Genomic DNA, 144,179 nt, shown 5'->3' with positions numbered 1-144,179 from the left:
GTGTGTGTTTATGTTTTATATGCACCTTATACACACTGTCTGAAAATAATTTTAAACAATATATAATACTATATATACATATATGAGATTTATTACAATGACTTGGCTCATGTGATTATAAAGGCTAAGAAGTCCCAAGAGCAGCACCCAGTAAGCTGGAGGCCCAGGAGAGTCTATTTGCAGTTCCATTTTGAGACCAAAAGCCTGAGAACCAAGAGAGCCAAATGTCTTTTTTCAGTCCAAAGTCCAGACCCAGGAAGAACCAGTGTTTCAGAATGAGTCTGAAGTCAAGAAAGCACCAATGCCACAGCTCAAGAAGTCAGGTAGGAGTTTCCTATTAAGTAGTCTTTTTGCTCTATTCAGGCCTTCAGCTGATTAGATGAAGTTCACCTGCATTAGGGAGGCTAATCTTGTTTACTTCACCAATTCAAATGTTAATCTCACCCAGACACACCCTCACAGTCATACAGAATAACTTTTGAACAAATGTCTGGACACCTTATCTCCCAGTAAACTGACACACAAAACTAACCACACAAGGTATTGACTGAATTTAAGAAAACCAAATGCTCTGGGGTTAGAAATAATACCCATACCCTGGTCTGTGAACAGTAAAAAGCCATTACAACTTCTGGGCCTGAAGGAGGGCGACCTCAGCACATCCCAGAGAGTTTAGGGGATGCCTAGGAACCGAAATTTTGATAGGGAAGGAGCAAAGGAATAAATACTAGACATCAGCTTCCCCCAACATAGAACAAGATGGCAAAGAATGGATACTGAACATGGATAAGCAACACATATATTGCTGGCCTAAAACAAGAGTAATATGTGCATTCTAGAATCCACGTGGTAGCTTGAATTATAGCTGCTATAAAATGAAATACAGATACTGAGCCTCATCCACATTTATCAAATAAGAACTTCTGAGGCCAAATGACAGAGATGAGTACATATTTAAGATTCTACACGTGATTCTTTCCTACATCTCTGATTTAAGGACATTCTCTTGAAAGATGCTTGTTTTTATCTTTATCTAGTTATTTGGGATCACATCCTATTTCTCGGGTTTTGAGTATCCCTAATATGAAATGCTTGGAACTGGAAGTATTTCAAATTTGTAAATATTTTGGATTTTGGAATATTTGCATATATATAATGAGATATTTTGAAGACAGAACTGAATCTAAACACAAAAGTAATCTGTTTTACATATACCTTATACACATCCATTTCAAGTAACTTTATACAACAGTTTTCATACCTTTGTGCATGAAACACAGTTTGTGCACATCATAAAGCCACCCATGTGGATGACCTGTAGTTTGACATCACCATTGTTCCTAACTCTGAATATATATGCTACTGATAAGCAATAAGTTCTTATGCTTATTCATGTATAAGTACCTAACAGTAAAATAAAAATGACAGGCCATTAATACAAGAAAGAAAATAATGTGTTCAGGGTAACTAAGCAGCACAGTGACATCCCCAGAGGACCTGCATCAGCTGTTAGACCACAGCAACACTGGGCAATGGCAGGCTTTCAGTCTCCTCCTACAATGCTGTTTAGCTAAAAGGTTACTGTACACTGCATTTTGGTTTTAGGTGAAAAGAAACATCAGAAGCAGTTGAGGAATAAGGAAATGGGCCCTTAAGAATGAGGAAGCATTCTGCTGGGTGACTGTAGTAACAAAACACTGCAGTCATTATCCAGTCCAGCTTCCCAGCAGTGAGCACAAGCCTGCTAGTACATAGTATTTGTGAAATTAATCAGAAAAGATGTCTGACCAAGTTTGGTGGCTCATATCTGTAATCCCAGCACCTTGGGAGGCCAAGGTGGTAGGAACACCTGAGTACAGGGGTTCAAGACCAACCGACACAACATAGTGAGGTCCCATCTCTACAAAAAATAAAATTATCCAGGCATAGTGGCATGCGTGTGTAGTGTCAGCTATTCAGGAGGCTGACCTTTGGAGTTTGCGGCTCCAGTGAGCTGAAATCACACCACTTTACTCCAGCCTAGGCAGCATAGTGAAACCCTGTCTCAAAGAAAAAGAAAAAGAAAAAGAAAAGATGTCCTTGGTGATCCCTGTCTTTTTGTCAACATGATAATGGACTGGTAGAAATTCACTCCATGAAAGCAGGAAGGATGCAAGCTTTTGCATATCACAGCAATTTACACTTAGGCACGACCTGCTACATTAGCACGTCTTAGCAGTAAGGATGCCCTTGGCATCCTTAATTCCTGAAGGGGCTGTCTCTTCAGCTATAGTCAGTGGCTCTCAGTGGCAGTAACACCAAAACAGTGATGCTTCACTGCATTATAAACTTGTTCTGGCATCATATTTTCATCAGTGGCAAACTCATCAATGAATTTCTCCAGTGTTTTATAATTAGTAGATGCTTTATCACCACAAGTTTTAAAAAATTCAATCTCATGTCTTTTCTTAAATTTCTGCCATCAGTTTGCTGAATACTCACAGTTGTCTTCAATCTTCAGTTCATTGTTATAGATCTCTGCTTGTTTCATGATCAGTATACAATTAAGTGGCATGTATTCACTGCAGTGATGACAGATCTACTCTTTCAACACACAATGGAAATTTCTGTTTTTAGCTTTATGCAGTGTTTTTCTATTCTTCATTGATTTCTCTCCATCTGTTTCAGCATAAAACTTTAAAAGTGTGTACTTCTGTTTCTTCAAGTCACACAGAGTGGTCATTCCAACGCCAGACTCTCCTATGAGGTGTTTCAAACTTACACCACTGTCCACTTTCTCCTACAGCTTGACCTTCTGTGCTATATTTTATCATAAATGCTTCCTCTTTGCTTATCATTACCCATAGGTATATGTGTAGACATTTTCAACAATGTTTTTACACCACAGAGAATAAGCAAAAACAACAAAAACAACAAACAGACAAAAAACCCCACAATGAGTAATGTGCATAGGTCTTGGTCCCATGTGGAGCATTGCGGTGAACCTACCATTGGCATGTCCAGCCTGCACACATGCCATTACACTTCTAGGGCATGACTGCATGGGGAATCTGTGTTTGCACAGCAAAGTTGTATCATGGCTTAAGGGTACTGGAAGGGTCTTTTCCCCCTTGAGAATGCTGAATCAACTGTGTGATGTGCACCTGTGTTTTTACTAGAAACCATCACAAAAGGTCAGGTGTGAAATTTGCCATTTGTGACAAAATGTCAGTGCTCACAAAGTTTAGAGCATTTCAAATTTTGAAATTTCAGATTAGAGGTGCTCAAATTCTAATTCTGCTGAAAAATAATCGTTTCCCCAACAATATTATTCTCTGGGAAATACTATTGGAATAATATTGTTTCCCAAATTTTTAGCATCGTGTTTACATGATGCTAAAAAAAACCCTTTCTTTTTACCATTAAGGTGACTACATTGATTACTGATGTGTTATCTTTTATGTACATACAGTCCAAGTCATCTTACTGTGAAATTTACATGATAGTAGAAACAGTATATCTACATACTTTGTCCACTATAATTATGCACCCAAAAGAAGAAGAACTTCCCTCAATTTGGAAATCAAAGTCAGCAATCAATTGTTGCATTCAGGAAAAATTTCTCAGCTCATCATTTTACCTAAGGATCTTTTAGTCTGAGGTGTTACCTTCTGTTAGTTCTTTACTGCATGGTGGTTTCTTTTAAATCATTAAAAAGGCTACACTTTCATCAGACTTTCTGAGACGTAGGAGATCTTGAAAACATGCTCTGCACACACATGTGACTGTGAGAATCATGAGAGGCTAAACAGAAGAGTACCTTTAACATACAAATCCACAGGTGAGTGCTTTCATGTATTATCCCAGTAAGTCTGTGCAACTGTTCTAAATCATAGTCATCATAACAGTATTTTTAAGATGACAAACTTGCTAATCAAAGACGAAGTAATTTGCTTTGGGTTTCACATGTATTAAGTAGTCATAACTATGGTATTCATAGTCTGTAGACTTTTGGCTACTCTATACCCACCTCATTAAGTCAGAAGGTTGGGAAGAAGGCTACATTAGCCACAAAGATGGCATTTAGGTTTTGGGAAGCATTTTCTAATACCTCCACAACAATTAGATATCTTCTGCAGTATCTATAAGGTGGAACATACAAGAAGTTTCTGTGTTTGGGGAACAGCTGGTTTCAAAACAGGTTTCATTAATTACTCACGGCAAGAGGCACAGGGTCATGGCACAGCAAACTCTACCTCCTGAGACTATGCCTTAGTCCAATCCTCGAGCTGAAAAGGTCAAAGAGACCTCAACTGCCAGCACTAACAGAAGATCCGTGCTACATAGCAGGGTAAACAGGCAACAGGCACAAAAATGAAGGAGGAAATTAGCAGAAGCCCATCATTTCAGATCAAGTGTGTAAACATTTATATAAGACCAGTAATCCTTTTAAATGCATATTTATTATTTTTATCATTATTGAGAAGTAATCACTTTGAAGACATTGATTCTTGCGTTCTTGCAGCATATGCAGTTATGATACAAATATAGAGTTATAGTATTGATTGCAGCATATGCAGTTATAATACAAATATAGATTTATAAAATTTACTATCTTGAGAAATAGTAAATGGCAAAGGAAAAATGAAGAATCTAAAAACAGACAAATTTTGTCTGTCTTGGTGTTTCCATTTACGTGCTCTATGACCTTGAATGAGTCACTTGATGTTTCTGGCCTTTATTTCCTTCACCTAAATCAAAGTTACAGTTATGAAAGTAACACATATATTTTCCTACATGTCAGAAGCTCCTTTAGAAGTTTTACAAGGATTAATTCATTTAATGACAATAACCTTATAAGCTAGACACAATTATTATTTTTTTGAGTACCAGAGTCCAGATCCAAATGTAGGCTTTTACTGACTCCAAAGATCAGCTCTTACACTGACTATCTAAATGCCTATGCCATTTGGGGTTTGTAATCATTAAAATAACATATTTTAAATGCCTATTAATATCAATAAAGGTGAGTTTGTTTTGGTAAAAGAAAATCACAGATGCCTGCCCTGACCCCTTACCCCAACCTTACTCCATACTCAAAGAGTAATGTTGCTGTGGATCAATTAATTTTAAGGATACTAATTAACCTTCACTTTCTAAAAGTGGGGCCAGAATGGAGTATATATAAATAACTCTATTTTAGGAGAAAATTACGCTTTATCTTACTCATTGAAATACTCTTGAGTAGAACTGTTTATATTGGAGAAATTGAATGAAGGCAATATTTTCATTTATGCATATCATTCTGGCATACTGAGCCTTGTGATGCATCAAAGAATTAAAATGAAAATCAAAATAATCCACACACATTCAGTTCATAATGGTGTTTCTTTAGTAAGCCTGGTAAGACTTGTTCTGGCTCTTTACACTTATACTCAGAGATATGTGGATAGATGAAATTCACATGAACAACAATACAATGAAAGGCTAATCATTCTCATAGGAGATGTAATAAGTCACTGGTGTGGACTGGTCACAGTGGCATGCCTATAATCCCAGTCCTTTGGGAGATCAAGACAGGCTGATCACGAGGTCAGGAGTTTGAGACCAGCCAGGCCAACATGGTGAAACCGCCTCTATGAAAAATGCAAGAGTAGCTGGGTGTGGTGGCATGTGCCAGCAATCCCAGATACTCGGGAGGCTGAGGCAGGAGAACTGCTTGAACCTGGGAGGTGGAGGTTGCAGTGAACCAAGAATTCACCATCAACTCCAGCCTAGGTGACAGGGTCAGATTCCATCTCATAAATAAATAAATAAATCACTGACACAGCATCAAATTTGCAACACTCAAAAAAAAAAAAAAAAAGCTAAGCGATCAAAAGGTTAAAAAAACATGAGAAAATGATAGAAACAGAGGAATGTTCAGTGATCCAACATACCAATGCCCTTAAGGACATACAGTCAATTCTTATTACTTGTGGTAGTTATATTCTGTAAAGTGGCTATAAACCACTGAATAACAAATCAGTACCCCTTAAGAAAAATAATGGTTAGGGTTCTGCCCTATGAACCTCTGGTCACAACATCTTCACAGTACAAACTTTGTTTTATATGTGTTTTTGTTTAAAGACACTTTATTCACTACATATTTTTTATAAACATTGAGCTCACAGCCAACAGCACTACAACTCATGTCTTGAAAAATAAAAAAACTTATCTAAGATGCACGATTCCTCCATTAATCATCTTGCAGCCTGCCTGCACTTAAGAATATGAGACATACTTCAGTACAATGTTTGGAGACCATTTTAAAAGGAAAAATTACCAAGGAAAAGCATAACGATGCAAAGAAAAATGTGACTCTAAATATACATGAGCAAGACTCTTGTTTTCAGTATAGAACTGAAATAAGAAGACAGAGCATCACCTTGTTCACCTCAGCTGAGAATGCACGCACTGTGGGACTGAAAGGTTTCACTGCTGAGCACATGTGCACGTCCACAAATGACCGTGAAAGCATTTCAAGTATTATTTGGGGTTTACAGGTAAATTTTATCAAGTAAGCAAATTCACAAAGATACAGCACAAGAGTAATGAAGATTGGCTGTATAAGAATGTATTATTACATTCTAAGTAACAGAGCTATAATATAGTGATATCTATTCAAGTAAAATAATTCTATGTGAAACTGAGAAAGCTCATCACATCCCAGTGAAATGAAAGACAACACTGACTGTTTCATGCTTTCTAGTAAAATACCTGAGCTACAGTCTTATAAGGAGTAAAAAACAAAAACAAAAAACACTAAGAGAAAATATTCCTAAAAGAATAATGGGTAGCCCTGAGCTCTGCCAAGATGGCGGAATAGAAACAGCTCCAAAGCACAGTTCCCAGTAAGCATGACACACAGAGCGAACGATCGCCTCATTTCCAACTAAGGTACCAGGTGCATCTCAAGGGGGACTGGTTGGACAGTGGATGTAGCCCAAAGAGGTTGAGTCAAGGCAGGGTGAGGCAGGGTGGGACACTGCCCCACCTGGGAAGTGCATCAGACTGGAAGACCCACTCCCCCCACCCAATAGAGGCCATGGGGGCTTTTCCAGCCACTCCAGTACTCCCGTTCAGACACTATGCTTCTCCTGTGATCTTGATGGCCCACAGACCAGGAGATTGCTGCTGGCCAACAAGTGATGCCAGTTTCCAGCACAAAAACCTGCACAAACCTAGGCAGCCATTTTAACTGGCACCTGGAATGCCTGTGAGACAGAGCTGCATGTTCCCCTGAAAAAGAAGGGGCTGAAGGCAGGGAGCCAGGTGATCTGGCTCATTGAGTTCCACCCCCACAAAGACCAGCAATCTGAAACACATTGGCTTGAGAGTTTCACAGTCGGCACAGCAGTTTGAGCTAGACCCGGGATGGTTGAGCTCCATGGGGTGAAGGGCATCTGCTGTTACCAAGGCAGTTTGCCATTACCGAGGCAGTCCACAATTATTGAGGCAGTCTGCCATTACCGAGACAGTTCTAACCTTACCTGTGTAAACAAAACTGCAAAGACATTTACACAGCAGCTGGACAGAACCCACAGTAGCTCAGCAATGCCTCTGCAGGCAGACTGTGACTAGACTCCCTCCATGCTGGGCAGGGCATCACTGAAAAAAGGCAGCAGCATGTCAGGGATTTATAAATAAAGCCCCACCTTCCCGGGACAGAGCACCTGGGAAAAGAGGCAGTTGTTAGTTCAGCTGCAGCAGACTTCAGGATCCTTGACTAGCAGCTCTGAAGGGAGCAACAGAGCTCTCAGCACAGCACCTGAGCTCTGATAAGGAACAGACTGCCTCCTCAAGCAGATCCCTGACCTCCATATATCCAAAGGCACCACAGAAAGGAGAGCTCTACCTGACATCTGGCAGGTACCCTTCTGGGACAAAGACACTAAAAGACGGAACAGGCAGCAACCCTTACTGTTCTACAGCCCTCATGAGTGATTCCCAGGCAAGCAGGGTCTACAGTGGACCTCTAGCAGTCCTGCAGCAGAGAGGCCTGTTAGAAGGAAAACAAAAAGCAGAAAGAAATAGCTTCAACATCAACAGAAAGGATGTCCACTCAGAGACACCATCCAAAAGTCACCAACTTCAAAGACCAAAGGTAGGTAAATCCACGAATGGGAAAAAACTAGCAAAAAAAGGATGAAATCACCAAAAACCAGAATGCCTCTCCTCCTCCAAGTGATCACAACTCCTCACCAGCAACAGAACAAAACTGGATGGATAATGAGTTTGATGAATTGACAGAAGCAGGCTTCAGAAGGTGGGTAATAACAAACTTCTCTAAGCTAAAGGAACATGTTCTAACCCAATGAAAGGGAACCAAGAATCTCGAAAAAAAATTAGCCAAAATGCTCACTAGAATAACCAGCTTAGAGAAAAACATAAATGACTTCATGGAGCTGAAAACAGAGCACATGAACTTTGCAAAGCATACACAAGTTTCAATAGCCAAATCTATCAAGCATTTTATCAGAGATTGAAGAGCAACTTAATAAGAAGGCAAGATTAGAGTAAAAAGAGTGAAAAGAAATGAACAAAGCCTCCGAGAAATATGGGATTATGTGAAAATACCTAATCTATGTTTGATCGGTGTAACTGAATGTGACAGAAAGAATAAATGCAAGCCGGAAAACATTCTTCAGGATATTATCCAGGAGAACTTCCCCAACCTAGCAAAGCAGGCCAACATTCAAATTCAGTACACAGAACACCACAAAGATGCTCTTCAAGAAGGGCAACCCCAAAGCGCATGATCATCAGATTCACCAGGGTTGAAATGAAGGAAAAAATTCTAAGGGTAGCAAGAGAGAAACATGGGATTACCCACAAAGGGAAGCCCATCAGACTCACATGGGATCTTTCCACAGAAACCCTACAAGCCAGAAGAGAGCAGGGACCAATATTCAACATCCTTAAAGAAAAGAACTTTCAACCCAGAATTTCATATACAGCCAAACAGCTTCACAAGCAAAGGAGAAAGAAAATCATTTATGGACAATGCAATTGCTGAGAGATTTTCGTCACCACTAGACCTGCCTTACAAGAGCTCCTGAAAGAAGCACTAAACAAGGAAAGGAACAGCCATTACCAGCCACTCCAAACGTGTACAAAATAGTAAAGATCATCGACACAATGAAGAAAATGTGTCAACTAACGGGCAAAACATCCAACTAGCATCAAGATGGCAGGATCAAATTCACACATAACAATATTAACCTTAAATGTAAATGGACTAAATACCCCATTCAAATGACACAGACTGGCAAATTGGATAAAAAGTCAAAATCCATTGGTGTGCCGTATTCAGGAAACTCATCTCATGTGCAAAGACACACATAGACTCAAAATAAAGGGATGGAAGAACATTTACAAAGCCAATGGAGAGCAAAAAAAAAGCAGGGGTTACAATCATAGTCTCTGATAAAATGGACTTTAAACCAACAAAGATCAAAAGAGACAAAGAAGGGCATTATGTAATGGAAAAAGGATCAATGCAACAAGAAGAGCTAACTCTCTTAAATATATATGCACCCAATACAGGAGCACCCAGATACATAAAGCAAGTTCTTAACCACCTACAAAGAGACTTAGACACCCACACCGTAATAGTGGGAGACTTTAACACTCCACTGTCAATATTAGACAGATCAATGAGACAGAAAATTAACAAGGATAATTAGAACTTGAACTCAGATCTGGACAAAGCAGACCTAATAGAAATCTACAGAACTCTTCACCCAAAATCCAAGGAATACACATTCTTCTCAGCACCACATCACATTTACTCTAAAATTGACCACATAGTTGGAAGTAAATCACTCCTCAGCAAATGCAAAATAATAGAAATCTTAACAACCAGACTCTCAGATCACAGTGCAATCAAATTAGAACTCAGGATTAAGGAACTGACTCAAAACTGCACAATTACATGGAAACTGAACAACCTGCTCTTCAATGACTACCAGATAAATAATGAAATAAAGGCAGAAATAAAGATATTGTTTGAAACCAATGAGAATGAAGACAAAATGTACCAGAATATCTGGAACACATTTAAAGCAGTGTCTAGAGGGAAATTTATAGCACTAAATGCCCACTTGAGAAGTGAAGACAGACCTAAAATTGACATCCTAACATCATGATTAAAAGAACTACAGGAGCAAGATCAAACAAACTCAGAAGGTAGCAGAAGACAAGAAATAACTAAGATCGGAGCAGAACTGAAGGAGATAAAGACACACAAAAAAACCTTCAAAAATATCAATAAATCCAGGAGCTGGGAAAAGATCAACAAAATAGACAGACCACTAGCCAGACTAATAAAAAAGAGAAGAATCAAATAGATGCAATAAAAAAAGATAAAGGGGGTATCACCACCACTGATTCCACAGAAATACAAACTACTATCAGAGATTACTACAAACAACTCTATGCACATAAACCAGTAAATCTAGAAGAAATGGATAAATTCCTGGACAATATACCCTCCCAAGACTAAACCAGGAAGAAATTGAATCCCTGAATAAAACAGTAACAAGGCCTGAAGTAGAAGCAGCAATTAATAGCCTACCAACCAAAAAAACAGTCCAGGTCCAGATGGATTCACAGCTGAATTCTACCAGACATACAAAGAGGAGTTGATACCATTCTTTCTGAAACTAATTCAAACAATACAAAAAGAGGGAACCCTTCCTAACTCATTTTATGAGACCAGCATCGTCCTGACACCAAAACCTGGAAGAGATACAACTAAAAAAGAAAATTTCAGGCCAATATCCATGATGAACATCGATGTAAAAATCTTCAATAAAATACTGGCAAACAGAAAGCAACAGCACATCAAAAGGTTTATCCATCGTGATCAAATAGGCTTCATCCCATGGATGGAAGGCAGGTTCAACATATGCAAATCGATAAATGTAGCCCATCACATAAACAGAACCAAACACAAAAACCATATGATTTTCTCAATAGATGCAGAGAAGCCTTTTTGACAAAATTCAGCCCTTTATGCTAAAATACTCTTAATAAAGTAGTTATCAATGGAATGTATCTCAAAATAATAAAAGCTAATTATGACAAACCCACAGCCAATATCATGCTGAATGGGCAAAAACTGGAAGCATTCTTTTAGAAAACTGGCACTAGATAAGGAAGCCCTCTCTCACCACTCCTAGTCAACATGATACTGGAAGTTCCATCCAGAGCTATAAGACAAGAAAAAGAAATAAAGTGTATTCAACTAGGAAATGAAGAAGTCTATTTGTCTGTATTTGCAGATGACTTGATTATATATTTAGAAGACCCCATCATCTCAGCCCAAAATTTCCTTAAGATGATAAACAACTTCAGCAAAGTCTCAAGATATAAAATCAATATAAAAAAATCACAAGCATTCCTATACACCAATAACAGACTAACAGAGGACCAAATCATGAGTGAACTCCCATTCAGAATTGCTACAGAGAGAAAAAAACCTATGAATACAACTAACAAAGGACATGAAAGACCTCTTCAAGGAGAACTACAAACCACTGCTCAAGGAAATAAGAGGACACAAACAGATGGAAAAACATTCCATGCTCATGGTTAGGAAGAATCAATATTGCCAAAAGGGCCATATCACCCAAATTAATTTGTAGATTCAATGCTTTCCCCATCAAGCTACCATTGACCTTCTTCACAAAACTGATTAAAAAAAACCCACCTTAAACCTCATATGGAACCAAAAAAGAGCCCACATAGCCAAGACAATCCTAAGCAAAAAGAACAAAGCTGGAGGCATCACACTACCTGACTTCAAACTATACTACAAGCCTACAGTAATCAAAACAGCAATTGTGCTGGTACTAAAACAGATATATAGACCAATGGAACAGAACAGAGGCTTCAGAATAATGCCACACATCTACAACCATCTGATCTTCGACAAATCTGACAGAAACAAGCAATGGGGAGAGGATTCACTGTTTAATAAATGGTGTTGGGAAAACTGGCTAGCCATGTGCAGAAAGCTCAAACTGGACCCCTTCCTTACACCTTATACAAAGATTAACCCCAAATGGATTAAAGATTTAAACACAAAACCTAACACTATAAAAACCCTAAAATAAAGCCCAGGCAAAACCATCCAGGACATAGGCATAGGCGAGGCCTTCCTGGCTAAAACACTAAAAGCAATGGCAACAAAAGCCAAAAGAGACAAATGGTATCTAATTAAACTTAAGAGCTTCTGCACAGCAAAAGAAACAATCATCAGAGTGAACCAGCAACCAACAGAATGGGAAAACATTTTTGCAAGCTATCCATCTAAAAAAAGGGCTAATATCCAGAATCTACAAAGAATTAAAACAAATATACTAGAAAAAACAACCCCATCAAAAAGTGGGTGAAAGATATGAACAGACACTTTTCAAAAGACAACCTTTATGTGGCCAACAAAAATATGAAAAATGCTCATTATCACTGGTCATTAGAGAAATGCAAATCAAAACCACATTGAGATACCATCTCACATCAGTTAGAATGGCAAACATGAAAATATCTGGAGACAACCGATGCTGGAGAAGATGTGGAGAAATAGGAACACTTTTACACTGTTGGTAGAAGTGTAAATTAATTCAACCATTGTGGAAGACAGTGTGGCGATTCCTCAAGGATCTAGAAATAGAAATAACATTTGACCCAGCAATCCCATTACTGAGTATACACCCAAAAAATTATAAAGTGATCTATTATAAAGAAACATGTCCACATATGTTCAATGTGGCATCATTTACAATAGTAAAGACTTGGAACCAATCCAAATTCCCATCAAACATAGATTGCATAAAGAAAATGGGGCACATATGCACCATGGAATACTATGCAGCCATAAAAAAGGATGAGTTCAGGTCCTTTGCAGGGACATGGATGAATCTGGAAACCATCATTCTCAGCAAACTGACACAAGAACAGAAAACAAAACCCTGTATCTTCTCACTTGTAAGTCATTGATGAACAATGAGATCACATGGACACAGAGAAGGGAACATCACACACTGGGGTCTGTTGGGGGGGTGGGGGACTAGGGGAGGGTTACCAAGGGGTGAGGAGATTGGAGAAGGATAAGATTAGGAGAAATACCTAATGCAGGTGATGGGGAGATGAATGCAGCAAACCCTCATGGCGTGTGTCTACCTATGTTAACAATCCTGCAAAATCTGCACATGTACCCCAGAACTTAAGGTAAAAAAAAAATTTTTTTTTAAAGAAAGGGTAAAAACCATAAACTATTCAAATGGAGAAAAAATAAGTAACAAGTAGGGATAAAGGTAATAAATAAAAATTATTTGGATTTTTTAAGAAGAAAATTTAAATGATATGACACTGCCCAAGCTTTAGCCAGCTCCTTAAGATCATCAACTTTGTTTTTAACTTCTCCAACTTCCTTGGTTGCTTTTAAAAATAGCTCCAAGGTCAGCTCTCCTAATAGGAAGTTCAAATACTGAACCATTCTCAAGTCATTCAGGTTTGCCACCATTCTGCAGAAAATGGTCCTACCAAAGGTACTGTGTTCACACCTGCTCAAGGTATTTTAAGACATCAAATAAATTGTTCCTTGTGAAATTGTAACTGGCATGAAATAAACCACAGCCTGCAGCATCTATAAACATGATCAAATCCAAGTTCAGTAACTTATGCTCAAGACTGTTAGTCATGGCATAGGATGGCGCCTCCCTGAGAGTGAACAAGGAACAGCTGCATTCGGGGAAAAAAGGAGGGTGTGTAGTGAACCTTACTAAGAGAGTATCTATGCCCATCAGATTTAAATACAAACACACACACACACACACACACACAGAGTTTGATGTGTGTCAAGAAAATGGATCAGTAAGTGAAAATGGCTTTCAGTAATTGACAATTAACCCTTCAAAGAGTCACTTAAAAATGAAAAAATGAAAAAATAAAAAAAAAACACCATTTAATTTGAATTCCCAAACTGCAATCATAAGCAACAAGGACTTTGAAGTGTGTGTGTGTGTGTGTGCGCGCGCGTGCGCACGCGCGCCTGTGCGCACACATGCACTAAATCTTAATTTTCCTATGGAAGAGAAATATACATTATGGAAGTATATCTGGGCACTTGTCCCTGGGAAGTCACAGAGGTAAAAAGCAGCTCTGTTTCTGCTGGATGAGCAAAGAAGGAAGAGGCTAATGGCCAGGGAAATAGGCCAGACTGTGGATTTTAAACCCAAAAAAAGCACAAACACAAGTCACCCTGAAAATAGCACTGGCTGAACAAATGGTGGACTGGAAGAGCCTGTTGAGAAAGAAATTGCTGAGAACATTTTAATTCTCTTCACCCATTTGTCTTCTTCCATGATTGTAAAAACCACAACAAAGGGATGAAGGCTCACTCACTGTGGGAGAAAGGGCTGCAAACGTCATTACCTGCTGGCTGGCAGTTGTACTGAACATATAGTGGCCTTCATCTGTCATCCTTCCAAGGCCAAGAGGTACGCCTGCCACCTAACTCTAGAGTTCAAGATCGTCATAAGCTAACACAAGCCTCCTGGTTGTTCTGTTGTGAAAATGAGCAGAAGCTCCTGGCTACTGTCCTGTGGGTGACACAGCTATGTTCACTAACCCAGCAGCATAAAAAGCTAAACTACTAAGTTCTAGTTCAGGAAGTCCTGGGGTCTGCCCTATGAAGCCACTTGTTTCTGATGACTGGTCCCACTTTGAACAGTTCTCTGTGCCCATTTTATTCAGCGTAATACTGTGACTCTTCATCTATCTACTCCCCTGCTGGCTCATTACTTATGCTCTAGAAATGAGGGGGGAAAAATTTTAAATAGCTAGGCATGGTGGCTCACACCTGTAATCCCAGCACTTTGGGAGGCCAAGGTGAACAGATCACCTTAGGTCAGGAGTATGAGACCAGTGTGGCCAACATGGTGAAACCCTGTCTCTACTAAAAATGCAAAAATTAATTGGGCGTGGCAGCTGGCACTTGTAATCCCAGCTACTTGGGAGGCTGAGGCAGGAGATTTGCCTGACCCCTGGAGGTGAAGGTTGCAGTGAGCTAACACCATTGCACTCCAGTCTAGGTGACGGAGTGAGACTAAAAGTCCATAAGAAGGACAAAGTGAGCCTGGGTTTCGTTCCATTCAAGAAAGCCTTCAACCAGAAGTTTTCTGACCACTGTTTACCAACAATCTCTGATACAAGGACGAAGGAAATACACGTTTTATATCAGCTTTATATTAGGGTATATATATATTTTTTTTCCACATAACTCTTTTAATAAATAAAGCCCATCCATGGCTTAGATTCTGAATCACGTTTACAGAAGAGGGAAAACTTCCAGACCTAAACAGGGAACAGTGAAGCGACTACTGGAGGAAGTGGTGTGCCACAAGCCCCTTAAGCCTCAAGAGTGGGGAATGCAGGGCCGAGAACGCCAGACAGAGAACGGAGACCCAGGAAGCCCATGCAACCACCACCTGCCCCTCCCCTAGTGTGCTGAACCAACCGGACGCTGTGTTACTTTCAGATGAACTGGAGGTGGGTCTTGAGCATATTACATGACGCTTTCTGCCATTGTGAACAATTAGGCAAGGCCTTAGTGACAGACAGAGGGGCATCACTGTTAAATACAGAGCAACACGGGGGCAGTAAAGAGGAAGCTACAGAGACATCGTATTTCTTGAAATATCTTAAGTTTCCACGTCACAGCAGAAGAGCTGAGGATGAGCTCCACCTCCCAGAGGCTTAGTCCAAAAACTTCCTGTTGTCATTCGCACCAAACAAGGCTCCTTGGACTTTATTTTTTATTTATTTTTTTGCCTGGATACAGCAAGTTTAATGTCTCTGCTGTACACACGATTAATACCCTTTTCCCTCCTCATCCTTATGCTGGCAATAGGATATGCACTAGAAAATTTGACTCTTAGAGTCAATGAATAAAAGGATGGGCTCATACAACTTCATAGCTCTTTTCAAAAAGGATGATTATAACTTAAAGGATGTCCTAATGGGAAGGGCAAGAGGCTGTTTCACATTTTAGTCCATTAGTCTTTGGCAGAGCCCAACCAAGGCCAAATTCACCTAGACGCCCAATGGCTGTGGGGATCTCCACAGGGTCAGGTAAGCATACCCAAGTGAACATGTTGGATTGAAAAAAAAAAAAAAAATCTAGAACCTCTTGAAGGAAGAGCTTCACCCTGAAAAGGGGAGAGGAAAATGCTTGGAGGGGAAGGGCAGAGGGTCAGCATGTGATCTCTGCTGTGGTGCTGGGCTGGGGCTTAGGAGTTAAGCCAAGGGTGCCAGAGACACTCGGTGGCTGTGGCTCTCTTCTCAGGGATCAGCTCCAACATGAGCAGTAAGAAATCTGTGAAGCCAGCTGCCTCTTCCTGAGACCACTCATCCTTTTAGTGGGGCCTTAGAACTCAATTTGCAAGAATTGAGTGCTGAGGAGAGACAGAAGTATCTGGAAGCAAACATGACACAAAGTGCTTTGCCAAAGATCATAAAGGCTGGGTTTGCAGCACTCCAGCTAGAATATTTTTTTCACTGCAGGCCCAGATGAAGTACGTGCATGGACCATCAGGAAAGGGACTAAGGCTCCTCAGGCTGCAGGAAAGATCCACACAGATTTTGAAAAGGGATTCACTGTGGCTGAAGTAATGAAATTAGAAGATTTTAAAGAGGAAGTTTCTGAAAATGCAGTCAAGGCTGCCGGAAAGTCCAGACAACAAGGCAGAAATTATATTGTTGAAGATGGAGATACTATCTTCTTCAAATTTAACACACCTCAACAACCGAAGAAATGAAATGTGGTTATTGCTCAGATAAACATACAATTTCCAAAAGGCATATGATTTTTTTTTTAATTAAAATTTCTGAAAACCGATGCAACAAAGTTGGGGAGATGGGAATCTTCGACAAACAATTTTTATTTGTTTTAACATGAAAATACTGTGTACCTCCAGTGAAATGCAAGTTCACTAAATGTGAACAGCTTTGCTTTTCACGTGATTAAGACCCTACTCCAAATTGTAGAAGCTTTTCAGGAACCATATTACTTCATGATACGTCATTAATCTCCATCATGTATGCCAAGCCTGACACATTTGACAGTGAGGACAATGTGACTTGTTCCTTTTTGAATCTACAGATAATGCATGTTTTACAGTACTCCAGATGTCCACACTCAATAAAACATTTGACAAAACCAAAAAATACGTATAGATACATAGATAGATAGATAGATAATCATTTATCAAAAAGACATGAAACCTATAATCCAAAGGGGATGAAAACTCTTCTCTGAAACAATACAGAGAAATTAATGAAATGCACAAAATTCCCTTACTCATTCTAACCTTGAACTTACTTTTTTCATTTGGTTATTCTTAAAGCAACTTCCTCACCAAATCAGATTTTCACACTTGAGAGAGTAGCATACTGCTATTTGGAGACAGGGGGTAGAATTCATTTGTAAGTAATCATATACCATTACAAAGATAAATCATGCATTTATCAGCAAGAGATAAGTACACCACAGGGAAAAAAAGTAGAGCTAGCCATTTTCTTGGGATTGTTCAGAGTGTAGGTTATACTGTGTCACCCAGAGTAGACACTGCCATTCAAATGTGTGTCAGATGCATTGTGAAATGATGCAGGAAGGCTTAGGTTCTTCAGTTTTACTGTTCTAGTGGTTATGCTACAAAGTTGCAATTTGGTCTTCCACAACTTTTTATATGAACAAAAATAATTTTATTATTACAAATGTGTTTATACTTTCTATAAAGTTACTTTATTACACTTTACATTCTGGGGTATATGTGCAGAACATGCAGGTTTGTTAAGTAGGTATATACGTGCCATGGTGGTTTGCTGCATCCATCACCTAATGCTATTCCTCTCCTAGCCCCTCACCTCCTGCTATCCCTCCCCTTAGTATGAATTTGTTATAAAATTAAATATAATTTATTATATTTTTATTTATTTATTAAGGAGGCATTATATATATGTAAACAGGTTGTGTTTACATCCCAAGCCACCTTTGCATTTTTCATAGACATAACATACACATGAAAGAGACCTGGCATTCTCAACAGTGCTTTCAGTCATTGCTAATTCAATTGTTTTTCAGTGGCATGCCTGCTACAATGCCCCAATTTTGAAAAAAATTATATATTGAGCGGTTTTCAGAATAGTGGTTTTTTTCCAACTAACTTCTTTGGGGAAAATGTATCTCTTCAAATTATTGCCTTACTCCTTCCCATTTATGCCCTTGTCCAGGCATTATCACCTTCATGATTAATTCACACCAACAGGTCTTTTTGTTCCTCTCTCCCAGCTAGCAATGTCATGACTGCCTTGTAGAGGGGCACAGTGAAATAAGCATGTGCACACTTATGGCTGTGTGACAGGCAGTGGTAAGTCTATGAATCCACCTGCTGATTCATGAATAATCATGATTCACTAGCTAACATACTCCAAAAATTACAATTTTGATATAAATTATGAAATAGGGATTGGGGAGGGCACACTGTAAAATGAGAAAAGATTCTATCCCTACCCTTACTTATACCACTCTCATGCTCACTTCACAATTTCTCTTAAAACAATTTAATTCATGTGGATTTCTAAACAACAGCCTATGGCATTTTTAAAAACAAGTCCAAATTCTTGGCCAGGTGTGGTGGCTCAAACTTGTAATCCCAGCAGAGACGGGGCGGGGGGGGGGGGGGGGCGGGAAGAGGGAAAGGGAGAGGGAAGGGAGGGAGGAAAATTATTTTAGCCTGCTAAGTTGCACTACCTTTTAATTTGCTTAGCTGTAACATAGCAGGGGAAAAGTGATTTTAAGCTACTGCTCACAATCTGATCTTTCCAACTAAATTATTTCGGGTTTGAGTATTTTCTTCTAGTCTTGTACCAATTTTGTAATATATTAATATATACATACACACATATACAGTTTTAATAGCCAGTGAAATATGCTGTTAAATATCTACATTATGTATATGCACATATACATTTACTATGGAGATACACATATGTACTTTATATTGCTTGATTAGAAACATACAGATTACTTTGTTCATTTAGTTCTGAAAAACAGCTATTAATCAATGATTTCTCTCATGGCTGTAACCACAATTGTCACTCCTCTTGGCATAATCACCCAAATTTTCTTAACTTCAGTTTTGAGGGAAAAAATTATACAAATTATAATATTGCCCAACCTGCTTCACCGAATTATCAGAAGCCCTTTAGAGAGTCAGCAGGAAAGTGCAATGCAAAGACATAAAGCTTTGAAACGCAAGATGCTGTGGTCACTGTCAACTGCCTTTTACCACTCTTGTCCAGGTAAGAAGCTTCCTCTGTAGGCAAGATATTGCTGATATACCCTCACATTCCATCAAGCCATATCTCTTACCTGGAGATGCAGCTGGAAATTCAAACTCTACCAGGAAGATTTTAAAAGTGCATTCCACTCTAAGCTGTCTATGGCTTCAGAGTCTATTCTCTCAGTGCCTTTGTGTTTGGAGGAAGAGCCTGAAGAAAAAGGCTAAGTTCCCCATTTTTTTATAAAAATACAAATGCCTGAAATACAATGTCAAAATACAATGGCTGAAACAAAAAATGAAATAAAAAATCAGGAATTAACATCATAAAATGTATTGTTTAGGACATATATGAAAATACCAAGAGGAAAAGCTAAACGGATGGAAAGCAGCTGCCTATGAGGAGGGGGTGCTTGAAATAGTGGTAGAGGAAATAATGGTTTTAATAACAACCTTTGTAGAACTATTCAACCCCTTAACCTGTGTGTGTGTGTGTATGTGTGTGTGTGTGTGTGTGTGTGTGTGTGTCTTTTATAACAATGCAAATTTTTTTTTAAATTTTACACTGGAAAAATATAACAAAATGCCTTACATGATGCCTGTTACATGGTACATGCTTAATAATATTTTATCATCTGTTTTATGTGAGAGACAGGGCTGCCTTTTTTTCCCCCCCTCAGCAGAAGCCTGTGGTCTGAGTCTCAGTTACTTTCATTGCTTAGTGATCGATTTGAGCTTCCTGATCATGGCCTGTATCCTCCTATCCTGATCACATCAATGAATTCTTACACAGTATTCAGATGGAAGCACCTGCTCCAACTGCTTTGAGTGACAATGCCCTGGAATTCCATTATTCTATGGCTTTCAAAACTCTCCATAGTCCCCTGTGTTGCTGAATTTGTATCTCCAAGCTTGGATTCTGCTGAAAACTCCAGACTTATGTAGTATGCACTCTATGACTCTGCTTGGAAGTCTTGGAAGCTCAAACTCGATATGAGGTCTATTTGAAGTCTAAGTGAAATATACAGTTAAATAGACTTTACAATCTGTAGCTCAACTTTAAAGTCTTCTCTCAAACCTTCCATCCTCTGTGGAACTGAGTTGGTAAATGGCTTCATGATCCACCCAGCTAGTGTTCAAACTGAAAATCTGAGACTCAACTGTAACTCGCTTCTCCCTCACTTCTCACATCCGATATAGAATCAAGTCAGGCACATCCTGACTGTGAATTATATCTCAAAATTGTACAGTTCTCCACCACCTCTGACCATATTAGTTCACCTCTATACCATCAGTTGCTAGAATGATTACACAGATTGTTAGTTACTCTCCTTGCTTGCAAACTTTGCTCTTCGATGGCTTTCCACACAGCAGGCAAAGGTGATCTCTGTAAATAGATCTCTGTAAATAGTCTGATCAGGCTATTCCCTTGATTTAAACCCTCTAATGGATTCCCACTGTGCTTAGGTCCAGGGGAGCTTTATTATCTGAGAACAATTTCTCTTTCTCTTGAACCATTCTCTCTCATGCTATCTCCTGCATATTGGCCTCATTTCAGCTTTTCAAGGTCATCCAGCCATTTCCATTTCAGGGACTTTGCACAGACACTACCACTGCCTGAACAGTCATCTATGATCTAGGCAGCTGAACACCTCCCACTTACACTAAGTTCCAATTCAAATGTCCTTTCTTAAATAGCCTTTTTGGGATGCGTTACTATTAATTGACATTTATCACAATTTTTATCTTTATATTTATGTATGTGAACATCTGTTGGTTGACTTTTCTTGCAAACTATGTTCTGGGAAGTCAAGGACCATGTCTATTTTGCTACCCACTTAATCGCAGGACTGGCCCACTGGAGGTGCTCAAACGCTCTTCTAAAGCATCTTCCATTAATGGTTAATTCATTTTAAAATTATAAAGTTAAACAGGCTGCAAAGAACTAACCTAGGGACAATCTATGGGACTCTTACTGGCAAAAGGACTTTGGAAAATGGTTCTTTTCACTCAGGCTTCCAAGCTCCACAGGTCCAGGGCACAGCATGAGTCTTGATGACTTATACAAACTCAGCTCAGGAGAGGCAGACCTCCTTCTTCCCTTGGCTCCACTTGCAAATAATATGAACATTTTCTTATTAAAAAGGAAAAGAGCATCTAAGGTATTTTATTCTGAGTATTTGTTCAGTAAAGAGAAGTTTACACAGCTTGTGGAGAATTATTCAGCAGGAAATTAAATCTCTAATTCTGAATTTTCACTTTGCTTTTAATTGGCAAAGCTTCCTGGCAAACCACTCTCCCCTCTAGAACATTTGTTAATACCACATCCGCCATCAAAATGTGCTTTCAGAGCCAAATTACAAAACAGGTTAAACAAGATGACTCTCTGGAGGTCTGAGATACTAGGTCTTCAATAGGCTATGAACACACCACTAGGGCATGCAGATATGGGCAGCAATTAAGTTCTGCATAGTAATTTGAAGCTTACAAAGTACTCAAACAAGATAATGGATTAACAAAGAAAAGAAATACTCTTACACTATGTAAATATATTATTTGATTTGAGCCTCCCAACAATTTTATGAGACTGATCTTGGAACTGTATTTACCAAGAAGGCAACTGAGTAGCTTACAGAGGCTGACATGACTTGCCCAAGGTCACACAACTAATGCCCCACATGCACAACTCAAAATTAAAGCTTGCAACAAATTTATTTCTGTTTTCTCTCATGCTACTTCTCTTCTGCAGAATCTAAGTATTCTGCCATTTCATTTAGGAAAGAGAACTGACTTCACCTATAAACAAATATTTACAATAAAGACTGGATTTGCATGTTCAACAGACAAACAACTTGATCCTCTACTTACTAAAGATAGCCAGGTTGATTTTTATCCTTTTACTTTGCTCCATTGAACAAGGAAAGGGCAATGATTTGTACCTCCACTGGGCCAGAAGACTTTAAAGGGTTTTTGTACAGAGAACATGAGAAAAGTAGACAATAATTTACCTTATTTTACTCTAACTGGGACTCAATGAATTGTTACACTCACCAGTATGTTTATACATTTAGAAAGAACAAAAAATATTCTGCCAATCAAACTGGGACTAGCCACTGGTAACATGAATCCCAATTTCAAAAATCTTTACATATTTTTAAATGCACATTTAAAATCTGTAAAATACACAAGATAACTCAGATCAGTATGATAAGGAACGCATTGTCTCTCATATATTTCTTTAGAAACTCATTCCTTCTTTCTGTTTTTCTGCTAATTTAGCCCTCATCATCTCCTGGAATATTAATATGCAAAACCTATTGCTTTTTCCATTTGACTTGTTCTCCCTCCAATCCATCCTCTGTACTGCTATTAGAAAAACTGTTCTTTTAAAGTGTATTTTAAGTTCTGGGGTACATGTGCAGATCATGCAGGATTGTTAAAAAGGTATATACATGCCATTGTGGTTTCCTGCGTCCATCTCCCCATCATCTACATTAGGTATTTCTCCTAATGTTATTCCTCTCCAATTACCCCCAACCCCGTTATCCCTTCCCTAGTCCCCCCACCCCCAACAGACCCTGGTGTGTGATGTTCCCCTCCCTGTGTCCATGTTTTCTCATTGTTCAACACCCAGTTATGAGTGAGAACATACGATGTTTGGTTTTCTGTTCTTCTGTCAATTTGCTGAGAATGATGGTTTCCAGCTTCATCCATGTCCCCCAAAGGGCATGAACTCGTCCTTTTTTATATACACCAGGGAATACAATGCAGCCAGAAAAACTCTTTAAAATACAGCTCTTACAATGACTTCCTCAGATTAAAGACTTTCATTGGTTTCCTACATCCATGGCGAAATTCTAACTTCTTTAATTGTCACCCCAGGCCTTTTACAACTGGATCTCAAACTTCCTCTCTCTCTCCTCACCTCACAGTGTATCTTATCCATAAACCCTACTTTGCTTCTCACTACTCTCCAGATATGTGTCCTATCACACCATACACACAGAAGTGAATGCTCTGTTTTTTCTCTCAGCAATGCTATTGTTCTCCTTCTTTGCTGGTAAACTCGCATACATCCTTCAAGACCAAGATCAACTGAAATATCTTTTATGAAGCCATTTCCCACTCCCAGACAGCCAGGAGGATTAGAGGGGAGAATCTAGCAGCAATATAGCTCAAATTATTCCTACAGGTGATAAGAGAGAGGCCCAAATAAGCGGAGCATTTTGCCCAACATTATACAGCAAGCTAAAGACAATGTTTGGACAAGAATCCATGACTTCCCACCCCCAGGTTACTTTTCTTGTACTTAACATGAATGCAAATTAAAGAACAGAATGAAGGTAAAACCCAAGACCACCCCTGACTGTCAGACCTCCACAGTTACTTCCAGCAGGTCTGCCAGAAACTACATAGAGCAACCAGGAGGCAACGTGATGTTCTGACAGGGCAGTCACAATTGGGTTCCCATCTCTGTCTCCTTGGGTTACTTCACCGCGAAGAATAATCATCCCCACCTCATAAAACGTGATAATGAAATGAAATTTATGCATTTCAATGCCCATCACTGTGCCTAGACATAACTAAACTCAATAAATGTCACTTCCTTTACCCATTTCATACTAGATGAGGCCAAAATATGACTGCTTCAAGGTTACACTCATTGTCAAACCACCAGTGTAGTTAAGCAGCATTTTATTTAATACATTTGTAAAAATACACAGCTTTGGTGTAAGTTCCGCAATTAGGATAATACCCCACTGTCTATATAATACAGACATGTGTTTACTTTGAGAATGGGGTGGGTGGCCTTGCCACCAAAGTCACCGCATTTGGATACTGACCCTCAGCAGGAAAATGGATCAATTAGGCAAGCAGAAAGAGGCAAACAAATCTACAACTATAAATGTCAGAGCGCGCACACACACACAGAATTAGGGAGAGAGATCAAAGGCAAATTGTAACTATCCAGGAGAGACACCAAGATGATTCGCATTGGAGCAGCAAGATGCAGGCACCCAGAAGACCTTTTCAGAACTTCCAACAATATCTGGAGAAAAATCAAAGGCTGGATCCTTGGCTATTGCATTTCAAAACAAATAAAGACTCCTCTACTTCCTTCACAAAATATCAGCCAAGCTAAATTTATGTTCTAGAATATGACCCTGAGAGCTGTCCCTGGAAGAAATCATTTTAACCCTAATACTGCTCTTTGTTTTGAATCCAAGTCTTCTGCCTTTGCCCACACAGCCATTAGCAGACAAATTAGAAAAGCATCCCATCAAAAAATATTTACCAAGCAAAAGGGTGCAAAGAGCAGTACTAGAGGAAGTGCCAGTAACCAGACGATGTTAATGAAACATCCCCCTTCGAGTATTCTAAACCTACTTTATTGCTAGTCCCTTCTGTAGGGCTAAGCATTGCCTTTCTTTTTGGAGATCATCCTTTAAGTGTCAAAATCTTGATGTGTGGATAACAGATTCAATTGACAACACCTTTCAAAGGGGAAGGACTACTGACATCTGTGAGCCTTCGACTGGGAAGAGGCCCTGAAATGTACTGAGAAACAGGAGAAACAAAGGTAGAAAGAGAACCAAGAAACCAGACTTGCTCCACTGCAATTAAACATAGCGTGATATGGAGCTAAATTCGAAACACGCTTTATCTACATGCTACCCTCCATCGACTGGCTGTAGCTTTCTCGAGCTTTGTGCTAAGGATTCTTAACCCGTTTCTGGACGTGGGCTGACAGATGAGGAGCAGCATTTGTAACATGTATTTTCTAACCTCTCTACAGGGGAAGAGCACAACATTTGGGGTCAGAATCTGGGCTCTGCCACTTGTAAGCTGCAAGTTCTATGGTGCTATGAGCATCACTGCACCGCTATGACAATTGGTTTTCTTATCTCCAAAATGTAAGGCAAAAATGTTATTATAGCTGGGTAGGGTAGCATCCAGCTACGTTAAGTAGAAATAATTTACTATCAGGTATTTTGTGGCTTACAAAAAACTCACAGGAAGGTTAGGAGTGCCAGCTCCAACGTGACTCTGCGGAATCCTTCCCAGTCCCCAGGATCACGCTGCCTCTGCTGTGCCAGCAGGAGAGCTGTCACCATCAGTGCGAGAAGGTGCCAGATAAGGAAGCCTCCAACTGAAAAACTGCACCGTCTGTGCCACAGTCGCCATTATAAATGAATGTCAGCCTGTTCTGTCCTCTACTTCACTCAGTTCTAAATCAAAACCTCCAGACAGTACCTCTGATTGCTAGAACCAAAATCACACAGAGCTCTTCATCTGCAAGGGAGTGTGAGACCCTAGGACTTCAGACAACAGAATGTCTAGGAGAGCAATGCAGACGATGCCCTCCAGGTGGGTAGTACAGATGCTCCTGGGGACTGAGTCACTCATTCCTCCTGCAGCTCATGTTATGGGTGGCCGACCTCTCTAGGCTCAATCTTTCTCTGGGAGTTCCCTTCAGCTGGAGAAACTTAACTTACCCAGGATGAAGCCCAAATCCAGGAACAGACTACATCTAATTCTTGATTTGCAGGAGGGTAAGAAGGACGGAAGGATCCTTTAGCTCAAGGCAGCATCATTCCAGCAACAGAGGTCCTCACAGAATGGACTGTATCCTGCATTACGACTGCCACGTAGTTTAACTCCTTTCTCCGCACAATCTTATGTCTTTAATTCCCCCACAGCTGCCGATAACATGGCGACTCTTCAATGTAAACTTCTCCTATGCAATTATTCACCTCTGAGTCAGTTTGCTGAGGGGCCTCACCACAGACAGACACATTGGATGTGGGTGTAATAAAGGTTGAAACAGCCAGTTCTCAAAGCTCACCACAACTTCTTTCAGTCCTCAGTCATGCAACTTACATGAAAATATCCCCAGGAGCTGTCACAGAGCCTGGTGCAGGGTGAACCAATACGTATTTGCTTAACGGTAATAGGATATTGCTAACATTTGTTGAACACGTCCTATTTATCTACAGATTGATCTAAGTTCTTTCTATAAACTAACTCATTTAATCTTTATACGAAGCGTATACAGTAGATACTGTTTTATCCATTTTGCAAGTGAGAAAAATAGGCACAAAGTGGTTATTTTCAAAGTTAAACAGAGTGTAAGGAGCATAGGATCTTAACCCACGTAGTCTAATACTAAAGCTTGTGTTCTTACCTGCTTTTCTGCTTCAGTATTCATTTTGCAGCCAATAAAATCTCTCACATAGGGGGGAAAAGAAAGTCCTGCTTTGACATTTTAAAAATGTGTTAAGATTAGGTAAAGGGGATTAAGGGACTTTTACTGAGGTCTGTAGCGGGTTGAATAATGGCAGCTTAAACTGCCCAGATCCTAATCCCTGGAACCATTAATATGTTATCTTATATAGCCAACAGGACTTTACAGATGTGACTAAACTAGGGATGTTAAGATGGAGAAATTATCTGGAATTAGCCAGGTGGGCCTTAAATATAGTCACAGGCAGAGGAAGACACTATGAGGAGAAGAGAGTGATGACAAAAGCAGAGACTGGAGTGATGCGGCCAGAAGCTGGGAAAGACCTCCAGAAACACACCTGCGAAGAGCAGGAAAGGAATTTCCCCTTGGAGCATCCAGAGAAAACTATCATTGCTGGCACCTTGGTTTTCACCCTGTAAGATTCATTCCAGACTTCTGGTCTCAAGAACTGTAAGAAAACAAATACCTTTTTTGAAGGCAGTAAATTGTGATCATTTGTTTCAAAAACAACAAAAACTTAATAAGGGTTTATAAAAATTATAGCATCTGCAGTACTATGTGGAAGCATCTTCTGGAGAGCTAGACTGGATCTGCCTAGCTATTGCAGGTTAACAGGAACAGCCCAATGAACTCTGAAAATATTGGCTGTGGACCTGATCTAACTACCACCTTCCACTAGGGACAGTGTTTAGGTGGGACATGAGACTCAGAGATGTAATAAATGTGTAGCTGGTAATCAGGATTGATAGGTAATATTTCTCCTCCAAAAACTTAATTTCTCAGAGTTAAGCAATTGTACATGAGGCAGGTCAACTGTATAACGCCTGACAACAGTCATACTTAAATTTCAAGATAGCATTTTCTGCCTTCCACCTAAGAAGGGGCCTTGCGCATCATCAAAATGAAAGCCAGATTTGAATCCCACATGGATCCAAACATACTGTAGACAAGACCAGCTCCCAGATGCTAATAATCTTTCAAAGGGTGGGAGAAAGGAAAGGAAGCTCCCATCAAAATGCCACTGGGCTCTTCAAAAACAAAAGAAATGTCTCCTAAATTTAGAGAGCCTCATTCCATCTCAGCTTTCTTGTTCCCTAAGCCAGCCTCCTTGAATTTTTTTCTGGAATAAGGTAGGCACGCACGCGCAAGCACGTGCATGCGTGCACACACACACACATACAAAATACAATAAATAGCTCTTCTTATCTTCACTGTCTACTTATAACTACAAACAGGCTTGTTGACAACCATTTTTCGCAAGAGAGAAAAACGGTCAATCTCTGGGCAATCATCAATCACTATCCCAAGGAAAATCGTAAAGAAAGAGGAGTTTTCACCAGTGAAATGATCTGGATCAAGGCTTCTCAACCTACTCCTGATGAAAGAACGCATTTACTTAAAATTCCCAATGCATCATGGCCCAACACTCATAAAATACAATCAACATCAATTATTAGAAAAATGAAATTGAGAGAAAAAATATACTAAATGCAAATCCAATTGTATTTTACCTCTCAGATTTAGGGAACATAAAATTACTCCTTCCAAATATTATCAAAGTTTTGAAAAGCTTAATTTCTGTTTTGATGTTGTCACCAACTGATAACAAGCACTTCAAACATGGGCACCAGCCCTCAGAACACACTTTGAGTAGCAGTGGTCTATGTCAAGAGGCTCTATATGAAAATTAAAGTTACTGCTTGATTCAGTATGCAAGATGCCATTCTCTAATGTCAGTTATGCTTCTGGGAAACTCTAATGAAGTGTTTCTCTTATGCACTAATTCCGCTAGCTCTGAAGCATCTCTATAACCTTGTACACATATTTTTTATTATAACTGAAACATGGCCATATACCCTACATCAGAGTATTTACTGTTCATAGAATTTAAAATGTTCACTGGCTTCATTATTGACTTCAGAGCATCTTGACCTCCTCAGACTATAGGAAGTTAGTGTGCGGAATACATGAAGTTAGAGTGTGGAATGCTAATGTTGATTGAAACAGTCCAGAATTTTAGGTCAATGGAGCAAGTTTGCAAGAAGTTAGTGGAAGTGAATTTCTAAAAGTCCTCTGCACCAATACAATTTCATTCTTTAATTATTTCCCAAAATATTCTATAAAGAAGTCTACCCAAAGGTGGAAACCATGCTTTCTTGAAAGGCATATTCCAGGGCTCCACCTCAGTACCACTGATTCAGAATCTTTGTTAGTGAAACCTACAAATTCACAGTTTTATTAAGCAACGCATCAAAATTTTAGACCCACAAAATATTAAAATAAGTGTACTTGTTTAAAGAACGATACATCTGTATGACGAAGTTACTCTCTTACCTTACTTCTAATACAATGCAATGAAACAAATTCTTATTTTCATTTTTACATGCCTTTCAAGTTTCATAACCATATCATATTAGGGTCAGTGTATACTTAGATCAAATGCTTTTACATCTCATCTTCTTTTAATTAAAGTAGGTCGCAATATTTTGGAAATAAACACTTTTGCTTTTTGTAGTTCTTGTTACAGAAATTGTTTGGCAGGAAAACTGTGGAATACACAGGGGGAAGAAGCATAATGACCAGCGTTAAAGAAAATGACACTTGTCCAAGGATAGCTAGAAATCATTTGGGATTCATTTACTTCTGGCTTAGTGTGAGAACTGATTAAACGAGCCTAAAAACTAAGTTATCAGCACCAAGTATCTGCAGAGTAGCTGGTTCTGAAAATTCAATTTGACAGGAGTATAAATCACAACACAATTTTACCCTGCCTTTCTGAAATCCCTTGATCCAAAAGGACATACCTTGATGTCGACATCCAAAACTCTCAATTCACTTGTCTCCATTGGGAGATACCATGTTTTGTTTTATTCTTTTTTTTCCCCTTTTTCCTGCTTCTAAAAAAAAATGATTATGTAAGAATTACATCTTTGTGACCAAGATGGCTCATTTTAAGGGAAGAAACAGGCTTGAAATAAACTATTCATTTTTCTATGACTGTGTTTGTCAAATATTTTATATTCTTTTTTTTCTTTTAACTTTCACAGTTCTGCAAAGAAGATATCAGAATTCCTCTTCTATAAATGGGGAAATAGAAGTTAGTGAGGGTAAGGAATAAACCAGAAATCCCACAGTAAGTGACAGAGTCAGAACTGAACCCAGCTCTACCTTACCCCAAAGCCTGTGCTGAGTGGATCACATGGGGGACCTTACATGCTAACCAAAGTAGGTTTATACGTACACCTTTTCCTCAATAGTGCTCGTTCACACCTAGATTCTGGAGTCTACTGTTTACTATATATGCTCTATCCAGAATTATACTGCCTGGATTAAAAGAGCTTAGACACTCTTTTTACGCGCAAGGGGTGGGTTCCAGGAAAATCAACATACTGTCTGTGTTCAAGAGGTCAGCCACCACTTGTTTCAGGCTCGAGAGAGCCCTAAAAGCATATCTGACACTCAGCTACTTAGCCTGATTCTACAATGACAACTGTCTATAGTCTCTACTCATTAAAAGGAGTCTGACAGAAAGAAAGCTCTCTGAGTCAAAGGGATTCCGTTTCTGAAGTTCCCTCAATTAAATCCTCTCTCTATTTCATAAAGTCAGATAAATCCTGAGTTATAGGTGATCAGTGACACCACTCCAAATCAGAGAGCACTACAGGGAGGCAAAGAGGAGGTTGCCTAATACCCAATCCAATACTGAAGGAGATGGTTACTTATGGTAACCATCTATACCACGGTTACCAAAGCCATTCAAAAGGCAGCTCTCAGATATGCAAACTTAAACCATCCTTCAAAGTTTACTCTGCTTGGAAGTCTTACACTGGCTACCCTACAAAGATATACCCCTTGTCATTCAGGGGGCCAAGCAATAGAAATGGAAATAAACCAGCACAATTCAAGATGTGAGACAGGACCGTAAATACCTCATTAGCATGTAAGTAGCCCTAAATATTTCATTACCAAATATCTCTTTTCTTGCTTCCCCCAACAGAACTCAAAAGCCTATCGATTTGTATTTAATACATCATTTTTCAATTTATTGTGAATAAGGAATGATCACCAAAGTTTCTGAGCAGAATTAAGTAAGTATATTTAGTTGGATATAGTTTCAACCAGAATCAAAGATCCATTGCTATAGATAACCTTTGCACAGGAGAAGAAACATTTTTCAGTGGGGCAGTTTGGAATAGTGGTGTGTATATCCCACCTCACTTCCCTACTTCCACCACCTCATCACTATCTATTACCTGCTTCAAGTATATAGACTTAACACAGTACCCAACAAGGAAGGCTTATGTCCCCTATCATCTTTCTTTTAGTTTCCTGTACAATAGGAAACCTAGGCAAAGCCAATTTTATACTCAAATACTGTAGTGTTTCTTAATTGGGAAATCTGATGTTGCTATTACTGTTTTTCTATTAGTTTTGGAGATTTTTTTCCCCCTCTTTTTAGAAAAGTAATACATTAAACACAATATGGTATCCTGGTTTAAATCTTGGAACAGAACTAGTTAAAACCTGGCAAAATTCAAATAAAGAATCGAGTTAATAGTAATGTATAAATTTTAATATCTTATTTTTAACAATTATACTGTAATTACATAATATATTAACATAAGGAGAAGCTGGGTGAAGAGTATACACGAATTCTGCTCTCTTTGCAACTTTCATATACCTAAATTATTCCAGACTTTTAAAAACAACTATTACATGTTTTAGAAGATTTAGAAAGTACAGATCAACAGAACTGAAGAAGAACTCAAAGATAACTTACCAAATTTCATCACTTTGATTTATTTCTATAAAAAGTTATCTTTAATTCATGCTATACATATTATCTTCAATTTTATTTTAAAGTAAGTGGTAAGTTATTTGCATGTCTAATACTGATTTAGAACATTTATCTTCCCAATAGTCACTATTAACTGTTTTTGATAAAATATCAATATTATATATTACCTGTAACATAAATTTTTATAACACTCAACGATTATAGAATTTTATGTTTTTTTTATTTTTTAATGCTATGAAACATACATCAGGGGCCAAATTGTCCACTGCCATAATTATTATTTTAATAAAAATTATCATAAAATTATCATTTGGGTTAATGTGTATACCCATTTTGAAAAGAAGTAGATAAGAATATCCATTTTGTTATAACCTTGCCCAGATGAAATAGTGTAATTTTAATATAAAATAATTTTAAAATACCATCTAATTCAATAGGCAAAAATTAGTATATCATGCTTTTAACTTGAATTTCTTAAGAATATACTGAAGTGGGACATATGACAGTATGTTTACTAGGTGTTCAAACATCCTAAGTGTTCAAACATTGTGAAATGGTTATCAGAAATAAAGAGGAAGAAATGCAAATGGACTGTACATATATATATATATATATATATATATATATATATGTGTGTGTGTATGTGTGTGTGTGTGTGTGTAAGAAATATATTTTTTCATATTTCTGAGAAATTCAAATACATATGAGACACATAAATGCCTAACATATATGAGACAACTATTTCCCATGGGATCTTATTTGCATTTTATTTATTTATCTGAGACAGAGTCTTGCTCTGTCTCCCAGGCTGGAGTTCAGTGGCACAATCTCAGCTCACTGCCGCCTCCTTCTGTGTCCTCCTCCTTCTGTCTAGGATGTATGTAAATGTGTAAAAGACAGGGTTATCATAAAAGTAATCATTAATTTGAAATACTTCCTTTTTGAAACAGTAAATTCTTACATATACTAATGTCTGTTTTTTAATTTTCTATTGTATCTTCAATGACATATCTGTTGAAAAAAACTATTGTAGGTTGATTTTTTTAAAACGTTAATACCTCCTTGCACGACTTTCCCTATCACATTATTCTTTATCAAACTCTAAGTCCCTATTTTCATATTGTTAAGATTCTAGATGAGTATTAGAAACATTCTATGATGCTTCAGCAACATCTTATGACACTCTGATGGGAACTGAATTACATAAATGTATTAATAACAAAAGAATGGACATTTTCACAATTTGAATCATAAGTCGATGATATGAAGCTCCATTGCTTTCAAATTTTTATCAATGTTCTCAGCAAAGTTACACATTTTTCTTCAAATTTTATTTATTTATTTTTATGGTGGTAAGAGAACATGATATTATATCTACCTTACTACTTTTTAAAATACACAATATTGTATTTTTGGTAGACATGGGATTTAGCCATGTTGGTCAGGCTGGTCTCAAACTCCTGGCCTCAAGCGATCCTCCCGCCTCAACCTCCCAATATCCTGGGATTACAGATGTGAGCTCCCTCACTCAGCCTATTTATGGCTTTTTCCTTGGCTACCTGTAAAATAGCTTGAGCCTCTGCTTAGAAGGACAGTTGGAAGGAAGGTTGACTGGGAAAGGTGCCAATCTAGTCCTCAGTGTCTAGCCTGTCACTGAGATTTTTAGAAATAATTATAGCTGAGGTTCCTCACCACCCTGTCCTTAGATCCCATGTTTTTTGTTTGTTTGTTTTGAGACAGGGTCTCTGTTACCCAAGCTGGAGTCCAGTGGTATGATCTCAGCTCACTGCAACCTCACCTCCTGGGTTCAAGTAATTCTCTCACCTCGGCAACCTGAATAGCAGAAACTATAGGCACTTACCACAATAACCAACTAGCTTTTTTGTATTTTAGTGGAGACTGGGTTTCGCCTTGTTGTCCAGGGTGGTCTCAAACTTTTCAGCTCAGGCAATCTGCCCATCTCAGCCTCCCAAAGTGCTAGGATTACAGGTGTGAACATCCACACCCAGCCAGATCCCACGTTCTGTGACCTCTTTTCTTCTCTAAGATTGCCCTTAACATTTGTTTTTATCTAATATTTCATGACTTTAATACTTGAAGTGGAAAAAAAAGGAAATACGAAGATTTATTAAGAGTTTCACACCCTACTAAGGCATTGCCCTGAAGTAGCCCTTTCTTAAATGTAAAGTACGAAAATGTCTATCTTGAAAGTCTATTATGTTTTAAACAGTGGTTCAGAGAAATGAAGAATCAGCAGAGGTTATGCAATTTCTTTTCACTTAAATTGAACATTTTAGGTAAAATTACCAAAGATCTTATCTGTGAATTTTAATCATAAGCCTAAGTGAGTACCTGCAGTTGCTATTTAAACTTGAGCACAGAAAAAGCAACTAACTGTGACTTGAGTCCAATCAGTAAACTTAAAATCACAAATAGGTTGACCTAATCCTGACAGCTGCTCATTTCTCTTATTAGGCTGAGAGATCGGGTTTTCAACACCCACACATCTGGGCTGTGAGCAGCAAAACTTCAGAGATTGGTTTTGTGTAAGCTGAACCATAGTGATTCTCCCGGAAGCCCATGCCAGGGAAAAACAGAAATTTCCTATTCCTCTCTGAAGAGTCGCATTGTCCACACAGCCTCCAGCTCTCTCTCCTGTGCCAACAAGCAAAGCATTTTCTATCTCCACAGAAAAATCTGCAAACATTAAGTCATCTTTATGGATAACTTTCCTTGCATGTTGTTTTATTTTTTTAACCAGGAAAAAAATAAAACCACAATTCAAACCAGTAGCAGTAGCCCAGAATTAATGAATAGCTAAAAAAGAAAAAAAAAAATTTGCGTATGAGAAAACCTGCAATGACAAATGACCCCACACAGAGGGGGGAAGAAGAGAAAGGCATAAGGAATCACAAACACAGAGGGAAGAGATATTTTTAAAGGAAGCTTATGAAACACCTTATAATTTACTTCAATTGCTAATTGCTTCTAAACATAGGGAAGAAATCAATAGGAGATCCATGGCATTTTAGGCAGGCAACTGTGTGGAAATTAAGTCTAGTGAATCTAGACATATTCCATCCTTAATTTGGGAAAAAGCTAAAGACATGGATACCCACATTCACATTTGATCATATGACTTCCATCATAATAGGATATCATAGCCAAATAAATAAAAGCAATTATTCTGGTTCATTGGGTTTTTGGAGGATAGGTACTCATCACAGATGCTGCAGAAACCTGTGGCTTAGGGAAGAAATGAGAAGTAGCAAAGAGAACATTTCTGCACACTGGCAGTAAGAGACATCAGTATTCATCTGTAACTCCCTCAACAATATGCTGAGAAAGAGAATTACTCAGCGTTTTTTGATTCCACAAAATCTTCTTCAAAGTTGTCAAGACTTGATGTTAATTTTCTTTGATACCAAATAAATATGTTAGGTTGCATCTTCTGAAATTTTTTTTTAATTTCAAGTCATTTTTATCTTCAAATGAGAATTCTGTAAGATTCAACCTAGTGAACCGGGAAAGATGGGATGAAAGGCTGGGGTACAGTAGGAATTTTTTAAGTCATTATCTCTCATCTCTATGCTCAGAGAACCATTTACTCCACCAAAGCTGTTTGGACTGGGTCAGCTCCCTTCTCCCTCCTGCAACGGGTAGTAAGTTCATTATTACAAGTAGCAATTTGATAGTATAGAAACTACACCAGTATTGCAATTATGTAAATAGAGTCACTCCTAGGCAAAACTGCATTAGCAGGAAAGGAAAGTTATACATGTGATCACACGGCAACAGAGGAATTGGTTAGACCTGGGTTGAATCCTGTTTCAAAACTACTGTTGTTCTACTATCTTGATACCCTGGAGAATCTATCTGATGTTCCATTTCTTCCTTAATAAAAAATAATATTTTTATCCACCTGGTAGGATTATGAAGATTAAAATAGAAAATGTACACTAACATGTTTTGGTGAGCTAGATGCATCCTAAGTCTGCATTAAATGTCGGTGTCTTGTATTTTTTCACCCCACTCCAGAGTCTGTCTACCCTATCTTGGCCTAGAGAAAACCGTGTGATCTCTTAGGTCTTCCATCTATTGGTCCTGACTATTTACTGCATGCCATGTAAGGATCTAATCAATAAAGTCTACCTGGCATCCCCAAACTACGGCCTGCGGGCCACATGCGGCCCCCTGAGGCCATTTATCCCATCCCCCGCCGCACTTCAGGAAGGGGCATCTCTTTCATTGGTGGTCAGTGAGAGGAGCACAGTATGTGGCGGCCCTCCAACGGTCTGAGGGACAGTGAACTGGCCCCCTGTATAAGAAGTTTGTGGACACCTGGTCTAACCCATTGCTAGTGATTAATAGGCTTGTCTTCTACAAGGATCTGCATTTTAAATAAACAAAAATCCCTCTTTCCAAAACAAGGAGGCCAAATGGTTGAGATCCAACCCTCTGTTCAATTCTAAGGTCTGGGGACTAGCGTTCACCTTCTAAAACCCAGGTCACCAATCTTTTCTATAAATGGCCAGAAAGTAAATAAGCTATAGAGTCCATGTGGTCTCTAGTGCAACTGCTCCGTTTTGCCACTGTAGCTGGACAGAAGCCAGACACAATGTGTAAATGAATGAGCATGGCTGTGTTCCAATAAACTTTATTTATGAACTCTGAATTTAAATTTTATATAATTTTATTGTGTCACAGAGTAGAATTCTTTAACTATTTAAAAACGTAAAAACCATTCTTAGCTTCTAGAATCATACAAAAACAGAGTTTGTTTTTTGTTTCTTTTGTATGTGCTCTGGTGGCCTGACCCATGCACTGGTGCTCAAACTTAGCACGTTAGCCACTGCCAGACCATGTAGCCAAATGCAGTTTCTTCTTGTAATTTCCCAGTAAAAAGCAAAAAGCAAAAGAAAGAAAAATATCAGGAAAAAAAAGGAGGCAGAGAGGAAGAAAGCAAGCAAAAAGAGAAAAAAGGAGAGACAAGGTAGGGAAGGGGGAAAATTCCACAGTTCAACAGAGTTGTGCTCATATTTCTCTACAACCAAGAAACATAAAGTCGTAAGTTTGATCATAGGGATCTTGTCTTGGTTTCGATCACAATTGTGTTTCTTCAGATTCACAGGTAGATAGTTCTAATCAAGTCTTTTTTTGCAATATTGAATCAAAAAATGGCACTTATATTGCTATTCTAGGGATTCTTGGCATTAAATCTTTAGCCCAATTGAAAAACTAACTGCCCACTGAAAGCGGCTGTCCCCCCGCAAAGTGATGGATTCATAAACAACCCGGCAAGGCATGACATCTTGGTTTAGACGTCCATTCTGCTGACTACTAGCTAAAGGATCTTGGGTAAAACAGTCTCTACACAGTTTACTGATCATTAAAATTGGATTATACTGGTTAAAACAACATGTCTGGCCATATCTACATGGGTCTGCTGTAGCCCTTAACTCATAAAATTACGGTGAAACTTAAATGAGAATTATATATGCAAAAATTCTAAAAGAGTAGAGGTGCTTAATAAATTATGGTCATCATTATTGTCCTCTTAAAGATACAAAAACCTGGCACTCTACACAAAAAGGTATGACAGTAGAATTATTGTAGCAACAAGAGTGCTGAATATTGTACAGGCTGACTGCTGCTAAGCTGCTTGGAAAGCAGGTGAAACTCTTGAAATTTCTTAAAGGAGTGCTGTTATTGATGGTGCTTCCAGAGATGGGGAAGTAAGTTACTTGGAGACATATTGGTGGGTCATTTTGCATAAGACATGCAGAGGAGGGAGGAAATATCAATGCCTGCCAATTGCTTTGGATTTTTATCAAAATTGGCAAAGAATTCTTACTTAAAAAGAAAGAAGAAATAACATTAAGTAAATTAGTGGTTTTAAAGAGAGAGAATAAAAGCAAAGACAATCTTGTTCATTTTCCTGGAAGCTTAATAACTAATTTGGCTCTAGGTTTGTATTAGAGAAAAACAAGTGCTAGTTAAACACAAGGTAGTTGATGTGTGTGAGTCATAGGAAGTTCTGTGGTACAGGGAAATTATATCATGTAATTTTATGATCTGCTGGGCAGTAATTTCATTTAATAAAGACACAGATGTATGCTTTGTCACACAGAGAACAGTTTTCAAATGTTCCCATTATAACTTTAATCAGTTTTCAGAGTTTAGTTCCTCTGGCATATTTATTCTTTATTCCTATGGCAAACTTAACTTTTATAGGATTAAAAATCAAGTTTTATAAAAAAGGCCCTTTACTGACATTCCCCAAATCTATAGGCACTTCCTAGAGCTATAACCCAAGTTAGAGAAATAAATCAATTGAAGGATAAAGATTTTTAGTAACTGGAAAATCATTTCAGATACAGGCACATCAGTCCAAAGAAAAGCAATGCTTGAGCATAGCATTTGGAGAGGAAAGCAGTAATTTTTATTAAAGTCATAAAACCAAGTAAAGCATCAAGTAAAAGAAGAACACTATAGTTGATTTTAATTCCTTGGGATAGATGATATATTTCTTAGGAAACAAAAACATGTTTTCTCAGCATTATTTTGTTACATCAACAAGAATAAGAAAGTGAATGATGGAGAGATACCCTATGTTCATGGATTGGTAGACTCAACAGCATTAAGATGGCAATTCTCTCAGTTTCATCAATGACATGCGAAGACATAAGATGTCGTCACTCCTATGTTACAACAAACAAAACATGAACTGGATGCATAAGACAGGTTTCATGCCACATTGCCACTGCAAAATCTGGACACACAGGTAACTCCAAACAATGACAGATGATATCTGCTCACTGTGAGCAGAAGTCTTCTGGAGTCAAAAACTGGGAAGAACACTAAGTGGCAGCTCTGATGAATTCTGAGAAGCTAAGCGTAGCTTAGAGAAACTCCCGGGGTTAACAGTCTGATGGGGGTGTCATACTTTTGTGGGCTTTATTGCGATAAATAATACAAGTTCTCAATGTGAAAACTGAAGAAAGAGGGCTGTGGTAGGGATCAGGCAAGAAAAAATACTGTGAAACACATATAAAGCCTTATCCATAAGAAAGCCTAGTCTCCAAAAACAAAGACTTTACCAGAGCCTTATCTCACATGGAAAAATCATTCCTATGACTCAAGCCCCCTCCAGCTTTTATGTTCAATCTAAAGAGGGGGAAGCTAAGAAACCTACCACACTGAGATTTTATTATAAGATTATAGAATACTTCCTCCCCCTCAGACTTTACACAACACCATTAGGTCTCCAGTATAGTAGCAGTGAACTACAGCTCAAAGAGTACCAAGATATAGACTCTATCAAAATTGGAGTTTTGGCTGGGTACAGTGGTTCATGCCTGTAATCCTAACAATTTGGACAGCTGAGGTGGGAGGACTACTTGAGATCAGCCTGGGCAACAAATGAGACTCTGTCTCCACAAAAATCAGAAAGTTAGCCAGGCATGGTGGTTGGTGAGCACCTATGGTCTCAGACACATGAGAGACTGAGGAAGGAGGATTGTGTAAACCCAGGAAGTCAAGACTGCAGTGAGCTGTATTCATGCCACTGTGCTTGAGCCTCAGTGACAGAGTCAGACCCTGTCTCAAAAAAACAAAACAAAAATGGAGTTTTGGGAGAATCCCAAAGAGAACAAACAAGACAAAAACGAAGATACCATAGGGCTGTGAAGACTCTGGCACTTATAAGTACAGCAAATATTAAAGACAACCTAAATTCCACCCATGTAACATAAAAAAGTCACAGTAGAGGTTTATTTAACTCAATTTCTATTACTTCATACATTGTTTAGAAAATAAGATAAATGTCAAGAGAAAACACAGTCTCAAGAGACAAGCAACCACTAGAACCAAATTTGGATGTAGCATAGACTTTGGAACTAACAGAGAATTTAAAATAATTGTAATTAATATGTTAATAACTGTAGTGAAAAAACCAGACAACATGCAAGAACAAATAGGAAAGGTAACCAGAGAGAAACTTGAAGAAGGAATCAAAGGGAATACGAGATATCAAAAACTGTAACCTAAATGAAGAATGCTTTTGAAGGAAATAAAAGCATTTCACCTCAAAATATATTTCTTTGACTCATTTTGAAATGGCTGCTGGGGGAGGGGGTGGGTCAGAAGACAGAAGTGACCTTGAAAAGCTCTCTTTTGTAAAGGAAATTTGCAGCTGTGGAGAATCTCCATTAATGCAGCCAGGTCTTTCCTTTCTTGGCCTTTCCTGGATCTAATGGAGATTAAGTCTGACATCTTTAAAAGTTTGAAAAGAAATAGTTATCATCCATTTTCTCTCAGGGCTATAGCCATCTATGTAACAAGGCCACCTTTGCTAGCATAGCCTCTTCATTTCTCTCTCCCATAACCTGTCTTGACCCTCAAATTTGATTTACTACCATGTTTTTGGCCATGCTCTGAGCCCACATTATTTTAACCTCAAGATAATATATAAGCTCCTGTACCTTGCCGGGGGCTTGGGTCTTTAATCTGAAGCCTCCTGAGTATACATGTTAAATAAATTTATACATCTTTTCTCCTATTAATCTTCCTTTTGAGAGTTGACTTTCCAGTGAAGCTTCAGAGGGCCAAGAATTTCTCTTGGGAGGAAGAAAGGTGAGGAATAAGAAAAAAATAGGTTATCCAGGAAGACATAAATAAATGAAGAGGTATTCCATGTTCATAGGTGAATGAAGTCAATAGCATTAAGATGGCAGTTTGTCTCAACACAATAGCAACCAAAATTCTAGTAAAGTATGTTTAGATATTGACAAAATAATATGAAACTTTACATGAAAAATCAAAATGCAAGGAATAGCCAACACAACCCTCAACAAGAAAAACAAAGCTGGATGACACATATAATTCAATTTCAAAAGTTACTATAAAGTTAAAATACAGATACAGTATGTTATCATTAACGAAAACAGACACATAGATCAGTCAAACAGAACAGGGAGTGCAGAAACAGATCCAGAAAAATTTAGCTAAAAAAATCTTTGACAAAAGTGTAAAGGCAATACAGTAAAGAAAAAAATTGGCTTTTCAGTGAAGAAAAGAACGGAAAGGTTGCTAGAACAATAGGACATTCATATGCAAGAAAAAAAAAAAAGGAGGGGAGGGAACAAAAGAACAGCAACCAACACCTTTTACCTTTCACAAAAATTAACCCAAGTGAATTATAGACCTAAATTACCTTGCCCTAGAACGGTTAGAACAGAGAGATTGTAGCTTGTAATGTAAAGGGATAAAGAGGGACACTGGGGGTCATAGGCTCTAGATTGGCTAGTTTTCACATGAAAGGTAAAGACTGACCTGCTGGGTCTAGGAATTAGCTTGCTCTGGGAAGGGCAGTTCCTCTAGGGTCTCCAGGACCTCAAGATATTAAAGTCATCAAATATAGAAACTAGAAAATTCAGTTATTACACTGTAAAAGCCACGCAAAATCATAAATGAATCTTAAATACATACCGTTGACTAAAAGAAATCAGTCTCACAGTCTGCATGATTCCATTTAAATGACATTCTAGGGAAGCCACGACAGTAGAAACAGTTAACTGATCGGTGATTGCCAGGAGACTGGGGAAAACAAAGTTGAATAGGTGAAGCACAGGGATTTTTTTTTTTTTCAGAGCAGTAAAACATTCTTTGTAATACTGTAATTGTGGAAAGATGGCACTACGCATTTGTCAAAACAGATTAAACTTTACAGCACAGAAATTGAACCTTAATGTATGTACAAATTTAAATATCATTTAGGAGTTTGAGTAATCCTATGACTGAAGTAGTCACAAAAGAATCAGTTGTACTACAAATGTATAAAATAATCTCACTGATGGGATGGGGCAAAGTGCTGACTTGAGCAACTTAGAGTAAAGCAAGGGAAAGTGTGCAGAAGCACTGCACTCTAGTTGATAAAGTTGTTTCCCATGAAAATATGGGTTAACAATTCTAAACCATTATAAACACATGCTGGAATAGAACAATTAAGTAAATTTATGATAGCAGGTAGAAGTCAAGTTTCTTATATTTTGGAATGGGTATGTACAGATAAGCAAGATATAGAGACATTAGTCTAAGCTTAAGTTTAGCTTAATATAAATGCAAATGATTGCTTACAGTAATACTGAAAATATATATAGATATATAGATAAAGATATAGATTGGATAGTAAGCACACATGTAGGTTCTTGCTTTGTCAGCTGAGAAAACCTAAAGGCAATGACACCCAAATAGTAGTAAGTACACCTAGCATCCAGATCTTGTGGTTTCCAATACTATTCTCCAATAAAAATGTCATTCTCTATTACAAAGACTCCTTGGAAAAATGGTTGATTCTAGGACTGAGGCAGGAAATATACAAGATGAGACCAGAGCATCTTGCAGGGACAGAAGGTAAGGAAGTGCTCAAAAGAACCCATAATGATTATGGTATATAAAAGAACACAAAGGCCAAAAATAGTCAAACCTGAGACAGTTTGAACAACAAAATATGGTATTAGATTATAACTCCAAGTATAAATATTCATGACTACACATTGATTTAAATAAATGAATTATGAATTCATCTTAAATAAATGAATGAATAAATAAATAGAAGGAGAAGAGACATCTTCCATGCAGAAGAATCTCAAGTAATTTATGTAGATCCTCCACCCTCAAATGGGAAGCATAACGCCCCATGCCTCACATGGGGATTCTACAAAGTGACTTCCTCCCCAGGAGTAGAGTACAGCAAGTGGGGGAAGGAACAGCATAAGAGGAGAGAAATATGACGCTGTCTCAGCCCAGTAATCAAGGTTAATATGATAGTGGTAAGTCATGTTGATGGCATATATCCTTGAACTTGATATAATGTGATGAAAACGGCACTTAATCTCTCTGGTATTCCTCCCAAGAAGACAGATATCAGATGAATTCCAACTGATGGACATTTTACCGAATACCTGAGCAGGATGTCTCAAAACTTTCAAAGTTATCAGAAACAAAGAAACTGAGAATCTGACACAGCCAAGAGAAACCAAGAAGACGTGATGACTAAATGTAATGTAGTATTCTGATGGGATTTTGTAACCAAAAAAGACAACATTTTATAAACATTGGGTTTAAAAAGAAAACCTAAGTAAATCTTTAAAAAAAAATGATTATTAGGAATAATGTATCCATATTTGTTTACTAGTTGTGACAAACATACCATAGTATTGACAGATATTAATAAGAGAGGAAATTGTATATAGGGTGTATGGAAACTCTCTGTACTATCTTGGAACTTTTTGTAAATCTAAAACTGTTTGGAAAATAAAATTTAAAATACATAAACACGCCGGGCATAGTGGCTCATGCCTGTAATCCCAGCACTTTGGGAGGCCAAGGCAGGTGGATCACAAGGTCAGGAATTTGAGATCAGCCTGGCCATATGGTGAAATCCCGTCTTTACTAAAAGTACAAAAATTAGCCAAATGTGGTGGTGCGTGCCTGTAGTCCCAGTTACTCAGGAGGCTCAGGCAGAGGAATCTCTTGAACTCTGGAGGCAGAGGTTGCAGTGAGCCAAGATCACACCACTGCATTCCAGCCTGGGCAACAGAGCGAGACTCTATCTCAAAAAAAAAAAAAAAAGAAAAGAAAAGAAAAAGAAAGAAAAGAAAAGAAAAAGAAAGAAAAGAAAAGAAAAGAAAAGAAAAGAAAAGAGAAAAGAAAAGAAAAGAAAAAAGGCCGGGCGCGGTGGCTCAAGCCTTTAATCCCAGCAATTTGGGAGGCGGAGGTGGGTGGATCACGAGGTCAAGAGATCAAGACCATCCTGGTCAACAAGGTAAAACCCCATCTCTAATAAAAATACAAAAAATTAGCTGGGTATGGTGGCGCGTGCCTGTAATCCCAGCTACTCAGGAGGCTGAGGCAGGAGAATTGCCTGAACCCAGGAGACGGAGGTTGTGGTGAGCCGAGATCGCGCCATTGCACTCCAGCCTGGGTAACAAGAGCGAAACTCCATCTCAAAAAAAAAAAAAAAAAAAAAAAGAAAAGAAGAAAAAAATACATGTATGTGTATGTATACATACATATAAATAATCTTTCACATTCATTCCGTATAACAGAACACAAATTATAAATTTCAAAAAACCTGAATAATTTCTTTAGGCATCTAAGGGTATCAGTGTCTATATAAACCATCCTATATATATTGAATCCATATCTTCTACCTATTTGTGCAACATGAACATTTGTCTCATAAGTATTTATTGGCTTATTCTTTGCTTATGCAGTAATTCAACAAATTTAAAGGATTAACCACATGCCCATGGTTAGGATTACTACAGAGGCCTAAAAACATCTTTAAAAATGCTCTAAGGGTTTTAGTTAGTAGCAAACTAAAAAAAAACTCTAATAAAAGCGGAACTCTCCAAGTTATCAGGGGGAAAAAATTTTATTTCACTGGCAAGGAAAAACTATTAGCTATTTTTCTAAAGGCTTCATAAGGTATTCCATAACCTACTGAATTTTAAAAGATCAGTTTTGGCCACAAGCCCAAGCTCAATTTTTTTTTTTTTTTAATTTGTCAGCATACTGAGTGAGGAGCAGAATAAGAAAACACTCTACACCTGTCCAGCTGTCAAGCAAGCTGTTCTGGCAGTAAGGCTGTGTGACCCAGCAGATCTGATGGTGCTTGAAATGTCTGAGGCAGATACGCATTTGGCAAGAATCTCTAGGTGAATCACACAGAGATTTTTAGGATTTTGAAACAAAACTACACCATCCTTTACCTGGAGAAACAGCTTCTGGCTTACTGCTGGGCCCTGGTAGAGAAGGAATGCTTAGCCATGGACTTTTAAATCACCATGCAACTTGAGCTGCCCATCATATATTGGGGTTGTTTGACCTACAAAGCTAAAAAATTAGCATTCTATAAGCAAATAAAGTGCTATGAGATAAAATATTTAAGTACATCTTGAAGTCATAGAGGTGGCCAGAAGTATGACTGAAGTACAGTGACCAATGGTTTAGTTGGCCCTTAGGGATTAAGAAGAAACAAGATTGGAAAATAAGCCCTTGGGGGATCTTGAGAAGAAATACATGGAGAAACTCTCCAAGTGGGAAGAGTGTAAAGATACTTGAAAATGACTGCCCAAAGAATGCCCCCAGTAGAGGAAGACCTTAATCATCAGGGGGATAAAATTACATTTTTTATAGACATCAATCGGCCTCTTTTCCCAACCACCACTGTCCTTGCCTAGTGGGCTGATCAACAAAGTGGCTATTGCAGCATGATAGAGATTAGCAGCATGGATCCACTCACCAAAGCTGACCTAGTGAAAATGTCCAACTGCGAGACCAATGATAATCCCCACTATGGCATTCCCAGTGAGAATTAGCCAACTACCAGGCTGGTTACAATGGACTACTCCCATCATAGAAGGGTAGCATTTTGCTCTCACTGGAAATCAGATACTTATTCTGGATATGAACCTGCCTTCTTGACTGTATCACTTCTGCCAACACCACCATTCATGAGCTTCTAAATTGCTTTATTCACAGTCAAGAGACAATGCCTTCTGACCAAAGCACTCATTTTACAGAATCTAAGTGTGGCAATGAGCCCAAACTTGTGGAATTCACGAGCGTTAAAGTGTTTCTATCACTCTAAAATCTGACAGAATAGTAAAATGGCCTTTTGCAGATTCAATCATGGTGTCAGCTGGATAACACCTGCAGGACTTGGGTAATATCACTAAGATGTGATACATGCCCTAAATCAGTGCGCAACATAGGGTGCTATTTCTCCTGTTGCCAAGATTCATGGATCTGGGCACAAGAGGTAAGAATAGCTCCTCAAACTATTACCTCTAATGATCCATCCATTAACAAAGTATCTCTATCACATCCTTATGACTTTAAGTTCTGCAGGGCTAGAGGTTTTCATTACCAAGAAGGGATGCATTTGCCTGAAGACATAGCAATCTACTATTGAACAGAAAGTTTCAAACTGCTACCTGTCCACTTTGACTTCCTCACTTCAGTGCATCTACAGGCAAAAAAGGAAGCTCCTATACTGGCTCAATAATAGATTCTGACTCTGACTTTGGTTCCAATTCTGACAATGGAAAATAGAATTACTAGAACACAAAGGGGATACTGAGGAATCGGTAAATAGGAGATCTCCTGGGATGATGTGATATTCCTCCCATACTCCATAATTAAAGTCAGGGGAAATTTTCAGCAATCTGACAGGAGGCAAGTCTGCTGGCTGAGACACTTCAACAATAAAGGCTACAATCACCAACTGACTTGAAGGGAAAAAATGAGCAATACAATAAGAAAGTCATGAGTAATAGCTACATGCCCCATTGCAGATCTGATGTTTTTCTTATTTTGATGTAAATATAATTGTGTATATTTCAACTAATTCTTTTTTGTTTCCTTTCCCCCCATTTCCCTACCACATAACAAAAAATGTGCTAATAGTAATCAATCCATATCCCAGGATGAAAACTCCAGGGCATTAAAGGGGAAAGGGAATTCAGTGAGAAAAGAGTATCAAAGACAGGAAAGTAATTTTGTACCTTCAGGGAGGAAGCTAGTGTGTTCTCAGTTGTACATGAGATAGTTACCTTTTAGGTAAAAACATGATTTTAGTACTGTCTTTATTTGAAGATTAAATGTGATCAAAAGAAGTGTGTAGGTATAACAATTTGACAATTGGTGAAAGTGATGGCTTTGTTCTATTTGAATTTAGCTAAACCGAAATTGCATTTCCTAGAATTCTCACGTCACATGGTGCTGGGTAAGAGCTGGCCAATATTTGTACGAATCTGTAAAGTGGAAATAGAATCACAGCCATGCCGTCATTCTATGAAGGTCACTGTGAGTGTGCCACTGCAGCTCATACGTGATCATTCATTTGAGGGATCGCCACGAGTGTGGAGCAACACCTGAACCCACTTTAGCTCCTGACCCTTGCTAGCTGTTCTTCTGGTGCTGAGTCCTGAGACATTAGCAATATGTGCAGCCGGATGGCAAAAGGAGCCTGCTGCTCCTGCAGGTAACCCCTGAGGAGAGTCCAAGGTGATAACAGACAGACATGGGTTTCAGTTTATTCTAATCCATTCATCCTTTCTGGTTCTGTTTTTTCTTGTGTGATTTTTTGTTTTGTTTTTTCTCGCTCCTGTACATGCTCAGCTCTTTTCCTCATCTCTCACTCTTTCAATTCATAATTGTTTCTGGCTCAACCCAGACTCAAGATACCAGGATTGCACAGACTCCTTCATCAGCTCCCACCATTGCGAAAGATCTGAACCCCCTATAATAAATCTCATATTCTTTATCATTATTCTTCTCTAATTTAATCCTGATTATGTCTTAATCTTCATTCTGAAGAACGCAGTAATCAAATACCCCAAAAAATCATATATATAGGATGAATGTGAGTTTAACTACTATGAGACAACATGTCTATTGTCTTTTTTACCCCCCAGCCTAAAAGCAAAAGTATAGTTATTTATTTTGTTCAGCATATCTCTTGTTAAAATCACATGGCATTCTGGGAACTTTCAGACAAGACAAGGCGGCAAACAGGGACTCGTTTTGGCTGAAAGCAGGACACATTTACTAAGAAGGAAGGATTTCCCCATCCAGGAAAATATCATCAGTCCAAATCACCAAACATGAATCGTATCTGGAATAAGCATCTGTTTGGCACCTTGAAGTGCCTGGTCTAGCATTAGGCAACAAAACTGCTAGTCTTCTGGCAACATCAGCAGATGCTTTACTTATAGATTAAGGAGGCCCATCTGGTCTAGACATGGAGAAGAATCAAACCCTTTTGTGCCTATTGGTTGCAAGACCTAAATAATGGCCGTATTTTATTTATCTTTGCATCCTGGAGCCTAGTCCTATGCTTAAAATGTAGTAGATACTAAGTCGTGTTCTTAAATGAAAACAAGGCAGGCTAGGGACAGGTAGGAAGTGATAATGCCAAAGATTCCTGGCATAAAAACCTCTTATTGAGTGGACTGACTTAAAATGTATTTCTTAATATAAATGATGTAATTCTCTTTATGTATGTGAGTATGTGGACACACACGTATACACTTTACAAATGTATTTATATATAAAAGGATATATAACTTTTATATATAAAACTTTTATATATTTATGAAACTAATAATTATCAGTAAGGTATCTTGTAGCTCTAGGTATCTGTAATATCTATTAAGTAATATTACACACAGTCTCTCTCTCTCTCTCACACACACACACACACACACACACACACGTATGTATATAAGACAGAAAATAACCCTAACTTATGGATGTTTGGAGCTGGAAAAGGCCTTACTCATATTTATTAATTTAATCCTCATGTAGGAATATGAGGGAAATTAGATGCTAGAAGAAGCACCCACCCTTTTTTTTTTTTTTTAACTTGAACACCAAGAGTCAACTTTGGGCTGCTTTACCTTCACCTTTGCAGGTGGAGCCCTGGTTAGTCTTCTAAGCCCTTACTAGAAGGAGAGTACAACATCAGCAGCGACTGAAAGTAGCCTCACTCTCATCAAATGGTATCTGGTATTTCTTTTTTTTTTTTTTTTTTTTTTTTGGAGACAGAGTTTCGCTCTTGTTACCCAGGCTGGAGTGCAATGGCGCGATCTCGGCTCACCGCAACCTCCGCTTCCTGGGTTCAAGCAATTCTCCTGCCTCAGCCTTCCGAGTAGCTGGGATTACAGGCGTGCGCCACCATGCCCAGCTAATTTTTGTATTTTTAGTAGAGACGGGGTTTCACCATGTTGACCAGGATGGTCTCGATCTCTTGACCTTGTGATCCACCCGCCTCGGCCTCCCAAAGTGCTGGGATTACAGGCGTGAGCCACCGCGCCCGGCTGGTATCTGGTATTTCTAAGGGAGCTCTGTTCCTATTTGTACATTCTTTCCTCTCCCGATCTCCTATTATACATAAATAGCCTTCCTCTAGCCCAACTCTCAGTCCGCTGATCACTTCTTGGATACTATGCTTTTTATTCCCTGACTCCAGCTTACCCAGTCCTACATTCTTGAAATCCCCCTGAAGAGTTGTTCTCACTCCCAATACCTTCAGTTGCTTGCCATTGGACTTCAGATGCCCCTTTTCCCATACCTTAATGCCAATTTCAACCTGCTGGAGTAAGCCTTCTCAAATAAGGATGTCAGCTGATACTACGGAGAGCCTGCCTGACTTCTTAGCACTGAAATTTCTGGTTGCACAGGTCAGTCCATTTCTTCTCTCGTTTGTCTGATTGTACACTACCGAGTATGTACCCCAGTTGAGCCCAGTGTGAGGAGTGACATCCACCAAGTAAGTTTTAGGAAGGTTATTAAAAAACAAATACTAGCATGAATGATAAATCTGATTCCCCACAGCAATTCATGCATTCTTGGTGTAGAACAGACTCATTACCTCAAAGTAATTATTAATTCAGATTTTTTAATTCACATGTGCACTCTAAAACTACCTGTCTGGAAGAAACCTGAGCATATCCTTCTACACTCAAATTTCTGTGGTACCGGGCTTCCAAAGATACTTGCAAACATAAACATCTTGAGATTTTTCCCCATTAGAAACTCAGGTCAAATATCCTAATGACTTCATATGAATTCCATCAAATGGATACAGTTGGCTTTTTCCTTTTTGTGCCTCAGAAGGAGGAAGATCAACTTAATCTAATGTGCCCAAAAAGAGAAAAAGAAATTGGGAGTAGAGGAAGGATCACACATGTTCTTAAGCTGACAACACAAAAAACTGCCTTATACCAGTCTTGAAATTACTTGGTGTTATTTGCCTCCTAAATCAACATCTGCCTTAAATGACTAGAAGTTAAATTTTTAAAAATCTCTCTCATGCTGCAAAATTGCTAATAATGACAATCAGTTCTCCAGAGCTAAGCATAATTGGAAATATTTTTTCTCAGTGCCTCAAAAAGTAAAATATTAAAAGTATATTTAAAAGGTGCTACTTCTAAAATACAGAGTCAAGGAAAAGTAAAAGTGATTTAGTCGATAATGTCAGAAATAATAAAATTGGTTACTTAAGAACAAAATAGCACCATGCCCTTTTCTATGAGTAAATTGCAGATAATGGGTAATCAGAGATAGGAGTATATTGACACAATGTGTGATACAAATTCCCAGAGGCATAGATAATGCATTCACTAAAGAAGTCACGCCAAGCCTTGCTAATTGTTCAAGGGGGATCCTGAGCATCTCACATGTACGTCAAATACTAGAGATAGTAAGTAAAGTTACCTGCTTGTACATCCATCTTTCTCACTAGGAACTAACATCTATAAAGTTAGAAGACACGTAATAACCATTATTGTCTCAGTATTTAGCAAATAACAAGTACAGTTGTGCAGTTACAGTGTCTGGGCAGTTAAACATCAAGACACTCTTAGCTGGATGACAGAACAAAGTTGTGATTGGGCGCTTGGTTTTAGTCTGATTCCATCTGTACTGGATCAAGTAGGACTCGGGTATTTCTAATTGTGGATCATTCCCTTTTGTTGGTCACACTTCTGATGTTCTGGACCCTCCCTTTTGCATTGCTTTTGTTATTTTGCTGAGATACGATAAGAAAGAGAAAGAGAAAGGGATGGGATGTATCTTCCCATCAGGAGGAAGACAGAATCAGCTATTGTGATTCTGTTGTCTCTTATCTCTATGTACCCATAGAGGATTGCGTCCAGGACCTTCGCAGATAGAAAAAAATTCATGGATACTCAAGTATCTTCCATAAAATGATGTAGTATTTACAGATAACCTGCGAAAGTTGTCCTCTGTGCTTTAAATCAATAAACTACCCATAATACTTAAAACAATGTAAAAGTTATGCTAGTCATTGTCATAATTGTTTTAATTGTATTGTTTTTATTATTCTATATGCATTTATTTTTCTGTATTTTTGATCCTAAGTTGTTTGAATCGTCAGATGCAAAACCCATGGATATAGAGGGCCAATATACATGGTAAACGGTCACTGAATGAAGTGTTTAGTTGATGTGGCAGCTGAAATACCTCATGTAACCCCAAAAGGTTTAAAATGCTCAGGAGAGCTGATTCTATTTTCCTCCCGATGGTAACATACATACCATCCCTTTCCCTTTTGTGTCATATCTCAGCTAAACAACAAGACATACAAAAAGGAGGGCTCAGAACATCAGAAGTGTGAACAACAAAAGGGTATGATCCATAAATTACAAATACCTGAGTCCTACTTGATCTAGTACAGATGCAATCAGACTAAAACCAAGCGCCCCATCACAACTTTGTTCTGTCATCCAGCTAAGAGTGTCTTGATGTTTAACTGCCCAAACATTGTAAGTGCTCTCATCCCTGTGTGGAAGCCCACATTATAACATGAACCTGGCTTGTCTTCTAGTCTCTTAGATTTCTAACCATTGCCACTTGTATTTTAATATTGAAATTATGTTATTAATATAAGATATAAGCTGTGCCAAAATCCCCTCAACCTCCCACCTTCTCAGTCTAAAGCTAAAATTTGACAAGAAAATACTCCTTTATACAATCAGGGATAATATAACCTGTCACTTAATGAAAATCCATTAATATGAAAAAGAAATTGTAGGTATCGAGAGTAGTATTAGCATAATAAGCTTTAAGATGATGTGCTAGTGGAAAAAAGTAAGAGGTAAAAACAAGGCAGAAAAATTCCCATTTACAGATAAAAAGGTTTTACAAGCTTAGAGGGAACAATGTTGAAAGATTCAGAAACTTCATTTTAAAAAACGTTTACCATAGTGAATAATGCTCAAGTTCCAGTGTCTATATGGATATAACTAATTATTTTTATAAGTAAAATATACAAAAGGGAAATCAGAAAAACCTACCGGCAAATCACCTGAGGTCAGGAGTTTGAGACCAGCCTGGCCAACACGGTGCAACCCTGTCTCTACTAAAAACACAAAAATTAGCTAGGCTTGGTACCTGTAATCCCAGCTACTCTGGAGGCTGAGGCAGGAGAATTGCTTGAACCTGGGAGACAGAGGTTGCAGTGAGCTGAGATGGCGCCACTGCACTCCAGCCTGAGAGACAAGAGCGAGTATTGTCTCAAAAAAGAAAAATCCATTCCCATGGAATCAAGGTAGAAAGGGAATACAGATAACAATTGAGACTTTATAAGTAATAAACAGTACTTATAAAGTACTTTTTAAAGCAGAGGTGATATGCTCCAAATCATGGTGGAATAACAGGGACTAAATTTATACATACTTTGAACTAACAGGGAAAAAAGCAGACAAAATACAGGAAAGAGCAGTTTTCAGACATTGGAAAACAAGTAAATAATGGCAGTGATCCGTAAGAATCAGAAATCAAAGTAAAGGAGCCCTAAGATTACTCTAGCTTACTACCTGGAGAAAGTATGCTGTATAAAACAGATCAAATCAAACAGGACCTGGATATTTCCCTGAGTTGAAGAGGCAGAGGTCAGGGTTTAAGAAGGCTAAGAATGCACACTTAATGGCAGAAGCGATACCATGGTCATGAAGGTGGTTTTTCTAGGGCAAGGCTCATCGAAGCACACTGGATGCGCTGACCCCTGCAATTTCCCCAAATGTGAGAAACTCAACTGGCATGGCCAACATGGTGAAATCCCATCTCTACTAAAAATAAAAAAACTAGCCAGGCATGGTAGTGCATGCCTGTGGTCCCAGCTACTTGGGAAGCTGAGGCAGGAGAATAGCTTGAACCTCGGAGGCGGAGGTTGCAGTGAGCCGAGATCACTCCACTGCACTCCAGCCTGAGCAATAGAGGAAGACTCCATCTCTAAAAAAAAAAAAAAAAAAAAAAAAAAAAATCGGCTGAAATTCTCAATTAATAAAGCAGATGACTGAAGAGAAGAGAGTGAACATCAGAGGGTTTCCTCAAGACTTTAACCCAGTACTGATTAGCATAGGCATGAAAAGTAAGTCCTGAAGCTAAGGCATGTAGCATTAGAAAGGAGCAGGGAGAATGATCTCCAAGGCTCACTAAAAGATGGGACTAGTTCACGCTCTCAACAGCTACAATGGAAACATCTCCTAAACCATAGCATTAAGTAAAGTAAGAGTCAGTAAAACATGACCCACAAGCCAAATCTGGCATGCTGCCTGATTTTTGGTGAGTAAAATTTTGTTGGAACACAGCCATACTTACTTGTTTACATATGATCTATGATTGATTTTGTGCTGCAATAGCAAAATTAAGCCATTTCAACAAAGACCATTTGGACCACAAAGTATAAAATATTTATTACCTGATCTTTCAGAGAAAAAGTTTGCCAGTGTTTGGATTAGAGCCCTCAAACGTATTTTGCCTCAGGAGTTGAGACAAATTATTCCTAAATTAAAAGCTGTTCTGGACCCACAAAACAAAACTTAAAAACAAACTTTTAAGTAGCTTAGTTGTGTACTGGAACATGGCCCAAAACTAAATTTATTATCTAAAATTTATGACATAAAGAAACAAAACAAAATTTATCATCTAAAACTCATAACTGGTATATAATTAAACATTACTAGTCATTGAAAGAACAAGAAAAATATGAAGCATAATAAGTCAGTAACAAGGAAATCAAAGAAATAACTAAGATAACAGAATTAGTGGACAAGGGTGTTAAAACTGCAATCATAAATACAACTCAATGTGTCAAGAAGGTGGAGGAAAGCATAAGTATAATAAAAAGATAAGTGGAAGATTAAAAAAATTGAACTGAAATGAAACTGCAAAGTTTGACATAGAAATGCACTGACTGACAGATTAGACACTGAAAAGAAAAATAATAAACTTGCAGACATGGCAGGACAGGGTACCCAAAATAAAACAGAGGGAGAAAAATACTTAAAAAATAAACAGAACACCAAAATAAAACAGAGGGAGAAAAATACTTAAAAAATAAACAGAACACCAAAATTACCCATCTTACCAAGGGCTAATACCCAGAATCTATGGAGAACTTAAATTTACAAGAAAAAAACCACCCCATCAAAAAGTGGGCAAAGGATATAAACATATGCTTTTCAAAAGAAGACGTTACACAGCCAACAAACATAAGAAAAAAAGCTCATCATCACCAGTCATTAGAGATATGCAGATCAAAACCACATTGAGATACCATCTCATACCAGTTAGAATGGCGATCACTAAAATATCAGGAGACAACAGCTGCTGGGGAGGATGTGGAGAAATAGGAACACTTTTTCACTGTTGGTGGGAGTGTAAATTAGTTTAACCATTGTGGAAGAATGTGTGGTGATTCCGCAAGGATCTAGAAATAGAAATACCATTTGACCCAGCAATCCCATTACTGGGTATATAGCCAAAAGATTATAAATCATTCTATTATAAAGACATATGCACACATGTTTATTGAGGCACTGTTCACAAGAGCAAAGACTTGGAACAAACCATGAAATTTGACTCACCTCACCGGAAATCATGGTCATTCTAATTTATAAAAGGAAAAATCTACCAAGTAACTTAATTATTTTCTGTAAACATCTTCATTCTCAGTTATACAACAGCACATCCCTCTTTGCTGCTACTTCAGGACTTTTTTCTGTATGTGATACATGTATACACACACATCTATTTGAAAGAAACCTTCATGACCCAGGTACTGTACTGAAACATGGCTCAGGTACATGTGTCCACATGATTCAATAAGACAGATGCTGTTTCTGGCCCTACAGAGCACTCAGTCTAACTGCAAATATACACAATTAAACAACTAATTACAATGAAATGGAATAACAATCAGAGCAGGAGAAGTGTATGGTGCTATGGGGACACATAACTGATGGATTTTATTGTTCTATAGAAGAAAAAGTCTCCCTGAACTAATAAAGTTAATAAACATTCTTGAAGTTGATCAGATAAGAAGAGAGAAGCAGCATTTTTCTCATGGGGAAAGTATCAGGAGTGAGAGAGCACTCATGTTACAATAAATAAGAGGAGGTGGAGAAAGAAAAATGAAAAAACATGAGATCTTCTCTGGCATATTGAAAACTTTTAATTTTCCCTGAAGACAATGGGAACTGTTGAAGCATTTTAAGAGGAATGCAATTTTCTTTCTTATTTTTTCTTTTTTTCTATTTATTGTTTTGACACAGTCTCACTCTGTCACCCAGCAGGCTGGAGTAGAGTGGTGCAATCTCAGCTGACTGCAATCTCTGCCTCTAGGTTTCAAGCAATTTTCCTGCCTCAGCCTCCTGAGTAGCTCGGATTACAGGCACACATCACCATGCCTGGCTAAGTTTCGTAGTAGAGACAGGGTTTTGCCATATTGGCAGGACTGGTCTCATACTCCTGGCCTCAGGCAATTCTGAAACATACAACTATAATCACTCTAACTGATGCTTCTTCCACTTTCCAAATGTGAAAATGATTACGGAATCCATCTCCCAACTTGTCACATTCTCCTAATCAAAATCCTTCGGTAGCTCCCCATCAACACCAAATAAAAATCATTTCTTCACTTGATATTCCAGGCCTTTCACTGTCTGGCCTCAAATACCTTTCTAGACCTATCTCCCTCTACTTCTTGTCATATATTTTATAGTCCAACCAATTATTTCCAAAACTCAACCTGTGTCTATTTTTATCTTTGATTCACTGACTCTAGGAGATTCTTTTTTTACTTGCTTATATTATTCAGAACCCTATTTAAATGTCTTCTCTCTAAAATCTTCCTTAATTCCCTGAGGTGGTATTATTCTCTTTCCACTGAACTTTTAAAATATTCCTTCAATCTTTTATCTTTCCTACTAAATATTTGCATTATGTAAGTCTATGTCATATACATATTTAATCTCAAACACCTGATGGCAAAGGATAAACTTTATTAATGCTCATATCCTCTATAGATCTAAACCATGTTCTTGCCCTATGATAGAACAATTAATCAGTAAATAAATGGATGAATGGTAGCTTTACCATTAGAAGATGAGAAGATTATCTTGCTTCAAAGCTATAAATGGTATTGTAATTTATAGTTTCACTTTCTCAGAACCTTGTAACCAAGTTTCTGTATTATACCATGTCACAAAATGACTGAATTTATGTCTATTTTTAGGATATTTATGAGTTGATAATAAAGAGTAAGTAAGCCTCAGACTTTGAATTACTGTGAGAATCCTGCAAGAAATTTTTCAAGCACTTTTTAAAGTACTAAGTGCTATGTAAATAGGAAAATCTAGTATAAATTTTAAAAATTTCAGCATAATTTTTGCATTTAATATTGGTGATCTGGTAATGGTACCTAAAAATAGATTTATGTAATAGATTTGTTTCAGTTAAAATCATGTGTACATCTTTCTGTTATTAACACCAAATCGGTATTTCTCACAGATTTTAGTCTAACCATAAAATTTCCACCAATGTTACATTACAGTTGAAGCTTTCTTGCATATTCCAACTTGTGCAATAAGGCACAGTTCTTACTCTTAAGAATTTCATAAATACACTAATGAATGTAATAAATGAAGTCTCAAAATAAAGGCCTATATGGAATACTATCTGAATACAAAGGTAGATCTCTTCTAAAAGATAAACTGGAAAAAACTTCCAAATATGATGAAACATTTGCTATGTCTTAAAAAATACTTTTTTTAAACAACTGGGCCAAAAAAAAAAAAAGAGAGAGAGAGATGGAAAGAAATTTCAGATCAAAGAAATAACATGTGATACAAAATCCCAATATATTACAGCAAAGAAAAATTCTTCCTTGCTATCTCTTTCTGTAACAGAGGTGGGAAATGATGAGGTGGTGATTGTGGCATAGACATAGTCCTCTTTCATCTTTTATTTAGCATCCAGCTTTTAAATCTTCCCACCACTAAAAGAGAGAGTGACTCAGAATGATAGAAATGATGCTGACACATCTGCTTTGCTTTAATAACAAGCTAATTACCACAACCAGTTATTAATTAGCTATATTATACGCAAATTTTACATGCACAACAGGATGTTAAATGGGGTGTTTTCCCATCATGTTAATTTTGGCTGGTAACCCGTTATCAAATGGTGACGTGTACCGAATATTCCAAAGAGATACCAGACCACCTAGCAGGTGGCCTAGCAAACAGGATTAGCAAACACTGGGCTACCTTCAGGGCATAAACAACCAAGGAAATCTGCTTGTTGGTGAGGAGATGCTGGTGTGTTAGCATTTCTTTATCAAGAGCATTTCACGGTACCGTATCTTCCCTCTTCTACCTTCCAACCTAGTAAGCTGGGTTTCAGAAATCTTGATGGGTATATTCTCTGAAGTTTGGGGGACATTGGGGCTGATACCTTACTTATGCCCTTCTGCTCCCCCCCGCAAAAAAATCTAAAGGCCAGAAGCTGCTTAGAGCACCCTGGCCTGGCAGAAGAGATATGGTTAGAATGAAGGTCAAAATATAAATATATTGTGAATCCTGTATCAAAAGTAGAAAATAATTTCCCATACTCTATTATGTAAAACAAGGTCTTCAAGTCTGGCTCCACTTACTGCAAAGAGATGAAGAATATGTTGCACTTTGAGAATTTTTACAGATTCCAAGACAAAAAGAGGTAGCATTGGGGAATGAAGCCAGGTAGGAGTCAACTTGAGAGGAACCCTGTCTGAAAGGCAGCCTTGGAGAGTAAGGCACTCCTAAGAAAGTTGTTTGGAGTGGATGGAAATGGACTCAGGAGGGTGTTGAGCAGCCAGCCATAAAGTATCACCTCCATCATGGAAGAGCAGGAGCAAGAGTCCCAAAAATGAGATCCTCTGAGAAACAAACAAGAGCTCCAGAGAGAAGTAACTTGTATCTGCCTCTGTCTCATTAGAAATGTACCAATACTGGGTAGGAGCTATGCTGGCAAAACAGAACTTTTCTATCCTTCCCCCTCTTCCCTTTCCCAGGCTCTTCCCCGTGAGAAGAGAAGCAGCTCAGTGAATGACAGAAGGAGGAGTAACATGGGGAAATACCGAGGAAGCTCACTATAACCTCTTTCCCCCATGGTGGTTTTCCTAACCTCAAGTTATCCCAATCTCAAAAAACTCAGACTTAAGTCAGAAACTGTTGTGAAATCAGAATGGACTAGACTCTTTAGTATCTGAAAACAAGACTACCTATTCACACTTAAGAATCATCAGAAATCTCATGATTACCTGCTTGGGATTTCACCCTGGGGAAAGGAAAGAGTCAAGAAGACAACTTTAAAGTAATAACAAAAAGAAAAAAAAAATAGGTTGCTTCTTACTCATACCTTACGGACCCCGTAATGTTCAATAAACCAATTGCACATAAAATATCTAGTGGAATTGTCCCCAGCAAATCCTTTGACGTAGACATGTTGAGGATCACCACCTACCTGTAAGTGTGGATTCAAACATGGGTTTGTTTGACTCCAAATGTGGGACTTCACATCTGAGCTCTTCTGCGTTCTCATTACCCACACTATAAAGTTAGCATTACCATTAAACAGGCTTGACTATGAAGGTGCTTGACATTTTGCTTAATTTTCACCCAGATTCCAGAAAAGGAGATTATAAAGATGTGGCAAGAAGGAACTAGGAATAGCTGAGGGGCAGATAAAAGCTATGTTATAATTGGGCCGCCAGGACTTTCCCAAACTCCTCGTTTTTGTTCTTTAAAATACAGTTCAGGCCGGGCGCGGTGGCTCACACCTGTAATCCCAGCACTTTGGGAGGCCGAGGCGGGTGGATCACGAGGTCGAGAGATCGAGACCATCCTGGTCAACATAGTGAAACCCCGTCTCTACTAAAAATACAAAAAATTAGCTGGGCATGGTGGCGCGTGCCTGTAATCCCACCTACTCGGGAGGCTGAGACAGGAGAATTGCCTGAACCCAGGAGGCGGAGGTTGCAGTGAGCCGAGATGGCGCCATTGCACTCCAGCCTGGGTAACAAGAGCAAAACTCTGGCTCAAAAATAAATAAATAAAAATAAATAAATAAATAAATAAATAAAAATAAAATACAGTTCAAAAGTATTGATTTAGCAAATATTCACTGAGTCTCTTCTATGTGCCAGGCACTATATTTGACACTTAAGACATAAAATGAACATGGGTTTTCCTCTATTATGGGAATACAAGAACAGTGAGCAGCCAATCAGCCAATTGCAGCCCAATCTGTCATGTCTTCTAATGCAAATGTGCACACACAGAGAAGGGGACCTAGCCAAGAAAGAGACTTCTGAGCGGAGACCTGAAGGGTAAGCAGACAAGAAAAAGCAAGGAGCATGTAGAAAGCACATGCAATGGACTACGGATGCAGGAGCAGAAACTACAAGTTTAAAGAAATGACAGAAGTTGAGAAGTGCTGAGTCACACAGGGCAAGGGAAGATGGTGAGAGATGCAGCAGCAAAGGGAAGCTAGACTCTGGCCACATTGAAAGGACTTAGACTTTCGAAGACAAGAAGGGCAAAGACAGGAAGACCACAGTCAACAACTTATGGGCTTACAAATTCCCGAAATCATATAAGCTATTTGACTCCTGAAAAACCTGTCCCTCTGAACTTAATCCAAACCACAACTCTGATCCAAAAAAATGGGGAAAATGGGAAGAATGCAATGAACTGAATTTGATGTCTGGTTTCCCAAAAGCTGTTTTCTTTCCCCAGTCTGCACCTTATGCTGGTACATGCTCAAGGAAAGGGCGTGTACCTCTGAAAGAACCATGGGGCAACACTGCATTAACGGGGCATCCAGACAGACACAGATCCATCAAAAATATGACAACAAAACAAGTCTGCTTGTTAAAATTTCTAAAGTTATGGGAATTAAATTTGAGATGCCCTTTCCATTTTGACTCATGGAAACAACATGTGTGTATTGGGGTTGATTGTAATGTAAACTTATTCTAAAATGTTAAAAAGCTGTTCTTTTCTTCAGCTTTACTATGTTTTATTAGGATCAGAAAATTACTTAACAGAGACACAGTTCTAGATTCTCTGCTTTACCATCACTTTAAAGCTAAAACATCTAGTCTCTCTCATTCCCAATCTTTTCTTCACTTTTAGTTTCTTTTCTTGGGCACTGAAGAAAAAGGAATGGACTCAGAAAAAAATAATGTAAATAATGATAAAAATTTTTTAAATTTCATCATTCACTGAGCTCCTACTCCATAAAAGACAAAACACTGGGTGTTTTGCATAAATTATCTCATTTAATCCTCACAACACTCCACTGGCATAGGTAGTATTCTCTTCACTTTACAGGTGAAGAACCAAGACTCAGAAAGATACACTTAGAGGTTTACCTGACTCTGCAGGCATTTTATGTTCTTAGTTATTCCCATGCAGTTGAAAATAATCTTCAGCTTTTTTACTCTTACCCAGGGCCTTGCATAGGTCTTGGAAAGGTTAGACAGGAATAAAATAAGGGTACTTATCTGCTAATCATGAATTGTGTTAACATGAGAAAAATCTTTTATATTCATAAAAAAATGCAGTACTGCAGCCATATTCTTTATTCATACTTTCACTTTTGGTAAAGGAACAAATGAAAATTTTCCTTTGCTCTACAAATTTATTTTTCATTAGAAGTAGGCACTCCCTCAAGTGATATTAAACATTGGGCAAGCAACCAAAAGATATTGCCAAATTCCTTTCTTAATTTGGTAGTGTGAAGCTATTTCTAATGTTCTCTGACAGCAAGTTTTCTAGGCTGACAATTGCTCAGCATATTTGTATTGTAATACATTGTCCAAACTTCAGAGCTTTTGCAATTGTAAAATGTGAAATTTCAGAGCTGCATCTTCTTAAAAGATTTCATTTTAAGGTGTGATATATGTAAAGAACTATATATTCTAACAAAAGTAAACACTCTACATACTTGCATTTTTAGTGATGATTATCAGATATTCAGGTTTTGCCTAGAAATTGCCTTTGTGTATATAATCGTCTCAGAACAGATAAGTTTGCAAGATACCCTCTAATCTGCAAGTAAGGAAGCAGGTAGATGTAGACAAACTGAAACCCAGCCCTTTGTAGATTATAATCCAACTCACATCGATGGGGCTGATCTGTTCATCTCTAAGGTCTTTAAATAAATTAAAAGCAAGATATACCTTAAGTAACCTGAGAGGCCCCAGTCCTGAGATTTAGCCTAGAAATAGAGAAAAAAAGGGGAGGACCTCTAAGGATCAAGATGGAAATCTGAAGATATGGAATTAAAACCTGCCCTTTCCCCTGCCCATATCTAAATTTCCACTAAAGCAGACAAATGGAAATAAAGAGAAACCTATACGGTTACAGAAAATGAATGACATGTATAGACCAAATCAGTGCAGAGAAATGGAAAGCTGGCCAATCTCAGGTTTTTAAAAATTACTCATCTTTTATCAGCTTTATTGAGGTATGACTGACCAATAAAAAGTGTGTATATTCAAGGTGTACAATGTGATATTTTAATATATGCATACATTATAAAATGATCAAGCTAGTTAATATATCCATATATACTCATCTACTCTCTTAGTGAATTTCAAGTATAATTATTATATCACCATGCTATATACTAGGTCATCAGAATTTATTCATCTTACAGTTGCAATTTTTACCCTTTGACCAATTTCTCCCTATTTCTCCCATCCCTGTGACCTCTGAGAATCACCCTTCTACTCTCTGTTTCTATGAGGTTGACTTTTACATACTCCACATAGAATTGAGACTATGCATTATTCTTCTAAGTCCTACTTTAACTTTACTTAGCATAATATCTTCCAGGTTCATTGATGTTGTTGTAAACGGCAGAACTTCCTTAACCAATTCCCACTTAGGAAAAAAAAAAAAAAAAAAAAGTGCAGCTCACTGCCAGTGCTCATTTAATTTTACATAAACCCACTCTTTGAGGCTGAAGCAAATCTGATCTTCAATGTGAAAATAAAACATACAAACTGTTCTCAGAGCTATTTCTAAACAGAATTAACACCAGAATTGTCTTAATCATCAGAATCTTATGGTTTGGAAAACGTTACTCTATCAAATGAATCTCTGGCCAACAACTGTTCAAGAATGAGGTCAACATCATGCATAGAACTGCTATGTTTTCTAGGATTTGATATTTTTAGCAATCAAGAATTACTGTATTTTATAAATGGAAATACCACTACTAAAAACAGAATGCTACAAATAGAATGTCTTTTGTTTCCAAAGTTGATTTACTAGAATGATGGGAAAATAATAATAAAAGTTATATACTTCCTGGCAAAATTACCTGAGGATAAACCTGTAGCCACAAACGCCGCTGGCAAGTATTCTCAGGGCAAATGGGAAAAGGGTTAAAGCTAAATGATATATGTATATAAGGTAATGTATGTATGACAACTTCTTTGTTCATTCATCAGCTGACACTTCAGTTGTTTCGATCTTGGCTATTGTGAACACTGTGGAAAAAAATGCTGCAATGAACACAGGGGTGTAGATATCTCTTTGAGGTAGTTATTTTGCTAACTTTGGATATATACCCAGAAGTATAATTGCTGAATCACATAGATCTATTTGTAATTTTTTTTTAGGACACTTCATGCCATTTTACATATTGGTTGTACCCATTTACATTACTAGCAACAATGTGTAAGGGTTCCATTTTTCTCCACAGCCTAAAGGACACTTTTTTTCTTTTGATTTTTCATAATAGCCATCCCAATAGGTGTGAAATAATATCTCATTGTAGTTTTGATTTGCATTTGAAATCAAACCATTTGAATATCACTGAGGATTAGTGATGTTGAGCACCTTTTCATATACCTGCTGGCCATTTTTAAGTATCCTTGGAAAAAATGTCTTTTTATGTCCTCTGCCCATTTTTAATTGGGTTATTAATCCTTATCAGATACATGGCTAACAAATACGTTTTTCCCACTCCATGGGTTGTGCCTTTTCATTTTGTTCATTGTTTACATTGCTCTGCATAGGATTTTGAGTTTGATGTAGTCCTATTTTTTATTTTGTTGTCTGTGCATTTGGTATCATAGCCAATCCAATTGCTAAGACCATTGTAATCAAGTTTTTCCTTACATTTTCTTCTGTGAGTTTTATGTCTCAGGTCTTATATTTAAATCTTTAATTCATTTTGAGTTGATTTTTGTGTATCATATCCAATTTCATTATTTTGCAGGTGGATATCCAGTTTTCCCAGCACCATTTATTGAAAAGCATTTTCATCATTGTGCAACCTTGACACTTTGGTCAAAGATTAGTTAACCATATATGCATGAGTAGAAGTGTGACATCTCCCGCTTTGTTCTTCTTGCTTAAATTGCTTTGACCATTCAGGGTCATTTGTGGTTCCACACTAATTTTAGGATTATTTATTTATTCTAATTCTGTGAAAAGTATCATTAGAATTTTAACAGAAATTGCATTTAATCTGGAAATCACTTTGGGTCATATGAATATTTTGACAATGCTGATCCTTCAGATCCATGAACACATATTTCCTTCAATTTATTTGTGTCTTCAATTTCTTCCATCAGTGTGTTACAGGTTTCAGTGCACAGATTCTTCACCACGTTGATTTAAGTGTTTTGTTCTTTCTGGTGCTATTTTTTTGAAATAGTTAAGAGATTTTATTCTAATAGCTATAATTACAGTGCCTGTTTGTTGAAATAAAAACTGAAAACAAGTATACAAAACAGTTGATTCTATTCTCCAAATAACTTACCTACAGAACAAACAAAAAAATTATGGTAGATTTTCCATCAGAAACATGCAAGAAAAAAATGGGTCAAATATTTAAAATATTTTTAAAGCCAGCAACCTACACTTCTAGATCTAACACAAAATTACTCATTAAAATGTTGAGTAATTTCATCAAAAGTGAAGGAAAAGTATTTTTTTCAGATAAACAATATCTGAGATAAATCATTTTTGACACACCTTGTAAGAAACGTTAAAACAATTTTTTGAGGTAGAAGAAAAATTATATAGATTAGGTATCGGGTCCATATAAAGTAAGGAAGAAAATAATAAAATTTTCTTACTATACATTTATTTAAAACATAACTGTTTAAAGTATGAATTCTAACAATACAATAGGTAATTAAACATACAGATAAATGAAATAAGTGACAATAATATCACAAAGGATGGGATAAAGGGATTTTGATAACTCTGCTCTAAGCTACCTGTACTACATGAGAAGCAGTACAGTATTTCTTAAAAATGGATCTTATTTTAAAATATGCATGATTACACAGAGGAGAAAACTCACTAAAAATTATTTTTAAGTATAAATGATATGCTAAGAAAGGAGATAAAATGAAATCATATAAAATAGTAGCAGAGAGGGCAAAAAAGAACAAATAGAGCAGAAAACCATAAAAACACGGTGGACATGAAATGAACTGTGTTACTAATCAGTTAGTATGTTAGGCAGCTATCAGTCCCAGTGTTGGCAGTCACCCCTCCTGCAAGGAGCTCAAAAGCCTTAGAGAGCAGGCAGCTATAGCTGTGGTGCTGGTCACTCCTCCTCCTGGGACCTGGACAGACTTAAGCTGACTGTAGCTTGGTGGCTGTTGAAAACCTGCACAGCACCATGGCTGGAATCCTAGGCCCTGGTGGCCTGGGCTCATGAGTAGGATCTTCTGATCCATGGGTTGCACAGTTCCATGGAAAAAAAGCATGTTTTCCCAGGCTGGGTAGCACGCTCACTCACCACCTCCCCTGGCCAGGGGTTGGGGGATCCTCTGCCCTGCATGGCTCTCAGGTAGGCCGCTGCACAACACTGCTCTCCCTTCCTCTCCATGGGTACTACCACATGCCTAGCCTCCCAAAGCACTGAGATTACAGCCATAAGCCACCATGCCCAGCCTCTTGTTTTTTATTTTGTTTGTTTTTGTTTTTTTGAGACAGAGTCCCACTCAGTTCTGATGACAGAACCTGGATACCTTAGTTGCTAGTGCAGGATTCACATGCTGTTATGGTTCTTTTCGATGGCAGCCTCCAATTGCCACTGCTTCTGATCAGCCATCTTGGCTACACAAAGTCAAAACTCCAATTTTAAAAATGAGCAAAGATTTAAACAGAAAACTCACAGAAGAAACTACACAAATTGCCGATAACCACAGGAAAACCATTAGACATCATGAAAATTCAAAGTAAAACCATGGTGTAATATTGCATTCTGTATTAATCTGTTTTCATACTACTATAAAGAAGAACTGCCTGAGACGTGGTAATTGAAACAAGAAAGAGGTTTAATTGACACTCAGTTCTTCGTGACAGGGGAGGCCTCAGGAAACCTACAATAACAGAGGAACGCCAAGGGGAAACAAGGCACCGTCTTCACAAGGTGGTAGGAAGGAGAAGTGCTGGGTAAAAGGAAGAGCCCTTTATAAAACCATCATAGTGTATCTCATGAGAACTCATAGTGTGATGGTTTTATAAAGGGCTCTTCCTTTGTATGTTAGTGCTTAGCAGGATTCCATTTTGTAAATATATCAAAGATATATTTGAGATACAGCATCAGAACAGCATAGAAGAAACAGCTCCCGCGATTCAATCATCTTCACTTCGTCTCTCCCTTTACACATGGAGATTATGGCAATTACAATTTAAGATGAGATCTGGGTGGGGAAACAAAGCCTAACCATATCACACCCCCAATAAAATGGGTACAAAATTCAATTCACAATACTTGGCACTGAGGAGAATGTGAAGTAACTAAAATTCTTATTCAAAGCTAGTAAGGCTGAAAGATAGTATAATAACTTTGAGAAACAGTTTGGCTGTATCTTATATAAAGTTAAACATATACTTTTCACATGAACCAGCAGGTCAACTTCTAGATAATTATACAAGAGAGATGAAAACATATGTCCACACAAATACTTAGATATAAATAAAAATAAAAATAAAAAATACTGACAGCATCATTAAATCAATGAGAGAGTAAATAAATTAGGACCATCTTAAATTTCCGGTGGGAATATAAGCTGGTTTTAAACACTTTGAAATATTGGCAGTGTCTTCTAAAGTGTAATATATGCCTATTCCAGTAATCATAGTTCCATTCATTGAAGGGTGGGGGTGTGTGTGTGAGAGAAATTTCTGCACATGTCCACTGGAGGAAAAAAACATGTGCAAGGTGCTCATAGAAGTTTTATATATAATAGCCAAAAACTTGAAATAATTGAAATAACCATCAATGGTACCAAGTATTTAAAAATAACATTTGTACTACAGAATATACTGAAATGCTATACAGAATCATTTTTAAACTACATTCAGGCAACTATATGGATGAATCTTGTAGTTAAAATGCAAGGCAAAAGCAGCTAGACACAAAAGCCCATATACACAAAGATTCCATTTACCCAATGTTCAAGAACACGTAAAACTAACCTACAAGTCAGAATAGTGGATACATTCATGAGTCGTCATTGTGGGAGGAGAAGGGACTAGTTACTCAAAAGGTGCATGACAGCATTTCTGGGCTATAGAAATGTTGTGTACTAAAATTTCATCAATCTATACACTAAAGATATGTGTACTTTTTAACACTGCACTTCATATTTTAGATCCCAATGAAAAGAAAAATACTTATTTTTACTCTAAAATATATACAGTATAATATATATAAAGTATAATACTTTTAGAGTCAGACTAAATATTCTTTTTAAAACATACATTGCCTATATAGTTTCAGAAGACAGAAAGAAGAAATGTATTTGTACTAGCCAAGTGCCTTTGACAAAGCAAATGGCTTCAGTAATAAATCCTACACTGACCTTGTGCAAATCAAACAAGATGCTAAGTGTGATAGTGCTTGCATATTATAAAACCTAATCAGTGTAATACACATACACTAATGCATATATATATATTAGAATATATGTTGTTCATATTTTTCCAAAGTCCATCACTAACCAAAACATAGTATTATAAAACAGATTCTCATTTTAATCAAGAAATATTATCTTCATCTTTCATGAAAGGAAATATAAAGATTTTAATGCTTTCTTGTATTTAAATGCTATCAAGTAGAAAATAAGTCAGATGGAAAGCTATATAATTATTTCCATAAATTCTATTTTTAGGTCACATATTAGAGTGTGAGCTATTTGAGGAATGAACTGCATGTTTTTAATAATATATTCCTACACTGTACCTAGCACAGGGCTTGGAATTCAGTCAGGTCTTGTAACTGATAAGTGAAATAACACAGTCACGAAAAGAAAAATACTGCACAATTACACTTATGTGTCTAAAATAATCAAATTCATAGAATCAGGCCGGGTAACGTGGCTCAAACCTATAATCCCAGCACTTTGGGAGGCTGAGATGGGTGGATCACCTGAGGTCAGGAGATCGAGACTAGTATGGCCAACATGGTGAAACCCCATCTCTACTAAAAATACAAAATTTAGCTGGGCATGGTAGTACATGCCTCTAATTCTAGATACTCCAAAGGCTGACAGGCAGGAGAATCACTTGAACCCAGGAGGTGGAGGTTGCAGTAACCCACGATCACATCACTGCACTCCAGTCTGGGCAATAGAGCAAGACTCCATCTCAAAAATAATAAATAAAATAAAAAAATTATTCAATCAAGGAGTTGACTGATGGCTGCCAGTGGCTGGGGTGAGGGGGAAATGGAGACTTACTAGTTGATGGTCATAAAGTGTTAGTTAAATCAGATTGATAATTCTAGAAATCTACTGTACAACACTCTACCTACAGGCAACAATACCATATTGTATGCTTAAAATTTGTTAACAGGGTAGCTCCCAAGCTAAGTGTTCTTAACACAATTTTTGAAAAAAGAATTTTAAAAACAAATGAACCACTTTAATTTGCTTTTGACTTTCTTAATTAACCTTCATGTTCTCGGCTATCTTCCTTCTTTTTTATTACTCCTGCTTTTTCCACTTTCACAATTAAATCAGCTTACATAATTTGGAATGTTTGTCTGATTTTTTTCTTAAGACTGTTTAGTAAGTATCACTAAGAGCTCAAGTGCTTCTCTGAAAATATCTACAAGAGATATTGGGTTAGAAATTAGCATCGATTTAAAAGAAAACATTCTTTTGTTCTAAAAATATACTTTATCTATGTAACAAAGCCAAACACTACTATATAAACAATAAAATCTGGTCTGGTGACATGCTGCAAGTCCCAAAGGAGGTGCTGGGGAGGGTTCCCAACTTGGTTTGCTGAGTTCATCAAAGCACACACTGGAAGTTTTACTTAAAACCCAGAACTTGCATAGCTCTTGAAGACAACACCTACTTGAACTAAAGCACTTATAAAAGATAAGCTGGATTCCTTCCGAGTAACTTTGTTCGATTCTGGATTCCAGCCAAACTACATTTATATCTTTAATTTCTCTTTTGTTCTTATCACACCCATACACATGGACATGCTCGTGCATATACACACACACACACACACACCCTTCCCCTGGCATCTACACAATGGTACACATAGGAAGGTACATGTTTCTTGACCTTTCTGCCACATTCTCATATCCACACAGCTGAACGTTTTGTTATTCAAAAGGCATTCTCCTTATCTTAAAACTCCTATGGTTTTTTTTTTTTTTTTTTTTTTTTTGGATTTTGGTCTCTGGTGTATATGTGTACATCTGCATCCTTGAGGAATCACCACACTGTCTTCCATAATGGTTGAACTAATTTACACTCCTACCAACAGTGCAAAAGTGTTCCTACTTCTCCACATCCTCTCCAGCATCTGCTGTCTCCAGATTTTTTAATGATCACCATTCTAACCAGTGTGAGATGGTATCTCAATGTGGTTTTGATTTGCATTCCTCTAATGACCAATGATGATGAACATTTTTTCATTTATTTGTTGGCCACATATATGTCTTCTTTTGAAAAATGTCTGTTCATATCCTTCACCTACTTTTGAATGGATTTGTTTTTTTCTTGAAAATCTGCTTAAGTTCTTTGTAGATTCTGGATATTGGCCCTTTGTCAGATGGGTAGATTGCAAAATTTTTTCCCCATTCTGTTGGTTGCTGGTTCACTCTAATAAGTATTTACTTTGCTGTGCAGAAGCCAAAATAGACAAATTAGATCCCATTTGTCTATTTTGGCTTTTGTAGCCAACGCTTTTGGTGTTTTAGTCATGAAGTCCTTGCCTGTGCCTATGTCCTGGATGGTGTTGCCTAGGTTGTCTTTTAGGGTTTTTGTGATGTTAATTCTTATGTTTAAATATTTAATCCATCGGAGTTAATTTTTGTATAAGGTGTAAGAAAGGGGTCCAGTTTCAGCTTCCTGCTATGTATATGTGTATAGCTAGCCAGTTTTCCCAACACCAGTTATTCAACACAAAATCCTTTCCCCATTATTTGTTTTTGTCTGGTTTGTCAAAGATCAGATGGTTGTAGATGTGTGGCATCGTTTCCGAGGCCTCTGTTCTGTTCCATTGGTCTGTATCTCTGTTTTGGTACCAGTACCATGCTGTTTTGATTACTGTAGCCTTGTAGTATAGTTTGAAGTCAGGTAGAGTGATGCCTCCAGTTTTGATCTTTTTGCTTAGGATTGTTTTGGCTATGTGGGCTCTCCTTTGGTTCCATATGAAGTTTAAAGTGTTTTTGCCCAGTTCTGTGAAGGCAACCAATGGTAGCTTGAAGGAGATAGCACTGAATCCATTAATTACTTTGAGCAGTATGGCCATTTTCTCAATATTGACTCTTCCTAACCATAAGCGTAAGAATGTAATGTTTTTCCATCTGTTTGTGCCCTCTCTTATCTCCTTGAGCAGTAGTTTGTACTTCATCTTGAAGTGATCTTTTACATCCTTTGTTAGTTGTATTCCTAGGTATTTTATTCTCTTTGTAGCAATTGTAAATGGGAATTCGCTCATGATTTGGCTCCCTCCCTGTGCTACTTTCAGAGTCCTTCCAGTCCCCACAAAATGAACCCAGCACCTCACTTGGAATTGTGAAATCCTCTAGCCCTCTGCATCCCATTTGCTGGGAGCTGCATTCCAGTGTTGCCCCCTCTCGGCCATCTTGGCACTGCCCCCTCCCCCCCCACCCAGCCATGGGTCTATCTTACACACTTACTCTGGTAAAACATCCTTTGAAATAAAAATCTTTGTAGCCTAACAAGGAGGTGGATATTTTCAAAGCCAAAATTTTAGGTATACTGGTGGTAGCTCTATGACTTTGAACTTGAAATTTTGTGGACTCCTATTCATAAATGTGCTTGAAAATGGCCCCAGAAACAAGAAATAGAAGCATTATTTACATACCATCAAATGTTAAATCAAAGGCTTAGACTACATGATCTCTAATCAACAATATACCTTTAATAATGAAGCAATCTAGATAGCATAGCTCTGGACTGATGACTTACTCTGGGAGAGGCGAGGATGGAAGGAAAGGAAATGTTTGCTGATGCAAGCAGATGTTTTTACAAGCCATGGCAATGAAAGGTCCAAAGATTGTTCATGTTAGATGCTGTACCAACTTACCGCATATTAAAGATCTAACTTTCACTAGCATAAAATGACTTATTTTAATAGGAAAATGCCTTTGAAGGTATACTCCTTCTGTATTTAGCATAAGGTTAAAATTTTTTAATGTTTCCTAATTTTGCAAATGTATTCATTTAAGTCACGCAAGGCTTATTGTATTAGAAGTAATTAACAGGAATGTTAGAAGTAATTAACAGGAAATGTAATACATCATTAACTATAGGCATAACTACTTTTAAGAAAAGTTATTCATTTAAAAATACATGTTATGTAATTTCCAAAGTCACCACATCTATAGTTACTAGTTACTTTAAGCATTGGCTACAAAATAAAAGAAGTTTTGAGTACTGCAAATATGTTCTTATGATACTAAATGCTACAAATGGACATGATTAAATTTGGAAAATTGTTACATACTTTCTAAGTATTAATGGAATATTGACAGCCACTGTTTTTCTGCTTGTAAACTAAGCAAAATTAAAATCACATGAAGTCTAGGTTTTCTTTAAATTACAGCTGTTTTCTAAGAAGGGATATAGATGCTTGGTTTTCCCCTCACAAGAGCCTTCAATATGTTCCTAGCAATAAAGGTTTAAATTTCTTAGGTTGCCTCATGCCACCCCTCCCCCAGGCATCTGACTTATTTATGCCTTCCTTTCCTGCTATTTTACTGTGTGTTTAGCCTTCCTAGAGCAGCAGTTTCCTTAGCAACAGGCTTGCCCTTTTAGAAGCTCAAACCGTGACCGTCGCTTATAGGCAAGCAGTCTCCAGGGCCTCTGTGCTGCCTCTTTCCCCTGTCTCTCCCATGAATGTTCAAAGGTCAAAAAGTAAAGTTCATGATGTTTCACTCTTTTCAAACAAAGGGCAGGAGTCTACAGCAAGTTGAGAAAAGACCTTTGAATGGGGATATCTTAAGTCGCAATCTCAAATTCGTATGGAAAAGAACTATTGCCACTGAAGATAAGGAAGGAGAGGTGGAAGCAGAGATTTTAAAGGATAAAATCTGGAAGGCTGGCTACCCATGGAAAAACACAGTGGAAGCCTCACATGAGCTTGTGGGAAAGCAACATAATCTGTTTTCCTCTTTCGTAGGAATCTCAAAATGAGGAGAGATCCTGAGGGTACTCTTGGCCAGCACAAAACCTGGTGCAAGAATCAGAACTTAGGATTCTGTGCCTTAGGCTCTGATATTTTTTTTGTTTGAAATTCATACCTTTTAGTTATAAATTGTAGACATTTAAAAAATATAATAAATGAAACAGTCATTTACTGAATTTACTAACATTAAGAACTTGGAGACTATTTTGTGCTGATTAGCTTTTTTTGCATATAATTGCATTGAGTTATCAAACATTTGTTAAGTGTCTACTCTGTGTCAAGGAGTCTTCCATGTCTTAGATATATCACTGAACAAAATATTTTTTTAAATTTTCCTTGAGAATATATTCAAATTTAAATTTGTGCTGATGTGGTTAAAACATGGCATTTCTAAGAATTCACAGAAAGTAACTTCAAATTGCATTACAAAGCTATTATAGTTAAAACAGCATGATACTGGCATAAACATAGATACAATGACCAGTGAAACAGAATAAGGAGCTCAAAAATGAACCAACACATTTAAGGTAAATTGCTTTTCCACAAAGTTGCCAAGAATACACAGTGAGAAAAGGTTATTTCTTGAAAGGATCTTCAATAAATGGTGTTGGGAAAACTAAACAGCAACATCAAGAATAAAATTAGACCCTTATCTCACACCATATATGGATGGTCCCTGACTTACATTGGTTTTTTAATTTTGATTTCTTTTTTACTTTATGATAGTGCAAAAGCAATACATATATGATAGAAATCAAATTTTGATTTTTGAATTTTGAACTTTTCCCAGGCTAGTGATATGTAGCATTATCATCTCTTGAAGCACTGGGCAACAGCAGCAAGCCATTCCTGTTTTTATTTCCAGTACAGTATTCAATAAGGCACATGTGATATTCAACACTTTATTATAAATAGGCTTTGTGTTAGACAATTTTGCTCAAGTGTAGGCTAATGTAAGTATCTTGAGCATTTTATCATTATACTTTAAGTTCTGGGGCACATGTGCAGATGGTGCAGGACTGCCACAGAGGTCTACACATTTCATGGTGCTGCACTGCATCCATCCCCCCATCATCTACATTAGGTATTGCCCCTCATGTTATCCCTCCCCAATCTCCCCACCCCCAACAGACCCCGGTGTGTGATAATCCCCTCCCTGTGTCCATGTGTTCTCATTGTTCAACACCGACTTATGAGTGAGAACATGCGGTGTTACATTTTCTGTTTTGTTGGTTTGCTGAGAATGATGGTTTCCAGCTTCAATCCATGCCCCTGTAAAGGACAGGGACTCATTTTTTATAGCTACATAATATTCCATGGTGTATATGTGCCATATTTTCTTTATCCAGTCTATCATTGATGAGCATTTGGATTGGTTTCAAGTCTTTGCTATTGTCAACAGTGTCACATGTTTTTTTCGTTTGTTTTTTGAGACAGAGTCCTGCTTTGTCACCCAGGCTGGAGTGCAATGGCGTGATCTTGGCTCACTGCAACCTCCACCTCCTGGGTTCAGATGATTATCCTGCCTCAGCCTCCCAAGTAGCTAGAATTACAGGTGAGTGCCACCATGCCCAGCTAATTCTTTAGTATTTTTAATAGAGGTGGGGTTTTGCCATGTTGGCCAGGCTGGTCTGGAAATTTTGACCTCAGGTTATCCACCCATGTCAGCCTCCCAAAGTGCTGGGATTACAGGCGTAAGCGCCACTGTGCCCGGCCTCCTGAGCATGTTTAAGGAAGGCGAGGCTAAGCTATGATGTTTACTAGATTAGCTGTAATGAATACACTTTTTACTTACAATGTTTTCAATTTATGATGGGTTTGAGATATAACCCTATCACAGGTGAAGAAGCGTATGCACAAAAATCAACTCAAAATGGACTAAAGACTTAAACCTAAGATCTGAAACTGTAAACTAGAAGAAAACAGAGAGAGGACTATACAACGTTAGGCAATTTTTTTGAATTTGACCCCAAATGTTCAGGCAACAAAACCAAAACTAGACAAATGGAATTATATCAAACTCAGTAACATCTACACAGCAAAGAAAACAATAAAGAGGCAACCTATGGAATGGGAGAAAATATTTGTAAGCCATACATCTGATAAAGTTAATATCCAAAATATATAAGAAACTCAACTGCAAGAAAATAAGTAACCCAACGTTTAAAAAATGAGCAAAGACATGAGAAAAGTTGTTTGAAGTACTCTGGTCAGAAGTAAAAAGATAATCTCAAAAGAAGACATACAAATGGCCAACAGTTATGTGAAAAAAAATTCTCAACATTCTTATCATTAAGAAAATGCAAATTAAAAATCACAGTGAGATATCATGTCTGTCAAAATGGCTATTATCAAAAAGATGAAAGGTAACAAGTGTTGGTGAAGATGTGGAGAAAAGGGAACCCTTATACAATGTTGGTGGAAATGTAAATTAATACAGACAGTAAGCAAAACAGTATGAACCGTCCTCAAAATAAAAATAAAAACAGAATTACCACATAATCCAGCAGTCCTACTTTCCTGTGTATATTCAGAGAATTTGAAATAATTATGTCAAAGAGAAGTCTGTGCTTCCATGCTCATTACAGCATGATTCACAATAGACAAGGAACCATCCTACATGTCACAAGAAGTGATAAAGAAAATGTCGTATGTATACCATGGAATACTATTCAGCCTTAAAGAAAGAGGGAAATTACGCTGTTTCCAACAACCTGGGTGAACCTCGAGGACATTATGCTAAGTGAAATAAGCTAGGCATTGAAAGACAAATATTGCAAGTTCTCACCTGTAGACTTCGAGGCAATCAAATGTATAAAGGTAGAAAGAGTGGTGGTTAACAGAGGCTGGGAGTGAGGGAAATGGGGAGATGTTGATAAAAGGGTGTAGTGTTTCAGTTAGACAAAGAAAAAAATGATAGGTATTTGAGGTGACGGAATATATGTATACCTGGTACACATATTATACTATCACTTTTATCCCATAAATATTTATAATTATATTTCATCAATATCTAATATAGTTTGTATTTTGAGAGAGAGTCTTGTTCTGTCTCCCAGTCTGGAGTATAGCAGCAAGATCTCAGCTCACTGTAACCTCTGCCTCCCAGGATCAAGTGATTCTCCTGCCTCAGCCTCCTGAGTACCTGGGATTACAGGTGCCCGCCACCACACCTGGCTAATTTTTATATTTTTAGTAGAGATGGTTTTTACCATGTTGGCCAGGCTGGTCTCAAACCTCTGACAGGTGATCTGCCCTCCTCGGCCTCCCAAAGTGCTGGGGTTACAGGAGTGAGCCATCATGCCTTGCCCCAGTATAAATTTTTAAAAACAATAAATAAAATTAAAAATTCATAGGTGAAATTGTTCAGGTGCAAACCCTACTGCCCTATCTGTACTTCACGATGTGTCAAATGGTGGCAAGGCTTAGTTGTATTTGCCCAGTAACTGTACCTTCCAACCTTGGTGAACAGATGTACAATTAAAAATCTCTACCATTTCCATATTCTCTATTTATAAACTGCTGAATCTAAAATCCCCACACCTCAGTCTCTAAGGTCTACGTCCAGGATCCTAATCTTTACTACATATCCTGGATATCCCATGGGTAACTTGGATTTAACGTGCCCAAAACTGAACTCAGCACCTCTTCCCCCAAATCCGTTATTTCTTCTGGGGTTGTCTTATCAGTTAACTACACTATGTTCTTTTGTAGCACTGAAACCTAAAGTCAGCCTGCGCTCTTCCCTTCTCCTCATCTCCAATGTTTCACCAAGCCCTGAAGATTCTATTTCTTTAAACCCCCTTGAATCCGTCCACTTCTTTTCATTTGGTTACGATACAACCCCACTTGTGCCTCTTAACTGGTCTTCCTGCCTCCCTTGACCTCTCTCTTCAATTCATTCATCAGCTGAAGCCAGGTGAGTCTTACAAAAAGCAAATCTGATTATGTTCTACACTGTGGTTACCACCCTCCCTACTGGCCTAGGGACAAATATTTAATTTGACTTACTGGATTTCACGGTCATCTTTTCAGTCCCGTCATCCTCTGTCTTCAAGTCATTATCAGTATTTGAAGTTCTCTTATTGCCCCCATGGGCTTTCTTCCTGGGGCCTTTGTTTTATGCTGTTTCTTTGCCTTAGGATATCCATTTCCCACTCATTATTATGATGTTTTTCAGATTTCCAGTTAGATTTCTTCAGAGATGTATTCCCTGACCTACCCAAACTGGATAAAATGTACTCCCCATGTGTGTTAAATAAAAAATTCTATTTACTCCCATCACATTAATAACAGATCATTTCGCTCAGCAGATGAGTTTCTTGGATACAGGGACCGTGTATATCTTTTTCACTCTTGAATCTCTAGCACTTGATATTTTTAGCATAAAATTTGTTGACTGATTTGACTGAATGAATTAACGCATTCTGCAGGCTTAAAGTTGTTAAATGGGCCTGAATGATAGTGAGCTCATGAATTATTTCCGTACTTCTTTACATTGAATTATTTATCTAAAGGGCAAGCCTAAACAAACTTCTACTTAGATTTACAAAATCATTTTCCTCTGAGCTTTCATACTAAGCTTTATGGTGACACTGGTATCCTAAGGAACTTAATTACTGTTATTTGTGTCCTCCAAATTTATTTCATTTAGGGGGGAAGGTTGAGGACTAGGCATGACAATTAGGATAATCTGAACCAAGTCTTTAAGGAAACAGAAGGAATACATGGTTTTTAAGCTCCTAAAGGAAAGGGCTTTTTAGATGCCAAATAACATAGAGCTAAATATGTGCACGTTTTTGGCTAAATACTGTATTGTGCAACATGGTTTTTATATTCTGAGAGGAGCATTCATTCCAGTCAATCTGCCGTAAATATAATTAGGTAAGTAAACATTTTAAATTAAATTTAAGAAAATACTCACCTCCTGTGTGTCTTAGTACGCACTAACATGATTTCTACATGGTATCTTTGGCCAGTTTTTTAAAAGATACGGAAACCATTCAATAAAATGTTCTGCTATTGTTAAATGTCAAGAACACAAAAATATACTATAATGCAAATCTTAAGGAATTCAGATAAAGAAATTTGACTTAAATGAACAGAATAACAGTTATTGTTACTCTTACTCATCAGCTCTTATCAACAAAATAGTGACAATAAATAATTCTAACCCTTTGGTGAGGGTTGTGGGGAACATAAGCTAGGTATCTGATTTAGTACATTCTAGATGCATAAACAATTCAACCATTAAATAAATTATTAGAAAAATGAGTATATAACTTTCAGTTTTTTTTTAGATTAAATTACATAAAATAACTAGATATAATTTTACTTTTAAGTATTTTAAAATTCTGGACATCCAAAAATGTGAAAAAGGAGAAAGTCAACACATCCTAAAAATATTTGTTACATATGCAATAGACAAAAAATTAGTATCAGGATATCAATATATAAAGAACTGTAGCACATCAATTAAGAAATTCTAAAGAACTAGAAATGAAAACTGGGCAAACTAGAGATAAAATTCTTCTTGTGTCTTGAATCCAGGCTAATAAGCCTTTTGTTCCCAAATCAACCGTGAAACAAGGTAACCGCACATGGCTTTATATTTTGCCATAGTACAGTACGAAAAGTAGAAAACCACACTAGGAATTCAAACAGTGGACATTTAATACAGAGAGAGAACTGGTTACACAGTCACGGAAGAACTGAAAAGCCAAAAGAGAAGTAGTTAGGCAACCCAGACATTTAGCCACAGCTAGAAGTTGTAAGTGTCACTAGGACTGCAGGGGCACAGAGCAGAGACAGTGTTACCAGAACCCCTAAGCCAGAACTGTGTGGGAAAGCTGGTACCGTAAGAGGGCTACTTAGTAAGTGTTCGGACCACAGAGAAAGAGAGGATCATTCTGCACTTCATGCTGCACTTATTTCAGGCCTTTAGACATGTTATGATCTCTCTTCTATAAAATAGTTTTTCTGCCTAGAACCCTCCTACTCTCCAATTCTGACTAACTTCTGAACAATCTAAAGGAGTCTGCCCAAAATTCACTCTTTCCTGGTAACCTTACTTGAATCTGTAGCCTAAATAAGAGCTCTCTATAATCCTCTGTGTTAATTCTGTTGTAACATTCACCCAAATTTGATTATAATTACAATAAAATATCTGCCTTCCTTGAAAGACTGTAAGCTCTGAAAGAATACAAGCTTAGAGGGTGTGATTTTTTCACTGTTGTTTGCTATATGCTTAGTGCATGAGATGATCTGCACTTAGTGCATGAGACAATCTGGAATCATAAATAATGGTTGAACGGATGAATTTTCAATAATAGATATTTAGTGTATCTTCACTTTCCCTTTGAAAACCCAGCCCTCCCTTCAATCCATATGGATCGGTTAGATCTGATTCTACCTCCTACTCTCCACCACTAAAGGAATGGGTACATTTTTCAGGTATGGTCAATTAATTCCACCCCTGAGACTGCCCCAGTGCCTGACTTAGGAATGATCAGACAACTACATGGGTCAAATAAACTCAATCTCCGGACTTTCCTTGGAGTTAATCCTTAAGAGGCATTCTGTGGGAGGCTGAGGTGGGTGGATCACCTGAGGTAAGTTTAAGAGCAGCTTGACCAATATGGTGAAATCCCTTCTAAAAATATAAAATTAGCCAGGCGTGGGGTGCAGGCCTGTCATCTCAGCTAATAGGGAGGCTGAGGCAGGAAAATCTTTTGTACCCAGGAGGAGGAGGCTGTACTGAGCCAATATATCACCATTGCACTCTAGCCTGGGTAACACAGCTAGACTCCAGCTCAAAAAAAAAGAGACATTCTTTATCTGCTAAGATCACTGAGCTGAACGGAATTAACCTCTATAAGAAAAAGCTGCTAGTAACCATTTCATCATCAACAGAGTAAAGCATGCATCAAGTAAGAAATAGGGATTTAATAATGAGCAAGAAAGAAGACTGACTGAGTCTGATGGGTCACAGCCTCTGAATCCATTCATGCCTCAAACCAAACACACACCTAAATATTTTAGTTATACAATCCAACAAATTCTTCTCCGGCTGAAGCCTGTTTGGTTCCTGTCTCTTGCAAATGAAGAGCCCTCACTGAATCTTTTATGGAGAATCATGTATCTCTCTGACCCTCATTTCACATATCCAATCCTGTCACTCCACCCATATTTAGACCCAGGCTCTGTCTCTTCTTCTGTATGATCTAGGTACTATGGCCAAGGGATTTATTTTTCCATTTTTACTGGCATAAGCAGGCACCACAAAAGACTAATGATGAACATGGAATAAGGTATATATTACTAGGGTAGTGGATCTCCAACTTGCAAAGCAGAAGCTAGAGAGCCAGCTAAAGATGCAGTTTCCATGTTTCCACTCCAAGACTTTCTGACTTAGTAGTTCTGGAGGTGGGGCTCAAGAATCTGAAGTTTTAAAAATAAAAATCTCACATGACCTTAATCTAGGCTATCTTCAAACTATACCTAATGAAACTTCAGAGAGAAAAATAGCAGTATTTGTGCCACGGAGCAACTTCCTTCATTATGATATTGCCACTGAGCAAAGCTCAGAGAGAAAAAAATAGACCCTAACATACTGATTACAAAGGAAATGCTGGTGTGTGAGAGTTTATTACAGAATGGGAGGGAGAGGGCATAAGCTAGTCTAGGAAATCACAAAACCTTCCCTGAAGAAGGACGTTTGACACCTGAAGCAAGTCCAGGAAAAGGAGCTTGGCAGAAGTAACAGGAAGCGTGTTCTGGACTGAGGGACAGAGGCATGAAGCCAAAAGGAACACTAATCACGGCCACACACGAGTCGCTGAAAAATGACAAAAATAGTTGGAGGAAGGAGACTAGGAGAGAATGGTTGGTCTTCAGGAAGGAGATGTGGACAGCGTCCTCATTGTAGGAACCTTGTGGGCTGCATAAAGGAGTTAAGGAGTTTGGACTTTGCCCTAAGAGAAAGTCCAGCCAGTGAAGAAAGTTAGGTAGATTCATATTTTATAAATAACCCTAGAATACAGTAGCCCCTCCTTATCTACAGTTTTGGTATCCATGGTTTTAGCTGCCTGTGGTCAACTTTGGTCCAAAAGTATTAAGTAGAAAATTCCAGAAACAATTCAAAACCTTTAAATTACGTGCTATTCTGAGTAGCATGATGACTCTCTCACCACCTTGCCTAGGACATGAACCATTCCGTTGACCGGTGTATCTATACCATCTACACTACCTGCTGTTAGTCACTTAGTAGCTTCTCAGTGAGCCACTGTTGCAGTATCACCAAGACTGTGTTCAAGTCTTCCTTGTCTTATCGAATCACCGCCCCCAAGTCCAAGAGAACTGATGCTGGCAATTCAGATATGCCAAAGGGCAGCCCTGAAGTGCCTCCTTTGAGTGAAAAGATGAAAGTTTTCAACCCAATAAGTTAAGAAAAGAGATCATATGCTGAGGTTGCTAAGATGTACAGCAAAAACGAATCTTCTATTCGTGAAATTGTGAAGAAAAAAAATTAATGCTAGTTTTGCTGTTGCATCTTAAGCTGCAAAGATTTTGGCCACAGTGCATGATTAAGTGTTTAGTTACGATAGAAAAGGCTTTAAACTTGTGGGTGGGACACAGGAACAGAAGTGTGCCCTGACTGACAGCAATCGGGTTCCATCAGTACTGTTTGCAGTTTCAGGATCCACTGGGGGTCTTGGAAGGCATTCCCCTGAGATAAGGGGGACTACTGTACTACTGCCTACTTTCATTTCGGTTTGCTCCTTCTGTTCCAGATCTTTAGGCATCTTGAAGCTGTTTCCTGCCTTATCTTTTCACTTTTCATTACACTTTCAGTTCATTTCATTCATTTAACAAATACACTTTGCATACATTTTTCATTCCAGTCATTGTCCCAGACATCTGAGAAAGGGTGGTAAAAAGCCAAAGGCAACCCCTCACTCACTGATACAGGCAAAAATTGACAAAACCAAACCCACTAATCAAGTGGCATGATTTCAAATTGGGATATGTGCTGTAAAGACGACCAAACAAACAAAAAATAGTACAGATAGCGAAGTAATGGAGAGATTTTAAGTACAGGTCTTCTACTTAATTAGGATTGTCAGAAAAACCTCTCTAGGGAATTTTACATTTAACTGAACTCTCAAAAATAAAAAGTAAAGATCTGGGGGAAAGACCTTTAGGTAGAGAGCAGTGCATAGGAAAAAGCCTAAAAAAACATCAGGCTAAGGACAAAGAATAGCCCTGGAAATGCAGTAAAAGAAGTTCAAATAGGATGACAAACAAAATAATGCATTTGAAAACTACTGAAGCTATGCTAATGGAGTTGACAGAATTAAAAGAAACTTAGAAAAAAAACTTAATCTAATAAAGAAAAACAGTACATGAGTTGTCTCTGCAGGAATACTTACATGGTAATAATTGAACATCAATGTGACTTAAATTATAACATAGATCCTAGGAGGATGGTGTGTACAGAATCAGATCCTGGGAGAAAGGTTTTTGTGCAAGTGATTCATGAAGGACCAGGTCCTAAGGAGAAACTCCCAGGGAAAAAGGGCAGCCAGGACAGGGAAGAGTATGATTTCAGGTCAAGTCCTCTCTGAGCAAGACTCACGTTTGTTTGATCAAGAAAAAGAAGCTGGTGATTCACATTCCCCTGCATATGGCGACCCAGAGGATCATCAACTCCCTGGCATTTATGGACTCTGGGTGGTAGGAGGCTCAGTGACTCCAGTGGCCGGAGTCCAGTAGAAAGTGTGTGACATAACTGACAGAAGAAAAATCACAGAAGCCTCTGGGCAGTGGCACTAAGTTGGGGAGGGAAGGGGAAGGAAAATGAGTAAAAGTGACCTTATTTTTGTCACCATATATCAAATAAGCCGTTGTAGGAGAACCTAATAATTGCCAGAAAGGGCTTGTATATGTGTCAAGTATCCTAAAAAGAACCTTAATCCCTTTGTCCTAACTCTAAAGTCCCATGTCCAAGCCACTCTGCTTAACTGTCCCATGTGGAATTTTGTTCAGAACTTCTTGTTCTCGAGAAAATCCTCAGGAGTTTCAGAAACAGCCTGAATTCATCCAAAGTTGAGTTTTCTGAATGATGTATGCCATCAGGCTTAGCAATTCTGATTTTTTAAAAGTTAGGGTTGACTTTTAATACATGAGCGCGGATTTTCACTGGGTAGCTATGAAGAATTCCAAGAGCAAGTGAAAAATAGAACTTACGGAAACTATTTTGAGAAATGACATTATTGTTCCAGTAAATGCACTGCTTTTGGAGGGGTCTCACTTGAAGGAGATGGCACTCAGAAAGCTTGCTTATTGTTTAAAAAAAAAAAAAGAAAGTTCTTTACTCATAGCCATTCCTCAAAGGTGTCCCATTAACTACAGATGGAGACAGAATGTGGGTGAAGATCATTTTACAGCCTGCAGCATTCCCACATTGCCCTACTCCAGCATGATTAATGATCTCAAAGAGAAAAAAGGCAGTCACCAAGTATCTTAATCCCATTCTATCAATGGTTTGATACTGCCTTCTTTTAACAAACAAAAAAAAAAGTGGGGGAGGGGGATGAAGAGAAAGATCATAAAGGTTCTTTTATCCTTTTCATCCTTCCATAAACTTTGTCATTATAACCTGAATAAAAGGGTGGGAACATGGAAAACAACATATTTGACCTCAAAAGTCTCATGAAGACTGAAAAGTCTTCATGAAGTCTCATGAAATAATTAACTTTGAGCAATGAGAAAATGGCAGAGTAGTAAAGGTACAGGCAGGCCAAGTAAGATGACAAACTTGAAATTAGACCTCTCACACCCAATTATCAATCTTCTGTTTTTTCCCACTATCCTCAGCAGTTTTAGAAATTATTGATTATGGCCTCAGGGTGAAGTCTGGCCAAGGCCAAATTAAACATGTTCTAGTACCAGCCTGAGCCTATTCAAGTTTAAAAAGAAAAAAGGCTGGGTGGGGGGGAACTGGGTTTATTGAAAACTACTTTCGGGCCTCAAAAGCCTCATTTTATTCCAAAAACAGTCTTTTTTCACCTTACTCTCACTAAACATGTTACTGTTGATAATTATCATTACTGATATTTTAGTAAGAGCAAAAAGGTCCCTATTGCTGTTAATTAAATGTATTTAAATAAATTTTATTTTATTTCATCTTTATACTTTAAATTTATATTTCTGTATGTTTTATGAAGAATCTAAACTATCAATAGCGTAGTACATGTACATTATGTATGAATTATGCATATACACAACTACATATATAAATAGGCACATATGCAAATATATGCAGACATGAATACAAATTTAATTATAAAATTATGCGTACACTACAGGTGCATGCTTAGACACTTTCACTAAGTGATAAATTCCTTAGAAATCACTATCTAGTGGCATACTTCTGAGATAAAACATAAAATTTAGGAGAATGAGGGATTTTTATCCAGAAGACAGAAAAAGATTCTTCCAAAGTTATACAGGAAGAAAAAGTATAAGAGAAAAATTTAGGGATAATGAAGAGTTTCAAGTCTGATCATGTTTTATACATAGAAACAAGAAGGCATTGTGCAAATGCACATCTTAAAGGACCTCAGGGCATGGTCTCATAACCCGGGCAATGAGGCACCTGTCGCAAACATCTCAGCCATTGTCAGAATGAAAACTATCCATTTTCTCTGCCCAGAAGCTACCCTCACCCTTCCCATCAGAAACCGATGAGGGTTTTCCTTCCCCAAAAATCCAGAACCAAGTGATCCCAGACACTGTTTATGCCCTGACCAAATAAAGAAAACAACCACCTTTCAGAATATCCAAAGATCCAAATGTCTATAGGGGAGAGTAAGCCTGAGCATCCGGCAGAGTTAAGGAAAAGTCTGTGCCACTGTACTTGATGCAAGTGGTGGAAAGGAGATTGTGCTGAACTATCAGTATCACTGCAAGGCGTCTTGGAGGTAGGCCAATAATTCAAAATATCTACATGTCACTTGAGTGATTAAAATAAAAGTTAGAAATCCAAAGTGTAAGATCACAAAAATGTATAGCTTATCTCACACATAATGAGACTGCCTGACACATACCAGGACTCCACCTTAGTGGGTGGTCAATCCTTAAATGAGCCCCCAGCCTCAGCAACGCTCACTCATGAGCAGAGAAAGGGACTATCCCACGACATCCTACAATCCTACACAGCCCTGCTAAGATTCTATCAAAACTTCTCTTTTCAAACCTTCCAGCATTCCCCAGCAATATAGACTCAGATAAACATTATCAGATAATGACATCACTTTTTACACCACTGTACAAGAAAGCAGTGAAAGAGAACTGCCTCATATTCATCCCAACTAAATTACAGAACTGCCTGCATCCATCTTCATCTTCTCTGCGTTCTTCATTATTCCAATGGAGGAAATGTCCTGCTCTCACTGCATGCCATTTCTTCTGCCTAAGATCTGAGTCTCATCCCCTCTTGCTTTCTCCAAGACCCAGCCTCATCATTTTTCCTTTCACTATACCCTGTATCACCAGTTTCTCCATCTCTGTTGGACCATTCTCTTGACATACATATTCTCATTAACAAATAAAAGAAAACAAAACATTAATTCTCACATCTCCCACCAGTGTCTGCTCAATTGTTCAATACCTCTAACTGCAGAGAAACTTTTTTAAAAAATGTATTCAGGGCATACAGGTGCAGGTTTTTTTGTTTTTTTTTTTTTTTTTCACATAGGTGTATTAAGTGATGCCAAGTTTGAGCTTCTGTTGATCCCATCACCCAAATGGTGAACTTGGTACCCAACAGGCACTTTTTCAGCTCTTGCCCCTCCCCTCCATTCCCCTGTTGGAGTCTCCAATATTCATTGTTCTCATCTTTATGTCCAAGATCACAGAAAAACTTCAAGAGTCCTCTCCGTTAATTCTCTCTGCATCCACACTTCTCATTCACCTTCTGTTGCCAGTGACCTCCTGTTTCCAGGTCAAACAGATTCTACTCTGTTCTCATTTCACTTGCATCATCACAGAATCTGACTCACTCCACCCTGTCCTGCCTCATGGAACATTCTGTTTCCTGCTTCTGCAGTGAATGTCTTGAATTTCATTCACCAAGATGCACTCTCCTTTCTGTTGACAATACTCTAATTTTGTACAGTTTTCCTTCTCTTGGTCATATCATTTCAGGAGATCACATCATTTCAGAAGGTCAGGAGTGACCTTCTACTCCAGATCTGTTCGACTAAATAGTAATAGCACAAAGTGCTATGTCCAAGGCACTGTTATAAACATTTTGGAAATAACAATTCATTTAATATTCATAATTTTATGAGGTAGGTACTAGTATTAGCCACATTTTAGCAATGATGAAATAGAACCACAGAATCCTTGACTAGTCCATATTCCCTTAGCTAATGAATGATGGAGCTGAGTAGTTGAATCCCATACCCTTAATCATGGTGCTATTCTGTTTCTCTCACATTTCCTGACCACAGTCATTGATTGGGGGCGGGGTGGGGGCGGTGTTTAGAAAGAGAAGTTTTCTTGACAATGGCATTTCTAAGTCAGAAGAATCCACTGTGACCATGTTGAAAGAGTTGGCATAAGTATAAAGGAGAAAGTGGGAAAAAATGGAGCCCCAAATTATAAATTAAGTCATTTGAGCTCTTAAATATAACCATGCCTAAAGCTGCATAATCTTGAATTTTTCAATTGTGCAGCTCAGTAAATTCATTTTTTTTTTGCTTAAGTCAGCTGTTTTTTGAGTCACAATTTGCCTCCAAAATGCATTGACTAATAGTGTTCATGACAATACATTCTTTTCTTTTTCTTTCACAGATTTTCCTTTTTTAGTTTCCTTTGCCAGTTTCTCCTTCTCCAGCTGACCTTAAATGCTGATGGTTCCTGAGTACTACTGCACAAATCCCTCTTTTTTTAATCTATTAGTCTCTTCCTAGATGAGCTAATCTGACCTCATAATTTTAAAGGTCAATTATATGTTGGTGACTCCTAAATTCATAATTCAAATTCCTTTTTCCCTTCAACTCTGGACTCATCTGCCCACTTAACACCTCCAGCTGGATGTTTAATAGACATCACAACAAATCTATTTTTTGCCCACCCCAAATCCTTCCTGCTCTAGTCTTCCCTCCCTCAAGAAAGGACACCACCATCTGCCTGGTTGCTCAGACCAAACACCTAAGTCATCCCTGTGTCCTTCATTTCTTTTGCCCTCTTATTCAAGCACGTCCCATGGTTTTCCCAGGTTTTTTTTTTTTTCTTTTGAGGCAGGGTCTCACCCAGGCTGCAGTACAGTGGCACAATCTCAGCTAACTGTAACCTGTCTCCCAGATTCAAGTGATTCTTCCACCTCAGCCTCCCAAGTAGCTGGGACCACAGGTGCACACCACCACAGCAAGCTAATTTCTATATTTTTGGTAGAGACAGGGTTTTACCATGTTGCCCAGGCTGGTCTTGAACTCTAGACCTCAAGTGATCTGCCTGCCTCAGCCTCCCAAAGTGCTGAGATGACAAGCATGAGCCACTGCACCCAGCCGATTTTTTTTTTTGCAAATGCCAAACCCATTCATTTATTTTTACCCTCACTGTCACCACCTTCATTCACTCTTGCCCCTTTCTAATTTTTTGTGTCTAGGAGCCAGTAAATCAGGCCACATCCTTCTCCTTGCCTAAAATTATTTACCTAGGCCCTTTGCCCTTGGAATGACTTCTATCCCATTTCTCTGTTCTTTAAGGACCCATCTGACCGAGACCCTTCTACCTGTTTGATCACATTGAACTTTCTGCTAACCCCAGTACTTAGCTGGCCTGTTTTTTAGTTTCAAACATATCCATTCTTCCTACTTCTTGACCTTTCTTCTTGCAGTTCCTGTTTCCAAAAATGCACTGCTTCTAGCTCTTCATGTGGTGGCATCATTTCCATCCTTTCTATTGCTATGCAAGTGTCATTAAGAAGCTGGGGGCCGGGCGCGGTGGCTCAAGCCTGTAATCCCAGCACTTTGGGAGGCCGAGGCGGGTGGATCACGAGGTCAAGAGATTGAGACCATCCTGGTCAACATGGTGAAACCCCGTCTCTACTAAAAATACAAAACATTAGCTGGGCATAGTGGCGCATGCCTGTAATCCCAGCTACTCAGGAGGCTGAGGCAGGAGAATTGCCTAAACCCAGGAGGCGGAGGCTGTGGTGAGCCGAGAATGCACCATTGCACTCCAGCCTGGGTAACGAGCGAAACTCCGTCTCAAAAAAAAAGAGGCTGAAGCTGGGGCGGACTCCCATCATTCCCTCTTACCATGAAGACTGGACTTCCGATTACTGACACCTACATTTTTTTTTTTTTTTTTTAAGCTGACAGCTTTTCTCTGGCTGCTGGATCCCACATGTTCAGCAGGCAGGAAATGCCAATAAATGCCCTCCTCTCACAGTAACTTTCAACCAATAACTGACCATGATTGCTTTATCAATACCCCAGCTCCCACCCAACTCAAGTGAGATAACTCAGACAGAGGTCCATGTTCAACACCATCTCCAAGAGTTCCCCAGGGGTAGTCACCTGCAGGTGCCTAAGTGATTTCAGGGTCAATGAAACACTTTGATGGGCTCTTTCCCTTGTCTCACTCCCTGGTCTTCTGGGGATTCCTGGGATTATCTTCCAAACAAACCCCGTGTGCCTGAATTCTTAGCACACAACCTCTTCCTGGATGAACTCAAACCAAGAGACATTTTTCATGGCCACTCCCTCTACAGAGGCCACCCTTAGCTATTCAAATTTATTATATACTTAATCACAGTCCTTAAAAGCCCTGTTTATTTATTGTCTACTTGTTTTCTTTATTTTTTTCCTGGGACTTTATATTCTCAACAACCGCACCCCCCTGCCTTACCTAGTTTAGTGCCTGATAATAAACACAGAATAAACATGTGTTAAGTGAATAAACAGATGATTGAACCAGGCTCACTGTCTCTTTCCTGCCATGTTATGACGGCACAGTAAATTTCTTTTTGTTAACAGACAGGGTAAATTGTCTTAATGAGGATGTTTAAACTACTTTCAGCTGTATTCAGCAAGCAGAACACGGAACTTTTGGTCCTGATAGTATTAAGGGAACAGTGACAGAAAGAAAACATGCAATCCAGGTTTTCTAACTCCAAGTCCAGTGGGCTTCCTACCACATGTCACTCTTACTCGTTCTGCAGGCTGTGGATCTAAGTTCCCTTTTCGTAGATTGAGAAGATTCTGCATCTGAATATTCACAGCTCTTGCCTGACTTCCCATGTGTCAAAAACTATGCAATTATTAAATGGCTGCCCAGGGTCAGAGGGGCAGCTGTGACCAAAATCAAAGGATTCATTATGAAGGACTAACTGGCCCAGATGACAACAAAAACCTTGACCCTGGCCTTGTTAACATAGCCTCTAAACAGGCTGTCACTGGTATCTGAATTCCTGTTTTTAATTTATTCTTTCCTTTTATTTTGCTTAAATACACTTTGTGTTTCTAAGTTCTTCACAGAATATTTTGTCCATCTGACAGTTTTCAAAGTCCATTTCCTTTCACAGTCAAATTCATACATTCATTGTCTCCAATGCTCACCACCCATTCCAATCTGGCTATTGCTACTGGAATGACTTTCCTGAAAGTCACCCATTAATCTTCAAATTACATTAGTTTTCCACAAGAAATTACTTGCCTAACCTTGTTTTGCTGTTATTTGTCTTTTACGCTGCCAAGACGTGGATATGGTAGGCACACAGTAAGCACTTCTAATTCACTGCAATAGTAAGTCAGAAGTACTTACTGTGCTCAGCACTTCTGAGTAAGAAGTACTTACTCAGCACTTTTTTGTGACTTTACAGGGATGGAAGACTACTTCTTTATCTCCTTTGCTATGATCTTATCCTTAAGGAAATATTTCCCAAGGTTCCCTTCGAGTCTTCAGAGCTGAAGATGTGACAACCCATCTGTAGGCAATTTGGCTCCAACATGTGCTATAGGAAGAGTCGTCATGGGAGATATTGAAGAAGTGGGTGATGCTGTACTAGAGAACATCAAATGCTAAGCCTGTACAAGTGGTCTCGCTTGGACAAGCCAGAGGATCCACTGATGTTTTTCTAAATATGTAACACTCGACTGAATGTATAAGGCTTTAAAAAATATGTGTAAACCTACACTTACACCTTATACATGCACACACCCTTAACAAACATTAATCTAGTTAGAGCATGTTTTTTACAGGATATTTTGGGTTTTGCATCAAACTTTCGCTATCAATGTGAAAAAAAAAGTGAAACAGAATCTTAATCGTATCAGTAGAGGAAAAGAATATCTACAATCTTTTCTTTTTTGAGACGGAGTTTCGCCCTTGTTACCCAGGCTGGAGTGCAATGGCGCCATCTTGGCTCACCGCAACCTCCGCCTCCTGGGCTCAGGCAATTCTCCTGCCTCAGCCTCCTGAGTAGCTGGGATTACAGGCACGCGCCACCACGCCCAGCTAGTTTTTTGTATTTTTAGTAGAGACGGGGTTTCACTATGTTGACCAGGATGGTCTCGATCTCTCGACCTCGTGATCCACCCGCCTCGGCCTCCCAAAGTGCTGGGATTACAGGCTTGAGCCACCGTGCCCGGCTACAATCTTTTCTTAAGCAGACCTGATTATAATTACATCAACTATATCTTAGCTTACTATATGATAGTAATGGCTACTTCTAAACAACCCAGGGCTTCAAAACCTCTGAATAAGATGGGTTTAACAGTCAAGTAAGCTCTATTGTCTGGTGAAGATCTAAGAAAGGTTAAAAACCCAAATTCCAGGGTTAAATTTAGTTTCCATACTTAAATCTGCCACAGCCCACATATGTAGCACTGGATAAGGCTTTTAAAGTCTCAAAAATTGAGCATAGGTTTGAAAAGAGTTTTCAGTTGGAATTAGGATTCTAGGTCACTTTTTATAGCTTTATTGAGCTATACTGCACATACCATAAAATCCACCCACTTAAACTGTACAGTTTCATAATTTTGATTGTATTTACAGAATTATACAACCATGACCACGTTCTAACTGTAGGACATTTTCAACAATCCAAAAAGAAGCCTCATAGCAGTCATATCTTTTATTCCTGCTTCCCCAGTGTACCTAACAAAATGTAAAAACTATATAACTAGTTGCTACATTTTATTGTGTTTGTGTTTACTTGTTGTATTATTTTTTCAATTATTTTTGATTTGTGGTTGGTTGAATCTGTATATGCAGAACCCAAGGGTATAAGAGGGTCAACTACAGTATGTTTTATAACAGCAGAGTGTAAGTTTTCCAACTTTGTTTTCTTTTTTGAGATTGTTTTCACTATTCTAGGTGCATTTTATTACCATATAAATGTTTGGATCAGCTTATCAAACTCTGGGGGCAAAGTGGGATTTTGACAGGGTCTGTTGAATCTGTATATTAAAATGGGAAGCAATGCCACCTTAACATTGTTAAATCTTCAAATCCATGAACACAGATGTCCTTCTATTTATTCAGATCTTACTTTCAACCATGTTTGTAGTTTTCATTTTACACATCCTATTTTTTTAGGAAAATTTATTTTTTGTTTAAAGAAATTTATTCCTAAGTACTTTCTTCTTTCTGATGCTTTTTCAGTGGAATTGTTTTTTGTTTTAAAATTGTTTTTTGCCAGTGAATGAAAATAAATTGATTTTTATATATTGAGTTTGTATCTTGCTACATTGCCGAACTTGTTTATCAGTTTAAATTGTTTAGTTTTTTTTATATAATTATTTCTACACAAAACTTTATATAAAATCATCTACAAATTCAGTTGTACTTTTTCCTTTCCAATTTGAGTGTCTTTTACATCTTTTTCTTACCAAATTGCCCTGGCTAGAACCTCCAGCACAATGTTTAATAGAAATAGCAGGAGCAGCATTCTTTTATTGTTCCTGATCTTAGGAGGAAGGCATTCTTTCTTTTGCTATTAAAAATGATACTAGCTGTGGGGTTTTCACAGATGTTACTTACTGAGTTGAAGAAGTTTACTTCTATTCCTAGTATTGAGTGTTTTTATAATCAAGGAGTATTAGATTTTATTGAATATTTTTTCTGCGTCTATTAAAATAAATGTGGGTCCTTTATTCTATGAATGTGGTATGTATTTATTAATTTTTAGATGTTTAACCTTGTATTAAAATGAATCTTAATTCATCATGGTATATGATCATTTACAAATGTTACTAGATTTTGTTTACTTATTTTGTTGAGGATATTTGCATGTATATTCATAAAGTATATTGGTAAATAGTTTTCATATGATGCTTTTTTCTGTTTTTGGTAAAAAGGTAATACTGAATTCATAGCATCAGTTGGAAAGTGTTACCTCCTCTTATTTTTTTGGAAGGGTTTGTGAAGAATTGGTATTAATTCTTTAAACATTTGCTACAACTCACAAGTGAAGACAGCTGGCTCTGAACGTCTCTTTGCTAGAAGTGTTTTTAATTATTAACTCAAATTTTTGCTTTTTATAGGTCTACTTAGTTCTTTTTATTCTTGAGTCAGTTTCGGCAGTTGGTGTCTTTCTAGGAACTTACTTTTTGATCTAAATTATTTAACTTATTAGCATACAGTTCACAGTACTGCTTTTTAATTCTTTTTATTTTTGCAAAATCTTTAGTGATGTCTTCTTTCATTTCTGATTTAATAAAAATCTTGAGTTCTTTTCTCTTGTTCAGTCTAGTTAAAGGCTTGTCAATTTTGTAGATCTTTACAAAACAGCCAACTTTTAATTTTGAATTTTTCTATTGCTTTTCTATCCTCCAATTCATTTATCTCTGCTCTCTTTTTACTCCTTCTGCTTGCTTTGGGTTAGTTTCTGTTGTTGTTCTAGTTTCTCAAAGAATATCTTAAGATGGATTATCTAGAGACTTTTTAAAAATGCATTTATGTAGTGGTGAAAAAATTCCATTTCTATCCTCTTAGGTCCTGACTGGATCCAAAAATTAAATAAGATAGATTAATAGGAGAAAAGTATAATTCAAGTTTTACATGTTATGAGAACCCTCATAAAGAAACAAATACCCAAAGGAGCAATTATAGTCAGCTACTTATGTACTGGATTGAATAAAGAGTAGTTAATTGTGAATAAGCAACTACGGCTGAAAAGATAAAAGTTATTTTAACCAGGTCTATGCAGAATTCTCTCAATACTGACTTCCTACCTCGAGGATAAAGATGTTGCTTTTCTTTATAATATTCAGGGTGTGTTTCACATAGGAATTTTGTCTTCTGCTTTCAAGAAATAGCTCAAAGGTCAGAATGATCTTTATGCTCCTGCTGTTTTTGAAGTGCCTTTAATTTAAATTGATGTCAAAATCACAAATTTTACCCCTTCATCTGTTTGTAGTTATGCTTTTCCCTCTGAACACTGCCTTAGCTGCACTCCGTTTATGTTGGTATGTCATGTTTTTGTTTTCATGTCTTACAAGTGTATTTGTATTTCCATTGCAATTTCCTCTTTGATCCATTGACTATTTAGAAGAGTAACTTAACTTCTGCCTATTTGTGAATTTCTCAAATTTTTAATTGATATCTATTTAACTCTATTTTGGTTGGAAAACATACTTAGTATTATTTAGAGACAACTGTTCTACAGATGTCTATTAAGTCTATTTGTTCAAATCTTTTATCTCGATGTTGACCTTCTGCCTAGTTAATCTACTCATTATTGAATATCATGTATTAAATTCTCCAAATATTATTGCTCAATTACCCATGTCTCCCTTCAATTCAGTCAATTTTTGCTTCCTGTGTTTTGGGAACTTTTTAAAGGTGCCTTTGTTTATAATCCTAACATCTTTCCGAAGGACTAATTCTTTTCATAAAATGTTCTTTGCCTCTAATACTACTTTTGTTTTAAGCTCCATGTTGACTGCTGTTAGTATAGCCACTGGAATTATTTTGGGTACTGTTTCTACAGTGTATCTTTTTCCCTGCTTTTTAAGACTTTAATCTTTTTATGTCTTTTTCTGAGCTGTATCTTTTGACTCTTAAGTGTATTGCCTGTAGGCAGTATATAGTTGGATCATGATGTTCTGTATTAAATTCATTCTGAGAATCTATTTTTAATTAGTGCGTTTAGTCAATTTACATAATTACTAATAAAGATTTATGTTTCCCATTTTATTTTATATGCTATGTCTTTTCTGTTACTCTGTTCCTTAATTTGTCTTTGTGGGTTTAATGAATATTTTCTAATCTACCATTTCAATTCTCTTGTCAATTTTCTTACCATCTGCTTTTAAAAATTATTTTCTCAGTTGTTTTGGGGATTACTATTAACATCTTAATTTATAACAACCTAGTGAAAAAAATCCAACTTAATTTGAATCGTGTTTTAAAACTTTGCTCTACTATAGCTTAATTCTCTTCTCCCTCCTTCGTGCTAGTATTAGGATACAAATTAGGTCCTTATACATTGTTGAGTGTATAACAAATACTTTTATAATTATTGCATCATACAATTGTCTTTTAAAACAGAATAGTTACAAATATTTATACTGTCTTTCATAATGACTTCCATTTATCCTCAAATAGTGCTATTTCTTTATACCAGTTTGTGTTATTGCCCACTGTATCACAAAGGAAATACTTTAGAATCTCTTATAGGGAAGGCCTGCTAGCAGTAAACTCTCTATTTTCCTCAAAATTAATTTTACTTCATGTTTAAAGAATAGCTTATCTGGATACAGGAGTCTTAGTTGACAATCTTTTGGTTTCAACAGTAAGATTTTATCAGATATTCCTTATCTTCAATTTTTTTCTTATGAGAAGTCAGTTACTAAACTCACTAAAAATGCCTAGCACATGGTATGTCATTTTTCTCTTGCTGCTTTCAATATCCTATTTCTGTCTTTGACCTCATCAATTTGGCTATTATGTGTCTATGTGTGGATATCTTTCCATTTATTCTAACCAGATTTTTCTGAAATTTTCAAATTTGTAGATTAATATCTTTCATCAAGTTTGAAAAATTGGGAGGTATTACTTCATTTTTTTCCTGCCCTTTCTCTTTCTTATCCTCCTGAAATTTCCATATTGTGTGTATTTGTGGTATCCCACAGGTCTCTCAGTCTCTGCTCATTTTCTTTTATTCTTTTTGTTTCTCAGCCTGGATAATCTTTAATGATTTTTCTTCTTTAAGTCTACTTCTTTCTTCTGCCAGCTCAAATCTTCTATTGCTATTAATTTTCTTTTCTGTTACGGTATTTTCAACTCCAGAATTTCTGTTTGCCCTCCTTTTAATAATGTCTATCTCTTTAATGATATTCTCTATTTGATGAGAAGTATTGTCATACTTTAAAAAAATCACCTAAACATAGTTTCCTGTAGTTTTTTGAGCATATTTAACATAGCTCATTTAAAGTCTGGGTCTAGTAAATCCAATATCCAAGCTTCCTCAGGAACTTACTAGACAAGGACTTAATTTATTGTTGAAAATCAGATTTTTAACAACACATTGTAACATTCGTGGCATCAGATTCCTCAACGCATCCCATCCCAAAATTGTGTGGCTTTTGCTATTGTTTTTCTGGTTGCCAATTATTTGTGAAGTAACTTTTCTAGATTCTGTTCCCTGAGGTATGCGACCTCTGCTAGCTTCTTGTTAAGTTCTTGCTTTTATTTTTAAGCCTGGCCTCCTAGGGTCACATCTGGTTTAGTAAAATTTAGTGGTTACCAACTGATTGGTCTTAAAGAGGTCCCTAAATGCCTTGCCTTTCAATCTTTCACTCTTGCCAAAGGGACCTGTGTGAGAAGGTAATCCTTCAAACTTCAGACAACTTACAAGGTATCTTTAGCTCTTATTTCTTACTTGCAAAATGGCAGTAAGTCGTGAGTGCCTTTTCCTTTCCCAGGTCTTTTCTGGGTATTTGCTCAGCTTTGCTCGTGTGCAGTCTTTTACATTTCAAGGAATACACTGGAGCTTTCTCAGGTTCCCTATGATTGTCCAGTTCTCTAGGATTTTCTTTTAAATTACCCAAACAGGCTCTTGTTTCTTATTTGCCCACCTGAAATCATAGCCTTTGGCAGCTGAAATGTTGGCAGCAGTTTGGTATTGTTTAAGTAACGTCCTAGAGCAGGCTTCCTGCTCCACACTCCAAAGCTAAGTTCTGAGTCAAAATAGCTACCACTCCGCAATAACCATGCTTTTAACCAAGCTCCAAAAGCAATCAGATCGTCCCCTTTTCTGCATGGCTGTCAATGTATGATAACCACACTGCTGAACTGAGTATGAAGGAGGGAAGAAAAGAACTCATTGTTAAAATTTTAGACTCTACTGTTTTACTGATCTTTGGTGGTTTCCCTTGGATATATGATTTTTGGTCTGTTCTATGGCACTGGTTTTTGACACATTTCTGTCTTGTTTGTTTTTAGTTGCTTGGACCATATTTTTATTGTTTTAGAGGAAAATCAAGTTCACTAAGGTCTTTGTAACTCCAAAAGTTCACTCTGGTTCATTTTTCTTTCAACTTTTAGAAATTTCTTATTGCTATATTGGATGACCAACTAAAATAGATACTCTCTCTGGGCTATTTCTCTTACCCCAAGTATAAATATAATGTATGTCACATAAAAGACTGCTGCATAAGTGAGTGTAGAAAGGTCTAGAGAATTATGCTTTGTATGTAGATGTATACCTACATATGTAGGTATAAATATGAAGATATGCTTTCCTTCTATCATTCTGAAAATAAGAGAATGACAGGCTGTTTTACCATGAAGACTTCAGGTGACAAAATTAGCTGGAATAATTTGGTGGCCTACTGCAAATTTGGTCAAATATGTTAAATGATTCTTTGGAGAGAGAAAACTCATGAAGAAAATCATAGTTACTTTATTTTTATCTCCCACTGTACATTTAAAGGTATTCAGTAATGCTAGTTTTCTCTTTATCATTGAATACAAATTTACTTAGCTCTTCCTTCCCATGATTCCTCTAGACAATTTACAATAATAGAAAAATCTATCATGAGTTTGAGTCACAAACACTATGAGTTTAGTAGATAAAATTCTCCAGCCTAATTACCTACTTTAATCATAAGCAAGACATCATTATACTTTTTCCATGCTAATCCTTATTAAAGACAAGGCATCTGCCTTTAAGAAAGGGATTGCAGCTAACTTCATTTTCTCCTTCATTGTTATCCCTCATACCAGTTACTAATTCTTATCCCTTCCTCTGAGGTTAGGGAAAAGGAAGAGAAAAGAAATAATGGAAACAAAAATACCATTATGTGACTTTCTTATCCTCCTGAAATTTTCATATTGTGTGTATTTGTGGTATCCCACAGGTTATAAGTTATTCTTATAAACTTCCTTCTGTCTGGCACATTGTTAAATCTGTATCTTTTTCCTGTGATGCTTCCATTTTTGTTTGGATTTTTTTGTGATACCCTCCCTCCAAAGTCTGTGGTTCCTAGGACTCCTTAGTAAAGCCCCCAGCCTTGAAAGAAACTCCCCTTTCTTGAAGCTCCTCTTTCTTTCAAGGCTGGGGGCTTTAGTTAACTCCTTTTTCTTTCAACACTGGAAAGAGGCCAGTTGCATTTCTGCTAGCTGCATTATTCCAAATTCCCAGATTTGTCTAACCTTGATGATTACCTATCATAAATAACCAACTTATGTTACTTCCTTTCATTGCCCTGTAACTACTTGAGCAACATTTCTTGACTCATCACTTCATATTCTTCCCACAGTCAGAGATGATGCTGCATACTCTTTATAATCTTACATCATCTTTACTGCCATCAACATTTGAGCAATGAAATGAAATGCTCGTTGCTGTAATTACAGTTAATAGTAGCTAACATTTACGAAGCACTTACTAGGTATTGCCTAAGTATATGTTTAGTTTATATATAGTCCTTACATATATTATCATACATAATCACCTTATGGGGTAAGTAAAACAAAACCATGGGTAGGTAACACCTCTATTTATATATGAGGAAGACTAGTCCCAGGGAACCTAGGCAATTTATTCAAAGGCATATAGTTAGGGGGTGGTAGAAGTACTTTTTAGCTCAGAGCTCAGCTCCAGACTCCACACACTACCTGTACATTTGGTGTTTTGTCTCCTAAGTGTCCTAGTGACTCTGACACTAATTTTTCAAGTAGTTTTAAATTATCCCACCTTCATCCTCAATGTTTGTCTATAAATGGAAAATGAAAGATCAGATCATGGGAGGATCCATTCTTATTTTGTCATTCTATGGCTCAATAAAGACACTTCTGAGCTGGGTGCAGTGGCTCACACCTGTAATCCCAACACTGTGGGAGGCTGAAGCGGGCAGATTGCTTGGGGTCAGGAGTTCCAGACCAGCCTGGCCAACATGGTGAAACCCCGTCCCTACTCAAAATACAAAAATTAGCCAAATGTGGTGGCACATGCCTGTAATCCCAGCTACCCGGGAGGCTAAGGCAACAGAATCACTGTAACCCGGGAGGCAGAGGCTGCAGTGAGCCAAGATCATGCCACTGCACTCCAGCCTGCGTGAAAGAGCAAGACTAAGTCTCAAAACAAACAAACAAAACACAGAAAGAAAGAAAAATACTTCTGAGAACACCTTCTCTATGAAGCTCTAAAGCTCTATCCAGCCAAATTGTCACACACTAATTGGCTTAAACAATACTAATGAAAACAATTTCCATATCCATTACCTCACTTCATCTCTACAGCATTTTTATGCAATTACTGAACATCCAAGAATAGAGTCTCAGACACAGATTTCGAACAGTATCAACCAAAAGCCCTGCATTATGACACAAAAATTTGAACATTTTCATGTTTCCTTGACCTAGAGATACTTGGATTCAACACTTGAACTTATCTGACCTCGCAAACCATATAGCAGGACCATGGCAAATAAAAAACATAAATAAATGTAAGACAATTATCTGCTAAACTCTTAAAAAGAAAATTCCTCCCCATATCTATCTGAAGGAAAAATTTTTCTCAGTAGTTTTATTTGCTCTCCCTTTCATTCTGCTTCATCCTCTGTGATCTTCCAAGTCTCTCTTAATAGGTTTGCATTGTCCTTAAAAACACAAATCCTACTGTACTGGTCTGACCTTGACATTAACACCCTAGTAAATGAGCTGTCTGAAGAGGACCCACAGGAGCTTTGTCAATAAATAATAAAAACCAAGCACATGCAGGTTTGATTTTGATGCGAGGTATCCAGAACATTGGTGACACATAACATTTCTCAAGTATGGCAATTATTTGGAGACTTATTTCTCTAAAACACATAATTTAATCTCATCAAATTATCACTTGACAACTGGTTATAAATCACCTATGAGGAAGCAAAGGAGCAGCTTGGAACTGATGCCACCTTTAAAGTCAGTATTTAACTAAGAGATGACATGCCTGCAGGTAATCAGCTCTGTGGTTCTACATCATTAGATTAATAACATTTGCTTATTTTTTCAGTATCTTGCACCTATCTCCACAGTTTCTGGCATGAGTATTCATAACAAGTTGATATGCAACAAGGTCAATAAGCACAGCTTCTGGGGGTGTTGGGATAACAAGTACATTGCTGTGTGTCCATGTGAGGCCAAGAGCTTCAACTTGACCCCAGGGATTCAGATCATATCTTAACTGGCTATACCTATGTATTATTAAAGGGCAAGGACCATCACAATCCATGGTGAGCAAGTCATATTCAGTATGTACAATATGATAACAAAGACAAGATTGAGTTTATAGTCAACTCTCAGTCATTCATGACTTCCAGAAAGTATGGATACTATGGCTTATCCAAAAAGTAAGTTCAATTGGCTTGGATTAAATTATTTCCACAATGGATAAAGCAAACCTACCTAAGGTGTTTATGATTACAAAGCTAGTCAGTGATGACTCAGAGGCCAGAACCCAAGTCTTCCGAATCCTACTGAAATGCTTTTGCATTTTTATCATATTTTCCAGTGTGTCAGCAAATTCCAGTATTTGACAGAATGAGCAACAAAACGGATGTGGTTTCAAAGAGAAGAGGGAGATACAGACCTTGAGTTCTCTAATTTTACTCAGAAGTCAGATCCTAAAGACAATCCTGGAAGAGAACAAGAAGATGGGCTGAAATGTTTCGTGCCAAAGGACAAAGTACATCTTGTAATGTTTTCCATTGTTTATTTAGCTGTTGCTTTTTTTTTTAAGCTATTGCTATTAATTTCACATTCATCACTTACTGACATTATTGCCAAATTTAGAAAATTAGTTTATCAATTTCTGTGAGTCAATTTCTGTGAGTCCATGCACCTTATATCATTCTTGTTTATTCTCTTCAAGGTAACTTAAGTCTGAATGTAGGATTCTGCCACAAAGGTTTATATAAACCAACTCTTCAGCTTTGACTCTTGCAAAAATCTCTGCAGAAGCAGATAGAGCTGACATGATGTGGTTAGCAGTCTCAAGTACTGCATTGACGACTTTGAGGTCAGCAGAAAACTATCACTATGTTTGTCTACTAGCGATTTCCATACTCATGAGAATGATAAAGGCCAAATAATTAGAGCACATCTAATAGTAATGCATGCATTAGAAATTCAGCATAGGGAAACCGAAAAAGGTTGCTGGTATTCGTATCGTAATTATAAAATACTATTTCAACATCCTTCAGCTCAATAAGCCTCTTACTGGCCTTGCAATCTCTGACAAGTGCTTCTATGGGAAAAAAGTAAGAAGAATAAAAAGGATCTGGCCTCTTCTCAAAGTCTGACAGCTCATAAATACCAACAAATTGCACATCTAGTATTATTATCATCTCATGTAAGGATTACAGATCAGCTTTGGAGTTTATTAACTCAATAACTCAAAAACATGACTAGGAATGCAGGTTTTTTCCATCTTCCAGCATTTCATCTGTTTTCTTTCCTGCTCCTTAGGTTTGTTTCTCGTCATTGCAAGATGACTATGGAAGTTGCATACATCACCATAGTCACAGAAATATTAAGGGATTCAAGAAAAGAAAAACAGTTCATCCAGCATAAACATTTACCAATGAAAACAAGCTTTACAAGAATCATTCAACAGACTCCCCCTCATGTCTCTTTAGCCACAATTGCATTAAATGTCAAGACTTAACCTATTCACTTTAAAGGGCAATGAAATGACCTGTAATTGGCTGAAACTCATCAAGATGCAGCCCCTTGTTGCTGGAATAAAGCCAAGTTTACAACCTTGCCTCAAGGAATAAGGGGGACAACCAACAGTGTCTGCATTTGATGGAACTGGGATAAAATTTCTAAACACAGAAAGACAAGATTTAAATACAAGAGGTTTGGAACTACAGAAAATGAATTTGACTTGAAGTGTGAAATAGAAACTAGAGCGGCAAAGCATGAAATAATTAAAACTACCAGTTACAGCAAGGGTTTTTTCTGTATTTTATAAGAAACACAAATACAGCATAACCTGAGAGCAAATACTACTGGCAATTTTTTTGGCGTGTAAATGTTTCAGTGTGACTATGTTTAAAGTAAGTTACACCCTGTACCATCATGTATCACCCCACTTCCCCCAAGAAAAGGCTCACACTATACTTACCATATGCCGCAACGTCTAAGAACATTAAACTACTGAATTGCCAAATTTTCCTTATTATGAAATGACCTTACATTGAGAACGTGTTACACAGCCTTTTATTTACTGAATAAAAATCAATGCTCAAGTGGAGTGTTCACCAGCTGCCACAGGCACTTCAAACCACGAATATGACATTCAACTTGGGGATGGGGCAGGGATAAAGAAAGAAAAATAAGAAAATTTTAAAAGTAAGAACATTAAGAGGGTCAGAAAGACATCTATAGGTACATCCTGAACAGAACAGTAGGTTTCCAGGCACAGCCCTGTAGGAATCCAGTGTAAGTTTTGGAAAATGAATTCATGTTAAACACAGGCTACTTGTTAGGCTGTTGCTGACAGTTGAAAGAACTTTAGCTTAAGAGTCAAACAGACCTGGCCGGGCATGGTGACTCACACCTGTAATCCCAGCACTTTGTGAGGCCAAGGCCAACAGATCACAAGGTCAGGAGTTTGAGACAAGCCTGGCCAACATGGTGAAATCCCCATCTCTACTAAAAATAAAAATATATATATAGCTTGGTGTGGTGGCAGGTGCCTGTAATCTCAGCTACATGGGAACCTGAGGCAGTAGAATCACTTGAATCTGAAAGGCAGAGGCTACAGTGAGCCAAAATCATACCACTGGACTTCAGCCCAGGCAAGAGAGCAAGACTCCATCGCAAAAAAAAAAAAAAAAAAAAAGTTAGACAGTCCTAGGCTTAATTCCTGGCTTTACTGCTGACTCACCTTGGGCAAGTTACACAATCCATTAGATAATTGGGGAGCTCGTGAAGCATGAGGGCAGTGATTCAGGGTTATGAGAGGGCTGGAAACAGTACACAGTATCTAGCCCATGCTGAGCATTACAGCCAACAGTGATAGTGATAACAGTGGAAGTAGCATTGGTCATGGCAATAGCTGTGCACTGCTGGGATTGAGAAGGGGTAGGGGGAGTCTTAGTGCCACGTTAGCAATCATATGAAAGTTCCTTATATATTGCAGACTATATAGAGACACTGTTGACTGAAGAATGATCTCCATGTATCAGTGAGAATTACCCTTTGGGAAATGCTATGAAATAGTGAAGCAAAAGTGAAACGCCGCTACAGCCTCTAGGATGATTTGTCAGAGAGGAGATAAACCACTCCCATATCCAACTGCAGGCAACAACTATGGCATGAAGTCACTAAGTGGATCACTCACATGTTAATTAAGGCTTCAGAAGCAATACAAGCTGGAACATGAGCAATAAATCAGAAATGTATTAAGGCCAGGCACAGTGGTTCATGCCTGTAATGCCAACACTTTGGGACGCTGAGGTGGGTGGATCACTTGAGTCCCGGAGTTCAAACCAGCCTAGGCAACATGACGAAACCCATGTCTACAATAAAATAATAATAATACAAAAGAAAGACAGTGTGGTGGCTTGCACCTATAGTCTCACCTATTCCAGAGGCTTCAGTCGGAGGATCACTTGAGCCTGGGAGGTTGAAGCTACATTGAGCTGTGATTGTGATCATGCCACTGCACTCCAGTCTGGGTAACAGAGACAGACCCTGTCTCAAACAAACAGTGTGTTTAAAGGAGAGACAACTCTAACAGGGAGTGGAGAAGAGGGACTCAGAGAAGAGAGAGTGAAACTAAGAAATATTTGTTGTTCTTTTTCAAGTAAAGTTCTCTCAAGGCTAAAAGTGTTATTTGCTACCAGATTCATGATTGCTTTCTCCATCCCTTATTAAATTCTCTGCCTCCCAGCTCTGCCTTTCCCACTTCAACAATTCATTAACTACCAGTTATTAAACACAAGGTTTATGAAAGCAGTACTGCTTTTGGAAAGCTGTGTAACAAATTGCCATTATCTAAAAGTGAGATGGAATAGCATTACCATGCAAAGGGACAAAGCCATAGAAACAAAATTTGTAGAATAATGAGGCAGCATCTTGCAAGAAATACTGTGCTTAGTTTTGTAGATTTATTTGTTGAGAGCAAATTCTGACATGTGTGAGAAATCATATTGTTTGCTGTGAGTGGTGGCAAGGAAAACCTAGTCAGCGCCCCAAAGCAGAAAACTGCTCAAAGCATTATGAAACAGTAACCAATACGAATATGTCTCACACCAGATGAATTAGTTCTTTGATCAAAGCATATGGGACTCTTTCCTTTGTTCTCTTTAAAGAGTGCTTGCTAGTTTGTCTTTAACCTATAGTTAACATACACCAGAAGCCTGGTTAGTTTAACCAATGGAAGAACACAGAGCATCTGCTTGTTAAACTTGTCACTGGAAGAATAAATTTGTGAGTCAGAGTCTGCTCTGTGCTCTCACCAGGGACATGCTGGGAGACCACTGATCCCTACTCTAAACCCATCTTTTGCACCCTATCCCTACGTCTGCTTCTTAATTCCTTCAGTACCGCCTGGGTTGGAGTCTCCACAGCTGAGCTGGTCTCGGCAATCATTTATGCCAACTGCTCCAAATTTATATTCTATTGTCTGCAGCCTGAACTTCTCACCCTATTCAAGCTCATTTCCATCTGATCAGTTCTACCATCTCAGTGTCACCATCATCTTCATATCTGTTCAATTAATAGAATCATTCTTTGGATAAATTCTCCCGTTGAATTCTAGTCATCTGATGAAGGTTTTTCTGACCACTTAGTGATGCTATTCTACCGTGAGCTCATTTTGTCCTTGATATCTGTTCTTGTCATTAGGTTCTTGCCCTATTATAATTATTTTCCATTTAAATTTGTTCCACATGTTTGAGAAAATATTTGCAAACTATGCATCTGACAAAGGGCTAACAGCTAGACTCTGTAAGGAATTCAAGCAAATCAGCAAGAGAAAAACAATCTCACCAAAAAGTGGAAATGACACTGACATTTATTAACAGAAGAGATACAAATGGCCAACAAACATATGAAAGAAACTAAACAAGGAAGTGCAAATCACAATGAGATTCTACCTTACACTAGCCAGAATGACTATTATTTTAAAAGTCAACTAATATTGATAGATGTTAGTGAAAAAAGACTTACACTCTGCTGGGGGGAATGTAAATTAGTACAACTTCTATGTAAGCAATATGGAGATTTCTTAAAGAACTAAAAGTAGATCTACCATTTGATCCAGTGACTCTACTACTGTGTATTTACCCAGAGGAAAAGCAGTCAGTATATCAAAAAGACACCTACATGCATGTTTACTTCAGTACAATTCACAGTTGCAAAGATATGGAACCAACTTAAGTGCCCGTCAAGTGATGACTGGATAAAGAAAATGTGTATGTATACACCATGGAATACTACTCAGCCATAAAAAAATAATGAAATAATATATTTTGCAGCAACTTGGATGGAGACAGAAGCCATTATTTTAAGTGAAATAACTCAAAAATAGTAAACTGAAAAGCGTATAGTCTTACTTCTAAGAGGGAGCTAAGCTATAGGTTTGCAAAGGCATACAGAGTGGTATAATGGATATTAGAGACTCAGGAGCAGGGAGGGTAGAATAGGGTTAAGGGATAAATAGCTGCCTATTGGGTGTAATGTACACTTCTCAGGTGATGAGTGCCCTAAAATCTCAGACTTCACAATTCTACAATTCATCCATGTAACCAAAACAACCACTTACACCCCCCAAAATATTGAAATTATGTATTTTTTTAAATAAAAAATAAGCATGAACCATATTCTCAAGCAAGCACCTTGTAGACAGTTCTGTCTCGGCATCCCTGGGGTCTACAACAGTGAGCCTTTCCAAAATGACAGACTCCTTAGCATCTGTTCTAGTATGCTGTGCAGGCACAGGTGAGATGAAGAGTAGTTAATCTAAGGACAGAGTAAAAGAAAAGGAGATGTATCTTGTAAGGTCTTAAATTACATATGAAACGGTAGACTGTAGTAAGTTAAAGATTCATATTGTAAATCCTAGAACAATTATTTTAAAAATAAAACTTGAGGGCCGGGCGCAGTGGCTCAAGCCTGTAATCCCAGCACTTTGGGAGGCCAAGGCAGGTGGATCACGAGGTTAAGAGATCGAGACCATCCTGGTCAACATGGTGAAACCCCACCTCTACTAAAAATACAAAAAATTAGCTGGGCATGGTGGCACATGCCTGTCACGCCATTGCACTCCAGCCTGGGTAACAAGAGCGAAACTCTGTCCCAAAAAAATAAATAAATAAAAATAAAAATAATAAAATAAAATAAAACTTGAGGAAGGAAGATGAAATGAAATGTACAATACTGAATTAATCCAAAAGGCGGTAAGAAAATGGAACAAAGAACAGATGAAGCAAATAGAAAATAGTAAGATATTAAATATAAACCATACTCTATGAGAAATTACATAGCTGTAAATGTAATAAACTCTCCAATTTAAATATTAAGTGTCTATTAAATAGTTTATATATTTAAAAACCCAATTTAAGTTTCAAACAGGATAAAAAAGCAACATCCAATTGTATATTGTCTACAGGAAGCTCACTTTAAATACAAAAACACAGATTATGATAAAATTGGGGGGGATGTGAACACTAATTTTTAAAAAGCTAGACTCACTGTAATCCTATCAAGAAAACCATCACATACGAAGTATTACCAAGGATATCAGCAAATATTAATAATTAGTCTGAATCTCTCTGAATACTGTAATTCCCACTCAAAACCTCAACTGGTTATGTCAACTAGGAGTTGATTCTATATGTTAGACATTTCTGGGTTTTGAGGGAAGGATTAAGCTTAGATTGGAAAATAAGTTTATCTTTGACTAAAACAAAAAGAGGTTATAAAAGAATGAGAAACTACACCATAGACAGGGAGAAGATCCACGCGATGCCTGTATCTCTCTGTCCAGTAGGCAGTGAGGTCATTGGCTGAATGAGTGGTAGGACAATAGTCTGAGTATCCTGAAAAGGGGTTTAATATTTTGAAATGTTCTCTGAATTTAATGGGATAATGAGCAGGCTAGGAATGCATACAAAAATTTTGAAGTGAGGGCTGAGAGCCGAGGTCAGGTTTGAAAACACCTATCTGTACAGGCACCATTCAGGGGCTTTATCTCCAGTAATTCTCAGAAGCTAGAGTTTAGATAATGACAAAATTTGGGATTTGTAACAGGACTGTCTCCCCAAGGCTCCAATGGACAGCCTGTAGCAATCAGGAAGTCAGAAGGTAACAACACAAAGACAGAAGGAGGAAGGTACAGCTGAATGATTCGGGCATCCAAAATTACACACTTTTCATGAGCTGAGACAGGAACATGCTAACTCCTATGTTTGCATCATTCTCTCTCATACACACACATATACACATATACGTGCTGCACAGGCACATGTGAAATAAAGACTATTTCATCTAAGACTAAGATTAGTTAAATCTAAGGAATCTTACTTTGGGATGGAATCAACAAGAGAGCCATGTAGCTGGAAGATGTCAGGCTTCCCTTTAAAGGACATACATGCAGATGGTATTGGAATTCTGAGTCCATGTAGAATAACCCTCCATGTTCACAGATAAAAACAGTCACAAATAAACTTCTCACATGCAGATAAACAATAGCTACAATATTGGAAATAAACTGTTCAAAACCATTGCTTACTTTTTTTTTAATGAACAAGTAGAATTCCAGCTTACGGTTAGTTTCAGCTTGAGATAGGAAAAGCTCGAAAGCATTGCTTTCTCCTTTATGACAATACCAGAAGCCAGACCAATTGCAAAGTCACAATTTTTAAGGAACCCATTCGAGAGCTGAGGTTTCAGGGTAACCAACTTACCAGCAATGTAAGGAAAGATTGGTGCCTACATGGAGAGACAGAACTCTAGCCCTGCTTACTTGGGGAAGATGCAGCCAGAAATCTAAGAATTCAGCTAAACTTGTCAGTGTAAAGGTGCAAGAATATAGAAACCCTAAGTGAGAAAATGCCAGGGAATGTGTGTATCTACTTCCAGTCTCTTCTCCACCCTCTGCTCATCCCACCCAAAAGAAATGAAAATATAGGCTTACCCCTACCACCTGTATGTGATTGTCTATAGCAGCTTTAGTCACAATGGCCCAGAACTCAAAACTGAAATGTCCTTCACTCGGTGAAGGGATAAGCTGCAGTCAGACTATGCAGTGGAATATTCATTAGCAATGAAAGGAACCAATCGTTGATTCACACAACATGGGGAATCTCAAGTGCATTTGCTAAATGAAGGAGAGACAAACGAAAAGGCTGCAAACTGCATGATTCCATTCATATGACATCTGGAAAGGCAAAACTATCAGAACAAAGAAATCAATGGTTAGCCAGGGTCTGAACGTGGGGATAAGCATCAACAACAAAGAGCTGTGTTGGCAGTATTCTGTAACTTCAATTTACACAGAATCCCTATTATCATTCCAGAGAACTTTTGTTGCATGGAGTCATTTTGGGAAATGCTGGTGTAATAAAGATAATTGGCTTTGGGAATTAAATAGGCTCAAGAAAGAATCTCTAGTTCTTGTGGAAATACGACCTTGAGTGAGTCATTAAATATCTCTAAGTTCCAGTTTCCTCATCTGGTATATGAGAGTTGTTGTCAGGATTTACAGAACAAGAATGTAAAATACTAATGATAATTGATTACTCTCCTTCCTCCTTTCCTTTGCTCATTCTGAAAGGTCTCAGTGTAAGGTCAATAAATACTAGCATTACCAGTACCCTTCTCATTTTTTAGAAATCGAATTAGCTGTTTCTACATCACGTGCAAAGCCAGGTTAGAATGTATCTAAAACATTAGTACCTGTGTTTTGATTGAAGTTCTCTCTTATTAATAAATTATGCATCCTTCTGTGGGATTTATGTTTTGTGGAAGTCATCAATGGATTTAGCTATGAGGAGCTTCTGGAGTAAGAAGCAGGGAAAATGAGCAGGCACTTGGATATTAAAAATAATCCCCCAGAAGGCAAAGTGACCTCCATTTGTTTATGCTCTTGAGCCCACGCTGAACAAGCTGCCTCAAAGAGCTTTATTACACAACTGCAGAGCAAAATTATTTTCTCCACATATTTAATAACGAGTGGGGGATGCTCAAATGAGAAAGAAAAGGCCAAGGGCAATCTCTCACAATCTCCTGTCTCTCATACGGAGAGAAAAGCAGTTAGGAATCTCTTGCAACAGCCCAGGCGAGAGGCTCAACTAGGAAAGGGGAGAGGAGCGAGCAAACACAGGGCTGTACCTGAGTGAGAACCACCTGGAAAGAATCCTCAGCGGCTTCTGCTTCCTCAATCCTGCCCTCTCCTTGACCCTGCATGTTAGAAGATGTTCTAACATTTCCGGTGTGACTAGGAAGGTAGTGGCACCATGAGCAGAAATAGGGAGGTTGGAAGGAAGTAGGACAACGGGAAGAAATTGAGGAGTCTGGTCAGAGCAGATTAAGTTGAAGGCACCAGGGGCATGTCCAGGCAGAAGGTCCAGAGGACAGTTAGCTCTTTCTCTAATCCACTTTTTTTTTTTTTTTTCTGTTTTTGAGACAGAGTCTCACTCTGTCCCCAGACTGGAGTGCAAAGGCGCCATCTTGTCTCACTGCACCCTCTGCCTCCAGGGTTCAAGCTATTCTCCTGCCTCAGCCTCCTAGAGTAGCTGAGTTTACAGGTGCCCGACATCATACCTGGCTAATTTTTGTATTTTTAGTTGAGACAAGGTTTCACCATGTTGGCCAGGCCGGTTTCAAACTCCTGACCTTAGGTGATCTGCCTGCCTCAACCTCTCACAGTGCTGGGATTCCAGGCTCTAATTCACTTTTAGTAGTGAACCTGTTAAGAGCAAAGGTGTCACTTGTTTCACTTTAAACATCTGGTATCAGGCATAGGATCTAGCCCACTCTTTAAAGAAGAAAGGAAGAGTGGAAATAGGAAAGGAGGAAGGGGAGGGGAGAGGTGGAAAGAAAGAAATGTGGTGCTCACAGACAATGAAGATCTGTGCTTGAGAAATAAGTTGGTGACCAATTCCTCCAGGAAATACTACTTAAAACCAGACAGGTGATTGAAATCACCAAAGCAGAGAGAACAAAGAGAAAGAGGTGGGGACCCACATGGAGGAGTCAGGAACAGGAGAAGCAGCTTTGAAGGACAGATAGCAGAGGTAGCGTGGAAGACTAGAGGCTAGAGGCGAAGTCCCAAGAAGGCGGCATTCATCAACAGGATTGAAGGCTGTCGTGTGCCCAAGAAGCAAGGATAAACTAGAAAGGCTGCTTTCTGACTCCATGTAATACCTAGAAATTGAAGCAGTCACTACGAGATTGCTATTCATGACTCACTTTCATCAAGGCCATCCACTATCACATCATAAGCACAGGACACTACATCCCAAACTCTAACCTGAGCCTCACACAAAATGGCCAGTTTCATACGACAACAGTTGAGATGAAGGAAGAGGAGAAATCAGGCTAGGTAAGAAAAGGACAAGAAATCAGTGCTTCTTTGGCTTTCAAAGAGAACTTTACATAGTATTTCACCTTGGGAGTCTAGTACCATCTCTCTGGTAGATAAGAAAAAGAGCCTTCAGTATTGCTAATTGGATTCAACACGTGTATGGATTAGCCACTAAGCGCAAGACTCCATGCTAGGAACATAAAGCAGTCATTTGGAAGCTTTAGCCTGCCTCCGCATCACGAGGACTATGTGTAAAAACAAAAATCCCTCAGCCCAGAACTTCTGACTTAGCAGGTCTGGGGAGGGGGCCTGAGAATTAGCATTCCTCAACAATTCCCAGGTGGTGCTACCGCAGCAGGCCTAGCAACCACACTCTGAGAGAAAGGGGCTTCATGGGTCATCGACAAAAAAGAGTAAGCTGGGTGACCACAACGCCTTACCTGTTAGATTAGTCTGTTCTCACGTTGCTAATAAAGACATACCACAGACTTAGTAATTTACAAAGAAAAAAAGGTTTCATTGACTCACAGTTTCACATGGCTGGGGAAGGCCTCAAAATCATGGCACAGGCGAAGGAGGAAGAAAGACACACCATACGCGGCAGCAGGGGAGAGTGCTGTGCAAGGGAGCTCCCCTTTATAAATAAACTATCAGATCTCGTGAGACTTAATCACTACCTCGTGAGACTCACTATCTCGTGAGACTTAATCACTATGAGAACAGTATGGAGGAAATCCCCCACAATTCAATTGTCTCCACCTGGTCCTGCCCTTGACAGGTGGGGCTTATTACAATTCAACATGAGGTTTGGGCAGAAACACAGTCAAACCATATCACCTGTGTAAAGATCCTCACGAAGAAAAAAAATCGCTTATTATTTCCTTAACCCAAAATAAGTGGGCCTCACTCACTGAACCTGCACCTCACATTTGTACCCAGGCTTTTCTGTAATTCACTTTCGGTAGTGAACTTCCTCAGAGCAAAGGTGTCATTTATTTTCCTTACACATCTAGTATCAGGATCTAGCCCACTCTTTCAGGAAGGAGGGAAGAGTGGGGAAGAGGAGAGGAGGGAAGGCAGGAAGGAAGGGAGGAAGGGATGCAGGCAAAGAAAGAGGGGAAGAAAAAGGGAAGGAAGAAAGAATGGAAATAAAAAAGGGAGGAAAGCAAGGGAAGGAAAGGAGGGAGGGCAGGAAGGAGCAACCAGCCTGGTTTAATTCTTGGACTCTGCAGAGCTGACCAGGCAGGCAGCTCATTTTTGGTACTGCTGCCTTTCTGACCAACAGGCCTTGCCATCATTGTTCAGTTCTCCTCTGTTCTGGTCTGTTTCCATCCTGCAACTTTTACTTGACTCTCCCCATTCCTCCTTCCTCCAGCGTGACTCCTGTTCCAGCCGGGGCTCTCTCCCAGCCCACCCTCCTCTGTCTGCTGTTATTTAATAATACTAGCGAATGCCACTTTTACACTTTGAACCACCCATCACTCTCTCCACTGCCCAGCCCAAATCCTAATTATCTTTAGATCTCCATCTCCTTTACGGTAGATTTCCAGGCAGTCTCCACGTCCTCCTAACTCTTCCTTCCTGCAATTCCTCATGGGTGCCTTCTCTCCTAGCCTCATTACCACTACTCTTGTGCCTTGACTGTCAAAGCCATCATGTAACTGGACTCCCTGTTCCACTGCATCCCTCCCCAACTATTCCTACATGCTATCACCACATCAGTCGTCCTTAAACACCACGTTCATTATCAAAGTAGCCGTTATTCTTTATTAAGCACTTAATATATGTCCCACGTAACTATAAACATTTTATATGCATTATGTCATGTAATTCTCACCATGAGATGCTGTATTACCTGCATTTTAGAGATGAGGTAACTAAGTTTTGTGCTTCTATAAAGACTTGCTTAAAGGACGTTTTTAAAGGAACTTCACAAGTCAACGTGCATTCCTAATACCTCACTCTCCTCTTCAAAAAACTCTGTGCTAGTCAATGTTGTCTACCGATGCCTCCAGATCAGCTTGCACCTCCCCACCTCTATTGTTGAGTGTGTCTCATAGAACCAACACAGATCACCAACAAGGCAGGTACAAGACCCATTGAAGAGCTCACAGGCCTAGGTAGCAATTCCAACACTCCTGGGTAAAGCGCTTTCTGCTTCCACGAAAACCATAAGCACAAACAACCCATGAAACGTGACCTCTGCAGCCCTTCAGGCCACTCCAGCTCAGGCCCAGGAAGGAATCTTCTCCTTCTTCTTGGTGGCAGAAGCTTCTCTCTCAGTCCCTGTTCCCTGCTTCAGATCATTCCTGACCATCTGGAGTATGCTCCAATAAATCCTATAAATATATTTGCACCATCATCTGGCCATCTGAATGGCCATCAGGTAATCAGGCATGCAGAAAAGCACAAACTCAGCAAAATATAGCAATACGCTTTAGAAAGAGAAAGTATGTCATCTAGATATGCACCCGTCTATCGCTTACTGTAACTGGGTAGCCAGATAAAGGCTACATGCATAGATCATCATGCAGACTCTTGATATACTTCCTCATAGCTTTCGGATCTCCGCTAAAAGGATTCTCATCGCAGAGGCCTTCCCTGACTATCCTGCAACCTGCTTCCCCTCACACGGCTTCACCTGTCTTCACAGACCTGCTGTCTCCCACATACTCTCTTGCGTGCATGTCTGCCCCACTCACATGTGAGCTTAGTGAGTCAGGTGCTTTGCCTGTTGCTTCTTGTTGTAATCTCAGCATCTAAAACAATATCTGGCACTTAAAAGGCTTTCAGTAAATATCTGTGGAAAGAACGAATGCAGAAAAGATGACTATAAAGTAATGAGAGGGAATAAAAGCCCCATTGGAAACGATCTTATTTTAATTCCAATGCATAGACAACAGCAAGCTTTTAGTTCAACGGGAATGAGCGGGCCTGCTGAGAAGTACACCAGCCTTTTCCCAGTTTCCAATCAGGGTATATTTAATCTGGTTCCAGCTCCACTGTTTATTTAGCAGCATATAACCAAAGGGTAGGAATAATTTCTCATAGCAGTGAAAAACTTCCATAGGAATTCCCTTGCATTTGCAACCCACTTAGCTGTGGAATCATTAGCCAATTGCCTGGCCTATAGATTGGGCCAGATGTCTAGGCATCAAAGAATGGTGATCAGATACCTGTCTATCCTGTTTCCTGACTGATGGTAAGAGACATTTTCAAGTGCAATTATAAAGGGAAATAGAAAATTGGAAAGAAAAAATGGAGGTTGAGAAGCAAACACAATGATTTAAATTTTTCTTAGGAGACAAAGAAGTTTTCTTAAGATTCTGTCTGACTCCAAGATGAAACAGATATGCATGCCATCCTGTCCCCAGGTCATAAGCATCAGTTCAACCCCATACGTGATTTTTATGCCCATGAGGCAACGTTTTACCATTTTAGGATATAATGATGACAAAACAATTAATGGTGATACACTCTACCCTGAATATAAGACAGCTTCAGACAGACCCAAGGGAGACACCAGGTTTCAAGTCTTCCGAGAAAGCCAGGACCCTCTTTGACCAAGTCTAGGTAGCCAACACCCACCCTCTTCCACATTAGTCTCCTAGGAAAGCCAAAGGTGTATCCATTTCTGGAACATCCTAGCCGTGATGCATGCTAGATAAATGGAGAAGGCCTAGAAAAAGCCCTGATGAAAGACCAATTGCTGCTGGCCACCAATAACAGGGCCCGTTGCTCTTCTCCGCAGTGTGCGTGTGCAGCTCTGGGGCCCACAAGGTCTGAAGGGGAGTTTCCCTCAGGCCTGCCCTGGCCCTGTAGCTCTCCTTTGGCCATAATGGACCATGGCATAGCCAAAGCCAAGCATGGTGGGGAAACCTGCTTCCTTACTTTTCAAATTAATCTTTCTCCTCAATGTGTAACAGCACTCCATGTTTTGTCATATATTTTACTTAGTGATACTAGGGAGAAAAAATCCTGAGTATTTTTGGTTTTGCTTTTTCTCTCACCTTTGTTTTTTAGAGAAGGAAGGCTTTGAAAGTTACCAGGCAACAGAAATACAAGCAAATAGAGAATGGTGTATAGTGAAGCTAAAGCAAATTCAATCAATCATTTATTTGGCACTGACCATATTCAAGACAAAGTAAGTGGCCACTTACAACGATGTAACAAAGAATCATAGAAAGCAGAACCTGTTCCCAGTGATGTATTTTGTTTGAAATTTATTCTACCATCATCTAGAAACAAAATGGTGCCAATTGAAAATTTTAAAATGACATTTGTCTTTAAAATTAGCATTCCAGTGACAATTTAAGTGAAGATTTCCCAGAAAAAAAAAAAAGATTCTGTATAATAATTTGTCCCTCTTGATCTCCTATCTGTTCTTCTTCAGCCTGTTCTGTGCCCTAAGAGGCTGATCTCTACAGGCTGTCATCATATCAAGGAATCTTTTGTCCTCTGGCTTCTGATTCTGTTTGGCTTGACTTCTTCAAACCAATGGGAGAGCTCTGGCAGGAGACTGGAAGGAGAAGAATGAGGTCCAGGTATTTATTCCTCAGCAGCCTCCTTGCAGAGTCAACTCAGACTAGCTCTGTGCCTTAGCTAACTCCTCTCAAGTTGATCTTATACATAGAACTCTTTCCTGGGTTCCAGTAACCACTTCATTCCCCGGCCCCTCAGCCCTGCATGTCCACGGTGCTTGTAGTTTACCTACAGCATATTCATAGCTTTGCAAATATTCTCTTTGTTAACATTTCCTCAGATTATTGTGAGAGTACCACCTGCTTCTCGGTAGGACTCCAGCTAATGCATATCTCAAGTCTGCTAAAGGAGAATATGGACCATTGTGAGGGGAAGGAGCCAGCAGAGAGGAAGAGACAGAAAGTACAGAAGAAAGAGAAGGAAATATGACTGTTGTCTTTGGCTAGATGAGAGAAGGTGACGTGCAGAGTCCGGACATAAGAATGTCTTGAACAGAGAAGTCATCTTCTTGGACTTCAGGAAAAAAGACTAATGTGATTACACAGATAAGTCCATTTGTCAGCTTGCAGTCAAAAAAAATAAGGCAGTTTACACTTGATAATCATAATTTTCCTAGTGAGGTAGGAGTCAAAGTCATTTGCTAAGAGTGAATGAAACAGGAGTGAGGTAGAGGACCCAAGGATTGTTGTGAAAGTTTTGAATAGCCACTGAAGAAAGGGAAATAATTGGCCGGGCGCGGTGGCTCAAGCCTGTAATCCCAGCACTTTGGGAGGCCGAGGCGGGTGGATCACGAGGTCAAGAGATCGAGACCATCCTGGTCAACATGGTGAAACCCCGTCTCTACTAAAAATACAAAAAATTAGCTGGGCATGGTGGCGCATGCCTGTAATCCCAGCTACTCAGGAGGCTGAAGCAGGAGAATTGTCTGAACCCAGGAGGTGGAGGTTGCGGTGAGCCGAGATGGCGCCATTGCACTCCAGCCTGGGTAATGAGAGCGAAACTCTGTCTCAAAAAAAAAAAAAAGAAAGGGAAATAATTATGTAAACTGGATTCAAGGAAAAGCTCAGGTGATTCTGGAGATGATGATTCTGCAGTGGCACCAATCCACCTAGCTCTGACAATTTCTCTTTAGAAGCTCTTAGAATCTTTGATGTAAGGCCAGGCACAGTGGCTCATGCCTGTAATCCCAGCACTTTGGGAGGCCGAGGCAGGTGGATCACCTGAGGTCAGGAGTTCAAGACTAGCCTGACCAACATGGCAAAACCCCATCTCTACTAAAAATACAAAAATTAGCCGGTTGTGGTGGTGGGCAAAGGGAGCTCATGAGTTTAAAAAATGTCATCAAGTTAAGCAAAGATAAAGGAAAATATTAGAAAGAATTCTAAGAAAAGACTAAAGATAAAGAAACATGTATTGACATGAAGGATGCTGAGTAAGAGGCAGCAGTAGGAAGAGTTATATAGGAGAAAGCCTGGGGGAAGTAAGAGTAGGAGATGGGGAGTTAGGAAACTGGAGAGGCTGCCTTGGGGTTGATGTGGATAACAGGGATAGAGCGCAAGGTCGGGGTTGTCTGGACTCAAGGTTTTGTTGGTAGTGGGCAGAGTCGTCCAGGAGACCACAGACATGGTGAACTCACACAGTGTAACCTGCCCAGTAGAATGTAGGTTTTGTCTGCTCTGGTATCCAAGGAGAACCCTAGTCAGGTACCACTTTGGTGGCCATGAGAAGGGCCCTCGAGAATGATTAAAGGGTAAGAAACTACCACACCTGAAGGCACACTATGCACAGATAGTGAAGATAGTTTGGGGGACCCTCATCTTCCAATCGAATTCACCGTGGCCACAGTCATAAGGAGGTCTGAGACTTCACACCATGGCCTCGTGAGTGCCTGATGGGGCCAGCTCACTGCCCTCTGAAGAGAATGCCACTGACCCCAGGGTAGATATACGAGATGAAAAACAAAAGGCAACTTTCCATGGCTCTCAAATCACTACTAAAAACAAGATAAAGGGATTTCTTTGAAAGGCCTACATCTGCAAAGACAAAGAAAATAGGAAAATATAATTCCTTCTCCCCCACCCCCGCCAAAGAGAAGACTGTGCATTTCCTAAGCAGTCCAGCTGGCATGACTTATGGGGATGCCAGGCACCATGTGGACCAGAGTTCTGCACAGGGCATATGGGAAAGTTTACATATGAGCAGGGCGACTCTCAGCCCCATCCTCTGTCCGACTCCTAAAATAAAAACAGCCAGGCTTCTAAGTCCTCAGAAGAAGATTGCAAGACTACCTTCTGGATAAACCGACCAGCACAGTCAAACAGCCATACCTGCCATCTGCAGTGAACCTGACAGTCAATAGGCCTCATGCAAAATTGCTTTTCAGAATTTTACTCTCAAATATTAAATACTGCCATAGATCATCAGATATTTGAGGAAAACCTGGAAAATGAAAAACAGAAACCAAAACAAACAGAATAAAAGGTCCTGAAGCAAACAGACCATTTGAGAAGAAGCAGAAAAAAAAGTCAGCTATCATTGATGTCATTATAGAGATAAGAAAACAGAACACGATGCTATTTTTAAAAAGAACATTCTAAGAACAAGAAAAATTATTTGGAATTAAAAACATCACACAAATAAAACACTCGATGTAAGGAAGCTAGAAGAAAGGATAAAATATTCTAAACAGTAAAATGAAAGTCAAAGAAATGGAAAAAAAACAGCAACTAAAATACTATAAAATTTGAAGCATCAGACTAGTATATTCAATATCTAAAGAATCTAATATTCAGAAAGAAGAATGAATGTATCAGTAATACAAAAGATTTCTCAAAACTACAGATTAGGAGTTTCCAGATTGAAATGCTCTAACCATGGGTTCAACGTAATAAATATTTTTGAATTCACACCTTGGCATATCATTATGAAATTTCAGAACTCCGAGGATAAAAAGAACAAAAACACTTTCCAAGAGAAAATACAATTCAGATAAAGAGATGGAAACCAGAATGGCAATGATCTTTTTAATGGTAACTCTAGAAGTTCTGAGACAATAAACCAATTCCTTCAAAAATCTAATAGAAAATTACTTTTTACCTACAATTATATATCCAGACAAAATATCAAATGAGAAACTAAAATAAAGACATTTTCAGACACCTAATGTGTCAGAAAATGTTCTTCCCAAGATACTCAGGATAGATGCAGAAAGTCTGATAGCATCAGGGACAAAGAGAAGATGCCGAAACTATTCGAAGGATTAAAATTGATTATATACCAAAAAAATCAGTAGTTAAAATATATCAGCCTTTTAAATAGCAATACTGCATGCTAGAATAAAATGGAACACAACCTTCAAAATGTTTAGGGAAAATCAGTTTCAACCTAGAATTCTTTATTCAATCAAACTATCACATAAGTGCTGGAGTAGGTAAAGAATATTCTAAGAACAAGAACATTCTCAAGCTGTTCTAACATTCTAAGCTGCTCTACCAGAAGACCAAGGGCCCAGGAATCACCTCTGCCTCTTACACTGTGTGCAAGCCAAGTTAGCATATGTGGTACAGGCTGGGTGCTATGCAACAGGAGAGGAATAAAAGGGCATTTACATCGAGCATATCAGTGGTGCTCTCTGAAACTGTTCAGTTTTGAAGGGGTTACAACTGTAGTAGTCATAAAAAAAAAAAAAAAAAAAAAAAAAAAAAAAGCTTCTATCAGTTTAGGTTTGAAGATTACAAACCTGTAAAATGATATTCAGTATCTTATGTTTGGGAAAGAGCCAGATTGAAATCTGACACTTACTAAATATGTTCAATTATCATACAAAAATGCTGTGGTGCTGTGTCTGCTAACTATTTCAACATGTAGGGGTTGATTATATCTTTCCCTTTTTAGTCTATCGATTCTAAATGAATATGAATAAAGTATAAGTGAAAGCTTTAGATGCTTCAAAAAAAAACTGCTCATTCTGGATTCTAAACCATTACCAAACGTGTTATCTATAATTCATTAGTAAAAGCACATGCTATGATCTATCTGGGTGGGGTAAGGATGAAAGTATGAAGGACAGTTTGGCAGCGAACTGGATTGCATTTCAGTGGAAACTTCCTCCAGGCTTGATTGTCAAAGTTAGCCAGTCTGAACCTTAAAACCACAAAGCAAAGCACACACCAATTAAAATTCAAAAGAAAAGCAAATAAAAATATATTTCATCAGCAAATTTCAGAATCTCAAGAGATACTACAAACCACCTATCAGGATATTTAAAGGCCTCAAAAATGGGTGAGAATTTAGAATATGACAGTTATTTCAAATGGCATTCCAGTGCCACTCAATTTGTGTATTTTTCACTTACTAACATCCCTTACATGCATCTAGAATATTCCACCATCTCCACCTATGCTTGAATCCTGACCTTCACCTAAAGTATCTTCCCTACTATCTGGATCCTACCCAACATTTGGAGTGAAGCTCAAACTTAAGTGTCTTCACCTAAGCCTTTTCTGATCTCCCCAATGCATACTTTTTGCTGTCATTTGCTAGACAGTAGCACCATTTTTCTTGGTACTAAGACAGATCTAATGAAGTAGCAGGTTTGACTTCATCAATTAGGTGAGGCGTTCCCAAACTTTGTACACACGGGGCCGGTTCACTGTCCCTCAGACCGTTAGAGGGCCGCCACATACTGTGCTCCTCTCACTGACCACCAATAAAAGAGGTGCCCATTCCTGAAGTGCGGCGGGGGGGCCGGATAAATGGCCTCAGGGGGCCACATGCAGCCCTCAGGCCGTAGTTTGGGGACGCCTGAATTAGGTTTTAAGCCTTTTGAGAGCAAAGACGTTGTCTTAGAACCCATGGATTCAACAGCATTTAGCAGCATGTTAGAGCACTGTAGGCTCTAAGTAGATGATCACCAATTATTTTTCTGTGCAATATGACAGAATAAAACATATTTCTTCCCTTGCACCAAGGTAAAATGCTTCTTTAATTAGGATCCTGCTGCATGACCACAGATTCAGAAACTTGGATAAAGTAGTTTTTGCCTAAAAAGGAATGTAAAAAACACTGTGACCATATTTTTAACACACATTTTCATTATACTTAAATTACCGCATTTTATTAGAGCATAAAAATGCCTAAAACATGGCTATTGTCCTACCTGTTACAGGAGCAGCATTGGAAACCCTTCCTCATTACACCTTTCTTATTTTTTCTGATCTTAAACTCCCCTGAATTTCCTCCTTCCCCTCTGGTTATGCCTTGTCTATTTTAGTTAGGGGCTCATCTTCCACTCGAAATGCGGGAGCTCCTCTAAGCTCATTCTAGGGATCTCATCTTATTCCGTGCTCTCTTCTAAGCCATCTTATTATCTATGCCCATGGCCTGAAATACCATGACAGCTCTAAAATTTACATCTACAGTCCAGACATCTTCCTAAGCTCTATAATTATACATCCAGCTGCCTTCCCTGTTTGAATGTCTCACAAGCAGCTCAAATTCAACTTGCCTAAATTGAACTCAAGATCTACTCTCTTTCTCAGCTGGGTAGCTCTGCAAATGGCCTCACCATCCATTCCATGCTGAAAGCCAGTAACTATATGGTTACACCTAAATTGGCCAGTCCATTGTCAGGTTCTTTTTCATACCTGATCCCTTGTTACTCTGCCACCATCCAGTGCAACCTATTGTGACCTGATGCTTGAACTACTGCCACAGTCTCCTAACTGGTCTCTCTGGAACCAATCTGATCAGCTTTCCAATCCATTCTCCATCCAACAGTCAGTATCATCTTTTCAAACACAAATATTATATTACTTCCAGGCTGGAAACCTTCCACCAGTTTCTCATCAGACTTAGAAGAATGTCAATAATGGATACCATGGTGTACACCACGATCCTTCCCTTCAGACTAAGACATGCATTCCCCAAGCTGCTGAGAGTATAATGGCTGACAACTCTCAGATGAATCACTCTCCTGGACTTGTCCTCAGATGAAGACAGCAACCCAATTAAGAAAGCACACCCTCTCCCACCACACTTCTCAACTGCCTATTGGTCAACTGGTCATTGAGAAAGCATAAAGATCCAGCCCTCTCACCTAAGCTTTGGTAATTCTGAGAAACTCTCCCAGCTCTCTACAGAATGAACTTACACATTTCTTGAGACTATACCATAATTCAACTTATCTCTCTTTCCAGTCTCACTTGCTTCACGCTTTTACAGGTATTGATCCCTAAAGCATTTATCAATAAACTCCCTGCATGCTACTCATCTACATTTTGAATCTGCTTCTTGGGAAACCTGACTCATGACAGTAACCTTTACGTGATCCAGACATCATCCATGTGTGATCTGACCTCTGCCGACATCTATAACATGCTTCCCCAAGCTCTCTCTATTCCTGTCATTTTGGCCATCTTTTACCTCCCTAAATATGGCATTTTTCTTACTGCTTCAGAATCTTCACATGCCTTAGGCTCTACCTGGTACATTTACTGCCAGATTACTTCCACTTCCCAATTCCTTCATCATCATCATTTCACCTCTTTGGATAATTCTTACTCTATATTCAAATCTCAACTCCAGCTAAAGGAAGTTTTCCCTGGCCTCCAAGGACAGCTAGCTTTCCCTTTGTCAGTTCTCACTGCCTATTATACCTCTCTTTCAAGGTACTTTAAAGGAACCATAATCAATTACTGCATAATCAATTGTGAAATATTTATCTTCCTTAACATCAAATTCAATCTCATTTGTTTGCTACAACAAACTTTGCATACAGTAGTGCTCAAAAAGTACTAATATACTATATGGAACATGCTGTAGAATCAGTCATATAGCTGGAATTCTATAGTTCAATCCACTTATGATAATAGTATACAAATAAAGGAAGATAAAGTAGTTACTGAAGTCATATCAGTACATATTTACATAGGAAGGACAGTTTATAGTTTAATCTAACTCCTAATCCTCCTGTTGATGAAATAACCCACCTCTCCTAGCCTTCCAACAATTAAAGAATTATGGAGGTTACATGAACAATTATAACCACTACCAAAATTGTGAAAGCCCATCAGCAAAGAAATCCAAGATAAGCCTTCCGAGAAATGTGTCCGGGGCAAAAACAGGTGGGGTGAAGGATTCAGTATGTGTTAGGAAGGAGAATGACTAACTCCAAATAGAACAAAGACTCTGAATAGTAGGAAATGTTTCAGATTGAGAAGAATGATGGAAACAGCTAGGGATAAAGATGCATAAGAGCATTGGGTGATATGGCAGAATGTAATGTAAGTGCATATAACCCAGTTTCTATTTTTCTAATATTGTGCATGACCAGCCACAATGTGGTTTTTTACCTACACCTAGAGTGTAGAGACAGAAGACAGTAATAAATCAGTTCACTCTAGCAAGTCTGATCTTAACATTCCTGCGATCACTAAATATATCAGAGTTTCCAGATTCATCTACAGTCTAGTTTTGCATGTTGGGGTTAAAGGAACTGCTGCTGTACATGGACAAAGCTTTCACCAGGACCTTCACAAAGCATTACATTATGAGGCAGTGTTCACCTTGTGTTCTATGTGAGTAGTGGCCCCTGTGGTTGTCCACTGTGGCAGCTCTGGTTACAGAATGTGGTTGATTAATTCAATGGTAGTTATCATAATTATATCTCTGGATCTCAGGATGAGTCAGCAAATAGATGGTGGCAATTTTTTCATCACCTACCGGGCAGTCAAGTTTCACAGTAAACAACTTTAAGAGGAGCTGGAGTCAGGAGCCAAACCAGGGTAGGAAACCTAGGAGGAAGTGTGAATCAACCAAGAGCAACTCTGGGATAGCATGTGTGAAGAAAGTAGACGACACATCAGTATTCAGGAGGGAAAAAGCATTAGTGAATGTTTAAATGTCACCATGAAGCCAGTACCAGGGGATGGACAGAGAGTAATGTATGAAAGCCAAAGCTTACAGGCAACAGCAGAGACCAGGGATGAGCTGTAGATAATTCCAGAATAACCTTCAGAGGCAGAAGTAACAGTTAGGTGTAAAAGAGCTTATCTTGCTAATGCTGTACTTAATTGCCAGTGGGTTTGGAAGGCTGGAGGGCTTAGAGGGGTTGTTGCTGTGGGATGCTCCTGAAACTACCCTTCCAGCCCTCTGTGGAGTTGTACTTTTTCCAGGTCAGAGGACAATATGGGCAGCTGCTAAAAGCAAATGTGTGTCCTGAGCATCAACTACCCTCATTCATGGAAACAGACATCTTGGCTCATTCACATTCAAACATCACTTTCTTCTTTGAGGGAAACTGAGTACGGGGATTTTTTTTTTTTTAACCCAAATTACCTGAATAATGGTCTCAGCTCTTCTCCCTTTTTGTATCAAAAGCAGACTAAATGCAAGCAAGGCATCTGTGACTAATCAAAACAGGATCACCACTACCCCACTCTCCTCCAGGCCCAAACACTTCCCAGGAAGTTTCCTGGGCTGTGATGGAGCCAAAACCTCATTACAGGGAAACTTCTGCAAGGCCTCCAAGAACGGAAAAAAACCCATGGCCACTACAAAAGAGCATGGGTGTGACAGTAAATTTTAGGTGTCAACTTGATTGGATTAAGGGATGGGCAGATCACTGCTAAAGCATTATTTCTAGCTATGACTGTGAGGATGGTTCCAGAAGAGATTGGCATTTGAATCAGTGGACTGAGTTAGGAAGATCCACCCTCAGACAGTGTGGGCCATTGCCATCCAATTGGCTGAGGGCCCTGAAAGAAGAAACAGCAGAGAAAAGACTAATTTACTCTTTCTTTTCTAGAGCTGGGACACCATTCTTCTGCCCTTAGACAACAGAACAACAAGTTCTCCAGTCTTCAGACTCCAGGCCATACACCAGTGGCCCCCACATTCTGAGGCCTTCAGCCTTGGCCTGAGAGCTACACCACTGGCTTCCCTGATTCTCAGGCCTTCAGACTTGGCCTGAGCCATGCTTCTGGCTTCCCTGATTGTCCAGCTCACAAGTGTCCTGTGGTGGGACTTCTCAGACTCCATAATCATGTGAGCCAATTTCTCTAATAGATCCCCTCACATTCATCCACCCATCTGTCCATCCATCTATCCATCCATCCATCCATCTAGCTATCCTATTGGTTCTGTTTCACAAGAGAACTCTAATACAATAAGTGAGCACACACTAATCTTAAACAGCTCTCAGGGCACTCATCTTTAATGTATCAGGGTTCAATCTTGAAAAGGAAGATATGAACTTGATGGCTGAGTACACATAAAATTTGGAAATCAAGTCCCTGCTGCATTTATTTTAAACTTAATAAAATAGGAGTGAGCTGTGCAGTGATAAGGATGGCAAAAAGAGTTAGCTAATCTGGGAGTTAAGGGGGAGGAAAGAGGGCCAGTGATCCATCTCATTCAAAGGCCAAGGTCCCATAAACTCTCACAGAATGATCTTTGTGGCTCTCACATTTTTAGTGGAATGCCAAGCCGAGCTTGCTCTCTCAGCTTTCTAATCCAAAAGGCTGTGTCTGAGAGCCAAGCTTCCCTCCCCCTCAGTAACCGTACCACAGGATGGGACCAATACCAGCAGCAGCAAGTTCCTGGCTTGAGGCCAGCTGCTTTATTACTTATTAACTTATTTTATATAGCCTGCATCATGGCAAGAAAGCTTTCTTTAATTATCAACAGGAATGCAGAAGCCACGAGGGGGAATCAGAGCCAGAGAATTGCGGCTGGGCTGATTATACCACCGCTCTTATCAAAGCAGACACAGGGTTGGAGCTACAGAGATTGGATGCTGGAAGCTTTGAGCAGTGCGTGGGAGGGAACCTAGAAGGCAGGCTCCCTGCCGGGTAATTGTGCTGGAATAAATTCTCCACAGAGAGGTTTTTCTTCTTCCCTCTTCTTCCAGTTCAGGGAAGGTGAACATCACAGCTGCCAGAGACAAAACGTACAGATGAAGTGCAATCTTGATATGCAGGTGGCCATTGCAGCACAGCTGTGAGGTGGTGAAGAACATACAGAGAAGTGATCATTAAGCAGAGACACTGGTGAAAAGGCAGCCTTCAATCTTGGTATAAGCACTGATAATTACCATGGGGGCTGGGCTGTCTTATGAGCATGCAGAGTCAGCAGCAACTTTGCTGGGTGGACTGGAGAATATCAGGAAGATCCTTCCTCTGCCCAAACATATATCCCCTTTGGTGTCTAAGAAGTCATCATCCAAGGATGCGATCAAGTACTGCCTTCTTCTTAAAGTTACTAATGCCTTCCCATAACTATCACAGCGTAACTTTCACCAGCAAAAGTACTTGGTGAAGAGAAATGAAAGGAGACACAAGAAAATACTGAAAAAGATATTGGGAGTACTGAAAACAAAGCATCCATATCCCTGACTTCTCAGTCACATGAGATTTTCAGAATGTACCATCTGAAGGATATTATGATTCTGTCCTAGAAGATAATTCTGTTTGGGAGAATTTGGGGAGCCATGCCTTTGGTGAGGCTTCAGGGAGATGACATAATGCAAGACAACAGAAGCAGAGTAGAATGAGACTAGATGTTGAGAAAAAAAAAATTGTCTTCAATAGACATCCACAGAAAGAAATTTACTTTTCTGAACCAGAAAAGAAATTCTTTCTGCAGAAGGAAATTCATTTGATCGGAAACCCCTAGCACACACTAGGATCTAAAAAAACCCTCACCACACAAAATTAAGATGCTGCACTGGTAGAAAAATCACTCTGCTAATAAACAAGTGAACCCATCCTATGTGGTGAATATCATAATGAAAGGCTGCTGTGGCATTGTTGTGTGTGTGTCTCAGAGAGCTAGTGAAAATTTACATTACCCTAAAGCAAGAGATAAGCATCTGCCTAAAGTACACTTGTAGAAAAGAGGTGAGCTATAAATTTTGACCATAAAAACTTTGGGGAAACAAAACAATATTTTAGTATAGAATAAGTTGAAAGAAAATGACAAAGTGAGGGGAGTGGTGATATTTCATCATCTCTGGCAAAATGCTGAAGCACAGGAACATGGATGATAAAAAAGATAATGTGTTAAGGAAAAGCGAGAAAGGAAGGAAAGAAGAGAAAATAAAACTTCAGGTTGTTGATTTTTATAAAAAGCTGAATTGTAAAAAAACATTTGGTTTTTCTTGACAGAGAAAAATAACTATAAATTTGTATAGCATGTAAGTATTTATAAGAAGAAATACCTGGGAGATAAAGTCCTTGAAGCACTTTGAAAAAAACTGTTATATGTAAGATACTATTAAGAGAACTGAGTTTGTCTCCTTTATCCCAGACTTCCCTCCCATATTTTTCTTTCCTTGTCCCTATCTTTGAATGGTGGGGGAGAAGTTCTTTCCATTTTAAAACTTCTTCTGAACTTCCCGATCTTAAAAGCACTGTTAGAAAGGCTTATTTTAATGCTTTATTCCCTCTTCCTCTACTCTAACCTATCTTTCACTCTCCCGTAGTAGCCAAAACACTTAGGACACGTGGTGCTCACTTGCTACCTTTATGTTCTATACAAATCCTCCCTCCTTCTGCCCCTTACTTCTTCATTCCGTCAGTGTAGCTCCTAGCTCCCTACTTTACTGAAATGTACTGTATTTCCATGCTGTGACATAACCTGCTTTGTGTGACATCCACACCCTTTCTTAAACTTCATCCTCTTATCTACCACATTTCAAACTACTGGAAACCCAGATCCTGCTTAACTGCACCCCAACTTTGTCTCACATTCTTCCCCTGCTCCTTTGTTGTGTCTTCTCCCAGTCCAGCCCCAGAGTATCAATGTTGTCTATGCCTAATTATCCCTAGAGGATAGCAAATCAAAGTAATTCCTTTGAGCCTTTGGAGACATATTTCCATTGTTTCTGATCCAGACAAAACATTTAAGGGTATGGTTCTTGACCAACATCTGAAGAATCCCTTATAACTTCACATTGCTTTTCCTCCTGTTTTTGTTTTTTCATTTTGCCAGGATATAGACCACAATAACCCAGAAGATATCACTTACTCTGATTATTTTGATCAGCACTGGTTATTTTTTATTTCAAAGTTGTCTCCAAAAAATGATGTGGTTTTGTAGATGATATAGCAGATGGCTGAGAGGGAGGCATGGGACTGGACTTTGTTTATTGCCCCATATTCTCTTTTCCCAGATTTTTGGAAACAAACAAGCCCTGAGTTCTACTCACCATCATCTATAACAAACATACGATAGACTTCTGAAAAGATGTAAAACAAAACAAACAAGCAAACTAAAATTGTTGATCGTGAACATCTTTGAGGAGGAGAATTGGATGGCTGGGTGAAAGAGGTGAGAAAGAGAGTTGCTTTTCACTAAAGTTGCTCTGCCTTTTGACTTGTGCTATAGCCATATGCCATATATTAAAATAGTAATGTGTAAATCGGAAATGTATGAAATACTTTTTGTAGATCCTGATGATGTAAAGAAATAGAAACATGTTTCCTGCTCTCAAGGACCTTACAATATCATTAGGGAAACATAAAATTATTTTAAAGGGAAACAATAGTTGGTTTATATTTGTCTCTCCACAAACTTGCTGCCTCAAATGAGCCAAGTTATTTAACTACTTTGACTTTAATTTCCTTATTTGTGGAACGGGAAGATTGAATAAAATAACCACCTATTTCCTTCATTTAATCATTCGTTCATTTACATTTTCTATTCAATATTTTTTATTGAGGACTGAGGACTATATTAGATGATGTTTCCTATATAGCCTCCACAAAACTTAGTAACTTAAAACATGAACCATTTTTTTAGCTCGGAATCTGACACAGTAGCAAGTTGGGCTGGGCTCAGCTGGGTGATTCTTCTGGTAGTCTCAGTTGGACTCACTGTCAGTTAGCTAAAAAAAGCTCTCCTTCTGGAGCTTGACTAGCTATTGGCTGGGGCAATAGAGGCAACTGGGCTACCCGGCGCTCAAGTGGTCAAGTAGCCTGGGTTTATTCACATAGCAGCCTCAGAAAGCAGCAAGAAAGCAAAGTCTCAATGAAAAAGCACTTTTCAAGTCTCTACTAGAGTCATATTAATTAATGCCCCACTGGCAAAATCAAGTACAGCCAGACTTAAAGAGTGGAGAAAGATATTCCAATGGTGATGAGAGGAGTTATGAAGTAAATTGCAAGGGGGTATGGAAGACAGAGGAGAATAATTTGAGGTTATTTTTGCAATCTATTGCAAGCATCATGTGCTACAAGTTTTGACCTGCATGCAACTTACATTTTATCCTTTCTACTGCTGAGTTTCTACGACCAGCAAATGATCATTATGAAAATCTGGGGTGAAATGAACCACAGGGAAATTATTGGAAGGGAAGTGATTAGGGACAGAATTATTATGGTTAAGCAATCAAAAGTTTCTTGAGATAGGCTATTCTGATCAGACTTTCCAGAATGTTTGTTTTTTCTTAAATTTTTACCTAAATAAATCTATCTGCACATGCAAATGACAGCATTACTATGTTTGGACCCCTTAAGAGTTGAAGGAAGTAGTGACTATTAACAGATTTTCCTTACTGGGGCTCATGGATTTTGTTTGGTTTTTTTTGTTTGTTTGTTTTTAACTACAGATTGTGGTGCAATACGCTATATGTCTCCCTGACCACTGAGAACAGCAGCAATCACTCAACTAACAAACAATTCTAAACACATACACCATTCCTTTTACTGTGCCAGATACTGCAGGAATGTATTGAGGCAAAATATCATTCCTTCCATCTGAAAGCTTGACATGCAATTAGAGAAAAAAAATAACATACTCAAAGAAAGATAACTAGCAATACCAGGTAGCAAATGAAATGATGATGAAGATGTTGAATCCACAATTTCCTCCAAGTATAAAGTTTCTCCAGGTGTTCCAGCTGTTCTTACACTATCTATTCCACATTTCCTGCTGTGTCAAGAGTTCCCTACTATATTACCCTGTGGAGAGAAAATGTTACTCAGCCTGACATGACTGTGCTCCATCACACTCCATCACACACCTGCTCGCAACCTCACATTCCTCACACACCTGTCATCACCCACAAGACACACTTTCCTCTCTCCTACACATCAGCCTATAAATTTACATCTTCATTTTTCCATTTAGATGAGACGTTATCTCCCAAACACACAAACCAAAATGAGAAGGAAATGTCACTTAAAAAAATAGTGAAAAGTATGCAGTAGCAAATATTTCTACTTTTGCTTCTCTATAGCAGCTCTAAACAGAAACCAAAGTCCATTTAGATAATTACCCAAAGGGCAGAAGGCTGAGTTGGGCAGACCACCTGAGGTCAGAGTTCAAGACCAGCCTGACCAACATGGTGAAACACTATCTTCACTAAAAATACAAAAATAAGCTGGGCATGGTGGCACATGCCTGTAATCTCAGCTACTTGGGAGGCTGAGGCAGGAGAATTGCTTGAACCCAGGAGGCAGAGGTTGCAGTGAGCTGAGATCATGCCGAAAGAAAGAATAAAGAAAATAAAATAAAAGGGAAGATTGTCTATGGGAGAGAGCACTTTCCCAGGGTTCACAGGCCCTGATTCCTGAAGATGATGTTGATGCTTCTTATTGTATAAACTGGAGTATAATCATTGTGACTTTGAGTTTTCTTATCTTTCAAAGAAAGTTGACCAGGCACGGTGGCTCATGCCTGTAATTCCACCACTTTGGGAGGCCAAGGCAGGCAGATCACTTGAAGTCAGGAGTTTGAGACCAGCCTGACCAACATAGTGAAACCCCAATCTCTAATAAAAGTACAAAAATAAGCCAAGCATGGTGATGGGTGCCTGTAATCCCAGCTACTCAGGAGACTGAGGCAGGAGAATCACTGGACCCAGAAAGAAGAGGTTGCAGTGAGCCAAGATCATGTCACTGCACTCCAGCCTGGGAAACAGAGCAAGATGCCATCTCAAAACAAACAAAAAAAGAAAGTAATGAATATTATATTTCCCTCATCTACCTCAGAGAGTTGTTACAATTTTCCAATTTAATAAATATGCATAATCATTCTATAAAATGTAAACTATCACATTAGTGTATCTAAAATCAGGAGTGGTACTCAAAATTTATTTATAGATGTGCTATTGGAAAGAACCAATCAAAGAGGACATCCAATTGGTTGGAATAAACAGCAGCCGGCAGTACTGGGGCTTACCCACAAACTCTCAACCTGTCTCTGCAGATCTACATATGATATGGTAAGAGAAGTGGTATAACCAGCAAAATAGCAAAATAGGTGCATAAGCAAAGCCACTGTGGGGTCTGCCCAAGCTCAAAAAGAAATACTTGTTATGGCATGCATAGATTCCTAATGCTAATATGATTTTTAAAAGCCTTGAAACCCATCCCAGCACTTAGGGAGACCAAGGCAGGAGGATCACTAAGACCAGGAATTCAAGGCTGCAGTGAGCTGTAATCATGACACTAAAACCCAGCCTGAGCAACAGAGCACTACCTTGTCTCCAAAATGGTAATTAGAAGAAAATATCAATTTTTAAAAAGACTTTGAAACCCCAAATTTAAAGAAAGCCTGACCATAATAAAAAGATTAATAAACGTGTGATCTTAATGGTCACATTTCCAAACACTTTTAAGTATCATAGACTTCTGTATACTTTCACCTGTATACCAGCTAAATATCAAATATCTATCAACTCCTATGCAAGTGCTTTGCCTTTGCTGGTGCCAAATGAAGTTTTGTTTCCTTGAAGCTAATGGTTTAAAGGGTTTCAGAAAAGATATCCCCCCATACCAGAAGATTCCAGATTGTTAAATGTTACTGTAAATCAGACGTATGGCACTCTGCACCGGTGAACTTCAGAGTAACTAACATGTGAGATGTTCTCATGGGAAATAGAAAATGTCTGAATTTAGGGCCCTGTAAACTCCTAAAAGCCACACTGCCAGAGCTGATACACATCTAGGTATGTCTGGCAAACTGATGTGCAAGACTTGCCAAATGTCTATTTGAATGAGGGGTGAAGAAACCTCCCAGGGGAGAATTCATTCCAGGGGATTAGAAGTTCAAACAGATAAGCATGGCCGATGGAGTCAGGGAAGGGACAGTTCTAAGATCAGCATGGTGTTTGAATGGAATCTGAGTCCTGTAGAAGTTGGAAGAGTAGGTAGCTCCAGGAGCAAGAATTTGGAGTTTTCAGTTGCTAAATTTGGGGGCATAAGCTCCACTGCTTTGGCAAATCCCTGAGTGCCCCCACACATACCGCCCTCATTCTACCCATCTCTGACATCTCAAGTGTCTAGGACTACTCCAGCTCTGCCGAACTCAGGGCTGCGACACCCCGAGTAGCCGCGCACAGGAGAAGCCCCACCAGTGCCCAGCAGATGGCAGCAGTACCCGGCCGAGGTAGCAGAGCCTGTGACTCTGGGCCCTGGTGTCCAGAGCCTGGAGGTGGGGTGCAGGGAAGGGAAGCCCAAAGGTCTGGAAGACATAATTGATGACTGGGGATGCTGGGGCACCCCTAGGCTCAGAGTTCAGGCCTGGGACCTTGCCTCTGCTCCATCTCCTCCCATTTTCAAGGTGCTCTCCTTAAGCGTCATGGTTTTAAGGGTCATGTCTGTGTCAATGCCTTCAACTTGTATCTCCCCCAAAGAACTTTCTTCTACACTTCAGACTTACATATCTCACCAGATAATGAGTATCTCGGTTTGGATACCAAGCTTAAAATGTGCAAAACTGAGGTCCCAATCCTCTCTCTTCAATAACATCTTGAGCCTGCAGCCTTCCTTATCTCAGTCCAGAGGACTGCCATCCTTCCAGTCGATTGGGACAAAAATCTTATAATCATTCTCACCTCCTTTCTTTCTCCACATTCCATTCATCAGCAAACAGTAAAATCGAGTAACTTCTGATTGTCTCCACTGCCTCTCTTTTGATCTAAGAAACCCTCATCTCTGGCCTAAATAATTTCAATACATGAAGGCATGGAACTGGAACAGAAACACTTCTCTTTATAGCACCAGAAAAAAAAAAAAGGCCAGTAATTCAGTTTCTATTAAAAGCAGGAAATTAGAAAACTCATTAAATGAACTCTATAAGGATGTATGTGCTAAACATCCCTCAAGTGGGATTAATGAAAACAGGATCCCTCCTATCAAAACCCTGCCCTTACTTTTGGATTCAGCACACCTCTATCCTCATGTGCAGTCTTTCCTAACATGTGCCTGCAGGGACCTTTCCTGGCCCAGGAAAGGTCTTTCCTTCCCATGACACTGGAAGTACATGTAGCTTCTGTAGCATTTGATTACGTTTCATGTTGCATTGGGTGCACTTATCTTTTCACAGGTGTTCATCTTATTGCTGCAGTTGAATAATGGAGCAGGGGCTTTGGTTTGAGCCACAAATGGGATTCAAACCCATCTGAGCAGCCTTGCCTGTGTAATGACTAGAAGCTGGGGTCACCAAATGTTATTTGCATATGAGGTTTTTGCTGAAGATTTGGGATGGGTGTGTGTGTGTATTGCAAAGTGGAGGAGGGTAATACCTTGTGTCTGACTGCAGATATTAGACCTCTGCTAAGTCTTCAGATTCAGATATGAGCTGAGGAAGGGAAGAACTGTGACACAATTTGGCTGTGTCTTCACCCAAATCTCATCCTGAATTGTAGTTCCCATAATTCCCATGTGTTGTGGAAGGGGTCTGGTGCTAGAAAACTGGGTCATGGGGGAGGTTTTTCCCATACTGCTCTTGCCATAGGGAATAAGTCTCAGGAGACGTGATGATTTTATAAGGGAAACCATCTGTCTTCATAAGAGAATCTTTTGCTTAGTTCTCATTTCCTCTTTGCCTGCTGCCATGTAAGATGTGCCTTTTACCTTCCACCACAATTGTGAGCCCTCCCCAGCCAGGTGGAACTGTGAGTCCATTAAACCTCTTTTTCTTTGTAATTTACCCAGTCCCAGGTAAGTCTTTATTAGCAGTGTGAGAACAGACTAATACAAACTGTTAGCAGAGCTGACAGATTATTTTTTTTCTATTTTTTATTTTTTTAGCAAGCCTTGAGACCATGGTGCTAAGCTATCCTTCTTTAACGCCAGTGTGATGAAGAGAAGCAGACAGCAGGTGAGCCAGGCATAGCTCTCTACTCCTCAGAGGTACTCAACCTCACAGCAGCTCAGGGAAAGCTAGAGCCCCCAAGGGCAGATTTGGACCCCATTAAAAATGAGAATTCTGGACACCCTCCAATGACAGATGGGTAAAAATGTTTACTAGCAGTGTTTGTTGGCATTTTACAGACTTGGGGCAACTCCCTTTTGAATCCCCAATGTGGGGAATTATATGGGAGTTTTACACTTCTACCTTTTTCAGGGACTTAACTTGATCTGGAGATATATAAATTATTGCTTTTATGGTGACCTCATTTGCAGCCATAGACCAGTGAAGCAGGAGGAGCTTGGACCCTGATAATAAACCCCATAGGTGGAGGGCCGAGGGCATTCACTCATCAGGAGCAGCCCAACTCACTAATCTACTAGATTCTGTTTAAACAAATTTTTCTAAAATAGGAATAAATAACGAACGTCTATTCTGATTCAGGCGTATCAGAATCCGGACTGAGAGGACTGGCTCCAATTTCTAGCGGTGGATTGGGAAAGTTACATAACCTCGCTGAATTTCATTTTCCTTACAATAAAAAGTAATAGTTCTTAACCTGACTTCTTTGAGGGTTGTTAGGGTAATTCACTGAGATCCAGTATGTGAAAATGCTTTAAAAACTATAATGCACCAAAAACTTAAAATACTATTTTTAGAATGATTATAAGAAACACAATTCTTATAATTCTCTAACTGGAGATAAGGATTGAAACAATAATTAGAATAAATTTTTCCTAAATTGACTTTATTGGCTAAATATTTGGAAAAAAAAACAGAGCTGATTTATTTTTCAATTCACCTTGTACCACTGAAATTAAAAAGAAGGCCTAGGAAGTAAGCTTTTGGCTTTATCAAGAGTTTAAGGCTATTTACTTATTATTAAAATGCCTCACATATTGGGAGGGGCAGAGCCTTAAAAACTAATGGGGAAAACATGACAATTTGAAGATGACTTTATTACTTATAAAAGACATCCCAGGTATGTTATCTTGTTCTTGCCTTCTTCAGTGATTTAATGCCAGATGATGCTTTTATCTTTCAATCATTTTCACATCCCAGAGCTTCTCATGTGCTATTGTTACTCTCCCAATTATAAAACCTAAGGAATTTTTCTCAGTTCCTTTCTTCCCTGACACTGATGTTTTCTGTAAGAGGCAGCATTTTGGGGGCTGCTGTTTCTTGGGGAAAAGATGGCTTTTGCTAGAGTTATTAATATCGCATTTTTTGTTCCCACTGGGCATTTTTCTGACCAGATCACCAATTTGTGCAAAAATAGTCCCATCGAAATTAACAGAGGTCTAAAAATGCATATTTCACATTATGTGGATTTTGTATTTTTATTTCTGTTTTACATATATAAATAACATACAGTAAAATAGATCTTTAAGATAATTGGGCATTTTCACAATTGTATATGTCATATAACTAGCCAAAATGGGATAATAAAAGTATGGTTATTAGAGAAATCCACCAGCAACAATGATAGCAAGATTGCAGAGCTGTGTTTTTCTGCTGCTCTGCCTGAGCTAGCTTTTATGACACACAGGGTAGCTTTCCTGAGTAACTGGGATTCTAGTAGACTTGCAGAGAAAAGAATCCCAACACTGATCCTGGCCAACTCTGCTGTTAATTTGCAGGCTCAAACACTTAGTAGATTTGCGCACATCTTTAGCTATTTTCTGATTAAAAAGGTAACTCATGTTATTGAAGAAAAAATTAGAAAATACAAGAAACATCAGAAAATGCTTTTAAAACCTAAAAAGAAAACATAGATTATTCAAAATCATTGCAATGTCAACTCTGTGTATTTGTCTTCTTTTAAATACATGTTTTTAGATAAATAGATGATAGGGGTGTGTGTGTGTGTGTGTGTGTGTGTGTGTGTGTGTGTGTGTGTATCCTTAAAACAGAATCTTACTACACATACTGTTTTATGCTATTAAGCAAAAGAAGGAATTTCTGATTGAAGGTGCACCCTCTATCTAGCCTGTGCATTTTTCTTCACAGACACTGGAGCTCACTGAAGAAGACAGGCCTGTGTATCTCAGGAATCCACCTGCCCCCACACCCAGCCTCTGGAGAGAGCTGCAGCTCCAGTCCCTTGGGGACCTGCCTGTCCAGCTTTCTGGAAGCTAGGAAGCTGACAAGAACCTTCTCAGTGTCTAATTCCAGACTTGTAAAACATTGCAGGATATTTAGATATCAGTATGCATAAGCCTCTCTCTTCTGGCCAATTACTGGGCTCCCTGTGTGAACAAATCCTTCTCAGCAGCTCCTGGCATGAGATGCTTACCACTGATGCCATAAATCGCCTGCCTACGACGATCAGCCTGGAGTTGTGTGAGTATTTCTAATCCTGTCATCGAAACTCAGTGTGATTCTGAGACTGTGCACTGAGGAATTGGGTTTTCAAGACAAAATGACTGCAATATAAACCAATGAGATGAATGTTTGGGGGCAAATGTATTCAAGGTCATTATTTTATGTTTCTTTGATTAATATTTTCAGAGATCTTCAAGTTTTCATTTCCAATTTTCTCCACCCTCAATATAAAATCCTTTTGCTTCATGCAAAGTAATGTTAATCTTCAAGTAACACCCTCTCTGCCAAATATATATATATATATATATATATATATATATATATGGCCACTCTTGAATAGAGCATGGATTCCAAGAAGGATAAAGTAAGAAGAGATCCTCTCCAGGCTATATGAAAGATAAGAGCTGTGTTCACAAAGGGAGGGGAAGGTAGAAAAGGGAAAAAGAAAGAAGAAATTGAATCCAAGTGAATTCAGCAAAAGAAAGCCATGGACGATTATGTTTAGCTCACAGATAACCATATAACTGCAGCTGGGAAAAGACTGCTCTTTAATCCCAGCCTTCCCAGCCAGCCAGAGGCAAAGAACATTACTCATAGCCATTCTTTCTTTCTTTTTAGGAAAACCAGCTCCCAGGGAAGATCCCATGCTGTCTAAAAGAAGCCACCTATGAAGAAAAATGAGAACGATTAAGCCCCAAATCTGTACAAGAAATTTTAACAGCTGAGACTCTAAAACGAAAATGGAGATAATGCTAATGATTATGTTTTATAGCCTCAACAGGCCTTACATCTGGAAGAGTTCCAAAGCCCTCAGCAGGCTGTCACTTCGATAGAAGGGGCTCCTGCTGAGATGCAGCTGCTTATGGGAAAGAGCTGGCATCTGGAGAACAGCTGCATATCAATCCCCCACAACACAAAGGGCAGGAAAGCAAGAGAAAATGTCTGCAAGGGCACCCTTTCCACCTGGAGCCTCTCTTGCTCCGAAGACTCGGAGAGGCTGAGGCTTCACATTTGCAAACTGATTAAAATGCAATCCAAGCTTAACTATCTGTAAACTTGGTGGAAGGCGACAGTTTGGACATTCAGGATTTCTAGCTAGCTGAAGGTTTTTGACACGTGAAAGCACCAACAATTGTTTAACCATTACAGTTGAAAACATTCCTAAAATGTTTCTCTAGATTCCCTGACTTTCTCAAACAAATTAACTATATATTCCTAATGTAACAGCTTCAGTTAATCTTGTTCCATCAACACAAAAAGGCTGATGCTGAGTCAATGGGCTTTTGTTTTTGTTAGAGAGACCTCCAAAACATACTCTATGTATACCAATGTGTGTGAGGGTGAATACACACACAGACATATGCACACACTCATACTCAGAGGGAAGGAGAAAGAGGGAAACGATGCTGGGGTGGAAACTGGCAGACTACATAATGAGTTTCATGCTTCTGTTAACTAGCAGTGTGACTTTCAGTTAGTCACCCCAACTCTGTGTCTCTTTTCTCACGATCTGAGGGAGGGTCATAAGTGTTCCTTAAGATCTGATCAGATTTTCATCTTGGTGATTCGCTATGAATTATATTACCCTAAATTATTTCCTTCCTTCTACCTTTTTCTCATTCTTTCTTGCTTGCCTCCTTCCTTTTTTTTTTCTTTTTTTACTTTCCAGTGTCTGATTACTCATTATTCAAAGTGTCAAAGCAAATGAACCAAGTAAATCTGAAATGCTATGCAGTCCAAAAGAACTACAAGGTGTAGGCTGTGACCAACATTGAGGTGCACATTTTCAATTAGCTGGTGTGGCACCTGTCCTCCAGGATCTTAAACATCATTACAACACTATTATAACACTTTTCAATAATCGCATTTCCTCTGCCCAATCGCCAACATTTGAGAATTACATGTATTAAGAAGTAAGAAGGCAAGAGAGTGGCCAGGCTTAGTGGCTCACACCTGTAAACACTGCTGTGAGTTGAGGGCACATTCTGAGGCTTAGTCACAGCCCACAAAACATGCCAGGACTGGCTGGGTACCTTTGTGCCAGGTTTGACTACACAAGACCCCCACAGATAAATCAGGAGTCCCAGCGGGGAGGATCACTTGAGTCCAAGAGTTCAAGACCAGCCCTACCAACATAGCAAAACCCCCAAATACAAAAATTAGCTGGGAGTGGTGATGCAAGCCTGTAGTCCCAGCTGCTCCAGGAGGCTGAGGCAGGAGCATCACTTGAGCCAGGGAAACAGAGGTTGCAGTGAGCTGAGATGGCATCACTGCAATCCAACCTGGGCAACAGAGTGAGACCCTATCTCAAAAAAAAAGAAAGAAAGAAAAAGAAAAAGGCAAAAGATAGCCATGGACCAAAATAACCTACGGCATCTTCTTGGAAGCAGTGTATGAGATATGTAAGATTTGCATTCAAAGAATAGGTCAAGAAAGCTACAATGGTTGAGGGTGCAATATGCACAAAGACCAGGGCATAGAAGAAACATGAACTGCACAAGGTGATACCCACTGGGCATCCAAAGCGGCCCACAGCACTGCAGAAGACTGCACTGCAGACTACATACACTAGAAACAATGAGCCCAGGCTAACGGACTCAAAAACTAAAATTTTATATTGAGCAAAATAAATGGGTCTTCAGGCAAGACAGTCCAGTAGGACCACAGTTTGTGACCTTGCATAATTATTTAAATGGCTTGCTGTTTTATTTTTAAAAGAGAGTAAAAGGAATCAAAACTATATGGCCTTCATAAAAAAATAAGTCGACTTAAGGTCTTGATGAATAAAACATGATGAGGTTAATTTTAAATCCCTTTTATGCTATCTGTCTTCTGAAGAATTTTCCATTGTCCTTGTACAATAATGTAAGTTATCACATTGGGGAATTTTTTTGCTCATCTATAAATAGCTCCTTCACCCATAACCCAGGGATGACAGCCTACTTTTATTATTTAAACATGCCTCCAACTATGAAAAGGCTATTTCTAGGAAGTCCAAACTGCCACAGCAACATTGCTCTCGGTTAATCTGAAATGCATGTCAGGCAAATGTTGCAAGACAGCAGGTTTCTGTGCTGAGCTTTATTCTGATTCAGCAAAAGAAGGAAAAACCAGAGGGAAGACTGGCACTATACTGCTAGGAAGAAATCTTGGCAGCCGATGCTAAGGGCAATTATCAAAACCAGGAACCAGAAGGGCTTATGTTTGTTCCTCCAGGGGTCCCCAGGACTCAAGACGGGCCAGGAGATAAACCAAACCATATTGCAAAGATTTGAATTGAAAAACCAGGTTAACGGCTCAAGTTATCGACTCCTGTCAATTCAATTATCCCTTCTCAGATAGATGTGGTCTAAGAAAGAGGGAGCTTTAGCTATAAGAATTTCATAATCTTCATTTTAAAGTAAGGTTATCACTAACATGGAGCTGAAAGCAGAGAGCTGTAGACAGTAAATATTGAAGCTTTCCAGTCGTGTGAGCAAGAGCCGAGCGAGGGTACATTCTGAGGCTTAGTCACAGCCCACAACACACACCAGGGCTGGCTGCGTACCTTTGCGTCACGCCTGACTGCACAAGACCCCCACAGATAAAGCTCAAGGCAGGGCCCAACGGGGACAGTGCTTGTGACTAATAATAAATACAGACTTATAAAAATCCTGGACTGCATTGTGTACTTAGGTCAGCCTCAAAACACCAGGCATCCGACCTAGAGACAGCAGGCATCGGACTACCATGACACCGTCTGAGACTGCCGTCACTCCTGAGATCAGTCCTCTAATAATCAGGCCTTAGGCATCCACTTGCCAGCTACCTCTCTCTGGGAGCCTCTCTCTGGAGCCTGCCTCAAAATTAAAAAAACAAACAAACAAGGTAAAAACCAAGAAGACAATTCGTCCAGGATGAAGTTAGCTCCTTCCAGAGAGGCTGGTGTCTCTGCAAATCTTGGAGACAAGGAAGCATTCCCAAGTGCAGTTCATCCAGCCCACCAAGCTGGCTCATTCTGTCCTGAGGCAGCTTTCAAATTGCCTCTCTCACAGGCTGGGGTTGAGAGCTCAGGCTCTGGAGTCACAAGGCCTGGAATAAAATCCTGATTTTGCCATTATCTAATTTTAGTAGCTCAGTTTCTCTCTGTCTCAGTTTCTCGATCTGCCAAAAAAAAAAAAAAAAAAAAAAAAAAAAAAAGATATAGTACTAGTACTTCCTCCTAGCACTGTTACGGTAATAATGGAAATAATGAGTGCAAAGTGCTTAGAACAGGAGCTGACAGAGTAAGTGCTCCATGATGACTGGCTATTCTTATTAACATCCTCCTTCAGGGGACTGTGAGAACGTACTCTTTTGGAGAGACCGTTACCCCCAGAGTTTCCCCATCCTGTTGTCTGTCATCCTCAATGGCAGCCCCACAAACACCATTCTCTCCAGCATTTCACCTTCAATGGCCAAGTGCTTCCACCCCTCTGACCGCTCTGCCAAGCATCCTTTCCCTTCCAGACCTTTCAGTGGTGCCTTCTAGAACCCCACTCTAATAGAGTAATTTTTCCCCTAATGCTACATCTACCATCATCTTGGATAATTTAAACACGTACCTAATGATGGTGCATCCAAACATGCAATCAAGAATTGCATATTTAAACATGAACGAGGGCAAGGCAGAGGGTTGGAATGAAGGAAATGGGCCCGTCTAACAGTGTAAATGAGATCATCAAGGGCAGCAGCATTGGCGTTGAAGGGGAGCCGTGGGGAAGAGGACGAATCTGGAAAGGGAACAGCCCCATCTCCACACCAGCAGAAAATGCCACAAGAGAATGCAAATTTCTAGAGAAACCAGAAATCCAGGATTTTTAAATATTGGCAATGCTTTCATTTTTTGAAAGAAAGAAAGCAGAATGCAGGCCAAATCAAATATGCCTTTGGGCCAGATTCTGTTCACAGCAGCCAGGTTGGAAACAGCTCCTGTCTCCTAGACAGCATTCTTTTTTTCCGACTTCCACGTGATCCCCACACTATCCTCTGCATCTCCCTTCTAACCCTGTTTTCATCTGCTTAATTCTTACACATCCTTCAGATCTCATTTTAAACCTCACCCTCTGACTCCCCATTTCCTATTGCCAAGGTATTGTGATTTTCTATGTATAACTTCCTATTTGCTTATCTGAATTTTCCTCTGAGCTGTCAGCATGATAAAGACAAGCACCTTAATTGTCTTATTCGCCATCCAATCCCCTTCTCTCAACAGAGTGCCTGGCACTTTGGGATGCATGATAAATATTTGTAAGTCAAATGAATCAAAGAATAATTTCTCAATCCCTGGTGTACACCCTCATCAAAATCCTGATTTCCATCTGCACATTTCCTATAGTCCACGGCTGTCCTCACTCAGAAAGATTCTCAGCAGCTAAACATTACATCTATGGTGGTTTTAAAAATCCGTCCAATTCTCCTTTCAGGAGAGGTGGAGCTTAATTTTCCTCCCTTCAAGTATAGGCTGGATTTAGTGACTTGTTTCTAACAGATAGAATGCAGCAGGAGTGTTGGCACATCACTTCAGAATTAGATTATTTAAAAAACGATGGCTGTCTTCTGGGTTTGGTCTCTGGCTCTGCCTCCCTGCTTCCCTCCCTCCCTCCTTCTTTCGCCTTCTTCTCTCCTTCCTCCTCTCACCCCACTCTCTCTCTTTTTGCCTTTCTTGTACCCCTTGCTCTGGGAAAAGCCATATTGTGAGCCGTTCTATGGAGACGTCCACATGGCCAGAAACTGCTACCTCTTGCCAACAACCAAGTGAATGAGCTTAGAAAGGGCTCCCGCAGACACAGTCAAATCTTTAGATAACAGCAGTCTGGGCTGACAGCTTGACTGAAACCTCCTGAGACCCCCAGAGCCCCCTAGCTGAGCCACTCCCGGATGTCTGCCCTGAGAGACTATGTGATATGGTCAATGTTTGCTGCTTTGCGCCACTAAGCCTTGGGAAAATGTTAGTCAGCAATAGATTGCTAATATAATATCACAAAACTGTGTTTATTATCATATTCCTCCCTCCCCTCCCCCACCTTCAAACATAATCCTCCTCTGAAGTCCCCTGGTCATTTGGAGTCATTTTTTTTTTCAGCTGTTTAGACTCTGTTCTATCCTATTCTTGGGAATCTTTATTCTTCCTTGGCTGTCTGGGAGAACGCTAGCCACATGGTGTACAGTGAAACTCACCATCTTCTTTAACCAGTTTTATATCTAGACCGATGGTAAAATCATCCTTCAACCCCCCCCCCAAACCACAAAGCACATGATGAATTCTTGCTGTTAACTCTGCATCAGTCATCTGAAGTCACCAAGGCTTACAAACGTGAGGTCCTTTTTGATTCTCCACTGCTTCTTTGCACCCCATGTATACTTAGTTGTCAAATGCTGTCTATTGCAATGCTGCAACATACTTTGCCCACTCCCTTCTCTCCATTTCCATCCCCGTTTTTCTATTTTGTACCCTCCTTCTTTGTTTCCTGGATTCCCTAACTGATTTTCCTGGCTCTGTTTATTTTTTCTCTCTCTCTCTGAGGCATCAGCCAGACTTCAAGGTAAATTTTTATTCAAACAGGTCATTCTCCCAATCAGAAACTAATAGTTTTCTATTATTCATCGAATAAAATCAAAATGCCTTAGAATGATACAGTCTGGCCTTAATTTCCTTGTCTGACATTACTTTCCACTACTTAAAAAACATTGTAAATTGTTGCTGCAAATACTTCTGGGAATAGTATCACGGCTTTGCGGTCCTTGTTCCAGCTGTCTATTGCAGCTTTAAAACGACACCCAAAAACTCAGAGATTTAAGCAACCACTTTTGCTTGACCACAATTTTTGTGTGTCAGGAATTTGGGAAAGATTGGGTTGGTCTGTCTCTGATCTACGTATCAGCAGCTGTACTAGAGGATCCACTTCTTATGTGGCTCCTTCACTTACAGGCCCGTGATCTTTTCACACAACATCTCACTTTCCCGGGCTTCCCCAGCATGACATCTCAGGATAACACCGTTGTTAACCTGTCTACATCGTGGCTAATTTCTAACAGAGAGTTTACCAAGAGAGAACATACTAAGAGACACTCACCCAAACGTCAGGAATTTCTATGATTTGGTCTTGGAAGTCAGGCAGCTTCACTCTGCCACCTCTCCTTGGAATGAGTTTCAGGGTCAGTCGGATTCAAAAAGAAAGGATGGGGTAGGGGTGCACTTGTGTGACGACACATGATTCCACACAGGGGGGTCATCTTTGAAGACGAGCTACCACGCTACTGTTTATACTCATGGAGCCCTTTAGATAATGAAAGGATATTGGGAGTGGGGCGTTCCAGAAAGAAAGGGTGCAAACAACTATGAATAGATGAATAAGCTGCTCTTTCCCTTAGAATTCAGAAACAAGAAGCGGCGAAATGCACACACACACACACACACACACACACGCACACACACACACACACACACACACACACACACATGTGCTGCACTTGTTTTAAATTAGAGGGCAAGAAAGAAGCTAAAAAATGGAACTGGATTTTAGGAAAACAAATTAAGGACAGAAATATAGCAAATTTGTCTAAAATGGACGCTGAATCCACCCACTCCCCCACTATATACACTAACTACAATTTCATTTTAGATCGTAACTTCCCAAACCTAATCCTTTTATACCCTGGATAGAAATGGACCAAATTCTTCCCACACATTGCAAATCCAAGCCTAATTGTTCCTTAATTTGCAAATGAGTCCCTTCTCTTCCTTCAAGTCTTCTGTGAACACCCCCGACTCACTATGCACTTTTTCTTTCCAGGTCTACACAAAATCTATGTCTGATTCTCCCAGTAGGTCATGAATTGTTTATCACTGTTGTCTTACGTTTTACTGAAAACTGAAGAAAGTAGAATTGGAATGGCAGTAAAATACCATCTAGGTCAGTTGTTTTCTTTTCACATGGGGACATGAAGGCACAGCATGAGGATGAGGGGCTTGAGCAAGGTCACAGGACGAGGAAAGGAGACAGCTGACCGCCGCACTCCTTCTCTGACGATCTGATCTCCATGGGGACATCAGTGTTGTCTCTCTAGGGAGGGTAAAAACTCTTCAAGCATGGAAACATGCCGTCTCTTTTTGTCTCTGACATGGTACCTAGCAGAGGTAACCGCAAGAATTCATCATGTGCTTTGTGGTTTGGGGGGTTGAGGGATGATTTTACCATCAGTGTAGATATAAAACTGGTTAAAGAAGATGGTGAGTTTCACTGTACACCATGTGGCTAGCATTCTCCCAGACAGCCAAGGAAGAATAAAGATTCCCAAGAATAGGATAAAACAGAGTCTAAACAGCTAAAAAAAAAAAAAAAAAAAAAAAAAAAAAAAAAAAAAAGCTTGTGAGCAGACCTAATCTTAAGATGTTGGATTGTTGCAGGGGAAGAGAGAGCAGCTGCCCTTCTGGGGAGTCCATGGTTGGCAGAATCGTTGCAGTTCCCAAAACACAGCTGTGCCTGGCCAATAAGGTGTCCAGAGATGAAGATTCCACGGAACATTACACAAGCATTGCACTAAAGCACTGTACACAAAGCATTGCACAAAAGTGTCTGGGAGATGCTTAGGGTAAGGTGGGGAGCTAATGTCCCACATCAATGTCATTGATGTTTGTTGAGTTATAATTTGAGTTACAAAAGGTTTAAGTTATGTTCTAGATATGGCCTTATAATCACAATTCACCCTCATCCTCCTTGATACGTGGTAGTATATGTCGCTTTCAAAACGCTTCTCCAGTGCTAGAACTACTGATTAACCTGTCCCCGGTGGTACATTGGGACTAGTGGTTTCATGCTAGCACCTGCTTTGACTGGTCAGTTGCCTATTCCTGCATCTACTGAATACGGGTCCTCCTTCAGATACTTATATCACAGATATCTGTGTTCTTTTGTTTATCTTATGACAGGGAAAACCCCACTGAAGCCTGGGAGTAAGACAGCACCTTTCATAACGCCCTACAGATTGAGGAATTTGCAACAAGTTTTTGTTTAGTCAAGGGAGTACTATGTCACCTGTAGACATACTTGGTTCTAAATCTTAGATACATTGACCTAAAAGGAAGAAGCTGAGGGAAAATTAATATGAAAAAGGGAGTTTATTGGGGCCAAGCTTGAAGACTATAACCTGGGAACATCAATTCAAGTTGCTCTGAAAATACGTTGATTAGCAGCAGTTACAAATGAATTTTTAAAAGCAAAAGAGGGGAATAGACAGTGGGTAGACACAAAGCTATTTGTCAGAAATTCTCATTGTTCTACAGAAATAACATCGATTATCGGATTGGCTATATATTGTCAAGCTATAGGGTGTGGGTTATAGTGTCCGGTGTGGCCTGAGCAGGTTAATTTATAGCTACTTATGGCAAGAGCTTGAGAGATGCCCAAGCAGGAAGTAGGATGTGATTGGTGTCTCATTGTAATGTCCCTCTGGGCCTGATAGTTTAAAAGGACTCACATTCCTCAGGTGAAAGTTATTTTCTCAGCTCTGACAACCTAGAAATGTATGTCTTTGAGCTAGTTATAGAAGCTCTGCCAGTATTATTTTCTACTGTGAGAAACAGGGTGATACCAGCTCTCTCATAAGTCAGTTGTGATGATTCAGTGAGAAAAAAAAGTGCACACAAAACACAATGAATAAAGCATAGAACCCGGCAGATAAAGGCAGCTATTATCATTATTTTGGGCTTGTCGTCACCAAGCTGTCACCCACCATGACCCAGCCCCATCTTTCTGCCCACAGAGGCGAGACTAATCTTGTCCTTTAATGACTGAGAGCATTTTGATGGTCTCTCTTTTTTTTTTTAGACAGAGTTTCACTCTTGTTGCCCAGGCTGGAGTGCAATGGCACTATCTCAGCTCACTGCAACCTCCGTCTCCCAGGTTCAAGAGATTCTCCTGCCTCAGCCTCCCAAGTAGCTGGGGTTATACCTGACTATTTTTGTGTTTTTAGTCGAGACAAGGTTTCTCCATATTGGCCATGCTGGTCTTGAACTCCTGACCTCGTGATCCACATGTCTCAGCCTCCCAAAGTGCTGGGATTACAGGCATGAGCCACCACGCCCAGCCTGAGCATTCTGACTTTCTAACACCATCGCCCAGACATTAACACTTCACTGGGCACACTATGAAAGCCATAGCTCATGGTCCTGACCTAAATCCACCGCTATCACGTAATGAAAGAAAGCCACTCAGTATGTACTTTCTACATGAGCCCACATGCTGGCTAGATCTTTCAAGGGCTCTGCTCGTGAGACAAGCTGTGTCTCCTGCCAAGAAGGAGATGAAGGAACTGAGTCAAGGAAGGGACATGTTGGTATCTCCTTGTCCCACACTGGCTCTTCCTTATTCCAGCAGTACAGTAAGAGCTTCAAAGAGTCTGACTTTTCACCACCTCCTACTCATGAAGCATTGTTTTTCCTTTTTCCTCTCTGCACCAGAGCAGGCTTGAGCAAATTGACTTCCGCCTCAGGCTCTTGGGAATTGAACACAGAAAGGCTCTCCTGGTTAGTTTAATTCCTCAAGCCCTGCTCTCTGGTTTGAAAAAGCCGACTTTGTTGTGTCTGTAGCAGAACTCAGCAGGGCTGGCCACACAAGGGCCTGTCCGGCAATGCCTTCCTCAGTGGCTTCACTTTTTTAGCCACTCCAACCCTGTAATTTTCCAGACAACTTGAGGTTTTGAAAGCAAATGAAGCAGCGAAACTGCTTCAGCTGCTAAATTCTTCCTGGATTCATTTGGGAATGACAAAAAGCTTCCACAGATCAGTGATGTGAGTTTCGCAGACACTTTCCTTCAGTTTTCTATATGAAGTCAGTAGCCGATCTTAATTTCCTTGGAGATCCAGATCAGCTTTATACTGAGTAGATATAAACGGACATGAAGCCCCTTTTTATCCAGCCATAGCCTGATAATCATGCTTATATGGCATTTGGTATAAGGCACTTTCACATTTAACTCATTTGATCATCAGTAAACTCATCTGATCATCACAACCAGTCTGACAGGTAAGGCAGGCATTATTATCCCCATTTACAGATGTGAACAGTGAGACTCAAGTGTTACTCAGTGCAATCACACCAGTATCAAGCAGAGTTGAAACACAACTCAAATGTTCTGATTCCAAATGCTATGTCCTTTGTATTATAAAGAG

The sequence above is a fragment of the Saimiri boliviensis genome, chromosome 13 (genome assembly GCF_048565385.1).
Source record: "Saimiri boliviensis isolate mSaiBol1 chromosome 13, mSaiBol1.pri, whole genome shotgun sequence".
Taxonomy (NCBI): domain Eukaryota; kingdom Metazoa; phylum Chordata; class Mammalia; order Primates; family Cebidae; genus Saimiri; species Saimiri boliviensis.
This window is presented reverse-complemented; position numbering follows the sequence as displayed.